The sequence below is a fragment of the Tetrao urogallus genome (genome assembly GCF_951394365.1).
Source record: "Tetrao urogallus genome assembly, chromosome: 3".
Lineage (NCBI taxonomy): Eukaryota > Metazoa > Chordata > Aves > Galliformes > Phasianidae > Tetrao > Tetrao urogallus.
The window spans coordinates 58,849,536-58,960,856 of record NC_136815.1 but is presented as its reverse complement, the minus strand read 5'-3'; the positions used below and the strand labels follow the sequence as shown (position 1 = coordinate 58,960,856).

General features: G+C 40.0%; 1 protein-coding gene across 1 annotated transcript; it reads right to left on the bottom strand.

The window, feature by feature from the left end:
• Positions 1-26,306: 26,306 nt before the first annotated feature.
• AHRR (aryl hydrocarbon receptor repressor) lies at positions 26,307-92,135 on the bottom strand (the record flags this gene model as incomplete). The annotated part of the gene is made up of 10 exons (XM_079533005.1): positions 26,307-27,423; positions 29,817-29,958; positions 30,723-30,841; positions 31,712-31,908; positions 32,581-32,714; positions 33,992-34,118; positions 35,299-35,388; positions 51,777-51,877; positions 84,180-84,361; positions 92,074-92,135. 10 exons carry the CDS (start codon positions 92,133-92,135, stop codon positions 26,307-26,309), a joined length of 2,271 nt encoding a protein of 756 aa, XP_079389131.1.
• Positions 92,136-111,321: the final 19,186 nt, after the last annotated feature.

Genomic DNA, 111,321 nt, shown 5'->3' with positions numbered 1-111,321 from the left:
TCCTTTCCCCACTTGTTTTAGTGTGACTTTAGCTTACATCTTGATTCTACTTAGCACTGCACTTTCTAGTCACACACAAGAATTTAACATGATTTGTCAGCAGTACTTTTAAAGCTTCCTAGGTCAAACATAAATGCACTGGTTAAAAATACATTATTGGATATTTAACATTTACTTCCAGTTACCTTATACATTTTTAATCCTTCAGTCTTCTCTAGCTCTCCTGCTATTCTTTTCAGAAATGAGACTTTGCATTCTTTTACATCTGTTGCCTTTCTCTTCATTTTGTCTGGAAATTCTTTAGACTGTTGGCAAAAACAGTTTTAAATGAGCAACGTCAAAATTCATATATTAAAAAACAGGCACATTTCATTTCTTGGACAAGCTTCTAAGGACTAGTAAACATAGTTTTGAATATGAGGAGGTAGTTTCTCCTCCATAACACAATCATTTAAACGTTAATGTTGAAAATGTACAGGCCATCTTCACAACACAATTTGGATACTACATGAAGTTTGCAATTGAAAGGTAGTGTGCTCTGTACAATATCCAACAATACCATGGGCATGCTGAAAAATGAGAGAGAACCAAGGACTGAGATCCTGATCTCAAATGAGATTAAAACTCTTAAGAACAGAGTTCAAGTAGATGCAGACATGCACCTCTGGATCACATTTTCAGTAGTTCACAGCTTTATAGCTATTCATGTTGATGTGATCCATCAATACTCAGTCAAGCAATTATTAGTGACATCAAATGGGGGAGGTTAAACTTCAAACTTGATGTAGGTATTCAGAGGAAAAAAATTATCTTTTTTTTCCTATCTTGTGATCAAAATTACTTACTATGTATGCTCTTCTGTGTTTATATCCACTAAGATGTTCTATCATGGGTGCCATCTCTGTATTAAACCCACACAGCTTGCATTCATAATGCGGCTCTCTTCTTCCTTCAAATCTGATTTCAACCACATGTTCTAAGCCTGTAAAAGCAAGAATTACAAACATCTATATTTAAAATAGACTATTATAAACAGAAGTATTTTTTTGAAAGATGCTCATTAGAAGCCAAAATTGATAAAGAAGAGTATTCCATTTTCAGAATTTCAACGCTAGTTCAGGATCACAAAGGTCAGGTTTGCTACCCACATAAATTCTTTTCTTTACAATGTTTTATTCAGGAGGAAAAAAAAAAACTTCTTTGGAAGATTTGCAAACTCAGTAAAACAAAAATATAGCTACTCTCCTGCCCAGGATATTTTTAAGCAACAAAAAAAACCACATTTCCTTCAATACAGCCATATGAGATAATTAATGGAGACATATCAGTCAGTCAAACAAAAAACAAAGACAGGAAATACCATATCAAGTTCTGTATTAAAAACAAATCAATTTAAATTACTCAATCAAATAGAATTTGAGTAGCAAATTATAACGTTTGAGTAGCACAAAACATATCCAGAAATAACAATAATCCCTTCATAAAATCAAGTCCTTTGTTAGATAAAAATCTTTTTTTTTTTTTTTTTTTTTTTTTTTTTTTTTTTTTTAAGAATTAACAGGAGAGAAAACGGATTTGCTTAATTTTGTTCCTAGTCACTGAAAGACAGACTACATCTTAGAAACACTCAAAACTCTCTAGATGTGATGCTTATAACTAGCATTAAAAAGTTTACTTATAAACTTGTGCTGCATAAGGAGTGACAGGCAGGTGAAGGCAGCAGGACAGGTGTGTCCACTAAGCACTGATAATGCTGCATGTGGAAAATTCTTGGCTTCCCAGAACAAGTGAGAGGGACAAACTTGAAAGATTTCTGCAAAGGGCCACAAAAATGATGAAGGAACATAAATACCTTTCAGGAGGAAAGGCTAAGAGAGCTGGAAGTGTTCAGCTTGGAACAGAGAAGGAAGGAACCTCGATGCATACAAGTATACATGAAGGGAAGGTGCAAAGAAGATAAATACAGGCTCTTATCAGTGGTGCCCAGTGACAAAACAAGACGCAATGGGTTAAAAATGAAGCACAGGAGATGAATTCACTGTGAGAACAACTGGTTATCAACAGAAGTTGCAGAGTCTCCACCACCTAGCAGATATTCTAAAGCTACCTAGATACAGTCTTAATCATCCTGCTTGGTGCTTGAACAAGGGAGTTGGGCAAGATGACCTCCAGATGGTCCTTCCAATCTCAATCTTTTTGTTTTCTGCAAAAAGCATCCTTACTGAGATGGTTCCTTCAGGAAGCAATTATCTAACTAGTAAGGTGCATAGAAGAGGTGAGTTTTACAATGGTTGTGTAACAAGTTAAACTTTAGAAGGCATAATGTATAAGATATATCTCATTAATTACCCAGCAACAATTACATAATGAAACAGTATCAACATACCACCTCAGATTTCAAAACACATGCAATACAAAGACATAGCATTCAGAAAACAAAAAAACAACATACCAACTAGAGGTTCTTCTCTTTTGGGATCATTAATAAAATCCTTCAGACATGTAATGTCCTTTGTGAGTCCTCTCTTCACTAAGGTAAAAAAAAAAAAATACACAAATAAATATTACAGTAAAATGAACAAGTGCATTAGACAGCTTACATCCAATTTCTATGATTTTACAGGAGTTTCTAATTGAAACTTAAGAGAAACAAAGCTAATTTTCACTCTGAAATGTGAAAAAGAAATGGATAGGATCTCTATCACTCACAAGAAGACTCCAGCACCGCACTTTCAATAGCATTTTTACACATAAGAAATTAATGACTTCAAGAGATCCAAAGAAACAAAAAAAGATCATCTAGCAGAATCCAATTTACTGACAAAACACTCTCAAGTTCACATTCATAGCCCGTCCCAGACCATGTCAGTCAATATTAAAAGAAAGAATTAAAAAAACAAGCAAACCAATTTGCCCGCCTCTCATTTCTGCTAAAACTCTAATGATCATATTGCACCCTCTATATTACTTGTTTGGAATCTGGAGTTCGATACTCATATTGCCTTAAATCTAATAAAGAGACATAACTTCACTAACATGGCACTAATTGAAACTCCCTGCATTCTCTGGGCAGACCAGAAGCTGCACAATCATGTTTGTTATGCTCCTGAGCATTAACTAGAATTCTTTCAGTCAGGGGTGTCTCTCACTCCTCACTGGGTTTTATTTACTTGGTTTTATCCTTAACTGTCCTAGAACACTTTTAAAGTATCCCTGGTCAACTCAGAGCATCAGCTACACCTATCTGTAAAACAAACTCAATGAGACAATAAATGTGTTCAAGTATTGGCTATTATAAAAGAGTATGCTCAAGTGTTAAAATATCTGTTTCTATATCTGATAAAAATGTGCAGAAATAGAAATTATCTTCCTAATTACTTACAAGTAATACATCCACCCCCAGTGACATGGCTGAGTCACCATCCCCAAATGTGCTTAAAATCCATTTGGACATGGTGCTCAGGGACATCATTTAGCAGAGGGTTGCTTAGGGTAGTATCGTTAGATTGCAGTTGGACTTGATCTTGAAGGTCTCTTCCAACCTGAGCAATTCTATGATTCTGTGATTTTAAGTGTATTTCAACCTACTACATCTCCTAAGAAGAGTCATAACAACTGACAGTTTCTTCAAATCCAAGCAAACAGAAGTGGAACTCCAAGCACTAAACAATGTGTTTCTGTTTCTTGTCCTTCTAGGACGCCAGGTTACATTTAGAGAAGAACATTATCAGGACAGTGAGTTCCATGTTTGCTCTTTATGTTCATTCCACCAGGAGTACGTTTTTGCCACCACCAAGCCAAATGTCAGGGCTGCATATATTAAAAAAAATACTTCACAAAATGCCAGCACTTAATAAATACACATTATCTGTTGTAACTTAAATGTGGTAGAAGATACCTGACAGGACAACTCCCGCCACAGGATAGTGAGGCCAAATCTTCCAAAACTTTAGAGGCCTTCTTAGTTTTATTTATTTATTTGGACATGCATCTTGTTTTACATGCTTCTGTTAAACTTTCACTGTACTGTATTTGTATATACAAGCATGCTACAGAATGCTCAGTTGAAAACTTCATGATCTAAAAAGATATTAGATAATCAGGAAGAAAAAAATCTATGATGCCTCAGGTATTGAATCATTTCACTGAAAATACACACCTAAGAACTTTTCTTAAATAAAATAACCAGTGCACAAGAGAAACATTTGGTAACTTGCATTACTTCTTAAGAAATCAATTAACAAACGCTTTGATGGTTTTATTTTAATGATGCCCAAAGTTGTATTTAAAAAGGAGGTTAGCTCATTTACATTCAGATACCTGGTCTCTGCGTTTCATAGCTCATCGTAGTTCGGAAGGGAGCTGGAGGACCTAAGATGACAGTTTGACAGTCAGACCAATTCTTCTCAAATGCTCTTAAGTACATAATAGATCATCCAACCATATTAACAACCTGAACAGTTATCTTCACTATGCCTGTTTAATACAGGCTAAGTTTACAATGGTATTTCATCTTGGTGCACTTTCCTTCTGTAACTTAACTTTCCTAAATATGAAAAAGTCTACTTTTCTGCTCACCTTCCTTACTTATACAGTATACCAAACACATGGATAAATACCAGAAAAACACAGTGTATCCCATTACTTCATTTTTTTTTTTTTAATTGCTTTGCATACCATCTAATTATTTATTTTAGCTATTCGGTTTTCTGCATGAAAGCAGATCCAGCAGCATAGGTGCCTGACAGACAAACTCTCACCTAAATATTTAGAGCCTAGATAGTCCCAAGTCATTAAATTGCATGACAAGAACAGTACTTTTACACAGGCATCTGTACATATTTTTAACCAATTTCAGAGTGAATGTTTGAACAAGGTTTTTTTTAAACATGACCCCTTCATTGGGAACTTCTCTCCCTTGCTCCATTCATCCTCAAATCCATACACACAGACATACCCAAGTGAGCTTCAATGATGCTCTCAGCATTTTGGAAATCGTTACAACCAAGATTAAATGAAAACTGACATGCAGATCATACAATTCAGATCATACAAATCTGTGTTACATTGAAAAATTAGACTACTCATTTGCTCATGCAATTCTTATTTTTGAAGAGATTTTCCACACTCATAGCAAATACTGTATACTGCATATAGCACAGACTTCCTCCTTCTGCACAAGATCAGCAGCGAAGAGACACATATCAGAACTGTAAATCAGATCAAAGCTGCAAATATTCTGCAAACAACTACACTATTAACATAAGGGAGGGGTATAAGTAATTGTGAGAAATCAAGACGGACGTAAGTTACCCAGCTTTTTCAGTAAAAAGCTTTGAAGATCATAGTAGTATAAACCAGAGGCTCTCCAGATTCTTTGCAAGTATGAAAACTACTTAATTACAGAGCTGTTTTGTTAGGCTGTGTACAGCCTGAGTTGGATTTCGGGTCCAGCACGCCATGACAACACGGTCAAAAGCTAAATAACACCAACACACACCTGCAGAAAACTATTCTTCTATTTTAGTTTGCTGCAACAAGGTTAAGTTTACACATACAGTTCAAGCTTAAGAAACACAACAACCCGCTTACAACTCCTACTACCACCAAAGATACCCAGAGTGTTTTTTGTCTTTCCTTGTTCTCAAACATTTGCAGATAGCTACAACAGTCTCTGCTAACAGCTCAACAGAAGTTATTACCCAGTAAGACACTCTCCCACGCACTGATGCTAGTTTTGCATGCTAGAACTTAAGTTTGACATTTATGAGCCCCATGGCCTTGTAATTAGTCTACTAATAATGTTAAATTGTATTTCTTAAGTATCTCAAAACCAGAGCGGTAGTATTTTCACTTAAAGCCTATCAGACTGATAAATGAGCTGGAAAAATCAGCTGCACTTCCGCACTTAATGAGGTATGAGTAGCAACCCAGAGTCTTACTGGTGTTCAGCAAACAGTGTCCATTGCAATTAACCTCTTCATCAGTAATCTGACTGAGGCACAGAACACCATCAGCAAACTCAGAGACAACACAGGAATACAACTGATGTCTAGGCTTTAGTTGAGCAGGACTTTGGGAACACTGATTATTAAAGAAACTTTAAGTAACATAAGAACTGAAGAGTTCTACAGCTGAACTAATGCCACTTATGAGCACAAGCTGAGCAGCTCAGCTGCACAGTTACTAAGAACCTGATGGTATTGACAGATGCCAAGTTGAACACCAGCCAAAAGCAATTCTCTGCAAACAAGGTAAACCCCCTTCTGAGGGTCTGTACAGGCAACTGGAATTGTTTACTCTGGTAAAGTAGAGGTTAAGAGGAGATTTAATTGCATCAGTACTCAAGCAGCAGTTACAAAGACTAGTCAAACCTTTTCAAGAGGTGGCAAAAGTATAACAAAGAGAAAACAGATTGCTACTTAGGAGGCACAGGTTTACTTTGTTAGGATGAAAGTTATTTAAGACAGGGCAACAGCTCCAGATTGATTAAACGGAGGTGGCAGACTGTCCTTGGAGACCTTCACCCCTTCGATAAGGAAGGTATGATTAACTTTGGCAGCAGACCTAATTCAAGCAGGAAATTAGATGAGATAGCCTCAGGAAATCCCTTCTGAATAGCAATTTTATTTAGTATGGAATATTTTCCAGATATTTGCAATCTATACTAACAAAACAACCAAAATCCCTCTCCTTCTAATATTCAGTGACACTGTTCTTAACATATTTGTTCTCCTCCTCCTATACCTATACCTGCATTTGTAATGCACATACATTTGCACTGACTGTCAGATATCACCAATTCAGTTACTCCAGAACAGCAATGTACTGAACTCAGCAGAGTAGATAGATTTTTCAACACAAAAGGTGAAGCGCACAATCTATTCAGTCAAAGCTACAACAGTTTTCCAAATTTATTCTTTCTTTGGCCAAAAGATCATAGGAAAGAAATGCTCAATCTCCTCCCTTCCTGATCCCTGAACACACGGATGAAACTGCCTCAGCTACAGCTGAAAGAACGACCACTGTGCAAAGAAACCACATGACCAAAATTCATATACTTTCTAAGTTAAATCAAAGCTCAAGAAAGTCCTAGAACTTCAGTATCATCTTCTCCCACATCATCTATTTAGATCCTCTCTTCCAAATTGCTTGAGAAACAAAAACAACCAGATACCCAGTTTTGCCTACCATAAAACTAATTTGTTGATGGTTTTGCCATGTGGAAACTTGAACCATAGCCACAAGTCGTTCTTACAGAAAGCAGCACTCCTCCAAACACAGCCATCTGTAAACAGACTTATTTCCTGGCCTGACTTTAAAGGCAACTAGATTGTGCAGTTAAACAGACGGGTTTGTCACACTCACTGCTGCTTGAAAAACTCAGCATCCAAACAATTGTGGGAAATTGGCATTTTGGTTTATGAATGATAGCTGCATTGGCATTGTTCTCCCCACTGAGAAAGGAATTTATTATTAATTTTGCTGCAAAGAAGACATTGCTGATGATAATGTAAAACATTTTCAATGTCAAACTTCATGTTCTCAAGTACTCATTCTTCAGATAGTGCACATTTCAGATACCCCATCAGGTTCTGTCCCAAGCGATTTACAAGAAAACTCATCCTTCACTCTGACAACATCCATACATTTTTGCTCCTGGTTCCTGAAACTCCACTGTGAGCATGCTGTCATGTCTCATTCTCACTGGAGTATTTGACAATACTCACTAGAACAGCGATTCAACAGCGATAAGAGCATCCCAGGAAATTATATCCTAAAATGAAAACGGACTTATACTTTACATAAGAGGTGTTAAGAACATCCATGCCCATCACTAAGTAATCCACAAATGCTCTGTCTACAATTTATTCCTTCTCACTGTGTGTCTGCAAACTGTAGAATTCATCAGCTATTTAAAATAAAAAAAAGTCAACCATATTCAGACTTTATTCTTATATCTCAGAGCACATCCATGGATTTCCAGGAGCTACAGACTCTCAAGGTAAAATGTAGAAGAAGCAGAAGCAAATAGAAAACCACGTGCACCCCTAAGACAAATAACTTCAGCAACTTCAGTAACTTCAGCCGGCTAACTTTCGGCCTTCTCCGGACAAGACAACTGTAACAAGAGCTTACAAAGCTGGCTTCCCACGTGCAGATCTTCAGTGAAGCACAGGTCAAGACAGACAAAGAATAAAGGAGACATCGATACTATGTATATTCATTCCACATTAGAAGTAAAAAGATGCTTATTGCTTCAACATGGATTACTGTGGTTCGGGATTTTCTGGATTAAACAAAGCGCATCTTGTAAAGTTTCTGCCTTGTGGCATCCTGTGATGCTGTGACTGCTCCGAAAGTTAGCTCCAGTTGGTTTCCTCAAGTTGCATATGAAGATTACTCTCCTTAACAATCAGGGACTTACCCATTTCCATAAGATATATCTCAGCTGAAAAACTTTAATGTATGATACGTCAGGAGATGCTGTGGCTGAAACGACCATATGTTCTTACCTTGAACCTTCATGAAGTGCTGAGCCTACAGTAGATTAAGCAGTATCATTTTCCAGAAGCACAGGTCTTTCCGACAGACACCTGCATCCCACCTCTCTTCCTACTGTCTACTACTATCACACTTTCTTCTGTCCTCTTAAACAACTTTCAGTTTTCATACTATGCATCTTTTGCATTACTCCTCCAAAACAAGACTTTACATTCTTGAAGCAGAAACTATTCAGCAATCAAGCTTACAAGATTACATTCATCATCAGTACCATTCTTAATGATCTTCTCCAATATGAAATCCAAAGCATAGTACAGAAACTCATCTTCCTCTAAAAATATTCCACCCATGGCCAAAAAAATCTGTTGTTACTGAGATATCAATAAAATTCTACACCGCTGAAAACCCCTTGGGACACTGCATAGGCACGTGTATCTTCAGAACTCTTGCAGAATTTGTCAAGTAGCATTACCAACATTTCTAAGAGGAGCACTGCATGCTGATCTCATGTCTACTGATGCAGAACATCTCAGAGCTGTTCACACACTTGAATGATGTGCCTTGCACTAACATTCTGTTTGCAGCCTGAAACCACCAGTGCAGGTAACAGAGGCCAGGGTCTTAGAAAATAGACTCTGACCAGTGCTTTTACTGGATCTGTGGTATCTCCTGTGCTGATTCTTCAGAGTGCAGTAAGAGGTGAGCTCAGCCAGCAGCGCTTCTGTCAGAGAAGGGCTGACATCACATTTTTCTGTGCAGATACGTACTCAGAATCCATTTTGACTAATCTGGTTCAAAAGATACTGGAGAACAGACATCAAAGCCAAAACAGGTTTCTGTAAGCCTAGTTTCTTAGGAGAACATGCTAAAAAGATGAACTAGAAATGAAAGGCTTATTTCTTGTGATGGCTGTACGTCCATTCCAATTCATAATCTTCACAATAGTTTTTATTCACTACTTCCATATATGCCAGTGTTCTCTGCTTGTGGTACTTCAAAAATCTTGTGCATCCATGCTTTTATAGCACACCATATTGAAGCAAGTCATATCCCAGATTTTGAGTCCTTTTACCATTTACTCTCATTTTCTTGGCACATGTCAGTCTGGATCCATATTCTCATTTTATGGAACAACATTCCCCAACAACTCAGTTTACACTGAGTGGGTCTTTGCTACTCCAAGTCCACACTACAATGAAGAAAGGCATAACATTCCTGTGATGCAGCTAGGCAAGTTCAGCACAGGCAAAGCAGCATCTGCAGCAGTGCTGTGTTAGCCTACTTGTATAGATTCTTAGCATACTGCCTGAAGCTTAGCAATGAGAGCACGAAGCTGACAACAAGCAGAAGACAGTTTAGCTTGGGAAGGTAAGAAACTAAGATATGGCCTACCTATTCCTCCATTAAACAGATATATAGGTACTTAGAAGCGGAAAGGCAAAATTAAGGAAGGCGTCGTACTGGTAAGTATTTATTAACTCAACAGTTCATTAGACAAATACCTCAAAAAATGTTCAGCATATAAAGAGAATCATAGTTACAGGTGTACAGATATGACAAATGCAGATATACAAACTACTGGAAGAGCAACAAATATTAAACCCCCCAGGTAGTATCTACACTAAGAAGCTGGAAAGATAAAAGCATTATACTTACAATAGACAGTCTTGAATCTCAGTGCTTCTTCTTTCTTTAGTAATGAAGATGCAAGTCATCCCAAAATAAAATAAGAAAAAGAAATTAATGTGCTGCGCCGTTTGAAGGAAAAATCCCGTACTTCTTGAGCAAAGCCTTTGCAGACAAATTACAATACAGGCCAAAGTTTCCATTATCAAATAGGAAAAAATGAGCCTTTATGATTATCTGCAAAAGCTCAAAGTACTGGCAAAAGCATACTTACAGTTAACATAAGGTAAATTTCAAGAAAGCCCTGGTATTAATGGAATTGTAAGATACCAGACAAAACTTTGGTTTCCACATGACTGCTGCCCCTAAGGTTCCAAAAACCGTAGTTCCATCAAGAAAAAACCTCACACAGAAAAGAATAACAAACTAACAAAAAAACAGCTTTCCCAACATATTGGGTGGGTTTGTATAAAATTCCAGGATAGCCAAGTCTCCTGAAAGTTTATTCTGTCACGAAGAACTGGAAAAGTGGCTTTCATCAGCTGAATCCAGAACACATCACTTTTTGGAAGCATCTGAGAAAAAGAGTAACTTAAATTTCCATTTTAAAATGTGGCTAAAACCAATACTGACTTATTTTTAGACCTTTTTAGCAAATATGTACAAACTTGCCACCAAAAAATATGAAAAGAAGCGTCATCATTCACAGCAAGACAGTTGTTTACTCACGAGCACTTCATGGAGTTCAGTGCTCTATTTTCAGTACTCAGTGCCATGGAAGATATGTTGCATGTGAGTGTGACAGCTCAATAACAATCAAGACTGACACAACAGTTTTGTCTCTTTTCAAGAAGCTAAACAGTTAATCTTTCACAGTAGCTAAAAACAAAATAGAGAAAAAAAGGAAGTCACTTCACCCCAGTAGCATCACAGATAGTGAGTGGGTGGTGCTGCATGAACTCAGCGGGCTTTTGTAAGCTTGGAACACAGGGTCCTCCTTCCAGTTATACTGCCACAAATACTTTTGTTATGCATAAACCACTTGTCATTCTACACCAGTTTTACAATAAACAGCTGTTAATACCTGACATTTCAGAGAATCATTGAAAAATATTAGCAACTGCGAGCTACTGTTGAAAGAAAGTTCCTTCCTGACCACTTCTGAACAACCAGTTTCACCTGCGCTTAGATTACTGCTTTAACACTAAAAATGTTGTGACCCATCAGTTTCAACTGTGGAACAAGTAAAATAGAACTTCTCTAGTGCTTTAAAAATAAAGGAAGAGGAAAACAAAAGAAAAAAAGAACAAAACTGTGTTGAGAATGAATATTCTCACATATTGAGAAACTTTTTCTCTGTCCTTGTGTAACAAGCAAATTGCAACAACTGTTTTTGAGCTAAGACTGTAAAAAGTTAGAGTAACTTTTAACAAAGTGTCTAACTATGAGAAGTCAAAACTCAAAAACTGCTGTCTTTCAGGATTCCAACCTCCTAGACACATTTGGAGATTAGTCTCCACACATTCCAAGGTGAAGGGTTATCAAACAAAACACTGTTTCACATGCTGTTAATTATGTAAACATAATTTAATTCTTCCTAAATACATACACCCTTGAAATCACATAAGCTACGTTAGCAGCGAATTAACAGAAATTCCATTTATTCAACAGAACAGCTTAGGTTGGAAGGGCCCTCAAAGCCCACCCTCCCCACCCCGTGCCATGGGCAGGGCTGCCCCCCACCAGCTCAGCTGCCCAGGCCCCATCCAACCAGGCCTTGAGCCTTCAGGAATGGGGCACCACAGCTTCTCTGGGCACCTGTGCCAGTGCCTCACCGCCCTCTGAACAAAGTTCCCTCAAACGTCTAACCTACATCTCCTCTCTTTTGGTCTAAAGCCATTTCCCCCTGTCCTTTCACTACAGCACTGTGTAAAAAGCTGGTCTCTCTCCTGTTTATAAGCTCCTCTCAGGTACTGGAAGGACACAATGAGGTCCCAAAGCTTTCTCTTCTCCAGGCTGAACAAGCCCAGCTCCTTCAGCCTGTCATCACAGGACAGATTCTCCAGCCCTCTGATCATCTTCACCATCCTCCTGTGGACTCCAACAGCACAAATGCCTTTCTTGTGCTGATGGCCCCAGGCCTGGACACAGTACTCCAGATACAGCCTCACGAGGGCAGAGTAGAGGAGACAATCAATTCCCTCACCCTGCTGGTCACTCCTCTTTTGATGCAGCCCAGGAAACATTTGGCCTTCCCAGATGCAAGAGCACACAGTTGGCTCACTGTTAAGCTTTTTGCCCATCAGGTCCCCCATGTCCCTCTCCAAAAGACTGCATTCAATGAGTTCTTCTCCCAGTTTGCACATATATCTGCAACTGCTCTGACCCAAGTGCAACATCACACACTTGGCCTCGTTGAACCTCAGAAAATACCCATGTGCCCACTTCTCAAGCCTGTCCAGTTCCCTCTCATGGCATTCCTCCCTTCTATTGCATCCAATGCACCACTCAGCGTGGTGTCATCTGCAAACTTGCTGAGGGTACGCTCAATCCCACTGCCTACATCACTGATAAATACATTGAAGAAAACTGGCCCCAAGACTGACCCTTGGGGAACACCATTCATCACCAGTCTCCACTTGTATGTAGACCCATTGACCATAACCCACTGGCTGTAACCAGCCAACCAATTCTTTATCCTCCACCTTCATCCAGCCTTCAAATCCTTATCTCCCCAGATGATAGATAAGGAGGTATTACAAGCTCACGTTATAGGCCTTGCAGAAGTCCAGATAAACAACATCAGTTGCTCTTCTTTTGTCCACCAATGCCTTTGCTCCATCACAGAGATTGGTTGGGCACGATCTGCCTTTGCTGAAATTATGTTGGCTGTCTCATATCTCCTCTTCATCTCATACATGCCTTCACATAGCTTCCAAGAGGATCTGCTCCATGATCTTCCCAGGCACGGATGTGAGGCTCATCAGCCTGTAGTTCCCCAGTTCCTCCTTCCTCCCTTTCTTAAAAATAGGAGTGATGTTTTGTTTTACTCAGTCATGGAGATCTTCGTCTGAGAGCCACAACTTTTCAAGCACGATGGAGAATAACCTGGCAATCATATCAGCCAGTTCCTTTGGGATTCCCTGGGATGCATGACATCTGGACCCACTGATGTGTACATACCCAGGCTCATGAGATGGTCTCAGACTTGCTCCACTCTTACAGTGGGACAGATTTTGCATCCCCCAAAACTCGTTCAGAGGACACAATAACACAATAGGCTCAGGAAGACTGACAGCCAGCTAAGACCAAGGCAAAGAAGTCACTGAGTACTTCAGCCTTCTCTATATCCATTGTAGCCACTTCTTCCTTCTCATTTATCAAAGGGGGTACACTCGGCCCGTCTCTTTTGATCAATATACCTATAGAATTCCTTTTTTTCATATCTCTCACCGAGCATAGCTCCATCTGTGCCCAGATTCATCCCTGTATTCTAAACAGGCCACCCATTCCTGCTTCTGCTGCCTGTACTGTTCCTTCTTTTCCCTTCAGTAAGTCCTTACTCAGGCACACCAGTTTCCTTCCTCCTCCACACGATTTCCTGTGGTGGGGGGTTGAAGAGCTCTTGTGCTCTCAGAAAGGCATCCTTAAAGAGTTGTCAGCTCCTCTCCTTTGCCCCCAAGCTTCCCAGGAGATCACATCCAATAATTCCTTAATCAGCCTGAAGTTCCCAAAGTTCAGGGTCTTCACTTTGCTTTTGACCAGGCCCATATTCCTAGAGCTCATTAACTCGACCAAGGCATGATTGCTACAGCATAAACTGTCACCAATCTTAACTTCTTTAACAATCTCCTCCACTATCTCTTCCTGGCAAGCACCAGATTGAGGAACACTTCTCTGGCTGGTCTATCCAATACCTGGACCAGGAAGTTATCTTCAATAGACTCCGGGAGTCTCCTGGATTGCTTGCAGTGTGAGGTTGACACAAACATATTTTTTGTGTAGGAAAAGTTCTACAGTTTAATCATGAAGATAAGCTACAGAGGTTCACAGTGTATTAAGCACTTGATACACTTCACAAACACCATAATGTCAAGGCAAGTTTCCAGTATCTGAAACCTGTGTTACTAACCCAAGTATTAAAATAAATGCTTTTTCCAAGTGCAGTTGATTTTAATACCATGCCAAAGGATATGTAAATTGCCACACGTTGGGTATTTTCAATCAACAGTTCTGATGCATGACAACCAGTGGCAAAAGGTAGAGCAGAATCAAGAATACATAAATGGTGAAGAAAAAAGCCTAACAATTTCTCATTTCTAATGACATCGCGAAGTCCTGAATCCAGATTCTTCTCTTGAATTTGAGCGTTCCTACTCTCCCAACATAGGATGGGAAGACAGAAAGTGGGAATCCTTGATATAATCAGGAGAATCTTCATCCGTGCTCCAAAGGCAGCTAATAGAAGAGGCAACGCTTACTCAAAGGGACCATCCATACAAAGAACTGCTCAAAACACAGGGGAAAAAAAAAAAAAAGAAAAAAAAAAAAAAAAAAAGACACTCCACTCCAGAATTTCCTCTCTAGCACAATATTCCTGTTACTCTTGGTACAATAAGAAGTACGACTGAACTTACATAAAACTGTATTGTCTAACCAGTTTACAATAAATGTTCAACTGTTTTCAAAGTAGATACATAATACAAGCTAATTCCAACTTCCTAAGAGCTAAGAACTTTATGAAAAATACATGAATACCTCTCTAATCCTCCCCCCACCAATATTCGTTTATCAATGAAACCACAAAGCCTGTCAGTATGCAACTATACAAAAGTAGTAAGACACTCAAAATGTAAGATATACACAGCCTTGCATTGCAACCATCCCAATTTCAATCTTTTTACATTGGTAATTTTTACAGGATTTAGGCCTTGTGAATTACCAGCATTAGGTGTGTACTCTGCTTATTCTCCTGCATAAGGACAGGAAGCATCATCTTCATCAATACAGAAGTTAGTGCAAAAAAACCAAACTGGTTAAGGAATATAAACAAAGCACTATTCATTATCAGTATGTCTTAAAAAGAATTTAAGCTTAGCACTTTTATGGTGGCCTCATGCTTGGTGGTATTAAGACTTCTTTTGGTATCTCAATGAATTTTGATCTTCTGCAATCTCATAATTAAAAGTAAGGCATTAAAAGTACTTGAAAACAATGACAGTGTGTCCTCGCAGACTTATTCCTATAAAAATGTAGCCATGTGATGTACCAGGACTCCATACCAGCACTGACATTCAACACCTAATAATCATCCAGTTTCCAACATGTCTGATGCTTGCTCACTATCAATTCATAGCCATCATCAGCTCAATAAATTTAAAAGAACGTAGCCAAGGATAGAGTGATTTACTCAAATGGAAGAGAAAGAAAGCAATACGTGGATTTGCTGGGAGAACTGGCACTGGTTTTTCTGCTTTAAAAAGGAGAAACAGCAGTAATTCGATCACTATGAGGGTTAGCTAAGAAATAAAAAGAAACAACCACAAAACCAAAAGAACTTCTTGAATCAGCAAGAATACTGGATAGGACATGAAAAATACTACCATACTACAGATTTCTGTTGGTTCAACAAAGAACACTATGACCGAATCCTGGGAAAAAGCATTTGGAGAGCCATGGACCCAAATATTGCTTATGCATCACACTACTGAAATGATTAGCTAGCAGGTTATGAAATACTACTGAACAGCTCTGAAAGCCAAACTATAAAAATGCCCTTCCTCTGCAAATGAAAGGGGAGCCTGAATACTTGAGAAAAAAGGCACTGCAGTAAGCCTTGTGTTCTGGCAAGAATAAAAGATCATCAGGAAAACATCACAGCAGACACTTTTAAGTGCCGCCACAACAACACAATATGATGACAGCCATCTTCTGTAACAGGGGAAAGAATGGACAAACGAACACGCCCCAGCTTTACTCATTTTAAAATTTTCTTCTTAAAATTCTTAAAATTATCTTCTCAGATAACTGTCAGTCATGCAGTTAAAAGTTCAGTCAAACAGCATTTGGAAAGGTCTTTTCTCAACACATCCCCACAGAATACTGTCTAGCAATGTAAGCGAAATACAAGGAAAAGTAGTAAACTATGAAGCTGCCATTTGAGATGCTTCAAGCAAATGGAGCAAACTCCCGTAGGAAATCTGAACTGGCGTTACCATGTATAAACAAAATTCATGCTCCAAGCAAGCTGGTTTTCTTCAAAGTACAAGCGAGTTATGCAGTCTTGGAAAACACAGCAGTACATTCATTAACTACACCCAAATTCAAAGTTTGCACTCTTACCATGTGTGACTTCTGTACAATTCAAAACACAATTTCACATTTAATACACATTTGCCTTCAGAGTAACTACTGATGTTGCAAGTTACAAACTAAACAGTTGAGTCTCCCACTTCAAAGTCTTGTTCTTGGGATTTTTTCATGGGAACAGCTGCTACAGATCTACAGATGGGTTAGACAAGCACTTGAATACTTGTGAAATCAAATACTATTACAAGAATCCCAGGTTTAAGATTAAATTAACATAAACATGTAATATGGAAAGAAGTTACCTTTCTATGCTTCATACCACGATAGTGTGACTGAAGACTTATAGAACTCATACATGGAACTTTACAAACCTAAAAAGATAAATTGAAAGTACATCTTCAGTTATGCTGTGGATATTTTGTAGTTGGCAAGGTGTAAGACTTGGAAATATAATTTTACATTAAGATGCTGGAAGTCTTTAAACGGAGCAGTTTAAATCACATCAGGAGTGTGCCACCAAAATGACCAGAAACAGTGTGCAAACCTGTTCAAATAATACTTCAATATATATTTAAGTATACTGGCTGGCATGAATCTTTGAGAAGCCTACGCTTTCCCTCCTACCCTCAATTACTGGATTCTTAGTTCTCCAAAATTCTCCAGCCAATAAGAAATGATCATACATTGATTAGAAAGGATTGGAGACCAAAAAATATATCCTGGAATAACTGGAACTCCATTCATCATTTTATCAAAGGGATCAGAAAAACAGCAAAGGAAGCCATCTGTGCTAGGATCCACAGAACATCGTAACAATTATAGGATATAGCTTGACAATTATTTCCTTCAATCATTAACAATAGAAAGCAATGATACAAAAAAAAAAGAAAAAAAAAAAAAAAAACAATATACGATAGCATTACCTATCACCTTGACATGCTGTCATATACCTTCAATATGCCAGAAAAAGTTACTGGAACAATATGTGATACATAGAAACTTAACATGCTCTGATTCAGAGCAGCATCCTTTAAGACAGAAGAGACTTTAAGAGGTCCTGTAAGAATAACAAACAGAAATCTGAAAGACAGCCTTTAAGGGCCGCTACAGTAGACCTGTAACTGCTCAAGAACAAACCAAATTCACAAAACCAGACAAGCAGTTCTTCCAGGGACCGGCCAAATTATCCTCTAACATTAACAGCCTCTCCCACCAGCCTGCCACACTGCAGCTCGGTCAGTTCTGTCTAACTTCCGTGGTTTTTAATACCTTAAGCCTGTATTCTGGCATGTATTCCAAAAAGCCATTAAGAAAGGCACTCACTTCACAGTAGTATATTTTTTTTTCAGATTCTGGTTTAGCATCTTCTGGCTTAGCATCTTCAGCGATGGCGCTCATCCTGCAGAACTGTTTCAAGACACACAATTAAAGAAAGAAATCCATAATAAAAAATAATATTCCTGTTCACACACAACCCTTTAGCGGACAATTGCGGGGAAGGAGCAAAGCATCCATCGGGTGAATAAAGATTAATTCCTTTCTAGAGCCAACCACGTATTTCACTGCCAGGACATCGCCGCAGCCTCAAGCCTTCCGTTAGGGCACCTTCCCGCTTAGCTTCACACCAAACGCTTCACACAGAAGACAGAAAAAAAAGAAAACACACCGACCCCGGGCTGCCCATTTCTGCCCATTTCTCCCCATTCCTCCCCCTCCCACCCCCACCCTCCCGCCGCACGCACCCCCCGGCCCGCGCCCGTCCCCTCATGGCGCAGAAGAAGCGGCGGTACCTCCGAGCCGCTCCCACCCCCGGCGCTGGGCTCGCACGCCGCCGGCACGTCCCCAGGCGGCTCGGTAACGACAGCAACCGCCGCCAGCCTTCTCGCGGCGCGCCCAGCGGCACCGTCACTTCCGCTTCCTGCCGGCGGAGAGAGCGCCCCAACCCTGCGCGGCCGGCGCGCGCCTTTTCCGTTAGACGGACGCGGTCCGCGAGGCGCGAGGCCGCGCCAATCGGCTCAGCCAATCAGAGCGCGGCTCCTTCAGGCGTGGGAGAGGCGGGAGGAACGGACGGCAGGGCTTGGCTTTAAATGCAAATATTTATTATTTCTTTTAAAATGTCTGAACTTTACATTTCGGACTGGTAATAAATGTAAAATATAATTTAAGAAATACACATGAAAGTTCCCTCTAAAAGCAGACTGAGAAAACAGTACAATAATAATAAAAAAAAAACCAACAAAAAACAAACAAACGAAAAAACCCCACAGAACAGAAAAGTGCACCTGTTACAACAAAATTCCAAAATACAAAATCCACGCGTTTAATTAGCCTGCTGCCGATACACCTGGGGGGTCTATTACAACTGTATAGGAAGCAGCATAGTTGCTGCTGGTTGGATTACGCGTTAGCAGAGGATCCCAGCTCCAGGCTTTGCTGATGCCCGTCCCCGCCATTCCATGAGTGCATCAGCCTTACGCCTGCTCTGTGCACCCACTGGTGCGTGCTCACACAGTGCTCAGCACGGGGCTTGGTCCTTCCAGAGCTGTGCCCATAACATTGGGCTCACGTAATATCCATCTGATGGGGAGAAGCAGTCAGGCCAAGTGTTGCTTGGTCTCTGTGCTCTTTTTATTTAGTCTAGTCCTCTACTGTTTGGACTTAGGAGGAACAAGAATGGCACTTTTAATTTTTAATTTTTATTTTTTTATGGCTAACAGCAGATTTTGATACCGTATTTTATTATTTCTACGTTTCTGTAACAGTTACAGGCCTTAAGATGGGGTCACATTGAAGCCCTCAATAATTCTTTGCAGCTCTGATTCCAAAACCTAAAATGGACTGATAGGAAACACTGCTCTGTACACTCTAAACAATACTTCCATACTCATCTTTTAGAAAATTACATATTAAAAGTGCAACTGCACAGTGAAAGGATGAAGGCGTGTAGGAAAGAAACGAAGGATCCGAAAAGAAGAAAGTGGGCTCCTTCATTTCTGTAAAGAGAGGGCAGGTCCAAACGCAAAAGCGTTTGGCAGTGTATACTTGAAGAATTAAACTCCTGGTGGCAGCTCAAGTGCTTCTTGGCAATACAGCTGCCTAAGTAGGGTATGCTTCCCCAGCAAAAGAACTTTTTTCTGTTTTATGAGCTGTAATTACTCCAAGACGTCTGTCAGTACCTCTGTCTTCTTCAAAGGGGACAGGGAAGGTAATGGGGCATTGCACTTCTGCATAACGTTGTTCTTTTGGCAAAGCTTTTAAAGTGTGCCTGAAGTAGATAATAAAGTTATGGAGACACAAAACAGAAAGAGTGGAGGCTGCAAAGTACCATCCTGTCACAAATCACAAAGGTAGAAAACCTTGAGGGAGAAAAAGGAGAAGTTTTTCAATAGGTACAGACACCTTTAAGGAAGAAAGGGTTCTTTGGTTTCATTAGGAACCTGTGAAGAGGTAAAGGAGTGTGAAGAAGAGCCCTTTCAGAAGAGGGAACGCTGCTAGTCATGTAGAGGAAGAATCTTCCAGAGTATCCAACCCTGCCCACATCAGGGAGGTTGGAACTAGATGATCATTAAGATCCCTTCCAACCCAAGCCTTTCTATGATTCTATGACTATGATGAAAGTAGAGCAAAAAAACCACACACAGTGTTGCTGCTTGCCTCCCATTGCCTCAGATTTTAAGTAAACACAGGAAGAAAATGATGCAAAAGTTAAAAAAAAAATGATGAAGAAGAAGAAGAAAGAAAAAAAGTTCAGAAGTGACAGTAATGGGATAAGGAAGGGAGAGACCAAGGTGTGACCTAAGAAGAAGCAGAACAGTGGTGACACACCTGTGACACTCTCCTGTGCAAAATGGAGAGTTCTAAACCAGAACGTCATCTGATTTATTAACATAGTCTTTTAATTAATTGACTGAAATTACTGAGATTAGCTATGAAACTGATGCTCTTTATATTGCCTTCTGCCACGTGTTTGTGTTTTCCTCATACTTAGACACTGGAAAACCATAATTCTACCAATACAAGTGTGAAAAGGAAGTTTTGAATGTTGTACAGCTGTCACTGCAACTGTGTCACAACCAGGAAATTCTGGGATTCCAATTCAGGCTGCACAACCAGAGCACCAAGTGACAGTTCAGTGGCAATGACCAGCTGCAAGGGTGTTAATGCAGACACTAAATTTGTCATAGTTCCAAAGAGTAACTCCGTGCAAGGAAGAGGAGCACTGCATGCCTCCTAGAATGATGCTTTCAGTCTGATGGAGAAACACAGCCTAGCACTGAATGACCTCAATCCTTGTTTTCAAAGAGCACAGAATTGCTGGCAATGAATTAATGCTGTAGTCACAAAACACCTTGACAGCAACGTGTCACTCAAGGTGATAATTCTTCATCCTCAGATTTGTCTTAGTAATAATGTTTTACTCTTTCTCCCCAAACACTGTCATTGATGATCTTGTTCAGTGCTGTTAATTGAAGTATGCACTTCAAACTACATTTGAATTTCTATCTAAATTCAAACTAAATTTAAAGAAATTGGAATCTATCTCAATTTACATCCCAACACAACTTCTAATGTGATAAAACTTGTAATTCAGTTAAATTTTATCAATGCATACTCCACAGTTCCAGAAACACTGTTCGTCATATTTGACTTGCTTCAGATTTCAGAGTATCTGAGAGCAGTTTATTACAAGCAAAGACAAATCTAAAAACTAAGAATATCAATTTTGAGAAAATGTCACTCAAGCCAGCATATACAACACAGTTCTCTACAGGTAAAAAAGCAATGTGATAGGTGAGAGAAAGAAGAGAAGAAAAGGACATGGTATGTTTGCAGGGGGAGGGAAGTAGTTATGATAGTATCATGGGGAAATGTGTGAATATGTGCCACTTGGATTCAAAGGTGTACTTGTCAGGATGATGGCATCTATGAACATGAGCTACTGGTAGCCTTCACCTATGAGTCATGTTCAGCTAAACGAGAGCCATGTGGCTAAACCCTGAGCATGGCCACCTGCAGAACCTCTAATGCACATATTACAGAAGTCTGCTTCAGTTACAACACGAGATTTCATAGAGGATTTTACAAGACTTAAGAGAGGAAGAAAATCCAGGGGAAGAAACTTATTTTCTAGTGAGTGAACAGAAGGAAAAGACAAAAAATAAAGTAGGAAAGCTCTATACATCTATCACTGAGCTGGGATCTTAGTTACATGACACTGCAATGAAAGAAAATGAGTAAGGGTTTATTTTGTGACTACCTGAGGCAATATATGTATTTATAGATAGAAGAAATTATATCTTTTTCTTGTTTCAATTAAAATATCCTTTTTTTTTTTTTTTTTTTTTTTTTGATAAATTAATGGCTTTTATGAAATAAATACCCTGGGTGGGTTGTTCTACTTAAGTTCCAATATGGCTTCAACAGAAAGAGTTAAGCAGGGCTTCCAAGCAGCAGAAGCTGATTCTATCCCACAGACAATTCCTTGCCTCAGGCTGGATGCTTTCCACGTAAGTATTTTAAGCATTGGGAATTTCCAGGAGAATTGCACATGCCCTGTCAATGTTAATACTATCTCAAGGATCATAAGAAGAAGTCATTCTGAACTGGCTGACACACAAATGTCAGACCTCCCTAAGCCATCCAGAGGACACTGAGACTCAATTCTAAGGATTTCAATACATCAGTGTCATCTAATTAAGGGCAATGAAAACATTAACACATTATAATCAAGTACTAGGAAGTCAGTCTGTCCTACAAAGAATTTAGGTATAGCTGTTTGCTCTTCTATTTCACTAGTTAGATCTCCAGACTGTGGACCAACTGAAACCAGGTCATTCCTTGCACACACACTGCTCTCTCTTTAGATTCCCAAAACGAAGTTCTATTTTGGTATCCTAAGAGTCTGGATTAAATATAAATTATTGATAGTGTTACCTACAGTGAAGGTCTGCCCCAGTTTCAGCCACTGGTCTTAACTGCATCCTGGCAAACCTTAGAATAGCCAAAAAAGTCCACTCTGTGGTACACACTTACCCTTAGCTCATAGGCTAGTTTTTAAGTAAAAACAGGAGGTTTAAGTGGTATGCTTTAATTGGACCAGTATTTGTAAGGTTCTGTGCAGCTGTCTGCTAATAGCTAAATGGGGCCAAATTCACAGTGAAGGCAACAGCTTTAGCACTGATAATAATCTCTGCTGTCTGTGGTCTAAGTAACATCTCAGAGGCAGATGCACTCTCAGACAACTACAAAAAACACACAAAAAAATCACACAAATCCAAGAAAACAAACCACCAAACCTCTGAATACCAGAATTAAGAAGTTTGCCACTGCCTCTGACTGAAGAATTTACAGCTGAGGAAGTTTGAATGATATTGTCAGCCAGATCTTAGAAAGCATCGCATCCACACTGGAAAAAGAAATGCATTTCTTTCAGCCTGAATACTCTGTGTTTGCAGCACACAAGCATTTCACTGGGCATTTCTTCTATGAGAGGAATTTTTTTCTTCGTACAATAAATACACTGGGAGGCTCCTAAAACAGATCTCAGGGCTGTGCTTGGAGGATATAAATACCAACTTACTAAGGATGAAAGCCAAACATCACTGACTGGAAGCATCTTAAACTCTTCTTTTCTAAGCGGTAGTTTTTAAAGGAGTACCAATAGTACCAAAACAGCAACCACTACAAAGAGAAAGTAACAATTTAAAGCAACTGCCCTGTCTTTTTCTTCTGCCATGGAATCATTAATGCCTGGGTACAAAAAGGTTTTATAACAATAAATCATTGGTAATTTAACAGGGTACAATGCAATGTCAGATTTTAATCCAGAGGGGATGAAGGACAGATTCCTGCTCTTGAAAAACAGATGAGAAGAGACTGGTTTTCAGCATTTATTTTCCCAACTAGTGCAATATGCAAAGTTCTTAAACAAAAGTGACCTTTTTTTTTCCTTACTATCAACAGTGGCCAGCAGTTGTCCAAAAGTACAATAAGGTGCCCATCTCTTAATAAGCGCATTTCATAGGAGACTGCTGCATATGTGATAACTTTTCCCAGAACAGACTCCACTGATAACACTTTTTTTTGATGTGAGCCCTGCAGTAACAATGTGGCCACAAGCTAAATGGCTAAAATCAAACCTGATACATGACCTAAGTGTAAATTACCCTGTGTTTTTAATGGATTTAGACTTTATGGAAGAATAAGGAAGGAAATCTGATCGTACTTGAACAGGGAGGAGTTAGGAGGTGACATCTCATTTGAAGTGACACCTTAATTCATCCTCTCAGAAGAAGGCCATTCTTGTATCAGATTAGATTTTCCTACATGCAGGAGTTTAACCAACTCTTACAATATCTGTTGACTAAAATATGACTGGATTTGTTGGGAGCCTGAGAAAAGTCTTCTCTGCTGAAATAGACCAGAAGAGCTTTAGATTAAGATAAGTCAACAAAATAGACTTCATTCTGTATCGGAAGAACTTTAGAGAACTTCTGTTGGGATGGTACAATTCTGCCTCTGTAGTTATGCCATGAAATATTTGTAAGCACAGCCAAGGCACTTGGAGGCACAGTGCTCTACAACATTGCCCCTGTTGTGACCATTTACATCTGTACAAAATGGCATCAGCATTTCTAGATGTGGATAGTAGTGTTTTATGGTCACATGGCACTAATGATAAGAGAAGATGAAAGGTAGTGCTGAACCAGGCAGGCCTGGGTAGTCTCATTTGGGGGAGTATCATGGTGAGTCCAAGAGTGGAGTTAAACAAACAGCTTTCTGGCAGTCATGCCAACATGTCCTCCACTTGCTCCACATTGCCCTATCTCTACAATACCCCATTTCTGCTCTTGTTTTTGTAGATAGTGAATCAGTGGGGCAGACTTTGTGCAGCTCTGCTGATTTCTCATAGTCTCACTTGAATACCAAGATAAATTTGCCTGATTGGGCTTAGCTTTATGTGAGATGAATAATGATGTACTAGACTGTGGAGTAAATTCCACCATTACAGTTTCATCTCTGAATGGGGTCTGACGTTGCATTGTACCCACTGGTGAAAGTGTGAAGACAAAGATATCAAGACTGTATTCAAGTAAGGGACAGTATGTAGTTAGCAGGGAACTGATACATCTCAGATGCCAAAAAAATGAGATAGATCAGCTGGACTATGGCAGAATTAACTTGAGCTGCAGAAAGACATTATTGCCCTTCTTATCCACTCTTGCCTTTCTGTGGGGAACACGTCTTTACGCAGGACAATCATCAGAAGTTTTATTTCTGTGTAAAGTGCAGCATTTCAGATCAAACCATTGTTCATAAGCTGAACTGACATGCAGAGAATGCATGTCAGAAGTGTTTACTTCTGCCAACTCTAATGTGCAGGCAGTAACTTCTACCAGCCTTGGAGAAGAGCAGCCTCCCATGTGCCACTCCCTGTGCAAAACTATTCCCCTACCTGAAAACTGCACTTATGCCACTTACAGCATTAGGGAGAAATTTATGCCACTTCACTGGCATGTGTACAGTCATGCCCACAGTGGCTAGAAGAAATGAAGACATCAGAATTATTCATAACATTTTGAAAAAGAAAACATTCACTATAGGACTTCTTTAAAAAAAGCACATATACATCTAGTTATGGTTTTTTTTAATGATATGGGTTTTCTATAGTTGAAGGTGATATAAAGTTGAAATAGTGCAATTTTAAAACAAAATTAGTGCAGGAGTCAAACTACAACAAACAAAACTGAAGTTGTAGATTGTTTTTTAAAGTGGAAATATGTGACTATCTGGCTTCAAAAGAAAGCATATGGATCTGTTTTCAAAAGCACAGAAGTGCACCAAAGTGCTTTTGAAAGTCATAAATCCAGTCATCTCTCAGTAAGATTAAAATTTTGTTTAGAAAATGAAATGAGGATGCTTTTTAAAAAAAATGTTTCTAATCTTAGCGCGGGATTTGAGTTTTGCTGTCAGATAATAATGACTAACAGGCTGCTATCAGTCAAAGAGATACCATCACGTTTAAAAGTGCATTTCTTATGTTAATGTTACAAGAGCAGGGAAGATAACTGGTGAAATATTTTCTTCTCATGTACATTTAAAAACCTTTTGTAACTCAAAGAAGTGGATAACATCCTATTGTTCAGTCTTTCAAACAGCAACATGAAAGGCAAATGGCTTTAAAATGGAAAATGTGTATTAAAGCATTATTATTGTCTAGAAAACATGGAAAAAAAGCTATGTGAAGTGCAATAACTTGTAATGCATTTTGTGAATGTTATTTCTTTTAAATTAATGCTGTCCATTTAAATCAAGAATACTCTGTGTGTTTGGGGAGCCCTTTCCTGTTGTCATTAACTCAGTGTTGAGCAAAAGGAATAGCTGATACTTATTAGAGTGGCTAAAAATAAAACTGAATAACTCCAAAGGGAAACTCCTGGCCACAATGAACACCATAAACATTTTGTCTTTTCACAGAGGCATCACATCAGCTTGAAAAAAAAGAGCAAAGGCAAAAATCAGAAATAGCTACACCTTGTTACAGAACTGCAGACATGAGAGGAAAAATGATGAAGACACATTAGCAGGTACACCTGTGCAATAATTACTGATTATTTTTTCTGTATCTGAGGTTTTGTCTTTCTTACTTTCCAAAGATCACTAAGAGAATGGCTGTGTTTAAAGGCATGTGCGGGAGTGAGTGTGCATCTGTGTCTGTTTTGTTCCACACACAGAGGTACACGCACACACACACTTAACATCTTTCCACTGTTTTTTAATTTTAGTAACTCATTTAACCCAACTGGAAGTGAAGCTACAATTTCTTCTTGCTTTCAACATTATAAATATTCCCAATGCTATAAAATCTATTGTAAGAATGTACATTCAGTGACTTTATGAGGCACAGGACCTGCTATTGTATTTTCAGGGAAGCTCATGTGTGCTCTGTTCTGTCCAATGTTGGACAATGGTGGGGAATCCAGGGGCTCACGCTTGATCGCTTGAACCAAGCAAGGGTTTTTAAATTCACATGGCATTTTAAACACCTCATTACTCTGCTCCTTCTCCCCTGGAGCAGGGCTGTAGAATTGGCCATAGCCCTCGGCGTGCGGCAGGTCAGGCAGGCTTTCCAAGCAGGCGGAGGAGTTCTGGGGGCAAAACGGGGCCACCTCTCTGTTACGCAAACCCTTGCAAGATCTGTTCAGATTGAGGTTGCTGGGATGATTTGCTACAATGCACTGCCAGTTATGTGGTGTGTAGAGGCAGTGCCTTGGCTTCTGGCAAAGTGAAGCTTGCTGACAGAGGTCCGGTTCTGCTTTAAGGTGCACCCTATTGGGATAGCTGAACAACTGCTTCCTCATGGTGCCGTTCTCATCCAGCCAGGCTCGGTTTTGTGGCATTGGGTAGTTATCAGCAATGTTTTCAGAATCAGAATCATATTCTGTTTTGATAGGCATATCTAAGGGAAACGATGCATCATAGAGAGACTCCGAGGATATTAATGATCTCTGCAGTTTCAGGTGGTCTGTAGTATAGTTCTCCACAGCACGCTGTTGTAAGCCTGAGTAAGACTGACAATTTTCTGCACTACCCCAGTGGGAAGGACAAGTTGATGCTAAATTTAAGAAACTTTGGTCCCTGTTGTAGAACGATCCAGCTCTTCGGTTTGAACACGCATTCATTCGCTGATTTATAGAACAAGAGCTTGAATTTCTGAAAGTCCAGCTACTGTTTGTGGTGCAGTTGTTTTGAACGCCTAAAATTGGTGCATTAGAACTGAGAGATTCCTCCTGCACGAAACACTCACCATTTGTATGAGGCTCAAACTTCACTTTTACATTATCTTGCTCATTTTTTACTGCTGTCCAGTTGAGATGCTTCAGTTGGCCCAGAGTTTCAATGGCACTGTTGTAGGAAAGTCCTTCCAGGTTTCCCTTCAAACTGGCAAAACTGTTCGGTATCTTCAGTTGTTCATCTTCATCCCTTTCAGTAACAGTAGGAAAAAAGAAAACATTCAGTAAAAGGTTTCTAAACTGACCTTTTCTATGATACAAATGGAGTAATTGGATATATATTACAAACACTATTTTTTTCCTTAGTTTAGTACCTCATATTCTTTTCCATATAAACTTTGCATTTGTCCAAGATAGAAAAAAGAGTTTCCATGCATGTGAGCACCACTTTGTGCAAGACTTTCTGTGGCACTCTTACATTTAAGTTACAACATACATTTAGTTGAGGCACAGAGTTCATAAGACTTTAAATATTGTAGTATTCTGTGTACTGTATGGTAACTACCTTACACTGTCATTCTTCTGTAAAAACGTATCTAATGGATGGGGTGCAAACGGCATGTTGAATGAGATGCATTTTGTTAGCGAGGAGTTATTAAGATGCCTAAGAACTTTCTCATCAAAGCAATTTGAGTATGAAACATGGGGGTCTTATATTTTTCAGAATGCATAATTAGAGAGAAGAAACAAAATACCCAAATTAAGTGTTCAGAATAGTCACAGATGTTCATATTGGACGCAGAGTTATTTTACATGTCCAGCTTAATTTGTTTTGTCTTTAATTTTCCAAGATGATCAGTGAATTAATTTTCCATGCCCTAACACTGAAGAACTCAACATTTTTTAAGAGTCCAGACAAAGAAAATTTCCTGAGCATTTTCGTACTCAGTGCTGCAGATTTTTTTTAACTCCGAACTCCAATTTTGCTGGAATTTGCAAATGTGCTGCTTTGCAATCATGCACAGTGTGTGCTATGAACCTGCACCCTCCTTGTCAGCATGAGAAGTGGACACTGCAGTAAGGAGCCAGGCATGAAAAACTGGAGAGGTTTTCAGAAGACTTTTTTCTTGACTCTCTGTCAGAAACATTATCCTTGGGTATGGACTTAATGCGCAAGTATAGGAATTTCCAGTAGGGGGAGTTCGTGCTATTATAAAGAGAGAACTTCCCACCGTTACGAACATACAGCCAAGAACAGAGAGCATTTTCTTTCTACTTCTTTTTCAGTGTTCTGGAATGCAAGTTCGTTGCAGAATTACCTCTTGGGAAACGGTGTAATTGGGAAAATAGAGTGGAAAATATGCAAATAGTAATAAAAGTTTAGATCACCAAATCAAGGATTTCACAGTGAAACAGTGAAATTTCTCGAAAGAAGGCATGTTTCCAGGAAGATAGCATGCATTTCAATAAAACAAAACAAGCCCACAAAACAAAACAAAAAAGTAGTGAGGGTAAAAAGAACAGGTGGAATCTACTGCACACTAGCAGGAGAACAGAACTGAGCATCATCTGTGAGGCCAACTCTAGCGATGCTTCAGCTTGTAGGAACTATTAAACAAAAAGGTAGATTTAAATGACTCAGAGTGTAAAAATGTAACTAAGAAAGCATCAAAGAGCACGTTCAATTGCACAGAAAACAACGTAAAGTGGAGAGTTGAGTACAAGGAACAGCCACTCTTAATCTGTTTTGTTGAAATTCATTACTTTGCATGGCAAGATGATGTTTGTGCCATCCCAGTAAAAGTAAAGAGGTGAGAGGTCCTCTCCTATTCAAAAGATCCCAAAGGTATGCTGCCTGCAAGGCGTACCTACTCTAGAAATTCAAAGATTATTTTTCATTTATTTTTCCAGCTGCAAGGCATCCGAAAAGAGAAGAGCAGAGATACTGGTCACATGTTTTCCTCAGGACCAGGTGGTGGCTACGTAAATCTCCTGGCCCCTGCTCTTCCCTCAGACGGGTGTGAACTGGGACAGTCCCATGGTGGAAGGAGGAAAAGCCTATGCAGGAGGAAAGGGGAAAATCCAGTGGAGAATTCCTCTCCGAACACACATCTGCTGGGTATAGTTTTCACTCCAAGGCTGAGCCTACAGCCAGCTAGGTATAAGATCTACAAACATACAATAAATACGAACATTCCTGTTTGGATTGTGCTGAACAGCCACAACTGAAAACATAAGCTCAACTGTCATCCACAAAGACAAAAAAAATAGCTTAACATTATCAAATATTGGGAAAAGCCAGGGCACTAAATCAACAGTTTCAGCTGTAATGTAAAACCAAACCCCAAGATACATTTTTGTGCAAGAAAGCCAAAACATATTAAGAACGAAAGAGCCTGGAGTACTTTTTTAATATGTATGTACACTCAACTTCAGAAGAAAGAAGACTGAAGAATGCAAACATATTCTTTAGGATTATAACAGCCTTCTCACATGATCTGGGACATAAATGGATTTTTATTTGTTAAATAAACTAAGTCCTCCTTATGCACATATTTTCTTAGGATGCGACACTCATTTAAAGATCTCAGACATTAGGAATTCTAAAATATGGGTTTTTTTAGTATTGGAAAATATACTTACTTTAGCATTTGCTGTTGGGCAACAACATATTCTGAACAACCACTTCGATACAGAAGTTGAGTGTTAGCTTGAACCCAGACCCAGTGATCTTCATTTGTTTGTACTTTGACTAGAGAAATGCCATTTTCTCCATTATTCTTCGCTATGCAATTTAAAAGAAAGTATATTTTAATCCAAGCAGTTTTTAATATTTTTTTCTTAGCTTTTAAAAATTATTTTTATTTTTTACTGGTGAATGCCAACAGGTTTGCTGCCTTGGAATCATCATCATCAGCAAAGTATGTACTAAAATATGTCACAGAACTGGGAAAACTACATGAAGAATAAAATTTGAAAAATCTAAGGTGGTGATTAGAAACACTTAAGCTGTAATGAAAGGTATTTCAGTATTATTATTTCATTAGCAGTTTCTCCCTCTCAATAGTATTCCTGTATCAGTGATAAAATATTAATGAAAAATGAGGCTGTAACAATGGTGTTAAAGAAGTTACAGGCTTTTGCAGGTACAACCAAAGGCTGACTACAATTCTACAGAAGAAGTTGCCCTTTGGAGAAGACTCACCATGAGAATTCTATCCATTGCAAAAATCTGAAATACAGCGTAGATTCTCAGTGTTGCAACACCCAAACACTGGGAAAGCGTGAGTCAAAGTCACAAGCAAATCTGAGTTCACAAGACAATATTTTTTTTTCATTTTCCTTCTACTTTCTGATCTTTGGGGGAAACTAGCATCAATAATATATTTTCTAGTTTTCTTCACATAGGAATAGATATGATTGTTATAAAGAAAAGAATAAAAAAGGGAGAAATGGGACTGAAACCTGGAAAGCCTACCAGGTGAAAAGAAAAGGCAAGATTCTTCCTCCACAGGCTGTATATAAACTAAAAGTACTTAGCATATATACCTTTGAATTGGTTTTCAGTAATCTGTAATACATTAGCAAAAGTTGCACCTTCATGATGACTATTTCTTCCATATAATTCTGCTGCTTCACACAGACCTGAATTACCTTTGGAACTGGAGCTGTAAGGGTCAGAAAATGGGGAAAATTCCTTGTCAGCAAATAACAACAAAGCAAAATTACAAACTCTGAAAGATGTGTGATTTTCAAGCTGCTGACCATTTTCAAAGATTGATGCTTTAAATATATAATAACCAACATTAAATATTCATCTATGTTTCATCATACAGTTGCTCAAACTGGAGTATGACTGGAATTCTGCATTCAATTCAAAGGAATAGTTATATTTAGGAGCATTCTGCTCGTGGCTTACTATATGTGGAATAGTAAGTTCCAGCTTGAATGGAGACAAACACTGTGTTCATTCTGCTCTGCTTGTTGTTCAAGGTACTTACTCACCAGCAGTGCACTTAAAGATTACCATGACTTCAATCTGGAACAATCATGTGATTTAAATGGATTTCTTCCAATCTTTAGTTGGAAATACGTATCAAAGTTTGTACATTCTGTAATAATCCTTTCCAAACTTTTTCCTTTGTTAAGACCATCAGACTAGAAATTGCTATATACATTTTCTGACCATCCTTGGACAGCATGATTTAAACCTGAACCAAATGAAACACTGAAGTGTTGGTTCTTTTAAAATATAAATAAAATAATAATACAAATGAGATAGGAAATATATGAAGCACTTTTTTTTTTTTTTAGTCAAATCCTTAATCACTGCCCAGTTTTCCACTGTTACAGCTGGTAGAATGAAATATTTCTTTGATAACTTCCAAAGACTAGGAAGGAGAATCCACATAAATGATGCATATTTACTTTCTAAGAAAAAGTTAACATAGAGAGTTATTTAGCATCACTTGTACATTTAATAAACTGGAAGCTCACAGTACATTTTACTAAATGCTATATGATTAATTTGAAAATACTTTGCATTCACTGCTGCATCATCAGCTTTGTGTTTTGTTTTCACAAGTAGGCTTTTCATCTTCATCTCTGTCACAGAAGGGAGAAGTAGTGGTACCACTATGCAGAATAAGGACAGCTGAGGTGGTAATACTGCTCCTGATGAGGACTTCTTCCTTTGTCCAAAAAGAAACTTCAGTTTGCCTTGAAACTGCATTGTCTGTTATATAAGAACACAACAGAATTATCTTACGCGTTTCATGTATAAACATTTTAAAAATGCCAGTAAGTATGCCACCTATTGATTAAGTAACAACAAAACCACTTTTGAAACAGGGAGAAAAAAAAACAATTTTCTATCTCTCACTATTCCTCATTTTCTTTGCAAACCTGCCATTGTTAGAAGAAAAACCAAGATTGGTCTTTACTAAGCAAAGAAGTGATTTCTAGAAATAAGCCACTCTTAGCAAGAATATTCTTAGCAAGAGTATTAAGTACGCAAAAGACTTTTTAATTTTTTTTAATTATTATTAAAGTGAAAAAGGAATCAGTTTTATTCCTGTTCCTCTAAGTAACACTTCATGAATAAATGCTAATGACTGAAACTTAGTTTTGCCACGCTTGTGCAAACAGTGGGCAGATATTGTCCAAGAGAGCTTAAAACATAAACATTTATCAGTTCTTTCAACTTGAAATATTACAGCCTTTTCTTCCATCATTTTTCACACATATTAATAAATGTCTTTAGTTGTTTCTTGTTAGAGTACAACAAGTGAAAATCATATTCTATCTATGGCTGCAAGCAATCTATGCATGCTCCCCTATTTTTCATCTGAAGTAATTTAAATCTAGTGCATCATGACTACTGTTGTCTAAGTAAAATTAGACTTACAAGGAAGCCAGAAGTACTGTCCAACAAGCAGCGAACTCGACAGATGAAACAACGAGTTAAGAAGGAAGAATAATCTGTTGTTGTGCTGTCATTCTCTTGTGCTTTAAACAATTTACTGAGAATATATTCTTCTCCTGTCAACAACAATATGTATCAGATCACACTAGAAAAGAATAAAGCTGTTCTGTACCCACTTGAAAAGGAAATTGCTAAACACTGTTTTATAGAGGGGTGAATATTTAACTGCATTATGTACAGGCATATCTGGAGATGCTCTACCAAACGAAAAAAGACAGGCTTTACAATGGGATTCAGGTGATTCTCTTCAAAAACTTTGCTTTACTTCCTGAATTGTCAGTTTTAATGATGCAGAGTAGGGTAACAGATGTTACAGATTTTAATATCAGAGACTAGAGATTGTACATTAGAAAAAGCAACAAAATCAGGAAAAAAATGCTAATGCAAGAAAAGCAAAAACAAAAATAAAACAAATGAACAGTGGCTGATTAGCTAACGTTCAGCTGTTGCCTTCTCGGTTTTTAATGAAGCATTTGCCATTTTTGGACTACAGGTGCATAGCTTTTGAAACATTTATTTCCCAAAAGACACACACAAGTATACATACAGAAGAATGAACTCAGGAATTAAGATTCTCCACTGTGTATACTCAGGACAAAAAATTCAAATGTTTATAACTTTCATAGTTTGAAATACTCATGCACATTGTTCCATTTCTTTTCTGCATACTGCGTATAAAATTTTGCAAAATTCTTGTGATCTTTTCCCTTCAAAATACATTCTATCTATTAACTTTGGAATTCTATGAAAGTACATGACTCTGTTCCTAAAGAGAGACTTCATAAAAGTTGCTGCAGGATTTCTTCCAATTTCCCCCCCCCGCTCATCTGAAAAACTATTTCCTTATCTTCTGGTGGAATGCATACATTTAACTGGGATCCTACTTGTTCTTCTAAACACTCTGATTTATACAGCTTCACGTGGGAAAACAAATGGCAGAAAGACACGTAGCCACTGTGGTACTGCACAGAACAATTTTGCATGTTTTTTATCTTTTCTTGTTATTGAGAGAAATACTCATGTCCTGATTAGTGTGAAGAAAAGACAGGTAGGATGAGCACTGATGTTGCTTATTCTGTCTTGATAAGAATATTCATAAGCACATTAGTCAAAGGAAAAAAAGGAAACATCAACATTCTAGGCTCAACAGTACATGGCAGCATGAAAAATCCAAAATCAGGGAGAAACATCATTTTGGGGATATTAACACTGTAAGTAACACTACGCAGTGTTGCAGTGAAGAGTCTAACTTGACAAGGAACAGGCAATAGGTGGAGGGCTTTCTAATTGTACAGTGATGTGTACGTTTCCAATTAACTCTATACAGTCCTACCTGTTTCTGTCTGTAGCTGCTGTCCAGACATCTGAGGTGGATTCATGGCCCAGTGCAGTTGTCTACAGAAATCCTGGCGATCGTCAACGTGAATGTAATCATATATGTTTTGGTGCATTACATCAGTCTGAAAGAATTAGAACAAGCAACATTTAATCCTCAGGTTAAATGGGGCAGACTCTTGTATTTATTAGAATCATAGAATACTTAGGGTTGGAATGACCCCTGCTATGGGCAGTGACACCTTCTTCTAGACCAGGTTGCCTAAAACCCCATCCAACCTAGACTCAAACACCGCCAGGTATGGGGCATCCACAGCTTCTCTGGGCAGCCTCCTCATTTTCACAGTAAAGAATTTGGGTTGCTATTTTCCAAAAAAATAATGACTGATGTAGGGAATTTTGAAAGCAAAGACTCACTGAGGAAAGTTACTTCAGAGGCCCCTGTTTTTCACATCTGCTTTTTGACTTAATATCCTCAGAAGATTATTTTTAATAGCATATTGCAAATGTGAATCATAAAAGTCCAACTGGCAGCCAGCTAGTAGTGTCCCACAGGGACTGATGCTGGGTCCAGCAATGTTTAATTTCTTGACAAATGGGTGATGGGATAGAGCATAGCCTCAAAAGGCCTGCTAAGGGTACCAATCAGGGAGAGCTGGACAGACCTTGACAGGCTGTAAAAATTAGTTGGCAGGAACCTCAGGAAGTTCAACAAAGGCAAAATCCTCTCTAATTTTGGGTTCTTCAGGAAAAGAAACTGAGGCTTGATAAAAGTAAAAGAAATTGCAATAAGGGTGGCAAAGGGTAAAGTGGAAAAAAAAATTGCAGTAAGGGTAGAACAGAGGGGCTGTAGGATCTCAAAACTTGACTAGATGAGTCCTGGAACAACCTGATTCAACTGGACCAGATCTGAGGAGGAGGTTGGAGCAGACAAACTCCAGAGGGCCTTTCCAACTCATGAGCATATTTACTCTGTGCAAGCAACGAGTCTAGAATAGCAGAACATTATACAAAAGGATGAATTTGATTTTACTAGCAAATCCTATTTCTGCCAACAAAAGCTTTACAAAAGGAAATTGCATCCTATGACATTACAAAGAATTCCTCTTCAACTCTCCGATTAAAAAAAAAGTCTAAAATGGCATAGTAAAATAGTAATGCTGTATATCTAACCAGCAGTAGAAGAATAGGGCAAAACAACAAAGTGTTCTATGTTTTAGAAAGCCAGTTGGCAGGAATGACTGCAGGAAAGTCATTAGAAAGGCTGCAATATTAAGCATTCTATATATTTGCTAATATAGTTACCTGATGAAACCCTAGGTAGTCCACAATCGTTGATGATGCATAAAATATCATTCCATCTGCACTCACCACCAATGCAAAACCGTTCAGTGACTGAAGAAAGGAAAATAATGATCATCAGAAAATAAAGGGAAAAATGGGTCTAATAATTTAAATAACATTCTAGTTTAGTCTCCTTTTGATTTCAAATATGAACAAACATGAACATACAGTCTTTGTGACTGTAAAACTATAGAATATTATTTTCTAAGTGCAGAAGAAAAATAATAACATAAATGTAGCATGCTTTTGCTGTTGTTTTTTTTTTGTGTTTTTTTTCTTTTTGGTTGGTTGGTTGGTTGGTTTGGTTTGGTTTGGTTTGGTTTGGTTTTGGGGTTTGTTTTTGCAATTCAGAGTAAAATTTCTGGGATTTAGATGGTGGAAATGTTTTCAATTTCATAGATTCACATAGATTCACATATGTTTTGCCAGCCAGACTAAGCTGTCAAAAATCTACCCAATCCTAGCATCCGGACTCCAGTAGCAAAAGAGTGCAACTGCTTCCTAGAGCAGTCTTCCTGCCACCCACAATTCAAGTACTTCCCTTGTCTTCAATAACTTTTGAAATAACCTTTGAATATTCCAGTCAAAGCCCAAACTATTTTAATAAATCTTGATGACTTTGTCCAACTGCATTTTGAAACCACATGAACTTTTTTATACCCCTAAGCTGTTGCAACAGAGTAGTTTAACAGCTTAGTTTAAGGTAGAAAAACTTGAAAGAATTCTCTATCTCATTTTGTTTCATTGAGCCTGCTACTTTCTGCTGTTGCTTTACAACCTCTCGCTGTGTCACAAGAAGGGGCAGTGAAAAATTCTTTCCCCTTTACCTTTGCAATATGGAATGGATATGAAAAAATCACTCTGTAAAGAAGTTGGACACCACATTTTTCTGTAGGCAGGTAGGGATTTTGTGCAAATTTAGTAAAGTAAGCTACTTTAATCATAAGTTTAACAGCTACATGCTATATGTTGACATTTTCAAGTAGAAATGTTTTGAATTTTATATATTTTTTGCTTGAAATATGCCTTATCTTTTTAGAAGTCTGATGATACAACAAAGTTCTAATCCAGTGTCTTGTACTAAAATCATTACTGATTGCCTAATAAGATACTTACTGATCTTACTGAGATTCTTAATATAATGAATACAAGGAACTAGAAAAAAATTTGGTTCCTTACAAACATTGCTGTAGTTTCCATACCTTTTCAGAAAGCTCTCTCTGAAATGAAATAATGAATAACAACCTGGAACATGCTTTTTGCAAAAGTTAGGGAGGCTAATTGCAATACAACTACATATTACATGACAATATTATTATCTATTTTGAATTTGAAATTAACATTAATTCACATGATTAAAATTAATAACATCTATCAAATACTTCTTTTTGGTTATGGTTTAAAACATTCCATTCCATGATGCTTTGCATTTATATGCATTGAAATATACAGATAATGTAATAATTTCCAACAAGAAAATTAAACACATGTGTTCTTATAGTTATGGCTTTAAGGTTTGATGTGCATTTTGAAGTATGGTTATTTTCTTAAGCTTTCGTAAAAAGACAAACACGGAAAAACTGCAAAAAATGCAATCATTAAAATCGGGCAACAAATATTGCATTGATAGAGAACAATATTTAGTCTGGAAAAATGCTAAGTTAATGAATTCAGTGACGTAAGGAAAGCAACAAGAAAATAACTGAAATTAAGAGTAAGAATTAAATGAAATACATGACATGAACATTAACAATCATCACGCTGCCTGCAGTCTGACTAATTTTGCCTCTCCTCCCTTGATAAAGATTCACTGACATATTTTCATTCCAACAGGTTCACATTCCAAGGCAGATGAGATGATCCTATCCTGAGATGGTTTTCAGGTCTTTTGAGATTGCAGTTCAAACAGTTGCTGATGAAGTACTGCTCTGTTTTTATTATCCTTACTTCACCTTTCTCTCAATTTACAGTTGCTGTGATGAGTGTCTTAATCCTGAGCTAATCCTGAAGCCTGAAGCACAATGGGAGCAAATTTTCAATTGCTCAGTTAGTAGATACACTACCATATTTTTTCTGAGTTTGGTTCTCTTTTGAGTTCCTAAATAAGGACCAGATTTCCAAGACTGCTTAAAGCCTGTTCCCACTGTGACAATGGTGGGCAGAATTTCAAGAGTTCAGCATACAATAGGCTGACCTCCTCAGAAGATTTGACCCCAACCATAAATGTGGAGCACCTTTGGAAACTTGGCCCAGTGGGGCCACATGTGGCCAGGAGCTCTGGGCCTTGACAAAGCTGTGAAATGGTGACTGGAAAAAGCTAGCAATCAGACAGCAATGGCTTACCTACATCTGGAAAAAGCAGTAACAGCATCCCTTTTGATCAAATGGATGTCAAGTATGAGTCAGCTGTAAGAACAGCCAAGGGCAAATTGTGCTCATCTCCAGGAGTGCTCCATCAATCTAGATCCCTTTCAGAATAAGCGATATCTTTGGCTAGTGGATTCACAAGTTATCCATGTCTACTCTTCAACCACAAGCTCTTGCTGGCTTGGTGCTATTTTCTACTTTAAAAAAAAATGTCCAAATTCATCCCAGGACATCACCACACAGAAATCAGCATGCCAAGATTTCTACGTATTCACATCTTTGCCTTTCAGTGCTCTGAGTGAAGCCTCCAAAGACGGTATCTGTCATACCCATTTCCAATATCAAGTGGAGACAAGAAAGCATTTTTGGCATCTTGTCCCTTTGGACTCATCTTCACAGCAATGAAACCATCAGTGATGCGATGTTAGGAATTTCATTACATTTTGAACATCTGGCAGGCCTTTTAATTTGGGCAGACTAAAAATTTCCATAAAGATAACCATAAGACAATTAACAGACCTCCTTTGTGCAGATGCCTGTAGCTGTTACCATGCACTTTCCAAAAGACCTCCAGTTTAGCCTGCACAGCTAGAAATTAAGATACGTAGAACATATGCACATGGACCCTAAGAGACTTGCTTTAAAATGTAAAACTTATTTCCCTCCAGTGGAATGTGGGCAGGTTATTCTTTTCACAAGTCTTTCTTTCATTAAGCCAGAATTAGGCTGGACCAGGTTTGTAAATATGGGAACGGGAAATGGGATCATGTGTATTTCTAAGGGTTCAGAACAATGAAGTGGGAACTGCATCTGGAGAGGTATTAAGGAAGGGTGGGAAGGAGTAAAAGGAAAGAAGTGGAAGAAAGGTCCAAGGAGCCATGTATCAAGGTTAAGTCAGAAATGAGTATGGATTTGAGGAGGGATGTAAATTAAGAAAGTTATAGATTTTCCCGTTGTTGTTTTTGTTTTGCTTCTCAAAATGCTGATTTCTTTTTCTGAGCTAAGATCTCTCAATTACGCATCTCCTGGTTTCTGATTTTCATGGCCCAAACACAGACATCAGATGCTCTGCCTTGCAGGCAGGAAAAGCATAACCCACTCTGGTGCAAAAACAATTTTTATGAAGCCACATGAAGCTATTGAGGATTAACACAACTTCCATGTGCCTAAACCTCATTTTAGCTGGGAAACCTGCTGCTTCAACCACAGTAAAAAAAATAAGTTAAAAAAAAAGCTGGACATGGAGTAGAACTTCCTATCCAATGAGTTACCCGTGATTCCAAATGTTTTCTTAATATTACCTTTAAGTGCTGCTCAGTGTGAAATCTGGCATCTGTAGCACAGACAGACTGGAATAGAATGAGAATCGGGCTGAGATTTATACTTTTGTGACCTACTGGCTGTGGCTGTGGAAAAGGAGAAGGGCATTTGCTAGCACAGGTCTACCCAGATGTGGGTCGTAATGATTGCAAATTAGTAGGAAAATACCTGTTCTGATCTCTCAAAGAAATCTCTTAGGTATGATATAGAAGTCCATACTCAAGCTCTTTACAGGAACAAACACCACATGGAGATTTTGCATTATTCTGGACAGAACGCTGATGGTTTGTTGAACTGACTGCAAGACATAGACAGCTTCAGCGCGTGATAATGAACAGAACTATTCAAAGCTTTTTGGGTGTAAGTTATCAGGTCTCATAATTAACGGGACAATGAAATGTACAGCTCTGTTCATGGTTTTAGACATTCTCAGTTTCTGAACTGAAGTTCTGGGCCTTGGCAATAGCTTTTCCTCATTCCTGCTGCATGGGGGACTGCACTGAGGTGCTGTGTCAAAAACAGCAGATACCTACCTGTATTATCAGTAACCTGGGAGGAGGAAAAGGGATGGAAAGAGGACTTGGATCAACCTCACACTGCAGCTCACTCTGCCTAACATGCAAAGACCTGGCCAGGCAGCCAGAAATCTGCCTACTGAAGTGCTTCTTAATGCTCTGTAAAGAGCATCTGCTTGCCCAAAACACAGACAGGACAGCACAGAGAAGTCAAGAGCAGCTCTCCCCACCTTGGCTTATTCCTTTGAGCATAAATAATGGAAAACTTAAAGCAGGGCTCATGGATTTTAGGGGAGAAAATAACCTAACTCTCTACTTCAATGTTATTTTCAGTGCGTGCAACTGGTATGTTTTAATTAATAAGGTTCACTTGCATCCTTCAATAATTGGTAGCCATTTGCATATATTTGTGCGCACGAACACAAGCATGCACGCACACGCAAAGGCATTAGTGCAGACAGTGGAACTCCTGCAACAGAAACCAACTAACTTCTAATCTGCAAAAAGGCATAGCTGTAAACTGCCATTTGGTAAACCATATGGATCCAATGACAGATGGAATTTCTAATCCAGAATAATAGCTGAAACATGTGAGACAGACTTAAATATGCATTGTGAACATTTGTTTGTTTGTATTTGGCTTTTTAAAAACACTTACATGAGTTTTCTACATTGTGCTTAGAAATGAAATCACTCTTTTTTTCCAAGTGGGGAAAAAAAAAAAGAAAAAAAAAAAAAGAGCTTGGCACCAGACAGAGGCCTGTGTTCTTTTGAAAACATGTACATCCAATTATGTACTCACGAAAAGCCGCACCTGCTACTGAAACAAAAAACAATGAATCTGTCAGTTCAAAGAAAGTACAGCATTATTCTGCTGCCCTCGGTAGCTGCGAGATGAAAGTTATCAGTTCCTTCCATTAAGAAGTTTTAGGAACATTATTAGTAAAGAGGTTCTCTTTGGGAATGAAGGCAAATATTTTGAGGAAGATAGGACTTCCTTTGGCAACAGCCTTTATATATCCTGATATTTTTTTTCTGGTCCCATTGCAGAAAATCAGCCAGTAAATACTTCAAAGATATTTTGGTCAAGGTCATGGCATAGTAAAAATAAGAAAAGAAAAAAAAAAAAAAAGAAGAAGTTCCAAGCCACATTTCTCTTATTACTCTTCCTTGAAATAAAGGAAAACTCACTAGCATTCGGTCTCCAGAGACCATGTTGCTATGGTTACTAAAGTACAACAGTCAAGGCCTGCAGCCATGTCTTGCTTTGAACAGATTTTCAAGTCACGCAACTTGGGTACTAAATTTCCAGGGTCAGTTGGCTTGCAGTTTATCTGGAACGGTTTCATTTAATAGTGTGTTGCTGGGTTTTGTGTCCTATGCAGGATGGGGCCATTTTCTGATGATCTAAATAAGAAGCTATTTAAAAACTCTGGAAATGATATACTCACCCTTGTCTTTCATGCTGAAGTCTTACGAGTATTAGGAGGAAAACGCAGGCAGTTAATGTGTCTTTAGCCATATTGTTTAACGAATCAGTATTTCTTTCCACTGGTGTCTCTAGGATGCACTATTACTCTTCTAAAAATCACAAAAGAATCCCTAAGCTTCTCCTTACAAACCAAAGAGAAAGGAACACTTACAGATTCCTGCAACAAAACCCAGCATAAAAGACTATTCAGAAATACTGTATCTAATGACATCAGAAGATGGCCTTTGCTCGGTATGTACAGTATCTCCTAGCCCTTAGGATGCTTATGTATTTCTTTGTATCTAAACCAACTTCAAAAGGAGCATTTGGGTGACTAAGCGCTAGTCAATGCAAAGGGGAGTGGCAGAATTGTTTTTAGCATTCAGTTTTGATCAAAGACTTGCATGTACTGGTTAGTTTTCAGGCTAACGAAACAGAACAGAATATAAATTTCCATCATTGGAGCCAAGGGAGGAAACAGATCCTACAGCTGAAGTCTACAGCTCTGAGTTTACATGGGAAATCTTTCAGAGGGGCTGCTGGGTCTGACTGCTTTTCATATGCAGATGTGTGCATGACAGTGGAACCAAGCAAAAATATTCAAGAGTGAATCTGCAGCATAAATGTAGAAGAAATACACACATACGATCAATTATACTCCTTTCATTCTTCTTGTCTTCCCACATAAAACCACATTCACATTCCTTCCTACCTCCTTGAGCCCAGATATCATTTCAGGCTCCTTAAAGACAGAATGGAAATTCAACATCTAGTGCTGCACTGCTCAAAGCAGATCTCAGCCAAAGTTTCAAAGATCGTCCACATAAGCCCTTCAGCCCTGGATCTCATGTTTACTGTTGGGCGGAACAGCTTTGCCATCCAAAATGCACAGGCAAATGATTCACTCAGTGTAACACCATTTTTCACTATCATATCACTTCCACCAAAGAATTAGATCAACTTGGAGATACTTATTTACATATGTGCCTTCAGTCTAAAGAGGGAGCTGGAATGCTGCAGCTTGTCAGGAGGCAGCAGACAAAACTGGCCTGCTGGAAATCAGTTAGGAAAATGTAAGTCATTGGGCGCTGGTAATTGTGAGCTATAAACTTTCAAAAAAACATAGTAGTTCTCTGGAGAGTGAGACTGTAATGTGTGCACACATGTAAACGCACTTTAAACCATGGTGATAATGTTTTTGATACGCTCAATGCGTAATAAGTATTGCACACAACCAAAAACAACTTTGCCTTTAAAGTTGTTCTGATTACATGATGTAGAAATGCAAATGTAGCTTTTCTTCCTTTATACTTTATTTCCAAGCTAAGCTTTTGCAACAAAGCTTGTTAAGCCTGTGTCAAGTCCCTGGGGTAGAGACTCCCATTGTTCCTATAGGCATAAACTACTGGCCTCTGCTGAGCGCAGGGCCTCAAAAACAAGCCAAAGACAGTATTGAGAAACAAGAGCTATATGCAGGCTGAACTGAAGCATCAATTGATTTTGAATTTGCAAACAGTTGGTAAGGTGCTCTCTAGAAAGAGACGCATGCCAACTGAATCCAATTGTTTTCACAAGAACTAATCGCTGGACGTTAGAATGTAAGTTGTGCTACAGGCTTCTAGGGTTGAGCAATCCTAAGCAATAGCTTAAATAAAGATTAGGGAAAGTTTTCTTTGAAAAAGTGAATTGAAGGGTGACACCAAGTAGTTCAGTACAGATTTGTTACACGGCATATGTGTTTGGAAGCACCAACAATGCTTACTATTGATGGCAAAGTTTGATCGATTTTTCATGCCTGATTGTAAACAACACCAATTCTTTTCTTTGCATTAACAATGAGGATTTCAAATGAGAGGCAAGTATATGAAATATGTGAATACCACCTGAGATTGCACAAGTAATGGGGACTACACATAGGGATCTAAAGAAGAAGAATATTCATAAGTATGAATTCTAGAATTGTCAGGAAAAATATTTTATGAATACATACAAATTCTTACTCCGATTAGTAGTATGCTAACAAGTACCTGGGTGAGTAATATGTCATTTACCTAAGCAATTATCATGAAAGGATACTGAAGTTTGACATAATCTTGCTATCTTTCTTTAGCTTCCTCATGAATCATGGATGTTGAATTTAAAGCTGTGCTTTACCAGTAATGGAACCCTACTGTCAATGCTCTTTCATGAACAATGTGCCCTGGACTACACTTGGAAATAGAAACAGTCTTTATAATGATTTATGCAGTTTCTCATTCCATTTTCTCAAAACCAGATGTTCTATTCACAGATGGAAGTAAAGATGGGGCAATATCATATCTTTAGTGCAAGTTCAGCCCATCATTCTTTCTAAGTCCTGCAGCTGCTCTGGGCTTTTCAGGCTTCTCCTCAACAACTTCAATATAGAAAATGCCAGTCTGATTAATTCTATTTGAGAAGACTCAAAATGAAGCATTGATTGCTCACTACTCTGCACTTCTAATAACAAATTTAGTTAGGTAGCCTTTGCAATAACAAATGTAGTAAGATTACCCATTATCTTCCTCAGAAATAACTTTTTGAAAAGAGATTTGAGTAATATTTATCCAACATATCGGACAATTAGACATATGTAAGTACTAAATGTCTGGAATTTTTTTTAGCGTTATTTATATGTAACTGTATCAAGTCTTGAAGAGAAGAAGCCATCATAATATTCCATCCACAGCTGACTTTTATTCACACTTGCAATTTGTTAACTAGCATGAAGAGCAGACAGCTCTTACTGCAAGAAATCAAAGCCTAAAAGAGACAATGCTGACGCCAATGGACTGAACACTGAATGCAATGTCCTAATTTCAGAGTATAATTTTTCTGTGCATTTAACACTATATATTGCATTTTCTAATTCAGACATATTTTTGAAAGGGAAAAAAAAAGAAAAAAAAAAGAAGAAAAACAACCTGTACTCCACATTCTCTCCAGAAATAGATGCTAAAACAGCTTTTTAAAGCACTGTTTCAGGTCAGCAAAGTTTTTAAGGGAGTGTGATGTTTCAAAATTTGTCTTTGGGAAGAGTCTTGTTGCTTTAGTTATCACCTCATGCATGTTTTGTAACCTGTAAAAAAGCCTGTATAAATGTAAGTGGTCCCCCACTGGCAGCAGACATTGATTCTGCTATGATCATCCGGGATACGGTGGAGATGGAAAATTACAAGACACAGCCCCTCTAAGCACTAGTAACATGCACTAATCCTAAGTTGAATTTTAGACTAGGTGAAGACGCCACCCAGGCCTTTCTGTGAGTCTCTAGTTTAATCTGAGTGGACATTGGTTTTCTCATTGTTAAAAAAAAAAACAAAAAACAGTCTCAGTTACTGGAGAATCCTGAGGACTTTGTAGTATTGGGAGGAGGAAGGAGGGTGTGAAATGCATTGGAGAAAATGTGTCTTTGCCGGGCATCATCAGCTTTTGCATCTAGGAATTTCTGGAAGAACTTGAATTATAACAACATATTAAAAGTATCTTTTTTTTCTTTTTCTTTTTTTTTCTACTCATAAAATGCCAAGGACAGCTAAAATCAGAATGATGGCCATTTCACATGAAGTTCCTAAAAAGGCAACAGAACTATCTGAAAGGTCATTCTTTGTCCTCTTTTCTCCTAATCAGCACTATATCCTCGATAATAGAAAACACTATACTTAATGGTCAACAGCATGCTTTGCAATATCAGTTTTCTTTTCCGTTCAAACCTATCAAAAAGTAGTCAACTTTTATTATGAGTTAAGCAAACAAAAAAGAAAGGCATTCTATTTCTGGTAAAGCATCTATTTGTTTCTTTTGAAAACCACACAACCACACATACAAAAAAATACATCAAATTTGCAAAAATTCTTAAGACAGCACACATTCTTGCCTAGATCTGCTTTCTTGATTGTAATTTCACCTTCCTAGGAAGCTATCTAGGCTGAAGCTCATTACATTCTCTGACTTGAGAACGAGGAATAGACTGGGAGCAAGCTGCAAATACAGATTAGGCTTCTGGTTTATAATTTTTCTTGCTCAAGACTGGCTAAACAATATAAAATTGTGAAAATGTAAGTTATCTTTGAATGCAAGAGCTATCTAAGGTGGTTTCTATTTCTTGTTTTCTTTTCTTAAACAATACATGACTATGCCATCTTCAGCAAATGGACACTTCCCCAAAAGCAAACACTCGTAAAGAAACGTGTAAGGACACAACAGTGTGTTATGACTTCCTTAGCTATCTGGACGTGAGCAGTCCAGTTCTAGCAACAGTAAACCCCAGCACATGGATACGACGCAGCGCTTGCACACAGACACTGAACCTACTGATTGGTAAGAACAGTTGCCAATGATTAGTTTGGAGTCAGGGAGAGAAAAAAAACCTAATTGAGTGGAAACAAGAGAATATGTTATGTTGTGGAGGTCACGTGGCCATGGGACTGCCTCCAGAGGCACTGAAATAGCCTGAGCAGAAACAGAGGAAATGGTTGTGAAAAGTAAGCTTGGGTGGAGTTTGCTGTGATGAGCAGCTTGGAGACAGCAGTAAGGGATCTTAAATCCGGATTCACATCTGGTCTATGTCCAAAGCTGACAGACAGCTTCTCTGCTCCCCAGTACAGATACAGTTTCTCAGCCAGGCCTCCTCTTACCACATCTGAAACATTGCAGCATGTTTGTTCTGCCCTGACACATGGAAATTGACTCTTCTGATGACAATGTAAACTGACACGATGCTGCCTTCCCCTCTGCATACCTGTGCTGGCTGCTGACTCCTCCTTTTCTGTCACATTAAATATCAGCTGCTTGACCTGATTTTGAGATCAGCTCCAGCTGACTACCTCTAGGTCTGTAATCTTCCATTCCATGTTGGAGAAGTGAAATGATAGGTGTCACCATTCCAAAATGTTGCTCTCTCTCATGCATGGGCAAGAATTGAAAACCAGCATTTAGTGGTGTCTCTGTTGCTAAAAGGTTTCACACAAGCATCTGAAAAGATGCTTTCTCCTTCAAATTATTCCTCAATATTCTTTCAGAAGTCAGGACTTGTGCAGTCCAGGCAGCTTGTACACAATGATGCCTGGCTATTATGATTACAGTTTTGCTGCATTGTTGTCATGTTGTCCATTGGAAAACATCTGTAATCTCACATTTAGATTGTAAATCTGAAGGAAAGGGTTCACATCTTTTTCTTCAGTTCCAGCAATCTATCAAGCTGAATGATGCTGCAGCCTAAATTTCAGAACCCAAAGCACTATGGTAGTATTGTGATTGCTGCAGTAGTAACAGTAACACTGAGAACTGGAGTAGAGATCTAACAGTATTCAGAAGTCACAGGCTTTTCGGTCCAGACTTGTTTGAGAGGGCAAAAAAAAAAAAGAAATAAGTGAGAACATTAGTTGTTTGTTTAAAGGGCAATAGAAAGGATATTTTTTGCAGAATGTTGTTCCCATGCCAAATTTCAAGTCTGGATTTTAGAAATATGCCCATTTGTAAAGAAAAGGAGAAAAAAAAAAAAAAAAGAGGGACCAAGAACTCTGAAATGTTCCTTTGTGTTCCGCCTGTGCCTGCCAAGCAGAAAGTGAATGTACTCATGTGATAAAGATGGCAAGTTACTCCTGACCCCATTTATGGCTCTTTTTTCATGGATATATTCTCTGCTAATCATCCCAAGAGACTAATGTCAGCTTACATCATGTCATCTGAATCACTGGGATAAGGTTCATGTTTGAAAACAAAGAAAAGCAAAAGGGTTATTTGGGTAACTTGTAAAACTTATTAACTGAGAAAGAAAATGCACCAAGACCAAGAACGCTTTGTGAGAACTTCCTATTTTGGTGGCTGCATTTTAAGCCTGCAAATTAAAAGGTGAAGCTGCGTATCATAACCTAACAGCTTTATTTTAGAAGGACTGCAGTGAGAAAGAAAGCGCCGTCGAAAGCTGAAAAGGAATTCAAGAGCAGAATAAATCAAAAAGTTCCTCTCTACCAGCTTCCGAGTTCTGAAGTCTGTGCCTTGGTCACAGCCCTGTGTAACAGCCGTGCACTTTTGTCTGACTCCCAATCTTCCTTTTCAAGTTTAAATTAAAAATAACAGGAAGAGTCAAATCTTTTGCTCTCAGACTGAAATTCAACCTAGTGTACCTTTTTCAAGAGCATAGTTTTATCAAGTACTGATTACATAAATCAGTTTGGAAGGAGGAAGTGGAATTACACTAACAAGTTTAAAAAAATTACAGGAAACCAAGTGGGAAAAGGTTTCCTATGTTATTTCCTTAAGCAGGGTGAAGAACAGCACCAATAGGATGTTTTCTAATGTATCATTTTCCAACTCCCTTGGAATGAAACTTGAACTCCAGTTCAAACTGTCAGTAGAGGCCACCTGGAAGTACCTTTCTGTGCCAAATGTGTACATACACCTCCCTTTTGAAAGTAACTCCCAGAAATCTTACTATTTGCAGCCACTTCTGATGTAACTACAGATTGTTAAATAATAGGATTCCATTGCATTAAATCCTGAATCCTCTACTTAGACAAAAACTCCAACTGGCTTTCCATTGGTTTTGGTGAACACTGCAGCTCTACACCTGACTCTGCTTTCTGTTTTGCATCAACAGCCCATTGCAAGCACAAACGGTGCTGGTTACAAAGCAAGACACCTCATTTGCCCCACTAGTTGTGTTAATTGCAACTCAAGTCAGCAAAATTCATCTGCCAAGTGCTGAAACAAAGGCATACAAATAGAACATGAAAACTCCATTTGCCATAGAGACTTTGTTAGTTAATGCACAAAATGTCAATAATTTCTTTTTTTCTGCCACTGGTGAAAACTGAGAGGTATTTTTTGTGTTTGTGCAGAACAATAGAAGTCTCTTTCACAGGCATAATGACATCTAAGAGTACCCAGCAGCAACATGGGCCTCCTGAGCTTAGTGTCCCAGCAAGCTAACATGAATAAAGATCAAAGTAGTTACTCACCACCAGCTGCTCCAGAACAGTGAGAGAGGTGCAGGAAGGTGAACATGGTTCAACTGAAAGAGCAGGTGATTTTTGGCATCAGTGGATGCCAGGCAGGCTTTTGTAAGCCTGTTATCACTCTATGTAGAGAAATACAGGCTATGGGGCTCTTTCTCTTCAGCACACAGATATGCTAAACCTGCAGTCACCCATTCAGGTCGAAATTCAGATTATGCCTGAAAGACCTTTGCATTTCTTCTCCCACACTAGGGTTTTGTGGCAAAACAGCAATCAAATTCACTACTTTCTTATTCACCTATGTCATTATTTGTTTTTAGCAGGGAAATAGTAACTGAAGTATACATAGCTAAATCTCTGCTCAACACGGGTAAATGTATGGTGTCACTGAATAAGAAATATTATTATAGTATGATGCCTCTTTGGCACAGCTATAAACCAGAACATGAGACAAAATCACTGAAATTTGGTTTCTGTACTCAGAAGGCTTAAAAGTTGAGGATTAGCAGAAATCAAAATGGGCCTTCCCTAAAAGAGCATGAGTTGCCAGTGAACATGGAAATGGCTGAACAGGACAGCTCTGGCCTTTATCAGTATTCATCAGTGAGATAATGCATGACAGACCCAGGCAGTCTTATTCCATTAACATCTACTAAGGAGCTGGACAGATCATCCAGATTTCATTTTAATACTCGTGATGTTTTGGGCATAAAGTACTATTTTCACACCTGTAAGGAATTATGTCCGTATGTCTGGAGACAGAGACACCATAAATCCTGTGCTGCAGAAGGAAGCACCACAAAGATTGCTCCCTCAGTAGCAAATACTTTTATAAAGAGCATGAATGCTGCAGAAGCAGCGTTGAGGTGGTCCATAAAAGCAAAGTAACAATTTTCATCAGGTGCAGCTCAGTAGATGGGTGATGTTTAAGCAAGAAGTAGCACCAGCAGTGACAAGGGGCCACTGCCTGACTGCATGATAAAGAATGTCCAGAGAGGGCCATCCTCTCAACAGTGGGTGCTTAATTCCTCAGATGGGATAGTGCATAATACGTGGAAATTAGAGATGTTCTTGGGATGAGATATTACCTACACTACAGCCTAAACTCAGCCTGGATTTGAGAGCAGCATAGCTGGGGGGAAGAGTATGAGATGGCTAACAGCCACAGGATGAGTACTGCCGTCAAGGCTAGTGCCTAAATAACTACTGGTGATTCATTTTCATTTTTCCAAGTAACCATTTTACTGCGTTTCTCCACCCCATCACCGCACCCTGTAAATTCTATCTGGATTTACTGACTGCCAATACAACTTATTCTCCCACTTTTCTGGTTACAGGTTTGGCCCAGTGCTCTTTAAGCATTCAGTAACAGGCTGGCTTCAGAAATGGCATGCAGCCTTTTTTTGCAGGAAGGCATGTGGAACAAGGGCTGCAATACCACCTGTCTTGGAAAACATTACAAGAGTGCAAAATCATTACCATAGTCAAACTGTTGGTGTCCGAAGTCTCCAAGAAGAGCAAAGATTGAAAGAATGGAATATACTGAAAAAGACCATTAATAAAATTGGATTTGGTCATTAGGGCTTTCTTTGTCTTCTTTCAAATGAAAACTAAATTATGGCAAAAAAGACTCTTTTACTCAGAAGAACTGATCCTTAAACTTAAAACTCTGGACGAAATTACATATTTAGATACCTGCTGTGCTCCACTAAAAAGTCTTTGATAAACTGGTATCATTGTTTATTTCATTATTGCTGATGAAAGCTATTTGATTTTAGCTGTAAAAATATCTCTATAAAATCTTAAATAAAAACACATGTTGTGGCACAGGCCTTTAGAAATAAAAAGCATTTTAAACATACTTTGAAGACAGCCTAATTTCATTGTTTTCTTTTAAGCTGAAAGGGGAAGTACTGCGTTGTTCCAAGGCTGGAGAGGCACAGATAAATTATGTACCAGTAATTAGCTGTCTTGTTCTTCCATATTTCTACCTATACATAGAGCAAGCGTGATCCTCCACACCAGGAAAAAAATGCAATTATCTCTGTTTCTCCATTATTGCTTCAGCTAGAAGCATTATTATTCACATGTATTTTGGTGATTCAGATTATCCTGATTTATTTAATTAAAGCATCGAGGAGAGGTTGCAAAATGTGAAGTGGTGTCATGAAAGGAAAGCAGCATTTGACAGTGGCAAAGCATCTTCTGAGAGCAAGTAAAGTGGCCAGATACACAAGTCAGTGCATAAAACATTGCCACCGCCAGCAAGGCTGTTTGCTTCTTTTCAGAAGGAATCACAAATGCAACCACTTAGTGAAAAGTGCACAGCCCCCAACAACTAACATAGCAAATTTGATGAAACAACACAAACCCACCCTTCATCACATTCCATGGCATCTGGATGAGTGAAACTCAGGCCCCAGAGAACATTCTCAACAAGTCCTAAGGAAAACTCACCCTTTTATTCTAGGTCAAACATTCCTGGCTAACACATTCATATCAACATGCACTTAATTATCAAGATAGTGATCCATATTAAGTATGATCCAGGACAAAAGTCTCCCATGTATTCAAATAAGAGTGTGATTCATATCAGACCATAAGCATAGTCAGTAATATTTGGCACTATATTAAATTACTGGCTGCGTTCTCTCCATGTGTTTGAAGATCCTTAATGATTATAAATTGTGGGTATGTAATATATACCAAACAAAGCATAGTCTAAAGATAGGAGAACATCATTAAAAATTATATATTCACCATATTTATCATTCACTGTTTGCCTTGTGTTTACTACTCCAGAGAGTGGAAATTGTTGCAAAATACCTGACAGCCAAATATCTCATTTTGGCACTCATGCTAATTAATCAAATGCCTCTGTGCCACTTGCTTTGAAATGCAAAATTAAAATCTTCTGAAGTATGAGGAGGAACAAAAGCAGTATGCCAGTTTTGACTCCATAGACTTGTAGAAGTTATCATACTGGCTCCCATGCTAAAAAAGTTTTCTTTTTTTTTTCTCTCTAATAGTCTATAGCATCCATTTGCTGAAGGTTATTATTTAATTTACATTTAAGTATATCTCAAGGCTGTCACTGTAACATGATTTTTGTTCCACGAATATTATTCTATCCAATCCAACTATACATATGTAGTCTTCATTAAATAGGAATTTCCAAGGATCTTAAGTGTATAAAAGGCACAATTACATCATATGTTTAAAACGCAGGTGTATCTGTGATTCAGTAGTTAACGGCTGTATTAATTCTTCATCCAGATTAATGGATCCAATTCTCAGTAGCAGTATCATACCACCCTGCCAATACAAAGTCATCTTAAAGGGGGTACAAAAACATAGAAAGAATAACTTCCGCACACACTGCTTCCTTCAGAGCACAGAGTTCAGGAAGTAGAATAAATTAAAACATCCCAGAGTAATCTTAGGTCAGATCAGAAACCTGGCAAGCTGTTGTTGGTACCCTCAAAATGTGTGCCAAGTACAACATATCTTGGCTCTCACCCCAAGTGATTAAGAACTGTGAACTGGCCCGTAGGACTTGAGGGACAACCCTTCTTCTGATGGAGGGCTGCAAAAGCCCAACAGATTGAGCAAGACGACCACGACTGCCAGCATCACTCCTGCAAGAAGCTCTCACAAGCATGATTGATTCCTCAGTGATTCACTCCAAGACAGACGGTCTGTTCCAAAATGCCACAAGAGATTAACCCGCAGAGTCTACCGAACAGTAAAAATTACTTAGAGCCCAAAATGACGGCATTTGTCACTCACCTCTAGTAGAAGTCCACCTTCCTGGACAGCAGTCTTGTTAGATACATTGTCTTCTTTTATTGTCTGACCAACTTGTTTCTTAAAGTGCTTTTCTTGAATGGCTGTTGGAAAGAGTTGGTATGAGTTCAGAAATCATACACACTAGGGCCACTAGTCTAAAAATCTTATTTAGGCACTTAACATGCATTGGACTAATTGGGAGTTACTGTCTTCACAGTCTGGATCTCAGTTACTGACAAGTTGCTTTTGTTGTGAGGGAGATAGATACATATTCGGCAGTCCAGATGTTTTTTATATGAAATATCTATCACACTTTTTATTGAACATATTTTTTCCATTACTGTACTCTACATAAAGCAATAGCAAAAACCCACTGAAAAGAAACAAAGGATAGTTAGTAAGTTGTTTTTTTAATAAGAATATGTACTATGAAAATGTAAAGAAATGCTTATGTAGCTCAGAAGACAAGGGACTGAAATACATTTCTTGTTTTCAGTGCTGACCTCCTTGGCACCATATTAATTTCAGTCTCACCATACCCTACTCTATTCTATGAGTCTGAGACTGATTGCTAGATTCACCTTCTTAAATTATTTTATTTCCAAAGAAGGATCAGAGGATTGGCTGACACACCTGAAGGCTGTGCTGCCATTCAGCGAGACCTGGACAGGCTGGAGAGCTGGGCAGTAAGAAACCAGATGAGGTTTAACAAAAGCAAGTGTAGAGTCTTGCATCTGGGGAGGAATAATTGCATGCACCGGTACAAGTGGGGGATGAGCTGTTGGAGAGGAGCTCTGTGGAGAGGGACCTGGGTGTCCTGGTGGATGACAGGTTGGCCATGAGCCAGCAGTGTGCCCTTGTGGCCAAGAGGGCCAATGGCTTACTGGGGTGCATTAAAAAGAGCGTGGCCAGCAGGTCGAGGGAGGTGATCCTCCCCCTCTACTCTGCCCTGGTAAGGCCTCATCTGGAGTACTGCGTCCAGTTCTGGGCTCCCCAGTACAAAAAAGACAGGGACCTCTTGGAAAGAGTCCAGCGGAGGGCCACAAAAATGGTGAAGGGCCTGGAGCATCTCCCCTATGAAGAAAGGCTGAGTGAACTGGGTTTGTTTAGCCTTAAGACTGAGAGGGGACCTGATCCAGGGTCTATAAATATCTATGGTGTGGGGGGCAGAGTGGCGAGGCCAGACAAGGGGAGCATGACATGGGGAAATGGCCAGAAACTGCAGCATAGGAAGTTCCACACAAATGTGCGCAAGAACTTTACGGTGAGGGTAATGGAGCACTGGAACAGGCTGCCCAGGGAGGTTGTGTAGTCTCCTCTGGAGGTATTCAAGGCCTGCCTGGACACCTACTTGTGCGACCTGGTGTAGGGAACCTGCTTTGGCAGGGGGGTTGGACTTGATGATCTCTGGAGGTCCTCTCCAACCCCTACAATTCTGTGATTCTGTGATTTCATGATTCTGTGAAAAGTTTAAAGTTTGATTTTTGTAGGTCTTTTACTACGTGAAATCCATCTGTAAATTGAAATCACATATATTTGTCCTAACAATAATGAAAACCTTCATGGGAATCAAAATGCCTGGTGGCTGATTTTCCTGCATGTGGGTTACCACTACTTGATCTGAAATATCTTTGAATACTCAGACTGTAGTCTTCAATTCAGAAAAATCCCAGAAATACAATCTCATTTTTGGGGATAATGAGAACATTTCTGAGCACTCTGATGCCACTTAACATATTGGGTTTTTGCATCCTCTAGGGAGCATGGTTATCATTTGTTCAGTAAAAAATAAGGAATCAACTTCATGCTTACTGCCCCATTACAGTGACACAACTGTCCCAGGCAGTAAGCAGTGATTCAGTTTTAAGGCTTTTTATCTTTCCATAGAGAGTGAGAGGAGAAAACATAGCAGTGGAGCATACAGTACATACAGTCTATTCCAGCTAGAAGAGAGCTGGTGCAGCCACAGTAAAGGTAGTTAATAATCCCAAAAATGGTTGCGACAAACAGAAACTATTTTTATAAAATCAGAGTAAAAAGGGAAGACAGCAAGGCTCTCATGTTCATGAGCATCTAGATAAAAGTCATGGCAATAGGTTTTAGATTTTTAGTAGGATTTCAAACAGAAAAAAATAAAACATCTACATTTTTTAATGGCTTGAATTATATTTGCTACAAGTGAACGTGGATATGACCTAAATGGAGTCACTTCCTTTCCAAAAGGCTGTACAACAGCCATTCTGTCAGACTGCCCCTGTGCTGCCATCTGTCACATGGCAACAAAATGTAACTGGTAGGATACTGGTGGGAAGGTTCAACTTCTGCTGCCATACCACCAACATCTGCCTCTGATGCCGTGGACCAACATAACAAAATAGGAGGCATCGCTTTCAGAGCAACCCTCATAATTGCAAAAGATCATTTTCTTTGTCCTGCTCAGCCAAGCCTTCTGCTACATCTACCCATAAGAACACAACTACAGCTGTCACAGCAGAATGTTAAGTGCATGTGGCAGTCATTTTCAAAAGTACAGCCCCTAGTCCAATGGTATCTTCCAGAATTTTCTCCCTCAGAAAAGATGTTTTTGTAGCTACTTCCACAGTGTTTTGCCATCTTTGCAAAGGTTAAATGACAGTAAGGGAGGAGTGAGAGGAAACCAAGGTTTATTTTTTTGATCTGTGCTTTTGGCTTTGTGAAAATTCCACCAGTTCTAGCTTCATCGTTAGTGGAAACTATTATTGTACCTAACTGAGCAGGCCAGAGCTCCCTGCCTGTTTGTTAGCCTTCAGGCTCACACAAACATAGCAGCAAAAGCACAAGAGATGTTTGTTCCGCAGCTTGTCTGGCTAGTATAAATTCCATCTCCAAATGGAAAGTATTTTAATGCTATTTTGTCGGCTAGAGTTACCCTTATGTCAGGCCACACACATCCGTTTCATAACATACTCTACTCGCTGGCCTCAACTGCAAAGAGAACTATTGCACCATCAAAAGCAAATGGCGCCCTCCAGGCCAAGAAGCAGGAGCCCCTCTGACACAGGCATGTCTCCCTCATGCACCTGAGGCCTTGCTCAACAGTCGTTCTCCGTGTGCCTCCCTGCACTGGAAATACACTGCTAAACCACCCATTGGGGCAGCAAGGCTTGGCTAGTTCAGCAGCGACTGCTCAGAGTGGTAGAACATCATCTGGGGAGGGCAAAGAGAGAAAGGCAGAGCACCGTGCAGATCTCCAGTATGAAAGAGAAAGAGGAAGGGCAAAGTATGGCATGGTGAGAAACAAAACTGCAAGATGCTATCTCACTAAGCAGGAAATCAGGGGAAAGAAAGCAGAGCAGCCTCATGGTGTCCCTGCCAGCACCGAGTCTCAAATGGGAGAACTGAAGGAATGTAATGGTTACGACTGGTGGCTCAACAAGGCAGATGTGACCAGGATGAAATATTACGTAAAGTTGCAGGCCTCCTGAGCAAAAATTAAGCCCACTGTGATGAAAACCAACCAACCAACCAACAAACAAAAAAAACAGAGAACGAAGGAGTACTGTCTCCATAGGCAGGGAGGAGCAAGTTGTGGAAAATTAAAAATAAAAAAAAACAGAAACAGCTAATAATGACTCAGTGACCTGAGGGGAAATCTTCTGGCTTTTGGAGTCCCATATATCAAGAATGGGGCAAGAAAATACTGATATTGCAGGCAGTCTGATGAACGCTGCTGGCTGTAAAAAAAAAAAATGGAAAGTTTTAGCTTTATAGAGCTTTGGACTGCTTTCTGTGGCAGAGGCAACATTTTGGGCCAGACTGCCAGCAGTTAACATAGAGAGCTCACCTACCAGGTTCAAAACCAGCAAACAGAATGGGTAGGAAGCAGGAGTATGAGAGACCTTGTTCTGAGCACAAATTATCTAGCTTGCATTTCCAGAATACAAAATAAAACAGAAGATGGAGCTGTTCTGCCAAAGAAGATGAATGAGTGTATTGATACCACAAAGATGATAAACACATGATACTCAAGAACTGGGACTGACAGTTTTGCAAGGTCATGCAATTGTGAGCATGGTGCTATCACAGGCAACATTAAAAAGCCAAAAGTTTGGAAATTCTGGGCCCTACAACACTATGGAAATATGCCAGACAGAGGAGCAGGGGGAGGCTAGGAGGAGGAAGGAAAAAAAAGGAAAATGGCCAGAGCAGTTTTCCTGAAGATCAGATCAAAGACCTAAGAATTTTGTTCCAATTTCTGATGCGAATGCGATTAAGGAGCGGAAACTGAAAAAATAAAGTTGAGTTAGAACTGATAGCTAATTAATTGGGGGAGCTAGACAGAGAATCACAAAATCACAGAAAGGGTGACAAGCTTGAGTAAATGGAGTATTGGAATGTCTTACACGGTGCTGCTGAGCCTTTCACAGCCGCACTGTCCCACTGTAAAACCTGAGTTCTTTCTGAGCCTCCAATTCTGACAGGGGCAATGCTATTTGCATTTATCAAGCAGTTGGCTTCAATACTGTAATATTGTAAAAAACAGAAAAGCTGCCTGACACTTTCAAGTGTAAGGAAGTATGAAAGCAGCTGTCCCCTTTCCCCCAGAAATAACAGAACATATACTCATTGTGGAATATGCTTTCATTAGGAGGGATGGAAATTCCAGGATTCTCATAAAACCTCACTTTTTAAACCAACAGGAATACATTCTCTGAAGTGTTTCTGTATCCCTTCGTGTGCAAGCACAGCCTTCTTTCTTCAAAAACTCATCAGAGGAACTACCTGCCAAGTAACAACCTTAGGTGTGCTCAAGCTGCACCACAGTCATCCCATGGCTCCCAGTGCTGAGGCTTCCTGAATCCCACAGCAGCACAGGAAGGGCAGTGGAGGGATGCTGTGTTTGATCTGGGCACCATGCCTGGGTTCATCTGGGGTGGGAGAAGGGGACAGTGCTATTTAGGCTCAGAAGGGTGCAGGTGCATCAGCTTCACTTCTATCTATGAGGAGTACTTGTGAGACCGGTGATGTCCCAGGGACACATTATTTCTTTTAAAGGGCAGATTTAAACACTTGAATTGAGCCTGCAATTTCAGAGACCCTGCTTTACTAACACACATCTTACTTGTGGTTACCGTTTCTCGAAAGGAAGTGAAAACCGGGTCTTTCTTCCTGGATCGCAGAGACGCAGGAAGAATTAGCTATGCATGCTACCCCGAATGCTAAGAAAACAAAACAAAACACCACAACTAGGAAACACTCCGTCTGAGAAACTTTGCTAAGCAAACCTACAGACATGAACCAAAACTGTCTGTTTCCTCTTGCTGTGCTGCAGAGGACAGTGAGTGACAGAAAGGACAGAGCTCTTTCAATACACACCGAAATTAAAAAATGCCTATTATAGAGAAGGATGCTGATGCATTGCTGAGACATATATGAGAGGGACATTGCATTCTGCAGTGCTGCATGTTGCACAGATGCACTGGGAGGGGATCTGGCAGCAAACTGCCCCCTCTGAATGTGGCGCTCAGTCCTGGTACAGAGGCTACCAGAGCACCAGATGCAATTGCGCTAGCAACAATGCAAAGTTTCTCTTCCCAACTCGGTGGTTTTCTCAGTCTGCTTCTTCTTAAGAGATGCTTTGAAATCCAACTGCCCTTTGAAGTTTCTCAAGTACAGCATGACATTTATTTAAGGTACAACCTAAACTGTTTTCTTTCCAGATCCCATCCCCTCTCTCTCTTCTCTCGTTTCTCCTGCAAGCCCCGCACTCCTCCCACGTGTGAGAAGCACCGAAATGGGCCCCCCTCTGGGCCGCTCGGCCACAGCCTTGCGTGACGGGAGCCTGCGGCACGTGGGCGTCCGCCGGGCAGGCCGCCACGGCGGCAGGCTGACACCCCAGCCCGGCCGGAGGATCCCGTTTGAAGGAGAGGCGCGGGGGGGGGGGAGGGGAGGAGAAGGCCCTGGCGCGGAGGCCAGCTGCTGACTAACCCGGCCGCGCTCTCACGCAACCCCACTGCCTGTCAATCTCCCCTCGCCTCTGACAGAGGTCTGGCGCCCGTTCAAACCCTTGCGTGCAAGCAGGCGGGCCGCCTTACCCTGTGAAGTATTTCATAACAACAACAGCTGTTAAATATTGATGACTCCTGGCAGGCTCTGAATGCTTTTCATGAAGGTTAAGCCTTCGTGTAATGGAACCTAATTCCTCATTATGCACTGTATCGGATATCTGGAAGTTGCCTAAAAAAAGCGAGAGGGCTTAAAGTACAGAATCAGAACATAACTCGCCAGCGCCAGGGAGTGGGGCAAAAAACAGCGATGTGAAAGGCAAGGAGAGTTTCTGTGAAGTAAGATCCTTTCACAAACAGCACGCAGCGCTACAGGAGCAACGACTGGAGCAGTGGATTTAGCTGTATTCCCCTGGGTCGTTTTGCGTTTCTATAAATAGCTGCAGATGAAATAAACTTCATAAGGCGGCAATCTGACTGTCACTGCAGTCTATATATGAAAGTACACATGGTAATTATTTCTACAGAAAAAAGAAAAGGAGGAGAAAGCGCAATCCCACAGCCTCTCCTCCAGCATCAGTCCAGAGAAGTCTGATTTGTGGCCATCAGGCTCTGAGATGTTGCCCTGGAAAGCACTCAAAGCTGGGCTGGATGGGGCCCTGGGCAGCCTGAGGTGACAGGAGGCATCTCTGACCACAGCAGTTTAAGAAATGCTGAGAGCTGTTCGGTGGCTGTTGTGAAAAGTATGTGCATATGAAGAGCGTGTCTTATGATAGTTTTTTTTAGTGGTTTATGCTAAGTGTATCTCACAAAACTCATTCACAATAAACTACACTTTTACTTCATGTTTTTCTGTAGTCTGGGACTGTAACATCTTTCTTATCCCACAGCTTCTGAGCAACCAGAGGTCCACAGAAAAACTGTGCCTCTATGTGAAACCTACTTGCATGATGCCAGCAACAAACTCAAAATACCTTGTCTAGAAAGCACATCTCCTCCCTGCGGCTCACTGTTGCAGCCTTTCTCTCTTCTTATGACTCAAGAGATATCTTGCCAAGAGAAAACCCCACACTATGCATTGGTAAAGATATTTTAGATATCTGCTTGTACTGCCCTAACTAAATATTAATCACTTGGTCTGGTAAACTATATTGGATATAAGACTGCCAAAGAGATTCACTCCTCCTAGATTATCCCCAAATATAAGACTTATTCCAAGTAATTTTTTTCCATTTCATCTTTGTAATCCTATTTGATCACCTACTGCTTTAAATCTGATAAATTGACAGTGGGAGGAACCTGCTGATTTATAGATTTGGTCCTGGGGCCTTAAATTTGTCCCTGTATTATTTCATTCTAAGCATGATTAAGCTGTAATACATTAGCTTGTCCTAAAGTGTATTTGCTTGCACCTGCTTTTACATGCATACAAAGTAAATACAATTGGAGTATTCTGTTAAATTACAAGATGGCCACAAGCCTGAGTCCTAGGCAATCTTAGGTAAGAAATCTGCAATCCACTTGGATAACTTTCACATCAACAGACACAGTCTTTATACAAATTATTTGCCATTAAGGCTCAAGCTTGTAAGTTACTTGTTTGTTAATCTGAATCAAGTTGTGAAGTGTAAGTTTAATAAAGAAAAAAAAATTAAGAGAATCCTGATGTATTTAGATGCTTAGCAATAATTAGTTCCAGTGGGAATGGCCTTAGAATGTACAAAAAATGTAATTTTATATTTGTTTAGCATTAGTCTCAATTTTCCTCTATATGAATATATATGAAACACTGCACGGTAAGCCACAGTTCAGCAAATTCAAGTGGGCTACAATGTATTCTGACCTGCCACATCCTGACCATCTGAGAAGGATCCCAGCAAATCTCACTGATCACGGCATACATGCACACTCAGAGGTACAGTACTTCAGGACATATTTACTCTATTATCTACGGAGCAGATAGTCTACCAAAACGACTTGCATAGTTTCGCAATTGTTCTTAGTGTCTTTAATTAGAGTTTTGTTGAATAGTTGTTCATCTTTTTCCTTCTCTATGTATTTAAAAAAAAAAAAAAATGTACAGGGAAAAATAAAAACTTTTCTGTATTCTTTGAATCGTTTTCTGTCTTTACAGTGAAATAAATCTTTTTATATGGATCATATTATTTCATAAGCCTGAGGCCATTTTTTTTTACCAGTTAGATTCTTCCAATTAAAATAATGAAGTGATGGACATTGGGGTACGCAGCAGAGACAGCTCTCTTTGAAGTGAGACTGTAATGCCTACAACTGTTCACTGTGCAAGACTAATTATTGCATTAAACAAACAAACAAACAAAACATAAGTCTTCTTTTACGGGAAACAATTTGTTGAAATAAGCTCAAGTCTGAAGTGTATTTCAGAAATATGAGACTAGAATTCTTTTTTCTCTTTTTTTTTTTTTCCTGGAAAGACAGCTAAAAGAAAAATTATAGGTGGTAAGAAGTAAGAATCTACAATCTACTGGAATCTTCTCCACTTTAAAAAATGGAGACTCTTAAGTGTTGCATCTTATGGAAGAAATGCAATAAAGTCCTCGTAAAATATTTATCTTGAGAATATCAGAACATTTTTAGTCTTCATCAGCTGCAGAAGATGTGCACCAGTTTACCCTCTTCAATTTAGGCCTACAGTTCAGAACATTTAGTAAATCAGTCCCTGAAGAACGAAATCAAATCAAAGGCCAAGCATGAAAATAAACGCAACTAGGAAAGTGTATGAGAAAGTCTCTCTCACCCTTCCTGATTAAATCAATCTGACAATGACTGACTTATCTGAAATTTACATTATCTTTGCTTTCCTTTTTGGATTTGATAACCTCTTTCAGCCCTGTGTTTGAAACAGTCTATCTCCTGAGCTTTCACTTCTCAATTTGTGCTGCTTTTATAACATTCTTGTCCCTTTATAATTTCATTTGCACCACTCTGCATGGAAAGGCACAGTCTAAATTCATACCTGCTATCTCCAAGAGGGAATTTAAGTCAGTATCTCTTAGAAAAGAGTTGAAAGAGCATATGTCAGTAGGCCAGTATATCACCCAAGAGACTGTTTAAAAATAGCCAAAGCACAAGATCTGGAGAGGATAAAGGAAACCTTTAAGATGAAATAAACATTGCATCTAAAATATTCACGCTGAGACCTTAGTGCACAGGATGTGCATATGTTATGCAGAAAACCAAATCTGGCTTCATCAGATTCAGAGCTAGGAGTATCATAAGAACAATTCCAATCTGCCTTATACAGCAGCCATGCTGTATCCAGTATTAAAGGCAAAGGCACAGGCACATTTGCTTTCCAGTGGACTTAAAATAAGCAAACACACTTGAGAATCTCCACCTTTAAATCAGATGGAGATTGCAGCACTCTGCTGCACAAACACTGATAAATATATATCAGAGAATATGGCACTCCCTGTCTAAGGCAGAGCTGCTCTGCTTTGGAGATTTTTTTTTTTTGCTGTCTTTTGAGACAGCCCTGATGATGAGACTGATTGTAATAAAGAGCTGACTTGAGAGGTCAAATGGACCTAACAGGTGGGAAAAATATGCCTGGTTGGGGCTCCTCAACCTTTGGTTTTTCTCCTCAAATACATAATAGAAGGTGCTGAGACAAGATACAGGCAAAAGAAATATCAGGAACGGTATCTGAAAGTTCTAGAAATTATTTTAGAATCAATTTTCAGGATAGCTTTCAAACACTCAACAATATCCCAGGAGTTTTTAGAATATTGAAAAAAAACTAGTAGCATGAGAATCTCTCCTAAAAAGTTACGAATGAAGTAGAAGCCAACAACTGAGGTAAAAAATCGAAGTGTCAGAATACTAAATTGGTAATGCTACAATCTCTAGATAAGTTTAATGTGTTTTTATACACATTAATATTTTAAGACAGGCATTTAAAGTCTAGTCCTGTAAAGCTATCCAAACAGATGGACCTTGCTCCCAACTGGAATCACTTGCAAGTCAGAGGGACTGTAAGGAAGGCATTTCAGTTTGTCCAAAAAGAAATTGCTTTGCAGAACAGGAACCTTCTGCAGAAGTAGAAAATACATGTGCATCATGTGTTCAATTACTACAAGAACCTTCATTTTTCACTTCCTCACCACTGTTTTTCTTTGTCTCTTTTCACAGGCAGGTTCCACGCTCAGAAAGAAGATCCTCAACAGACCCTAAAGATCTGAAGCAGGCAAGGAACAGGCTGACATATTCTCTGTGTTAACACTGGACAAATTAAATAAATAAAAAGCCACAGTCCCTAAATCAGTGGCCAAAATTAGAACCTTCAACATTTCTAAAGCATAATGAAAAATAGTACCTTCAACAAAGACAGAGGGGGCAAGATTTGAAAGCTCTAGAAGTGTAAAGTAGCCCTGCTTTGATTTGATATTTTATTTTTAAAAACATAATTCTTAGAGATAAAATTAAAATCCAGCCACACATTTCTTATCAGACCTGTCCGAGAGAAGACAAGGAACAGCCAAACAATGTTCTGTTTTTCAGAAACAAAGTGCTAGCTAATAAAATATAACCCTTTCTCCAGTTTCAACTCTTCTGCATGTTTGTCACTGACTTGAACAGGCAAGTCAGAGTCCTGTGAAGGTGTCTGCTGCCTCAACTCACAGCAAGAAACAGAAGAAATAATCACAATTCCTTATGGGAAAAAGGAAACTTGTGTTCCTCCCCTGAAATGTAAAAGACTGTGGCCCCAGCTTTCAAGAAAATGATATTTAAATACAACTTTCACCAAGCAATTAATGATAGATGAATAGTACACATAAAGAGAATTATGATACATATGTTACTTCTCATGTTCCTTCTTATTCTCTCAAAGTCTTCTGAATGAAATGGGTAATATCCTACATACTGACTCATCAGATCTGTTTTACACACATTATCTAACACAAATATCACCTTATACTGGTTTTCATCAGTTACAATATGATTTCCACAGATGTACACAGACTCTGCCAGAATCAGTCCAATAACTCTGAGACACAAGTTATCAGCACTATGCTGAGGAAAATATGAAATGCTTTAAGGCGGAAAACAAACGCTGCAAATTGCAAAGAGCAAAATCAAAGATGCCTTTGCACATATTCTTTAATGCTATGAAAATTAACTGAAGAAAATCCATACACCCAAATTTGTTTTCGAGCTGCATAGTTTTATGAGGAATTGTGAAAGCCTAGGTGTCTGAGCACTGCATCTCAAAGAGACTCTCAGCAGTGAGAGAGCCTTTTTCCTCCTGCCTGGGCAGAGCTGCAGGGAGGAGGCTCATTTGTGCATTGCCGGTCTCACAGGCAGCAGAGCTCTATTCCTCTGATCAAGAGATCACTTTCATAACCACTTTTCTGAGGTCACAAATGAGTCTGCTGCAGTCACGCAATCCCTTGCCTACCAGAGTTTACTATAACAATACAGGTTCATGAAGACCTTTTAAAGAGGCAGCGCATCCTTTTTACCAACGCAAGTGTACGGCACACACATGGTATTATATGGGCTGAACCAAAACGTTGTGGGGCTGTTGTATTTCTGTTCAACCAGGGGGAAAAATGTGTGGTTTGGAGTTCTGTCTGGCTGGAACAACGTCCCCTAGGTAAAATTTAAAAATAATAATAAATTAAGATAAATAGTTCTGGAATTCTTTTCAAGTACATGGGCGCCTTTTTCAAATATTTATTCAGCCTGCTCCTTTTTTATTATCTTAAAGGTCCGTGTCTGCCAACCATGTGCTACTGAGAATTATGCTAATTAAGATATTTAAAAGCCATGGTAAACAGTGAAACAAACATTACATTAAATAAACAACAGATACGATTGGTCTGAATTAAACATTTGCTGCTGCAGAGTTAGAAGCAGCAATGACACAGAAGCGTATCATCAGGAAATGGGCTTACTATCAAAAATTTGTTCAGAAGAAATACTATGAGAATACAATGAATACTAGTTAGAGCTTGTTTCTAGGACAAAAAGCCCATTTTATATTTTAACTGGGAGTGTCCCACAAATGGCCAACATACTAATCTGTTTTATGGAAAAGCCACGTTGCTGTTAGTCGGACTGGTCTTTGGCAGTGGTGGTGGGGGGGACATAAATCTAAAAAATTAAAATTCTTTTTCCTGCTATGGTAAGTCATTTCTACCCAGTGAATGGTGGTTGGCCTATTTTCACAACCAGTTTGCACTACAGAAAAAACAGTTGTTCCATCATGAAATATTTCCATTAATGTATTCCATTTAACTGAAATAAAGTTTTCAAAAGCTTCAAAGCCTGTGATATGAGAAATGAAGTTGGACGTATCTCTTATTGACTTTTGTGAGGATTAGCATAGGCACACATTTCATCTACAGATAGCATGGGCTTGCCCAAACCAGCTTTGTAATCCAGCTTAAATAAGTAACAATAGCAATGAGGCCACAGCGCTGAGCCCACAGAAGACTCGTGTATGGGCTGGGATGAGCTGTGTGCACGCTGCATCGCAAGCTCTTCGCTATAATTAGCCATGTCAGACAGATTAAAGTCTGCTCAGATATACGTACACGTTCTACAGCCAGCTTCAGGGACTGTAGAGATGTGCCCAAGGCTGGTGTAGGGCCCTTTGCTTCTTCCATAGAGATTCAGGTTTGATCCTGATAGCTATCTTCATTCAGCACTGGGAGAAGTCCCCTCCCATCACCACTACAGTTTACAGAAATGATGACCTTCTGGTGTAGCTTTGATATGCCTCCTCAAAAACATCCTCACCTCTGCTCCAAGCCTTGCCTATGCTTACAGATGGGAATTAGGCTGAAAACTGGGCAGGAACAATGGGGCTGCTGCTTATGGACCCTGCAGTCAAGAGGCTGGTGCACTCCGCAAGAGGAAAGTCAGGGCATGCGGCAGGCTCAGACGTGTCATCACAGCTTCTAGGCTTGGACAAAGTGCTGCTGGAGGTGGTGAGATCTATAAACAGAATGTGATCTATAAACAGAGGGCGTTGACAGCCCCAAGAGTGACCTGAAGGGTAACAGGATTGGTGCAGACAACGCTAAAGGCATTTCCGAAAACAGACCACGGCTTCAAAACTTTCTGAAACTTTTGCAGAAGTTGCCCTAAGTCTTGCACTACTGACTTGTTCTAATTCAGTGTTACAACTTCCCGTGGAAAGGAAAATCATACATAAGGTCAACTTGTGCCTAAACAAAGAGATGTGACTTTGCCCCTCTTTATAAAATTTGGCTAAACCACAAATTAATGCAAGATGAAATAGCCCTGGATAATAATGCTAAGTATTTAATTAACAGCGATTTTTCCTTCGTAGTCATGGAAAGAGATACATGAGAATACTGTTGTTTTACTTTACCTTTACAAACAAATTATACTGTTCTTCTGGAGGCAGATGGCAAAGAAATCCTTTGTAACAGCAGCAGCGAGCATCCGTATGAGTATTTCAGGGAAAACAGCTGCTAGAATTCTTGCTGCTTAGCACCACTTTGGCAATCTGCTGCAGAACTGGTACCAAACAGTTTGGTGCTATTGACAGTCCTTTTTTGATTCCTCAGTATATGAAAACAAAATATTTTCAATCTTTTTTCAAGAACACGACCTCTTATTTTCAGCTTCAGTGTGGAAATTGCTCTAATTTCCAAGGAGATGTAAGAAGGACTCTAACTCACGTCCCCACATTCAATTGGATCTACGATTCTAGAGAAAGAATTGGTCAATAATTTAAGTGTAGTAAAATCAGGAAAAACAATAACCCCTGCTATGTCAGTTTCCAAATAATTACTGCAACCTTCCCTTGTTCCCTTTGTAGCTCTGAGAAGTTGCGTCCAACAACCAAAGATCTGTTCATCACCTCTATACGTAAGAGAAAATGAAGACTGTTTTGAAATGGCTGCAAATCTGTCTTTAAATTCCCCTTTTTTAGTCCTTTTGTGAAATTTATTTCGTTTGAAAATTATCCAAAGAAATGTAATCCAAATCCCTTAAACTTCAGCTAATAAACTAAAATCGAACGATTTCAGATTAGTGTAATACAAATCATTATTTAATACATAAATTGACTTTAAATGGATACTAAGAGATATTCTTTCATTAGAAATAAGTTTAAGCACTGTGAGAAATTACAGTAATTACAATGAAGCTTCAGGGATTTCTGAGTAACTCAGTTACCAAAATTACATCAAGCATGCTCAGGAGAGAGCTGTTACCCTTGTCCCCTTCCTGCAGCCTTGATATCCTACACATATATGGCGCACAGCTACCTTTCTCCCATAGCCCAGTGCTTTTCAGACATCTTTTTTTTTAACAGTGGAAATAAAGGTGTTCTTCTGAAACAGCGTAAAAGAAGATCTACCTTAGGACTGCTGAAAAATATCCTCAGTATCCAAGTAGTAGGCATATTCAAGAAGGCAACAAATAGTGCTGAAAGAAGTTTAAGGCGAGTTAAGACTTTGCTGCGATTGAGCCTTTTGCACATGGCTGGGCATACACCGTGTCTTAGCGCTGCCTTTGCTTGGTGCATAAAACAGGAGAAGAATCTGGAGTGCTTGACTGTAGCACTTCGCAACAGTCAAGGCAATGCAGCTGGGAGTAGTGAAATCAAGGCTGGATCAGGGGGCAGGCTGGGAGCATTCTTATGTCTAAGGCATTTTCCACTGCCCAGATGTTCCACAATTGCCACTAGTTGTGAGACACTGGACAGACCAGTCCCTGTGGGTGTTCTGATCCCTGGGAAGCATTAAGGAGGCCCAGGCCTGTCCAGCATCGAGGAGACACAAAGGTATTTTGAGGGGCTGATCATATCTTCCCCCATGTGGTTGCTCTGCCAAGTGTAGCTGTGGTGCAGGAATTCAGCTGTGGTGCAAGATTCATTTTGTGCTTTAACCCAATGAGCCAAAATACCATCTGAGACCAACATGTAGTTAATTGCTGTGAGAACAAAACTTCGAATTTCCTGACCTATTCAAAGTTTGAATTTCCCATTATTCCCACATTCCCGTCCTAACAGATGGTATACAGGACATAGTTTCAAAACTCCCTGTATTGGAGCATATGCAAAGAGAATGAGATGAACTAAACTGCATAGGCCTGGAAACCTGCTCTTTATTCACAGAATGGTAAGCTTCTAAAGGAACCGACTGACGTGCCCGTGCAACCCCCCTTTCATAAAGCTAATCCTTCTGATGGAAACTCTTGCACCAAATCTATCACTGCATGAGGAGCTGGAAAAGCACTGGTTAGCAGAGCTGACTCATCAGCTGACTAGCCCACAGCATGAGCCACAAAGGACCAAGAATGCTGGTGGTGGCATGAAGCGTGTGGGTGGGAGCAAGGAATAAGCAATCATCTGGCAGCCTAATGTAGTAGGGAGGGTTGACAACACTCATTATTTATTCCCCCCTCCCGCCCTAAGGCTTCATCCCTCTGCTGCAGTGATTCTCACCATCCTGATGCTGTGGTAGGGCTCTATGCAGGGGAGGGAATGAAAGGTACATCCCCCATAGCCCACGCGACGAAAGCATCAGCTGGCTATCTGAGCTCACCACACCCGGACCACATACAGTAAAAGGCTCTCATGGAGGAGAATGGGAAAGAGGTTTGCTGCTCCTTCTCTCACCCAACAGGAGATGAGAACGATGCATTAGTAGCAAAAAAAGAGAGCACTGCTTTTCCACCAAAGTCAAGTCTGTCGGTTGAGAGAATAGATGGAGATCCAGTGTTGGAATGGCAGAGGGCAGATGTAAGAAAAAGAGCTTAGAGAAGCGAGGAACACAGAGAAAGAAAATGCTGTAGCAGTTATAGGAAAAGGGGGAAAGAAAACTATGGAGAAAACAAGAAAATCTACAGGTGAGGAAGATACAAAAAAGAAACATTTAAAAAGAGGCGTGATGATTTATGTCTGGGGAAGGCTGCTACTGTTAAATAGGTGGAAAATATTTCTTGAGATTTCAGAAGAAAACAGATTAACAAAATGCAGACAATGAAACAGGGAAGGAAATTCACCAAAGTAAACAGTAAGAGCTAACACAGGAAAAATAAAATTGGCGGATTTAATTAAAAGCTTGATATGAAAATACACTGATAAAATCCCCCAAATTGACCACATGTATTCCATTACTTCTGCGATAATCTGAGATCACTTTTCAGAGCTCTTCCCCTCCAACATCTTGCTAATCTGGCAGCAGTACAGCTAGCTGATGCCCAATTTGACCAGCAAAAAACCTCTGCAGCCGAATTACTGAAGTTGTGAAGGTGCAAGCTTACTCACTTGTTTAATGCTTCACTGTTCTCAGTGATGTCTTTCTTTGATTTGCAAAAATATATTTAAATTCCAGCAATGCATTTTCAAAACACTAAGCCAGATTCTGAAGGCCTGAATTGTGTCATTCACTAATGGCAATCTGGTAAAATAACAAGGAATTAAAGACTTGATCAACGTCTTTATGTTTCCTTCCCAGTCAAACCTGTTGTTTTCTGTGAATTGGTTTTTTGCCCAAATTTAGTTTACAGCTGGACTTTCCCAGCAGATTGCCTCAGTGATAAAGAGGTTATAGGTTTCTCACCGTCTTCTTCATCCTTGGAAAATTTCCGTTCTATTTCCCAATCTCCACTGCAGGCATTTCAGGACAGATGAGTATATAGCTTAAAAGTCTTCCCCAAATATGTTTCTCACTTGCTGCTGTACCTACACCATTTAGCAAGGGAGCAATGGAGACTTCCCATTCCACTTTACTTTCTGAAGTGAAATTAAGCTTGTTGAATATTTTGTTCAGAGATTCAGAAGCTGAAATATTTGCTGAAGCTAGAATATTTCAAGAAAGCACATCAACCCCAGTCTGGACAGTGTGACTTGACCTGACTAGAGAGAAAATAGAGAAACAATAAAGCAACCTCTTTACCCAGTGTATTCCTGAAAATCTGCGGCACTGCAGTTCTAATCTCCCCTCTGGCCTTGTTCTGCCAGAGATGACTATCTGAGTCACTCTGCTGCTGTTAAGGACATTCTCAATTACCGGTGAGATCTCAATTAAAAGGTGAGATTGCAAAGCAAAACTTTGAATTGACATTACCTCTGTTTTCCAAGCCGTAAGTTTTCAGGAGCAAACGTAGGATCACTGTCTCCAAACAACATGGTAGTTATTACCAAATTTATTAAATATTTCTTAAGTGCTTGTTAGCATCTATAAGAATGAAGATTGAATATCACATTGTGTAATACCTTCAAACTCTCTGCCATGTCACTAGGTGTGTATTTGGCTCAGAAGAAAGATCTCTTCCCTTAAAATGATATGTAGAGCCATATTGCTAGCATTAATTATCATAATATTATTCTGATGGTTCCAAGGAAGTGTTAAAAACAGACAATTCCTGCTGAACAGAACAGTTATTTTAAAGCACTCGGCACTTTGCATGACTGAGCCTTCAATAACTATTGAAGTAATTCCTGTAATTTTAAACACCTTTGATTTCCTCATACAATTATAATTGTTTTTCCAGATATACAACCTTTTTCTACATCGAGCGATGTTTATTAAGACATAAAAAGAAGAAATATAGGTTCATTTTTTTCCACTATTGTCTTAGCCATCATCATAACATACTGGCATATTTTCCTCATAAATCCTTACATTCATCAGTTCAAGATCTATGTAAGTTACATTGCTTGTCCCCTGAAGAAATGTTTTCATAAAATATTATTTATTGGGCTGCTTCCCCTCACAAGGTTTATAGGGGCCATCTGATGGCAAAGTATCATTTTAAAAAATTATTTGGAACAAAATACTGAGTCTTTGTGACAAGCTTTCAGTAACACTGATATGCAACATAATGCTAATATGTGGAAGATAACATTTCTGGTACAGATACTGAAACCTTATGTAAGATTCATATAAGGGCCATATATGTTCTGCAGGTATACAATTAGTAAAGTGATTATGAAGGCATGAATGGATCAGAAGAAGAAAACATAAATTATATTGGGGTTTGATTTAGATCTGATCTTTCCTTGCTTTCAGTCCTCTTCTCTCTGCTTATTTCAGCTGTTTCCAATATGTAAGTAGCCAATTCACTGCAGGTTCAGAGGTAAATGGGAATAGCTGAAACTTTATTTATTAAAATAAAAGCTACAGCCAGAAATTTACTTCCAATACATACTTTCAATTGTATATATTCCATACAGATTTAAAAAGGGAATGCATTGAGGATATTTCAATGGAATCTTAGAAACACAGTAAATCCATGTGATCTGTTTTCAGCAAGACTGTTCTATAGCATCAAACCTTCATGAAAGAAATTATGAGCTTCTTTGAAGGAAGTTTTAAAGTCTATTTGCATGTTCTCTTAGGAAACATTTAATTCAGTTTACTGATATGCATTATGCCTCCACTTCTACAGATGTAAAGATTTTTTTAAAAAATCATCACTTGTCTTCCCTACAGGACTGTACCAAAATTCTAACCAAATTAATACTGGATTTATAAAGGAAAATCTGCTATGCCTTATCTAAAAAGTATTTAATTTAATGGTGGTGAATGTTCAGAGCACAAATATGTTACTGGTATATTAGATAGAGAGGAAAAGCATCTGTGTCAGTCAGCTGGGAATTTCTTTCAAAAATATGAAAAAAAGACTAGACCAAATATAATTAAAGAAAAACAAATACTTTCTAGTAATCCAGTGAGTCAAACCACAGATCCAGTTACACAGCAAAATGAGGTAAGATTTGCAGAAATTAAGGTTGCTTTTGTCCAAACCAGGCCCCATCTGATGTTTTAAGATTTCCAAGCATCTAGATAAGACATAGTCACAGCCTGGAAAGACAGCTGTCTTACACAGAAACAGTCCTATAAACCATGTTATAAATTATTAACTTTGGAGTTTGACTAAACCATTTATTTATTTATTTATTTACTTTCATACTTCTATAAATCTACCAGCCATCTGCAGCTTTGCTCATTACAAGACTGCTGTACTATAGGAACTAGTGAGTAATCCAGGCATTATTTCAGGAAGGGTATTTCATCCTTAAAGGGCAACACGAAGAAGGTGAAGGATGGCTGTAGGAGACAGAATCAAAGACACAGAAAGAGGAGAGAAGGTTGTTTAGTAGGCATGGTTACTTACAATTACAAGTAATAGCCAAGGATTATTACAACTACATGGCCTTCATGGGAAAAAGCTAGACACAGAGAAGCCCACAGAGGCATAAGAGCATGTTGTTCATCAGAGAAATAGGCAAGAAAGAGAAGTTACTAGCTATGAATTCTGTGGAGCACCAGCAATATCAGGAAGACCTGTGATACAGAGGCTACAAACCAAATAGAACTCAAGATTTAGACAAGTCTCCATGTTGTATTCAGAAATGAAGCTACAGTCAGAGATGGTGGAGGGGGGCAAGATGTTTATAAGGTATGAAGTCCTCACCACCTCACAGCTGTGCTTGGACCCGGTCATGGGTACCACTGAGCCCTGGGTTCTGACCTGTGCACAATGTCCTAGCCTCAGCCCATCCTCAAGTAGGTGGCTGGTGCCTGTGGCTTGGCTGGCTGCCCTGCTCCTGCCTGGTCTAGTAGGACACTGCTTGGCTGACAGTCCCTGTGCTGATTGATCTCATGGACACTCTCATCCCTTTGGGACCAGCCAGCCTTCCCAACACCTTTGCAGGGGTTTCTGACAACAGGTGTTTGAGCAGTAGTGGTGCCAGCCACTACATGGACAGGGATTTAGAACAAAAGAAAGGAAGAACCAATCTTGCCCATGGGAATCCCTCAAAGGTTCAGTAGAATACTTTGGAAATTATACGAAGAAGAGGACTGAAAGGCATGAACTGCTGAGACTTGAGTCATCTCCAAGGCTGTGGAGACTAGTAAGAGCAAAATCAATTATTAAAGCAATCCTGAGAAAAAGAGTCTTCCTTCCACGACAACACTGAGCAAATGTGTCAAATTGCTATTCAGAGACACTGTCATTACATGACATTAGAGTTCTCAGTCATTGACAAAAATGTTCTAAAGTAGTAACTAAGTAAACCAGCGCTATCTACCTGAATTCTGGTGAGGTGTTTTGCTTATTGCTCATGTTAAATTTAATTTCATTTGCTCATTCTAAACTCCAAGCACAGAATACAAATAAAAACATATACCCTTATTAAATTCAAAAAAGTCAATAAAATACTATAAGTTAAGAAAACTTCAATTGAATTTATCAGAGACTAAATAAAATCTTGAAAAGACAGAATTTATTTAAAAACAAAACAAAAAAACAACTAAGAGCACTTAGCCTTGCTCTCTTCCATGTCTTGGTACCCTCTTGTCTTTGGCTTGAGTCATCCAGTAGATTTGCAGGGCTATTACAGATGGAAATACATTTAGCACCGCAGAATAAAAAGCCAGTCACCCACTGCCAAAGCATGCACATACCTAGTGTAAGTTAGAAAACAGCAGATGCAGACAACACAGAGAATTGGGGGGAAGTGCAGGGGGGGGGAAAAAACAATGTCTCAAAGCTTCAACAGCCTAAGAATTATCAGAATTTACGGCAGCAGAAAAAGAAAGAAGTTTCTTTAAATAAAGCTCTTGGAAGTAGATCATAAGACATATCTGTGTATGGTTAAGGGGGAGATGCAACGTAGCATTTCTTTGAAAACCTAATAAGTAGAAGATGGAAGCCAGTTAAGGAATTAGCTATTAATCTTTGTCCTATTCCCTCTTGCTGAAGCTCTGCCTTATCTCCCTAACCTCCCAGGTTTAAGACCATCAATAAACCTCTCTTTACATATAACTTGGTCTTTATTAGGTATGAAGTCCAGCTGAAAGGATAGGGGAAAGTGTTGATAAGTACAGCTTAAAGCTATCCTTTTGTCTACTCTTGACATATTATGCTTCCTTCACGTTTTCCCAGCTACTGTGCCTACCTCTCATATTGAGATTGCATCTCATGAACTCAGGGTCTCAGCAGTCAGCCAGCATGAAATGCTAGTGGACACAGAATCATAGAATCACTCTGGTTGGAAAAGACCTTAAAGAACATCAAGTCCAACCGCAACCTGACGATACTACCCTAACTCTAACAACACTTCACTAAATCATGTCCCTGAGCACCACATCCAAATGCTTTTTAAACACCTCCCTGGGAAGCCTATTACAGTGCTATTCCTATTCCAGAATTCACTCAGTGCTGCAAAAAAAAAAGGCTTGTAAGACAACATTTAGAACTGACTGTATAAGGTCACTACAAAGTCAAGAAGTTGAATGACAGTTTTGAAATGCAAGATTTTTTTAAAAGTCTTAGAAAGGAAGTGCTGTTTCAGATTTACATCTGTGTGGCAGGCTCTTAATTCAAGATACTAGTGGATTTGTCTTCTCAGAAGTCTCATTAGAAATAATTTCTGAACATACTTTATGCTACTTTAGAAGAGCAGTCTCCAAAGCAGTTATGACAATAACCGAGGTACAGTTATCACCCACCTTTATCCACAAATATCTAGGTCTTAGGATAGCTTGCTGTATTTTGCTCAATAATGTGATAAATGACAAGGAACACTAAAGCAGAGAGGGACCTATATGCAATGGAACATGAATTCTTGCTTGGTCTGAACATATGCTTCCAGCTTTTCATCTGTATGGATCACAAGTGTCATCTTGAACTCTGCCTTGGCATAGCCAATATATCTATGCAGACACAAAAGAGTAAAGTTGTCTGATCAGGCAAGAACCAGAGAGAGGACATTGGCACCAGACATGCATAGAGTGTAGCACAAAGATCTCTGAGCTAGATTTAAGGGTGTGGGCACACAGCATTTTATGCTGCTACAAAAAGCTTAAAAAAAGTAGCTATGGGATGGTAAGGCACGTACTGAGAGTAAGCTGTGCCTCTCAGGAAAGTTCATCCACGTGCACGTACTTCCAAAGCCACTCTGCTTCTTGCTGAAGGACCAGCTCTGACATCTGCATTATTTCAGAGTTCTCTGCAGAGAGCTTCACCTTGTACTGTAAGCCAAAAGTGATGCAGTAGCAGAGTGAGGAGAAAAACCAAGAAGGCAGTCTCCCACACTGTTCTCTAGCCTAAAACTATTTGTCCTATTCATCTTCAAAGCTCTTTGCAATTATATTACGCCAAGATAAATTCCTTATTCAGTTGGACAAGAGGTATTGTCTTTCCTTTAAAACATATCTGCATTTAAAATTAGAAACAAAGTAAATCATTTTCTTGACAGTAAAGAAACACATTTCCTCTCAGAAACAGTAATCACTCATGAAACTGAGAACAAGGGTAAATCAAGCCAAAGTTCATGCCCGAGGGAACGCTTTCCTACCTCCCATCCACTGCAGCAGCAATGAGGGCAAAATTATTGTTACTACCTTCTACCACTGCAATTGCTAGCACCTTCTGTTCTGAAGGTACAGTCTTTACTATAGTAAAGCCCAATCTTGTTTCCAAATCCAAAGAAAACCTGGGCCGCATTAGAACTGAACTTACACTAGGTTCTTAGGCTTCAACATCAAAACACAATTTATCTCAAGAAAATGAGGTCACAAGAAGTCCATTCATTATAGTGTAGGATAAAAGAATTCGATCCACAGGACCAGTGTATTTCAGTGGTTGGTTGAGGCTGGGCCAAGGAAGATCTCAGCTGCAGAGGACAGATTGAGCACGAACAGTGCTCAAGCAAAATCAACTTTCTGAACACAAAAAAGCACACAAATAGGTCTGCTGGTTTAGATGGGTCCATTCTTATCCTTGTCATATGCATCTATTTATTTATACCACTGCTATATGAGATTCATAAGTGTGAGCTAACCAAATGGAACCAAGCATAAAAGCCTATCAAATCAGATTGGTTAAAAATGACTAATCAAGCTGGAGAAAGATAAAGATCCGTGCTTAACAGCCCAAACTACTTGGAGGATTTCCCCTCACACTGGACCAATACAGCAGCTGTGGTTTGTGGGAACACCTATAAAACCAGCTATTCTGTGTTTCAGTGACCACATCATCTGGTTCTGAGTGTACTTCTTCTACTGCTAGAAACAGTAGAGCTGTTCCAGTGCCAAATACCCTTATGTGAAATCTCACAGACAAAGATGCTTCTCCTGTCCCTTGTCATTTCCAGTTTCCTGGTTTTATCATTAGTCTTACCAGTATCAGCAGAAAAACTGAAGCTCACAGGAATATTCACTTGAATGGCATTCAGCAGTAGAAAGGTGGTGTAAGATATACATCCAGAACTGCAAAAGGAAGTTCTACACAAACAATCGCAACCTTGTTGTATTTCCTAAAGTTAGCACGTCTATAAAGTCCAGCCCTGTTTGCGAGATGACTAACACAGCCTAACTGCTCTGAGCTTCAGATGCCTGACAATATAAAAACCCACAACTCATGACACACAGGCATCAAAGGAGTACCAAAAAGATTTTACAGTTATTTATTATTAACGTTTTTCACTTGCCATTATACTAAAAAATAGGTACATAATTCAGACTTAGCCTGAGAACTTGACATTTAACATACTAACTGGTCCCTTGATCTTCAAAGGTGATAGGAATTCAAGCAGCTTGAAGAGTTCTCTTGTTCTTCCTGAATATAGACTTATTCCAAATTAAATCCTGCTTGAACAATCCACTCTGCTTCTCCTCCAGAACGTATCTTGTTCGCAGGAAATTAAAGACAAAACCAACTAGCAAGAAGAGTTATTAAAGCCTTCAGACTCTTAAAAAATGGTAAAAAGATGAGATAAGGTCCTCTTCCAAAAGTAAGCAAAAGGTCTTCCAAGGGTCAGAGAGGTCTTCTTCAGGTATCTAAGAAAACATGCAGTCCAAAGCAGCCTCATTTGTTACATACAATGAAGGGTTTTCCTAAGAAATATGGGAAAAAGCAGAAGCGAAGCACTGATGTAAGCAACATGTTAATGTGATGCAATAGAATGGTTTCTCTGGCAATAAAAAATGTCAAAAGGTCTACTCAAAATAATCCAGTGTTTGAAAAAAAAGGTTATGTGGGAGAGAGAAGTTGTGCAGCTGATTCTTCAGAAATGAGTCCTGCTAGGTCTCAGGAATGTATATGCAGCCAGCCTTCTTATTGTCTTGGCACTTCTACTAAGATTTCACCAATGTAGCGCTTTAGCTTTTGATTAGACAATGACTTGCAGAAGTAGGTCTTCCTTCAAAGATGTACTTATGCACCACTTGCGCAGCAGAACACTCTCCGTATTTCAATTCCTATATCATTATGAAGATGGTAAAATTCTAGAGCAGAAGAGAGTAAAAAATGTCTTTCCTTCATAAGATGTCCCTTTTTGCTGAAATATTCTGAATGTATTGGTCATTTGAATATGATGATTGAGTACTACAGTCACTGGAATGACCTTATCAGCTACTAACCCTCCTTGGCCAGAGAGGTTCTTTTTCAGTGAAAGAAATTAAATACGCTGCCAGAAATAACTTATACAACTTAAATATTATAGACAATCTAATAATCTGTGTCTGTGGACTACAGCAACAGATATCCTAAGGATATTTTGAATGTGACCAAAAAGTTAAGCCTTTATTTCCCTCACGATAAAGAAATCATTCAGGAATTCAGTTTCAGATGACAACACTATAAGTGCTTTAAATCAGTAGAGTGTATCTTTAAAAAAAAAAAAAAACAAACTTGTAATTGTTAAACTATACAAATATTGGAGACCTCTTGATCCAAGCTATCACATTCAGCCCTAGCTAAGCAGAGAACCATAAATGAAATCCTAGACTTGCAACTCAAAGTACAGGTTTTGTCAAAAGCTACACTCTTAGGGATAATCTGAAAGCCTCTCATCATTTCTGTAATTTAAGTTAAACATGGATCATAATAGGAAAAGACTGGTGAGAGTGAAGAGGTGGAGTCAAGAAGGCATGAACCATAAATGCTGATGTAGGGCATTTTATCCTGTTCTCAACATGGCATCTCCTAATACATTTATTTAAATTTCAGGTCTTTTATTCTTTTATTGCATCTGTTCTAAGTATATCCAGTACAAAAGACCAGAAAAGTCCAGTGAATGGCCACAGTCCAGAGGCTGGAGCATCTCTTCTATGATAAAAGGCTGGGAGAGATGGAATTCTTTGGCCTAGAGAGGAGGAGGCTCATGAGGGATCTTATCAACATGTATATATATATATATATATGTGTGTGTGTGTGTATATACATGAAGCGAGGGTGAAAAGACAGTGGACTGCACTCTTCAGCAGTGCCCAGTGTCAGGAACAGAGGCAATGGACACAAAATGGAACATAGGAGGTTCCATCTGAACACCAGGAAACATTTGTGTGCCATGTGGATGACCAAACACTGTCACAGACTGCCCAGAAACTGCGGAGTTTCCTCTTTAGAGATTTCCAGAAGCCACCTACACACGAGCTTGGACACCCTGCTCTGACTGGCCCTTCTGGAGCAGAGGACCAGATAGTTCGAGAGGGCCCTGCCATCCACAGCCGTGCTGCGATTCTGAGATTCACTGAGACTATGATTCTACGTTTAAGAGAATGCTTTGGGCTACTCCAGCTAGCTAATAAAGAATTTTTTTTTCCACGAGAAATATATTCAGTATGGGCGATAATTTTAGCAATACTTGCAAAATACTTTAACTTTTAATACTTTAGCAAAAACCAATTTATGAGCTTAACTTCAAAACCATTTAAATCTTGTTACAGAACAATCTTCTTTGGTGATACAAAGTAAAATCTATAAAGCATACCAAAAGAACAAAGCTTGGCAATCCAGACACAAAAAAGAAAAATCTTTAGCTGAGAGATTTTGGAAAACAAAACAAAACAAAACACTTCTAGGAGAAACAGAAACACTAACGAAGGACAATGGGAAGAAATTGGAAGTGTGATAATCCCTCTCCTTGCTTAGCAGTGGATCTTCAAAAGAGGAGCTTTCATTCAGCCGAGCAGCACTCATAAAGTAGTATAGCATTATATAGTAGAATAGTATTACTATGTGCATAATGCACTGAAAGCCAGATCATTCTTTGCTTCCCTACCCATCTCAAGTTTTATTTTTATAACTTTCTGAGTGTTAGTGGATTCACACACATCTCATCAGAAGTATATCTGCCAGCAATGGATTGAGGACTGTTGCACTAAGTGTTCACATGCTACAATAACGTAGAGCCTTATAGTCTGCTCTTAGGACAGCCTGATGTAAAGAATCTAATTAGTAAACCTAAGGAATCCAAATAAACATAGTAAGAAGTAGACAGCTACAGGAGGAAGAGATGAAAGCTGGAACAGATTGCAAGTAATTGAGGATACTGAAAATCAGGCCAGCTGGGAGGAATCCTTTGTTGCTTTCTTCTTAAAAGGAATAAATCCAATTTCCATTAGAGATAAACATCATTGGGAATTGGATCACACCAAACACATAAATGAGTAAAAGGAAATGACCTGGTAGTATAATGTTAAGTCAGAAGAAAGACAGAAACCACACAGAACTGGGAAAAAAAAAAATCTTAAAAAAAGGATTGAATTGAAAGAGAGAAACAGGTAAGAAGGCGAGAGGGCATCTTGGTGAAAGGGACTAGGAAATCCTAGACTCTTACAGCAGCAAAAATCCAAAAAAATGCAAAACGAAGCTACCGGCTCTGGAGAAGAAACACTTAGGTATACCTGGAGAAATGGAAGGTAGAATCTCATAGGTCAGATACCTAAGAAAAGTAAGTTAGAAGGTCTTTCAACAAATTGGAATGTATGAAGTATCTCAGTGTTAGTGAAGAGTAGGAAATACAGTAAAAGACCATATTAAAATCCTGAGTTCTTCAAGGACTGGAAGCTCATAAAATACATTTAAAAATGAATAAAATAGAGCACGATCATATAAGAAGACAAACAGAAAAGCCAGTGCCTGAAAGCCAAGAAAGGTGAGGTTATAAAAAGCATGCTGGAAGTTCTTAAATGATACAAAAAGACTGGGAAGATGGTTCTGCTACTCAGAACTAGAAACTCAAACAACTGCTCAGTAGTAGATAATGCACAAAAAGTTTTATATGTTTACTGCCTGTTCTGCTTCCATCATTAAAGGTCAAGCAGATACTGCTAGTATTAGCAACAAGGTTGGCACCTTGATGGAGGAATTGAGTGCTTGCAAGTTGATCGTGTCTAGCAAAATTGCAGCACATTCTGTAAATGAGCAGAGCATTCTCAGAAATATTAGCTGTAAATTTATGAGAAATCATGATAAAAAAGGAAAATACAGAAAGACTAGAAGAGGATAAACAGGGAGCTTATCTTTAGGAAGCATGGGAAGAGGGAGGGAGGGAGGGAGGAAGGCAGGAAGGCAGGAAGGCAGGAAGGCAGGAAGGCAGGAAGGAAGGAAGGAAGGAAGGAAGGAAGGAAGGAAGGAAGGAAGGAAGGAAGGAAGGAAGGAAGGAAGGAAGGAAGGAAGGAAGGAAGGAAGGAAGGAAGGAAGGAAGGAAGGAAGGAAGGAAGGAAGGAAGGAAGGAGATATCCAGACTGTTGGAGATCACTGAGATTGCAGACTCATGAAACATTACACAAATATCTCTCAGACACAGTTGGTCACTGAGGATAGTCTCTTCCAGGCTTATTTCCTAAAATCTGAAATTTTACACAGAAGCAAATGAGCTAACATTACTGACAAATTTCTCACAGCCTATTACAATTCACTTTAAAATGATATATCACTTCAAAATAAGGGAGATCAAACAAAATGTCCCTATGCTTGATTGTCAGTATTTCGGATAGATTTGGTTTACAATTTGAATGTAAAATTTACTGAAACTTTAAATACTGTTTCTCTCAAAATTAATTCAGGACTCTTTGTTTCTTATTTAGTCATCAATAAATTTGTCAATTTTTATATTTCACAATGAAATGAAGTCTGGAAGTAAGTAAACACAAAGAAGGCGGTGAATTCTGGAAGTAAACACAGAAAGTAAAAATAATGCCACGAGGGAGATGCTTGCTGAGATGCCACTGTTTTTGTCTGTGTGTGCATGTTTATCTGTTAGCATAAGTGTATGTGCGTATCAGCAGGTAAAACACATGCATAAAATGTTCAGATGGACAAAATAAGGTAAACTACTGGATTAAATTACTCTTTATCTAAATTATGCAGCAAACTATTTAAAATGTCCCCACCTCTTGAATACCCAAAGAATCACCCCTATTTAGGTTCATATTTTTGCCATCTCAGGCTGTACTCGGCAACATTAGCTATCATTTGTTAGAAATGCTTATGGTTAGAAGTATTAACATTAAGAAAAGATTTTTACAATATGAGCAGGGAGGTACTGGCACAGGTTATCCAGAGAGGTGGTGGATACCTCAACCCTGAAGATAATCAAGGTCAGGCAGAACAGGGCTCTGAGCAACGTGAACAAGCTGTAGGTGTCCCTGTTCACTGCAGGGGAGTGGAACTAGGTGGCCATTAAAGGTCCCTTCCAACTCAAACAATTTCATGATTCCATTGAATGACACGCTGAAGGAAAGTTTGAGTGGAATACCAATATAAGATTGGTTACACTAAGAACTGAAAAACAAACAGAAATTTTAAATTCCAGTTCTAATACATAGAACCATAGAATGATTCTAATTGTATTCTTATTTTGCCTATTGGTCTTACACTGTATTTTCCTGACCCGTAAGCCTAAGGCAACTGCTCTGAGAACGGACTTGAGATGCTAGAAGAATAAGGTGCTATTCTTTCTATATTGATTTGCAAAATTAAAAGTTGTGTTAGAAGGAAACAATTTAAACAAAAAGAGCCAATCTTAAAGTGGAACAAGACCACCATTTTTCCACCACAGGAAAATTTGAGAAATAAGAGCTACTGAAGGGTTTATCATCAAGAGAGATGAAGGAAGGCAAAATACATTTAACCAGAATGGAATATGTCCAAGTCAGAGGTCCAGTGAGCTCAAGTGATCACAGACATTAAGTGCCACTCCATTCCCACAGCAGCCCCAGCCAAGACAAATTTTTGTCAGGCCAATGACCAGCACAGCTTCCTGTAGCTGCTGATGCCTCTCAGTCTAAGCACCGGTTCAGATCCGTGCTGCCTTATACGAGAGATCTGGTGAGATTTTAAGGTTATGGCTTCAAGCCATTTTGAAGTGCTCATCAGGAAAATGCAAAATGACTAAATGTGTATAGCTTGGGGGAGTGGGACTATTAATAGTGCCAATGCCAACTGATTACAGAGATCTGAGTACTGTAAGCCAAGAAACAGAGGAATTGTTCTCAAGCCAAATGAAAATGTTTCTAAGAATGAGAGAGGGAATCCACCACAGTGACTGCTAAATTGACTACCAGGAAAATCTGTGTTAAGAACCAGATTCAAATTTCAGAAAGGAGCCAGAATTTTCCCTTGCATAACTTAACTAAAATGAACTGGCTTCAAATTATTAACCTGTAATGGTCACCAAGAAGAGAACAGATGACTCGTGAGTATTAGCTATCTCCTGATTCCTAATTTTCTGAAAAGAAAAATCAATATGGTGAGGTCACTCCATGACCTGTGATTGGCTATTATTGATCTCTATAAATTGCAACATTTATGCTGCACAGGGAGGATTCCAGCTTAGCTACTGAAAGGACACCTAGTGGCAAGTCAATGAGTACATCTGGAAACTGCTGGGACTGTTGAAGGTCTGCAATAATAATTGTCACAGGACTTGCTAAACAGTTCTATGTTGAACATGCAATGTTCTATGTGAAGAATATAGCTCAAGTGTTAGGTTTTGTTGTTGTTGCTTTTTTTTAACTGCAAAGGCATTCTTACAAATACTTTGTAAAAACATGGAATTTAAGATTCACTTCCTTCAAATTCAAAGAGCAGCATTCTAAATGAAGGATGAACATGCCTACATATCGAACTGTGACTACAATCTTGAATCTCCTGAATCTCCACTACACCAATTTTAGGAATACTGGATAGCTGAACAGAACTTGTCACAGATATGTTTTACTGGATACTCGAGCCAAATTTCAACATGCTCATCATCAATTCTCAGGTCATTCATTGAGCCACTCTAAAATGCCCTAACCAATTCCTTCTCTTCTTACAGATCACCCTTCTCCTCCTCGAAGATAAACAGCCACAGGATATAAATGCTAGGTATTCAAGCTAACTTTACTCTTTTTTTCTGTCCATCCAGCTTTTCAGTTACTTCTTGCCTGTGTTTATTCCAAACCCCTTTATGTGTACTAATGCCCTTGTGACCAGGAGATGCCCACAATAAAAAGCTGTATTCCAGATGGAGTCATGCTGGTCTCATGCAGAGAGGGATTACAACCTTCCTGTTTAGCGACATGCTGCCTCTGGGCAAACAGACCAAAATCCACACTTGGCTTTCTTGTTTATGTCAACATATCATATTACAAGCATGGAACAATTTGCTGACCACTATCCTTCCTCGATTATTGTTTTTATGTTCTATTTTCCAGGTTACTCTCTTCTGCCAAACACCAGTTCCTTTGGATTAATTGTCCCTGAGTGAATTAGTACAGATTTTCTAGGTCCGTTTTTCCCGAGATACACGTATATGCATTTATCCAATGTTACAACATCTCTGCATACCATTGGTCTGTTCTCTATCCTCACAGCACTTATAACAACTCTCAACTTAGTACCATCCTTAGATTTTAGAAGCTGTAAATAAACCATTCCTGTTCCTCTGTGCTTTTTCATCACAACAAAGAGCCAAGCACTGGGGATAATCTTTGTTTCTTTTTCAAATGACCTCTTACCAAAGGTTTGGTTAAAAAATCCTGCTCTGCTCTCCACAACACAACCATGAAAAAGTAGATCACAGCGTGACACTGAGCCAAGGCTACAGCTCCTGCTCTTAGCAGACATTAGCATCCATTTCTTTTCCAGCTCTGTTTCAGGAGCTCACCTCTCCTTCACTCCTGAACCTCCAGCCTGGCCTGCTCTCTATCTTAAAATGGCATGTAGTTTCCTTCCTTTACTATAAACAATGCTTTCTGTAACCCTAGTTTCACAATGCAAACATTTAAAAATAAGAATGAAGGGTACACAAACTATGTGTCCAATTAGGCAATTTGAGGATTAAATTAAATGAAATCTCTTGAAACATGGAACATTTCAAAGCAATGAAGTCTGGCTTTACTTGTCTTACTTTTATCCCATCACTTTAAAAAAGGAGGACAATCTGTCTTAGAAACTCAGGCAGAAGAGAAGTAAAGGCAGCTGAAGACAGCTTCTTCCTTGTGAATCCATGAGAAATGAAAACACGGCTGAGAGGAAGAAGCAGTGACACCCAGGTATGAGCTCAAAGGGAAACAGAGGCACTCTGTGAACTCCCAGATGACAGAGGCTGGGCAGCCAGCTGCCACCGTTGACATGGGAGGCTCCTGCTATCACTAACATCACTGTCTGTAACATGATGTCAGCTTGCAAGATATCGTGCAATCTGGCATTATTTTTATATTAAAATGTAAAAAGAGCAAGAGGCCAACAAATAACATTCTTCAGTAAAAAATTTAAAAATGAATAAAAAGAATAGGGATCCCTTGTATACATTCTATATAATAAGGAATAGATGAGGAAAGAGTAGCAAATGAAAACAACATTAAAAAAAAAGTAGTGTTGTTTGTCTCTGCAGTCCACCTTTAAATTTTGGTTGATTATACTCCACAAAAAAGGCTCTTGCTTTCCTTTTATTTAACAATTTCTGAGAGGATTTTCATTGCTGTATCCCTAATCCAGGTTTTGCTCTTGTGAATGCTACAGTAACAGAAGAAATGAAAACTGTCTGCAGATTTGGAAGATTTCTTATTATGTACATCTGAACATGCACATTTGGCTTTCATTGTATGGTGTGCCAGACAGCTACAAAAACAAAGCGTAGCCTTTTACAGCTTTAGTCAACACTTAGAACTTTAGATCACACGTATCCCAAACGAAAGTGATTCCTCTACCTTTCAAGCAAGCCTATTTCCTGTTGGGCTTACAGTAAATACAGGTGGTACGTTAGTTGTGTTTAAACAGACATTGCAAACATGAGCAATAATAGCTTCAAAAAAGAAGCACAACATAGCTACAGATATTACAACTTTACATTTACCCCAAGTCTCTTTGCAGGTTTAAGTATTTTACAGCCACGTTTTCCCATTTCCTACAGTGCACTGAGGAAGAGTGAAGATTATCCCATTATTTGGTAAAAACCACACAAAAAGCATAGGAGGAAATGCACAACATTTCCAAAGCAGTATCTCATATGCAAAAGAAGTACGTTCAATAACAGAGGTTAGATCTTTCTCTTCTTACTTTACCAATATAACACCTCATTTTAATTTTACTCACGATTAGTAGAAAGCAGTCATGAATAAGAAGGAGAGTTTTAAAGGGAACCTGCTATCTTGAAGAGACCTACCTTGAAAGAAACTTTTGACTCGCAGGTAGCTGACACTAAGGCGCAGCACAGACAGCTTGTCCAGCTTGGATATTATGTCGGGTGGGAAAGGCAGGAGGCTGGCCAGATGGTCTAGTTCTGCATTTAGGCGGTCCCTGTGCCTCTTTGAAGGATTTGATTTTTCATTTCCAGCTGCAGGCCTTCTGTGGGGGAGAAGAGAGTCACATTTTCGATTACCTGTTTTATACCTCCAAGTAGTGCAACCACAGACTGAGATGCTTTTTGCCATCAGTTGATAACGGGTGAGTTAATCAAGCTCCTATGCAAATTTGTTAAGTTTTTATCCTCTGCTTAAAAGATATGCTGAAATTTACCATTTTGCATTGCACAAAGACATGGACATTGGCCTCTTTTCTCATAACTGCCCGGAGGAAAATGAATGAAGAGATGATATCTCTTAGTTAGGGCCCTCTGACCTTAGAGGAATGGATGCTACCTTTGTATCTTAGAGAACACCAGGAAAAATGATTCTTCATCTGTGCAGTACAAATTAATGTCAGAACAGTAAAGGAAAATTACCATGACTAATGCATGAACCCATTCAATACCCAGTGTATTCATTCAAAGCATCTCAGTACCCTCCATTTAATGACTCAGAATTAACTCGTAGGTCAGAAGATAATTAAGAAATGAGCCTTTCTTCAGACATGATTAAAAGAATATGGGAAGCAACATGAAGAGACATTATTTTGCCAAACTCAAACATCTTGTGGACATCCTCAAATTTACCTTTCTGTATCACTAATAACAAAGGTAAAATTTTGGTTTCTCTCTTGAGAACATTGATACTCCTCTCAAAACACATAGAATAGTATTATTCAGATTTAAAAACCGAACACTCCAACTCCATTAGGCACCCCAGTGTGGAACAGATTCCACAGAAAACCTATTGCAGATGTTCAAGGTGAAAACTATCAACAGTGAAAGGAGGCAGATTAAAGTTATACAGGCAAAATAGTGAATCTTATCATAGAATCACAGAATCATGGAACCATGGAATCACAGCATTACAGAATGTTTGGGATTGGAAGGGACCTTAAAGTTGACCCAGCTCCACTCCCTGCCATGGGCAGGTCTGACCCCCACCAGTTCAGTCTGCCCACAACCCCATCCAGCCCGACCTTGAGCATCTCCAGGGATGGGGCACCCATAGCTTCTTCTCTGAGCAGCCTCTTTTGCACCTATCTCACAACCTTTTGGGGTGACTAGCACAACAATAAGGAGCGTTCCACACCAAAGGACCAAGGCATTTGTGGCAAGGTTGAGAAAGATGTTATCCACTGCAGACAGCCATTGCTGGGCCCAGCACTGCTCAAGTTCTTTGTCCAAAAATAAGCCACTGGAGATGTAAATTGAACAAATCCATGATCTGAAGGTGTACAGCAGCCTAGGACTGCAGCTGAACTGGATTTGACCAGGGCACTCAGTACTGTGTTTGCTGTTCTCCATCTCTCTCTCATAACACCAGTCCAAGCTGATGTTGCAGTACATTGCTACATTCATCCCAAAGCCCCTTCTCTAGAAGAAGAGACATACAGAGAAAGATCAACAGAGAAATGAGGGGAAAAATTATATCAAGTTTGGAAAATGATAGACAAGGAAAATACGTGTGTTTTAGCAGTTTCAACTTCCACCAAACTAAATGCAAGGATCATAATCTTATCTAGCTTCAACAGTGCTCCAGTGGAGAATCAGAGTACATCAGGTCACTTGTAACTCTTTTCTGCTGCATTTTCACACTCCATACATTGACTACATTTTTCAACTATAATTTTAATTTTGAACATTAGTATTCCACAAGGTGCTCAAAGAGCTAAATTACAACATAATTTGAGTGTTCCTTTTTTATAAATGTAATTTAGCATTGTTCGGAAATAAATACTATGTTTAGAAATTAGTTAAAAAAAGATTGATGTCTCTTATATGTGATTGCTGACTTTGCTGCTAAGTGAAAACCTCTTAAATCAAATCAGATTTGAAAAAAAAATTGCTACCTTTGTAAGCCTTCACTTCAATTTAACACAACAACATCAACAGATAGAATGAGTGAAAAACTGTTCAAGACAGGTGTCAGTGAAAATGTAATTCTCACCTTTTCATTCAGAATTATCCAAATTTGTATGTGGCTTTTCAGCAACTCAAGTACTTTCAGAGACGTGGGGGAGATTTCAGTAATTGGGGACCTATAAATGACTTTTCTCTACGAAAAAGAGCAAACATCCAACAAATAATACAATCCAAAAAAAGGCATGCTCTTTGTAAATAGTGGGTACTAATTTTTTTGAGTAAACCCTGACACTCAGCCATTCTCACAACATCAAAATGACGTCTGACCTCTGGAAAGCAACGACTCAAGTTAAGTAGAAGTTTAGGAACATAGGATATTATTATTTGCCCTTTACAACTGACAAACCAGTCAAAGTAAGGAAACAATTTAGTACAGAATAAAAAATTCCAGTATGGAAAATTAGACTGAGGAGCTCAAAATGTAAAAATGTTCAAGACTGATATGGTATAGAAATCATTAAAGCCTATTTGTCACATAAACTCACAACTGCTCTATATCAGAGATGTATGGCAAATGCACAGGCTGCATCTGTACCAAGCAAAGTACCCATTTTCTAGAAGCTACAGGGAATGAGGTAAAAAGACTGCAAGAGAAAGAAGTCTTCCTGAAAACTCAAGGAAATGATTCAGTAAGTGAGTAAATCCAAACAAATGCGAGTTTGATGCAAATGGTAATTAGGTGCCAAGTGGATAGGATTTAAAACAATGCAAGCTCCATGGAAAAGCTTGCTTAGCTATCCTTCAAGGAAAACAGCAGGCAGGAAGATTCTTCAAGGAGCTGTTTTGAGGCAAATGGAAATTCTTGCCCTTACTTTGAGCTGAAAGCAGCCATGCTTGTCGTGCTTATGTAAAAGCTGATTTTCAAACTACATAAATCAGGTCTTAATAGAGACACAGCATTCACTCCGTGCCTTTTTCACTTCGCTTTTCATACAATCCTATTACAATAAAGCGGCACTTGTACCTAAAATAGTAAAGCCAGCATTTCTTTCTTTGCTTCTTGAACACAACCATCCAAATTCTGCTTTGCTCAGTAACAAGAATGCATTCCTGCACGGGACCATATAAGTAGTCCCTGGAAGTGAGTGCTGGAGCTGGGACACAGACATTTTCTCTGTTGTTGGTACGTAAGACATTGAGCTGTTTGTGCTTCAGTACCTCAGTTTGCCCAAGACCCACAGGTTGCAACTGTTGTAAACCAGATGGGTAAGCTTGCAGGGGAATTTCCTGCACCACAGATTTGTACGCTGAGTGCTGTGTCTTCTCCTCCTCTCCAAGCCATACCTGCTGCCCATTGAGGCAGTCCACATCTTTTAACAAAAAGTGCACTCTGAAGAAGTTGTCCAAGTATGCTGGAGTATGAAACACACTGATGATCTCAGCTGAGAAAATCTAACCATCTGACAGGACAGGAAGCTTTCAGTAAGAAGAGAAAGGGAAGAAAGACAATGACATAGAGCAAAAAGCAAATAGTTATCAGCAACACATTGACCAGTACCCACAGTGACTGAGCCCTGCACAAGTGTGTCCTGGCAGAGCTGAGCCCCAGTGCCAACCACACGTGCAGATTCTGACCATCTCTATGAATGAAAAGAACTGAGAGGAAGCTGTTTGGAGGAAAAGGTACCTTTTCAATGATACGCCTCTGCTAAGCCTTCACAGCAAGGAGAGGAAAAAGCAGAACTCTTGGTCATGAAAACATCACACCAACAGAGAAGATGAGAGGTTGGATAGTGTGATACCAAGTAAGAAGAAAGGCTATGCCATAGAGGGCCTTAAAATGAGAACTAAGGAGAGAGCTGCTCCTAAGATCTCTGTTTACCCTGGCACTGATACAGTTCTGACTGAACTGGGCAGTTTGGAGCAGTTAAAGATACACTCAGAGCGAAGGCAGCTGAGTTTGCCTTTAAAGAGCTGTAAAACATTACAAGAAATGTTTTGTGGAGGGAGAGAGTTTTTACAAGTTGCCAGGGTTTGAGATGAAGTGGATGAAGCTTTCAAACAGTAACTGTCCTGAAGCACTGCCCAAGCATTGCTAGTACGAGTATTAATTTCAGTGTAATGCTTTTAGTCTGAGGTTAAAAACAAGATCTCCTTATTTTTCAGATGCTTGAATTACTAGCAAAATATTAGATTTCCACAGGAAGCAAACACTTAGTAGAAAATATTTTCTTTACTCAAAACACCAGTTTTCTGGATGAAAAACATATCTGATGGAAAATTTTCATTCATCCTGACCTCCAGGTGCTTGATCTGGTTCCATAAATGCCAAAATCCTTTAGCGCAGACCACATATAATAGGGCTTGTTTGCAAACTTTCCATGGTCAAAGGAGAATGGCTAGGATTTGTTATATATTTATATGGGTGAAGGTAGAACTTAAACCTGATACATTGTCTGAAGGCAATCTATTGAAGATGGTCTCTCCTACTTGTGGGTGGAGAAGACGACAAAATATAGTAGCTCTTCTCAGTAATACAAATTTTCTACTCATTTTTTCATAGTCAAATGGCTCTCTTCATTCTCCCACGGAGTTTCTTCATATATTTTCTTCATTGTTCTGTAAAGTTACTTCAGAATGCAATTTCCAATGTCCTATGCCTGCAAAAACAGGCACTGTCATTCTGCAATATCTCCAATTAAAAGCCAGCTGCAGGATCATCAGCTGGTTTGACAGCCTGATCACAAAATGTTAACAGAGCAGAGAGTGGGCTTCCTGGGATGCACATACATTGGGAAGATGTTAAAGTACCAGCTGTTCTGCAGAGGGGAACACTGAACCTCTGTTTTTTGAATTCTGGCATTTAAAAGGCCACAAATCCCTAGAGAAATCCACGTATCCTACTCAGATGAGAACTCATCTCACTTCACAGAATCACAGAATTGTCAGGGTTGGAAGGGACCTCTGGGGGTCATGAAGTCTGAGCCCTTGCTAAAGCAGTTTCCGTACAGCAGGTTGCCAAGGTAGGCATCCAGGCCTTTGGGGAAGGAGACTACTAACCTATTTGGGCAGCCTATACCAGTGCTCTGTCACCCTCACAGTAAAGAGGTTCTTCCTTGGATCAGCATGGAACTTCCTGAGCTACAGTTTCTGCTTGGTGCCCCTTGTTCTATTGCTACACCTCACTGAAAAGAACCTGGCCCCATCCATTTGACTCCCACATTTTAGATATTTGTAAAAAGTGATGAGATCCTCTCTCAGCCTTACCTTCTCCAGACTAAAGTGCCCTGGGTCTCCTAGCCTTTCCTCGTACAGATTAAGAGCTCCAGGCTCTTAATCATCTTTGCGGTCCCACTGGACTCTGTCCAGGATATCCCTTTCTTTTTTTAACTGGGGAGTCCAGAACTGTCAAGAGAAAGTCTTAAATTTCTAGAGGACATTAGGATGATAGAGACAAATAATAGTTTGGACTGGACAAAGAATTCCCATCAACTTAATTTCTCTGAAAAATTAGGTTTTCAGGCTGAACAACAGGTGGCTGTATCTACTGTGATTCATTATCAGAACAAAAGGAAGAAAAATAGAACAAGGCCATAGAGCTATGCTATCAAACAAGACAAAAAATGTTATAACAAAAAACAGCACAACATGGATTAAAATCGTTAAGTATACTGTTCAATAATGTATACCCCTCCAAATTCAAGATAAACAATTTAAGGCTACATAACAGAAAGGATATCTCATAGCTCTGAAACATCAGTAAGATCCGTTAGGGCTGAAGGACACAGACCCTGAAAGGAGCCCTGGAGTCTGTAAAGTCAATCATAGGCATTCAGAGCCTCTTTAGAGCAATGTTAGGAAGTCTGTGAATGAGGAAAGGCTTACCAGAGACCAAGCCCACAAACAGATATGGTTTGAGGAAGAGACCAGTGTTGCTAGGAAGTGAGAAATCATCCTCAGCAAGTAAGAAATTATTATCCATAGGAAATAGAGGGTAGTCTCCAGTGTGGGAGCTAAGTATTCTGGAAACTCAAAGCATTTGATTCCCTTTATTTTAACAAAAACCAAGTTTCTCCATCAAGATTATCTATGTCTGAGTGGATAGATATGTTCAGGTACCTGCATCACAATCTCATAGCGGAGCTATTTTCAAGGTACTTGCTACATCGATGTTTTGAACGCAAAATTCCCAAGTGGGCTCCTGAGGACATTTCCATCCTTACATAGCAAGTGGCTTTCTTAGATATTGCTTTATCTAGAAGACATCTCAGAGAGAAGCTCTTCTAGCCACCATACACACTCCAAACACGAAGCTTAACATTTTTCAAAGCAACTGTGACTCTTACTCCTTTCTCACAAAAGTTAGGATACATAAACAGCTCTGCACAGAGGTAATTTCATATACTGGAGCACTTCCATAGCTCATATAGGAATAAAGAAGCTGTATGCATTCTTGAACACTAGTGCAACAATGTCACGTACATTCGGATCTAATACTCAGGCACTGCGGGAAGAACACTCTTCTTCATTCATTATCTTTGTCTGTTGAAATTGTCACCTGTGATACATTTTACATTAAATATAGATATGTATCTTTTCAAGTGGCAACAAGTGGTTCATGTGCAAATACTCTCCAAAATCCAAACAAAATGAACAGATTTCACCCAAACTTTCAGAGAAACTCCCTTTTGACTTTAGACCAAAATATACAATTTTAAGACAAGCGAGTTATTTTTGGAGCTCTGAGAAAATGCAAATAGAGAAATCTGTTTTAATTAACTTTTCATCCTTAAATTGCAAAGACCATCAGCAGCAGTTCATAATTTTAACACACTGTGAAAGTTTCATAACTATGTAATCAAACATAACACAGAAGATGTCAGATAATTATATCAAAAGACTTTGTTTTCAAGTAGTTTATGACAAAATCATTCTGCATTTGAATGATAACCTTTTTTCCCTGCATTTCAAGTATCTTTTTCTTCCTGTTGTGGTTTTTGTTTCTGCTCTGCCTTCACACATACAATTGTTCTCATTTTTTCTTCGAATAAAAGTGATTCTGTGGTAAATAGTGGCTCAAAAATGATGCTCTTTTTATGCAAAACGTGAGTCACCAGTCTGCTTTTTCAGTTGGCTGAACTGACCCACTTTCCAGACTTACATCTACTAGATGTAGTGATGCCCCAAGCCAGGCAAAGCCAAGAAAGGGGGAAGGGGGGACCTACCAGCACACTGGTGCCACTCAGCACACAGCTTCCACAGAGGGAAGCTCTCCTTGAGCAAGAGACAGGGAACACAGACACACACAGGTAGCAGCCACTCCCTCCAGCCAACTGCCCAACCGACAATTAATCCACCAACATCTTCTGCCTACAAACAACCGCTGCTCCTATCACTCCTCACAGCACTATGCTATGTAGTATGCTGTGGTGTGCACCATAGCCACTGGACTCCTTCTGGGTCATCAACTAGCAGTGGGTAAGGGCAGTCTGACCCATGCACAGCATCCTCTCTGGAGTAGGAGAGTCGTGGAATACACTGAGTTGGAAGGGACCCATAAGGATCACTGAATCCAACTTCTGGCTCCACACAAGACCACCCAAAAATCAGACCATATGACTGAAAGCGTGATGGCATAATAACAATTCTGCAAAGTCTTTGGAATAAGAGCAATGGTACAAGATGCTGACCGGAGCCAGCCTCCAGCCTGGGTTTCTCACCATGACAAAAGATCTTAAGTCTCTCCTGGGTCAGCAGAGTATGGGAGGATTGGATTCCTCCTACCATATTTCTAGCACGCACATTTGGAGGGAGGTGCAACTGCCTCCTGATCAATGTGATACTTAACTGTTTCTGAATGGGTTTCCTCCTTTTCCTCCCAGCATAGAGGCATTCCCCCGGAGGAATCATTGTTTTGATGCTGAAAAAGAAAAGGAATAGGTGTCTTAGTTCAGAGGTTTCTGCGTTTCGTACCACTGTACAAAAGGACAGCACCAAGAAGTTCAGCTGAAAAAATGTTCGTTGCCTGAGTGTGGCATTCAACAACACTAAAAAGAACACTGGCATTAGTTAAGATAGAAGCTTAGGGCTTATTCCAATTTCCTACCTTAATGTTATTAGAATATTGATGTTTATATTCAATTTTCATTTTTTCAAATTAAGCTTACTATACATGGTATAAAAATACATCCTGTTTACTCGATATGCAAAAATATGTTTTTTTCCCTCTAGGCTCATTTTTAGATTCAGCTTAGCAAATAAGAATGAATAATACTACTCATCATCTTTTGCAGGGAGGATTTCACAGCTTTTTAAATGCACAGGAATATTGTCTTCTATTACTGAAACTGTGGTAAGTAGGAAGCAATTATTCAAATTAGCATTTGTCCAGGTCCTCACACCCTCATTTTTAGAGACTGAGAGCATATGTGTTGGCAGCTCAAGAAGCAGCACACAGAGCTGTGGTTAGCACTAGGACCAGGAGGTGACAACTTTTAGACAAAACTGTTGCACTGCTTGGGTATGTCAGACATTGCAAGGCCTAAAACAAGTCTTTGTGTTCAGTCTGTTCAGATCTTTTGGAGCTTAGCCGAACAGCAAAGTCTCTTGGTTTTCTGTCTGAAGGAGTATTTCAGTCTCACTGTATGCTGTTCAACAATGGCTGTGCATTGCCTGAGAGATTAATATATCTCAAGAGTATTTGCTGCTTTGTGCAAGATGAGAAATCAAGGGGATCTTCTACTCACTGAATCAAATCCCATGCTATTGAAAAAAGCTATGTCATATAAAGCAAATCGTGAGCATACTGAACCTCATTTAAAAAACTACTTGGAGGAGTTTTCTTTTTCATTGAAAGACAGTTTTCTGATAACTAAAAACTTTTTGCTTTCCAGATTAAATTTGTTCATGGTCATTTTATGCCCATTTGTTCTTCTGCCAACATTGTCTTTTAGTTTAAATAGCTCTTCCTCCTCTATTGTGTTTACTCATTGGCGTATTTTTAAGTATCAGTCATGTCTTCAGCTAGCCTTCATTTTTTCTATTCTAGGACAACTCAGTCTATTTCATTCCCCTCTCGTGTTACAAACTCCTTATTCTTGCCATCATCTTAGAATCTTTTTTCTTTACCATTTCAATTAATCTGTCCAAAACATGAATAAACAGAATCACATACAGCATATTAATTAAGCCTAACCTGTATTTCGTACATATCCATAATGCATATATACATATACATATTAATAAACCACTAGTTCTTTATGGGAGCTATCTCACTTGATATTAGTTTGACAGCATTCTCCTTTTTCATAGCCATTATTAAACTCACAGCTCGCTGTCACATTTGGTCACCTCATGCCCAGTTCTCTGTCTTCATGCATAACTTCCACCAAACTCATGTACAGTTTGTGAAGGAGATCTAAGTTTCAGTCTGCAAGTGCCTGGCCATCTCGTTCATACAATTAATCTGCAATTGGTTTTTATTACATGAGAATGGTGTACACTTCTGTACTGATGGTGCGAGCAACTGAGGTTTCTATTACACTCCTGTAGTAAAATCCTGTATGAAATCCTGTAGTAAAAATGAGATTGCCTACAAACTGATAGTTGAGGAACAATGCTGGTAGCTTCCCTCCTGCTCAGTCATCTTCCTTCCAGTGTGTATTGTTGATTCAGTTCCTTCTACCAACCCTTTCAATTCTTGTACTAGTCCTCAGCAGCACAGCATCCTTCACTAAAGTCAGATAAATTAGGCCTGCCTACTGTACTTCCTTCATCTGAAAAATCAGTTGTTTTATTAGCAGAAGACTATCAAGATACTTTGTCAACATTATCTAAATCTACATTTCATTTTTACTTCACTACACGACCAACTCTGGCCATTAATTGTACTTGCCTCTAGAATTTGGTCTAAAATACTGCCAAGTAGAGATAGCAAACAAATAGGTCAGTAGCTTCCCTTTCCTAATTACAGCTGACGCTGGTAACACCAGTCATTCTCCACTTGATGCAGTAACAAGTATAGGATTCTTCTAAAACACAGAAAACTGCTACAGTAAGTTCATCTAAAATCAGATATGTGAACTGCCTCATCAAGTCTGTTAAGGACTGGATGAAGTGCAATAACTATTGCTGCAAGTTAGGAAAGTAAGTTTATCCAGCAGGTTTTGCTTACATAAAACATTCTAACCACCTCCGAAGATGTAGTTAGCTTAGGCTTTTCAAACTCCTATCTTCTGCAACAATCTGCCACTTATAATAAGCTTGTCTACACTGGTGGGTTTTCTGCTCCAGTGGGAAGCTGAAATGGTGCGAAGATGCTGAGAGAACTGCTGTAGTTTCTTTGAGACCTTACATTAAAAGATATTTTCTTTATATTGCGATATTACAGTGTTTCGAGTCCTTCCTGTTCATAACTGTTCATGAATCTGTGAGTCATAGTCCATGTTTCAAAACAGTGTCACATGCTAGACTTCCCTTCCCTTGCTTTTATGAGTAAAATTAAAAGGAGGAGGAAGACTTGGACACCATAATTCAACTGAAAACTGAAAGTTAATATTTTATTCAATTTTCCCAAAGGACAATTTTGTTTTAAAACCCACTCTGGTCAGTTGGTAATATCTAACAGCAACTAGAAATAAATTAAAATGACCTCAAGTATGTAAACAACTGAAAAACAGGAAATAAATAACAAACAATGTAAACTAGGATTCATGAAGAGTAACGCATTGGTTGAGAAAGATAAAAGTCCAAAAGAAAATCCATATGTTGCAAGGCTAAAAAGAAAAGATAACACAAGTTTTTTGATGAATGTTATGAACAGAATTGTGCACAGTACTTACTAGATGGAGAAAAGTTAAATATATTTGACAGGTATATCTCTAGTCTCTACTTTCTGAAAACATGGAGAATCAAATAAGAACAAACTATGAGTTCTTCGAGCTTCCTATAGGATCCTTCCCCAGAATTAGGACAAGGGGTTACCACGGCAACATAGCATGAAGCACTGCCTCAGCAACTGAGCACCATTGTCCCAGATATGTACATACCAGTAATGACAATAGTAGTATGCAGATGAGTTTGAGAATGAATGCCCTGGAATAAAGACCAGCTCAGAAGATTCATGGCTAAGAGTCCTAAAAATCCTAGGATCATATGATTGTATGGCTGAACATGGCAGAAAACAGCACTTGGAAGCTGCTGAGCTGCAGTCATAGACTAGTTTCTTCCAAAAACAGAGAAAGAACATGTATTCATAGTCCTGCTTAGACTGTGTCCTCTTCTGATGGCTTGGGAACTCTTCCCTTCACCACTGGAGCAGCACAGCACATCTCCACCACATCTTTCCTAGAGCACAGCAGCCTCATAGTGAGAAACAGGACAAGTCTAGGGGAGGCAACACTCAGCTGCTCAGCACAGTCATGCACTTTCCCTTCTCTTCCTTTTCTCTTTCTGTCTTTACAACGCTTAAGAGCCCTCACGTGCTCCACCCATGTCTGAGAGAGGAAGAAGGAGAAGCCACAGCCCCAACCTTCTGCTCCCCAGCAACAGGAGAGGAACTTGCGCAACTGAGGAGCTCCAGGAGCAGGAGAGCTAGGAGTGACAGAAACCAAATAGCTAGGCTGGGAAAGAGTACATGTGAGCCATGATCACTCACTTGCTTACATCAGATGCTTTTAATTGTGATGGCATTAAGTTGTAATCAATCTCTGAACACTGAGGAATCCAAAGGACTGAAAGACAGCTGCTATATAATGGTATTAGAGAAGTGAAACATCCAGCTTAACAATAGGTGATAAGACTGACATCTATCCCAAGAAAAAAAAAGATCTGAAAAGTTGATAAGAAAGCCAAATAACATCATTTAGTAGAGTTCTATAGAATAACAGGCTCTTCGGAGGGAAACTTACTGAGAAGTAGCCGAATCTGTCTGATGCAGGAATTTACAATTTAGTTGTGGAGCATAATATAAGTAGATGAAGAATACACTGAATGATACAGAAAAGAGTAATCACTGACAACCCACTGATAAACAAAAAGGTTTTTATAAAGACTTTACAGGCATGAAGCACTGTAGCACAATGGAAAGCCGTCAGTGCTAAAATTTGCAGTTATAAAAATTCAGAAGAGTGGACTTCAGCATTAAATAACACTTAAGACAGCACCTAAGTAGTCTGTGTATCTCCAACGTTTTTCAATACAGCCAAACACATCTCAGAACTGGGAATGCAAGCCATTGCTGCTGAGTGGGAACTGCATCCTGAAATGCCAGTGACTCTTGAAAGGAATTACAGATCAAGGTACGAAAAAAATGAATACAGTCTATATATTCTGAACTCTCAGGAAAAAGCTGCCGCAAAGGCAGCTAGCGCAGTGGCTGACCCAAGTGAAGTGATTTTACCTCTGCCTACAGATATGATGAGACTGCTCCTGGAACAGTGCGTACAGTCCCCATGGAAGTGTTTTTCAAATACTGTCAAAAATGGGAAAGTGCAAGGAAAGAAGCTACAAAATACACTTGCAGGCCGAAGAAACTCCCTTGCATAGAACAAGTTCAGCCTGCTTACATACCAAAAAGAATTTGGTGACTTGAATAAAGTGCTTTCTTTCCTGGGGAAGACATCAAAGCTGAATTATTTTAATTTAGAATATAGCAAGCACTTATAAATAGAAGTTGAAGCCGGATATATCCAAACAAGAAATAAGGCAATAGTCTGTAACCTCATATTTAAATACTGGAGCAAGGTACAAATCATTTAACGGATTCTCCATCCCCTGCTGCCTTGAAATCACCACTAGATGCCTTCCTACAACAAACAGTTCACCCTAACAGAAGTTATCTTTTTAAGTGAAATACAAGTATGCGAGCTGTAGGCAGGCATATCCAGGAGAAAAAAAATGGTAGCTATAAGAGGTTACATTATCTAATGGCCTCTCCTTTCAGTAGATGTTATGAATCATTTCCTGGTCTGAATGTGATGCCATACTTTGTACTCAATGTACAAAGTACATGAAAGGGCTACACAGACCATAAGGCAGAAGCGCAGGTTTGAAAGAGACAGCCTGGGAACAGAGAAGTTGTGCTTATCCCTGTTTCACCACACAACCGCAGAGTGGCTTCAAGAGCCAAGAGGGAGCAGCAGCTGCTGCAGGGCCTCGTGCTCATCCACAGCACCTCGTGCTCATCCACAGGGCTTCCTGCTACCTGGGAGCAGCAGCTCTGCCTAGAGACTTTCACTCGCAACAGCTCGTCAAGAGTACAGGAGCTGCTGTGGCAACTACAGACCTGCTGATACATGATCAAGAGGATACTGAATATGGGACCTATATTTTAAATTAGCAAGGAAACTAGCTTTCTTTATTTCATTACTATCTTCCTAAGAACCCAAAGTAGTTGGTGCTGGGTTGCATTCAAGCAGCAGGAATGACCACCCAGGAAAGGCCTGGAAAGCTTTGTCCTATCACTGTCCACTCTTGTAAAAAGTTGATTTCCCTCCTGATCATAAGTGTCCTTTAAGCACTGAAAGGCTGCAGTGAGGTCTCCCTGGAGCCTTCTCTTCTCCAGACTGAACCCGGTTCTCTCAACCAGTCTTCATAGGAGAGGTGCTTCAGCCTTCTGAGCATCTTCGTGGCTTCCTCCAGACCCACTCCAAAAAGCTCCACAAGAGCAGACTCACAGCACGGCTGAGGCAGGCGGAGCCCTCTGGGCCCATCAGGTCCCAGCCCCACTCCAGCAGGGCCATCCAGAGCAGAGTGCCCAGGCCCCACAACTTCTGGAGATCTCCATGGAGAGTCCACAGCCTCTGGGCAGCCTCTGCCAGTGTTCCACCACTTGCACAGCAAAGAAATGATGTCTGGTAGTCAGAAGGAATCTCTGCACGTGCAGAAATCCTGAAGTAACCTGGAACAGTCTTTCAGGCGTGCTGGTATGGATCCCAGTAGATCAGCAGGCAAAAAATTAGGCAGGCTGGTGATGGAAATTGCCTAAGGGGCAGGTTTTGAAACCCATATGACAGGCAGAGTAGAACTGTGGCTAAATTAATTGTGATTAGCAAATTTCTGCCAAATGCACTGCTTCTGACTAACTGTCACATGTTACAAGACAATGGTATAATGCCTTTGGATATATTATCTGTACAAATACCATGCAATACTGTGTCCAGTTGAAGCAGCCATACTTTAAGAGAAATGGAGAGTCACAAAAATGACTGAACGCTGAGAAAATAACCCTGCAGTCAGAGTCTGGGAGCAAACACTGCTTGATTTGTCACGAAGAACAGCAATAGAGGACTTCCTCACAATAAGCAAATAGATTACGTAAGAAACAAACATTTCGTGACAGAGATCAAGCTAATTCTAGCAAGATCCAATTTTCAGAATTTTAGCCTAATTAAATTCAAATTATAAATAAATGTGGATAACTATTAAAATAATTTACCCAGGGCTGTAGAGAACTCTCCATCCCCAAGCAATTTTTCTAATCAAGTTGTTTTGTTTTTTTTTTCCTTAAGAAAACTATTAGCCCTGTGTGGTGAAGTGTTTGTTTAAGGATGTCTGATGGTCTGTGTTAGACAGGAGACCGAAACAGCTGATCACGGTGGCTCTTTCTGGCCCTAAAATCTATTCTTCTGCCTCAGTCTCCACTCTAGTGAAAGAGGAGCTGTTACAAATGCAAGTTAACTAACAAACAGCTATGTTAACACCTGAGTGTGCTGTACAAGTACTACGGATCATGTGTTGGGCTTACAGTACAGCAAATGTCGTCTGTCATAGGATACATAAAATCTCTTTTCAATTTCCTTCAAAGAAAATATGTACATGCTTGACTACAGGCTTTTGAAGACAAATAGTTTGTGTGCACTTGGGAGACATCTTGCAGTCTGACAGTTATCTATAGCTTCTATCTGGGCCCAGCACACGTCACTCCCATCATTCCTCCTACAGTCATTCCCATCCTCATGCTCTTTATGTGTGTCCCCTTGGCACAGGCACAGGCAGAGCCAGGCTTTCCCTCTCACTGTTCCTCCCCTCCAGGTGTGTTCATGCAGCCCAGAGAAAAGCACTGAAAATATATGAAGCGCACATGAACGAGGAGGGCATCGCCAGCACACAGAGCAGACCCCTGCCCCACACAGCACGAATGGGCAGGGTGTGCTGTCTGCCCCATGCTGGGCACGTGACTAAACCCAATTATTGCAGAAGCGTCAATCCTCATTTTCTGGAAGCCTGGTCTCATTTCTAAAAGCAATGAGCACTCAGCACTGCAGCTGAAGGCATTGAGGACTGTGCTCTGAGCAAAAGAAAATAAAGGACTGTGTTTTCTGAAAAATCAGGTCCTCAAGGCCTAGAATTGAGTAAATGGATATACATCTTTCAGATTTATCTGCTAATAAGACCATACGTCATTATTACAGATTGTAATTCAGTGGCTTTGATATACTTAGCTATTTTAGTTACAACTATCACAAGAAAGGCTGTGACAGAATTAACAGCACTGTGTTTGGAACAGGATTTGATATGTAGTATAGAGCTGGGACCATGAAGTGAATGAGGATAATGAGAGCAAAATATTGCACTTTACCTCACCAAGCAACATTCATCATAGAGGCAGGTGTTCTGCAAAAGAAATGACTTGAGATCATAAAACAGTCTGAGGTTAAGTGTAGTATGTGCCCACATAGGTGAAAATTCACACCTCTTTTAACTCTCATGTTTCCTAACTTGCCTTTTTTGAGATTTGAGGATGTAAAATATTACCTTTTTTTAAAAAAAAAAGCTTAGATGCATTTTTTTAAGTGGTTTTTAAAATTATGTTGTTTTTAGACCTTCAAACATGCCTTCTGCTACTTCAGGAAGAATACAGAGTGTAATGCACTTAAAAGCACACAAAAAGTCATATTGAGTATATATCTGGTACAGTAATCCTACACAGCTAGTGGAGTGTCACCTCTTTCTATCAGGTTCTCCATTTGTCCTTGCCACAGGGCATCAGAGGAGTATACTGGTTGCCACAGGAGCTGAAATACCCTTGGCATAATAAGGTACAAGCAGCAATGAACAATTTTGTTACAGCTGGGGCATTTAGGATATTGTCTGATCCATACGGATTATTTCATGATTAACAACACACTCAATCTCACATTGCAGTCTTGCCCCTGGTAGGAATATTAATGTACCGTTTTTTTAACCTCTAAACTCTCAGGAATACAGTATCTTTGAAATCTCCATCCCTATGTTATGTTTGGTGGAGACAGAAAAGCAGATACAGTGAAAGCATATCTATCATTTCCAGAGAAAATTTGACCAAGACCAGAAGGTATGTCAGTGAAATATTTCTGCCATGAATGTGTAGTGCAGTAGAACCTCAGCTTAGCCATCTTTAAACTAGGGCTAGCTCAAGTTCTCAGGGTAGCCTTAGACTGATGACACAGAGCTCCATACAAGTTAACAACAGCATCACTTTGAATAGGACCCATCACAACAGGCATACGTGGCCCTAAGTTGGCTGTTTTTTGCATTGTTTTTCCTCATGCCCAGCTCTCCTATTTGCCCATAAGGTGGTACATGTTCCAGCATCCACATGCCACTGTGCCAGAGTCAATGAGACACATCACATTGAGCAACCTGGTCTACTGGGATGTGGCACTGGCTATAGCAGGAGGGTTGAAACTAGATGATCTTAAAGGTCCCTTCCAACCCAAATCATTCTATGATTCCATGCTGAACTAGACACAAGTTGCAAGCCATGAACTCTGAAGCTATGCCAGTCCTCCAAACTCTTCTGTAAGTTTTGCTGGTGTTCCTTTCCCAGACACCTATTTGAACCCCTTGCTTGTTATTTTGTCAGACTCTGTAAGCCTGGGTTTTAGGGTTCTCTTTGAAATATATGAAAGATTAACTTTTATAAGGTTATTTATGTTGTGCAGCCTGGCCATACTAGAAGCATGGTGCAATTTGGGAGCAAATACTAACAGTACAACAGGAAATACTGAGCTGTAGAAAGGAAGGCTACGTACAGACTGACTACAGGACTGACCAGGTGAAACAAGGAGCAATGCTGGGAACTGTTTTTAGGAGTTTCCTACTGTAAAGCCAAAATCACACTGTTTTAAACGGCATTTTAATCAGGAAAGGACTGTTTATCAATATCAGAGTCTAAAAGTAGCCAAAAAGCTGGTCATTCTTCCTGCCAGTGGGCCAAGATCTATTCTCAAGTCCTTAAAAGAAAACTTCCATGCACCATAACGATACTCTAATTTCTCTGACTCCTCCCTTCTTTTCCACAAAGGACTCCTTAGAGGCACTAGTTGCACTCCAGCACAGCGCAGAAGTCAGAATACAGGACAGCTCAAAACCTGGAAACCAGCAGATTTGACTGTAGACAGAGATACAGCATGTAAACAGAAAGGAGCATCCCAGAGTCAGAAAAGAACACTGCCCAAACTCAAGGGAGCTCCCGAGACACAGGAAGAAAAAGCATAGTGGAAGGTTCCCAGGAGAAGAAGCAGAAGTGGACTGGACCTAATGCTGACAAAATGTGACATCTTTATCATTATAAAGTTATTATGAAACGTGCGTGTGTACGAGCGTGAGAGCAGGGAGAAAGATGACTTATAAACCTAGAGGTAACATCATCATTTTGGGGAGATGCAATCCCATTCTTTTCCTGGATTTGCTCTTCTTTGTTCCTCCTTCTCAGTCATTCAGTCTAACAAAAGGAGAAGCAGAGGATGAAGTGCAGAGCAGCATGCAATAGAGGCTCAAAAGAGCTTAGAAACATGAAGATTTGTAGGAAAGAAAAAAAGCCTTGAACTTTCAGGAAGGAAAAAGAAAGTGTTTTTATCAAACCTGAATACAGAAAAAGGGAGTGCAGAGAAAAGTTGAAATGAAACACAAAGTATTTTCTCCTAGAACTGAGTGAATTGTATTAGCTTGATGCTTAAACTGGCAAACTGGCATCACTATTATTGTTAGGCTGCAATTCAGTCTTTTAAAACATTTTTGCTAAGTGTTAAAAACAGTGAAGCATTTGAAAGAAGCAGGTCGGGGTTTAGACATACAGGCCGATAGCCAGGCTGGCATTTGAGTCATCAAGATTTTGCTCAGTTCTGCCTTCTGTTTAATGAAGTACATGAAAATCAGAATGAAAACTCAGAAGTTCCAGTTCTTTCAGATATAAATTCTGAAGACAAAAGTCAAAATAAAAACGGATGTAGCTTTTTTTTTTTTTTTTTTTTTTTTTTTTTTAGATTATAAAAGTAGCTGAACAAGTTATACTGGTTGAAAGGCTTGCTAGTTTGGTCTGCTACAGCAAGAGAGTAGTAGGCACCACGGTCCGGATACATACTCAAATTCACTGCAGATCCTTAACTATAGATATATAAGTGCAAGATTTCCTCTCCAGGAACATGTGTTTCTCTTTTGTTAGCAGTATAGCATATCTACTCGTATTCTCTTTCACACATCTCTGAATATACCTGCCTTTCTTTGTTAGATTGCTGGCACTTTGTGGCATTTTCTGTTGCAAATACTTTTCCCTTTTTAGAGATACCCATTCACAGGGAAAAAAAAGTATGCTTAAATACATTTTGAAATTCTCTGCAGTACAATTTCATCCTCTAATACTATTTATATTTGGCACTACTTTCAAGTAATCAATATAGACAGATTTGCTCTCATTAATATCTCCTGCAGTAGTATTTTCTACCTGCTCATTAATTTATTGTAATATATTTGTAGATATTTTTAAAGATGTAAATTTAATTTTGTCAACCAATTAATGATTGCAACTGTTTCACTTTATATAATTTGCCCTCTTGCTTTCCAAATGCCCAGAACTTTTTTCAAAATAAAAAGGAAAGCATTTTGTGGATATGTACTACTGTAACATAATTTGTCATAAGCACTTGGTACAATCGAGAACCACCTAACAACTGATAAGATGGCTACTTTAACAGCTCTCATCCACTCTCGAAAAGTAGTAAGTGAGAATTTGTCATTAACTCAAAGTTCTAGGGAATCCCCCAGACTGTACAGCAGAGGAGAGCTCTTGTATCTACTATTATAACACAGCTCCCCTCCCCAGCCCCTGAACATCGATCTACCCCAAGATAGAAATATTTTGTTAATCATTACATCTTTGCAAATGGGCCTGAAAGGACCTCAAGAGATCCTGCAGAGCAGACTTCCTTGTTTTACTCAGAATCAGCTGTTCCAAAGCCACTCCAAAGTTTCAGATCTGAGAAAGACCTTGTGAGCATGAAAGCTTTGTCTGTTTTTACTCCAGTTAAATCAATTAAGTAAAAAAGTGTTACATACTCCGTCTTTTCTATTCTTGCAACACAATTGCTAAACCCCTCTCAAGAGCAGCCTATGCTTAAGAAACATTACTAAGAAACCTAGAGATTAGCTATTGCTAAAATCACATTTTATTTTATTTTTTTTCCCTAAGAATATGCACCTAAACTTCCTTCACTGTATGGTGAGACTATCATTTCTGGTCCTAGTTGGCACAAATCTAACAGTTTAAGTTCAAACAACTTTGCAACCAACTCTATATTTCTAAAGATTGCAACTTCTCACCTATTTTCTTCTCATCTCTGGACTATGCAATTCCTTTAGTGTCTTATCTGATCATCCCTGTTGCTCTCCTCTGGACTCTTAATTTGGTCTGCATCTGTATTCAAGTACCACGAACCCAAGTGAATATAATACTCCAGCTAAGGTCCCACCTGGGCTGAATAGGAGTAAGGATTTTTCATAGGCCTATATATCTTGCCAATAACACTTTTGTTTTCAAACTCCACTGTTCCGTCTAGTATTTTCACAACAGTGCAATGCCACTGATTCATGTCTATTTTGTGATCCATCAAACTTCCACATTCTTTTCTCCTTAGCACATGTTGCCTAGTCAGCCGTTCTCCATACTGCACTTGAGTAAATGATTGTTCCTGACTTTCTGGAGGTTGTTACTTGGTCAAAATCACTCCAAATGTGAGTACTGTGAAAAGCAAGGTACTCCAACCCCATTTCAGCCTGATGACACGTGCAGGCTGAGCGACCGCATGGCCTGGCCCTTCACTTGAGCCACTGAGGGGAGAAGGAACAGCTCTGAACTTCAGAGAGATCTCTGTGGAATCTCAACACTATGGCTTGCTGCTCAGACACTTTGGTCTAACCCTAAATGACCATCTCTCTTCAACCACAGAACAAGCTTATCTGGAAAAGGTCTGAAACAAGAAGAAAACATTTTGTTTGTGAAAGATTCCTTGTTTGCAGCTGCAGGGATGAAGAGTCAAACTAACTAGAAATACTCAGATACTAGAAAAATACATGTTGGAGGAGCAAATCCTTGTGAAAGACAATGAAGCCAAGAACAGCCCACTTTACAAACAAGGCTGCCACAGCTATGAGGTGAGAGCATAATATTTGGAGTTTCAGCAAATGGAACAGTTTGAGAGACTAACCACGGCTCCTAGGGATCAGCATACTACAAAATGCAGCAAACTACTCCCAGGAAGGCAAGACAATGACCCCAAAACTGCCACATATTCAGCTTCGTGCTACCTCAGCTCCAGTGTCGCAAAAGAAGAAATATGCTAACGACGGATTTTTACAGTCCTAATGAGTGACAAAATTTGATTTTATGTTAAGCACACATTTTCAGCAAGTTAAACCTATCGAAATAACCACTGTTTGGCATCAATACAACTGAAGTTTAAGAGTAAGGAATAAACATTTTATGTCTTTAATGCATGCAGATATTTCTGTGGAATACAGAGCAATACCTCCGATGCACCAGGCACCACTGCAGTCACAGGATGACTCAAACACAACTGCAAATAATGTTTGCAGCCTCAGCTGTAATAGGCTGCATCATACAAATTATTTATTTGTTGTCTGCAAATGCAGCCTTGATTCAAAACTGTAGACAGTCTGGTCCAGTCCAAAGCAGCCTCATAATCCAACAAGAACCTCTTTGCCTGCTAAACGGCTTGCTCCTACATACACATGTTAAAGGTTCTCTACTGACACACATGGCTAAGGACTGCTGTCTGGCAGAATTTTGCACTGCCATCTCGCGCTTATCCTGCTGCTGCATCTACCAGAGAGAAAGACCCAGAATATGGTTTGAAAAAGAATAGTAAAAGAGGTACACTGGGTTTCTTGCTATTGTAGCTGCACACCTGTGCACCTAACGGTTATAAATGAGTCAAGAGACACTACAATGCCTACACTGAATTGAGTTTATCACACATTGGCACCAAGCTCCTCATGGGTTCATAAGCATTTGTGGTGCATTTAGTTGACATTACGTTTGCAGCACATTCATTTTGTCCATCCCACCTGCACAATCCTGTAAGTCCATCCACTGAAGTTCTGCAGTTACCCACGCTATGTTCCCCATCTTCATGTGATTCACCAGCTACTATAAACACCTCAAGGATCACAGCTCTGAAGGCGAGCTGAACAAAATCCAAAGTGACTGCCAACAGCTTGGTGGGACTTCTGGTGCAACAGAGCAACACAAATATGCTCATGCTGGAGCATGAGTTTGTGGAGTGAAGAAAATCCTTACTTTTCTCATCTGCATGCAGTGCTGCCCCATCCTGAGTGCCTGCGAGTTCTTCCTTTGCTGCATGCTGTGGCTGTGTGGTGGGGATGGTGAAGACCACAAACACAGCAGTTGTGTGGGAGCATCCAGTCACTCATCTCACACGCAGCACACCGAGCCCACGGTGTCATCGCTCTGCCAGCACAAGGCAGAAGCCCAGAGCTCATGCCACGCAGGTAGCCCCATGTATCAAGAGCCAGACCACGCTGTGCTGCTCGGGCAGATCACATTAGCAGCTGATGAATTGTGGTTATCTCAGCTATATAGCTTATTCCTCATGGGTAAGGCAACTCAAATTGAAAACATCACCACTCTTCAGCAGCGAGTTTGTTTGTGTGGACATGAGTCAAACTAGAAGCAATGTTTGAGTTGGGACTCTAGTTATTCCATAGTGAAGACAACCCCATGTTATCCAAATTCATCCCCTCCCAGGGACTCAACTTTATTGGTTATTCAAACATACTGTAAAAAAAAAAAATCTTGGCTGACACTTCCTACCCAAACTTGGCATTTCCTTAAATTTTCCTCCAAAATCTGCTTTGTCCTAGCTGTCTCTGGGTACAAAGGGACACTCCCACATCCTTTACATTCCAATTGGGTCTAATTGAACTCACATGTCAGCGTGAGTCAGCAGTAATTACCAGGAATATTAAGGAAAGATTTGGCACCGAACTTCAGTTATTTAACAGCAGAGCCCCCATATTTTCTGGGGTCTCAGGTTAAACAGAACCCCATAAATACACTACAGAAAAAGCCGTACCAAGTGCTTGGTCTGGTTCAACTCCATATGCGCAGTGCCTGATACCGGAACAGCTCTTACTGCATTTGAGATACACCTACAGAAAGGCAAACCTAATGGAAAAATCATTTCTGACTACTAAATCCTCCCCGGTAGAGTTCAAATCTGTTTATACGCTGAACCCGATGAATCAATATCAGAACGGCTGGCTGCTTTCTGCAAGCATCCCCACTGCACACAGGGCCTAGCAATGCATTTCCTCATCACGGCTCCTGGGCAGAAATCTGAATCGATGGAAAGCCGAGGTAATGACGAACCTCCCCCTTCCATGGCTCGTTTGGACTAAAAATACCAAACCCAGGTTTTCTACATATGGGCATTTGTTTCTTCCCTCGATACCCCTTTGGCATGCGTCTCCAAAGCGTGCTCAGGCTGAGGGTGAGGGGTTTACATGCTGTCCCAAGACAGCCTCCAGGAGCCAGTCCTCTCCTCCAGCCCAGAGATCACCCAAACACACTCCTACAGCCGGCTATGAAACGCACTGCACAGTCACCAGCCCAAAATCACGGAGACACAGACAGAGAGCAGCGAGGGCTGTCAGCCTCACCAACACCGAGAAAGCCACGAACATCAACCAGCAATTCCTTCTCATTCTCAATATCCACGTTATTTAGGTACTTTATTTTGTTTTCAAGGAAATACATTCTTGCTCCTGGTTGCAAATTAACAGAGTGTCCTGCAAGTGGGTCTGATCTCGTCTGTCGCTACATGCCTTGCCTAAGCGCAACTCTGTAAGTCCTAGCCCCGAATAGCAACGCTCCACAGTTCCTAAAGGAGAACTGTTTTATTTTAGCTAGTGCAAACATATGTGCATCAACACTCCTCTCGACAGACGACTCCTGAGCCCAAACAGATCAGTTTTATTTAAATCCCATCCTGCTTGTCTTTTGGAAGCCGCCAACTACCAAACAGCGTCAAGCATTTCCATGGGTTTTTCTGTTGGGTTGCTTTTTCGGTCTTTAGTCCATCTCCTAAAAACTCACCGAATGACGAACAAACACTTTTTGCGCCCGTCTTCAGAAAGAACAAGTGTTTGATATGATATTACTTGGTTTTATGACACCTCTGCTTTTTCTCCAACAAATACACAAAGCTACAAATTCACCCGAAGACGCAGAAAATTCTCGCTCACCAAACAAACTAACGCAAAGTCAGAAAAAGCACACGCTTCACCCTTCTCACACCGCTTTCGTACATCAAACCGAAACACCGAGACAACCTTAAGCTCTTCAGCTGCACGCCGCCGAAACGGACGCACTGCCCGACCCTCGAGCTCTGCACCAGGTGAGCGAGCGGGGGCTCGGGGCGGCTCCGGGAAACTTTCTTTCTCTTGCCCTCCCCCGAACCGCTCTCGAAGCACCGGCTTAAGGAACGAAAGAGCCGGGACCGACCCCGAGTTTCAGCGTTCGGGACTCCGAAGCGGCGCCCGGGGCATCCCCGCCGCGGGGCCGCGAGCAGCGGGCACCTCCCGGGGCGTCGGCGTGGGAGGTGCGCGGCCGCACGGCGCTCGCTGGGGAGGAAGAGCCGCGAGCGTCCCGCGGGGAGCACCGGCACCCCGGGACGGGGCCGAGGAACGCGCGTCGCCCCGGCGCCCCGCGAAGTCTCGCCCGCCCCACGCGAGACGCCCGGCCGCCGTCACTTACCCCGCGTCCCCAGCGCCGGTCGGGGTGCAAAGTTTCGCTGGAGCGGTGCGGAGCGGAGCGGAGCGGTCGAGGAGAGGCGGCGGTGCCGGGGCGGAGGTGCGGCGCCGCGGCGGGGCCGGAGGGCGCCGGGGGTGGGGAGGATGCTCGGCCGCCGCACGCCTCGTGATCCAGGTGGCGGGCTGGCGGCGGAGTGACACGGCGAGCCGACGGCTCCGCGCTCGCACGCGATCCCCAGCCCGCCGCCTCGCGGCCCTACGGCAGAGGGCGCTGCGGCGGCACCGGAGGAGGGCGGCGGGTCCGGGCCGCGCGTCGGGACGGGGCCGCGACGGGCCGGCTGCCGCCGCGCTCGGCCGGCCCTCGCCTCCCCAGCTGCGTCCCCGGCAGGCCTCTGGGGCCGGCAGCGGCTCCCATCCCTGCAGCGCTGGGGAGGAAGGCGCTGCGAGGCACCACCATCTTCATCAGCGCTGCCCTGCACTGGTCACCACACGGAGCGTGATGGTCGCACAGGCCCCCACTTGGCTGAGATCTACATCCTCGGGCAGTCCTGCTGGAGAAGTCCCGTTGCAAAAATAAAGGTGGCATGAATAGGAAAGCAGCAAACTCCACTTTTGCAAATCAGTGTTTCACTCATGAGAAGCTTTGCTTCTTTTTTCTTCTTGGCCTCCCATGCAAATGCAGTGCCCAGACACAAGGAAGGAAAGAAGGGAGAGAACCAAGAACCTGAGCCCGTGGCAGCAATGCGTGGCTGCGGCTGCATGGCTCCCAGCTTCCCCAGCAGTGCAGGCCATAATGCCCCGTGTCTCACCATCGCTGCTGAGATTTGGCTTGGCCACTGTTTTGTGGTTAGCAGGAAAACCTCACTTTACTAACTGTCTGCCCATACAGCGTTTCCAGTCCTCTTTACCCATGTCCTTCAAGATGAGGGGAGGCCCAGACCCCAACACTCCTGTCCTGTGTGTGGAGATTGAGCAGCCCAGCTTGCAGGGAAACTATTGTTCCAGCAAAATAGAACCAGTCAGCGCTGTTGATTGCTCCGTTACTTCTTCCCAGACAGAGCCTTGGCTATAAAAATAGATGCAATAATCCACATGGACAGTCGCAATTGTAAACGGCATTCAGAAAGCAAAAACGGAATTCATAGTTTGACACAGACATATCCCCAATCTGTCAGGATGTGACACATTGGCAACACGTCTGTGCCAAACTATGAATTCCATTATTTACTTTTCATCTGGACGCTATTTATGATTGTAACCTTCACAGTAAATTAGTGTATCTATTTTATATCAGGCATTTTCTGAGAGGTGTTTGTGTTGTCTGCACTTATATACTCACAGAATTGATGGAAGTTGTACCAATTCAGGCCACCATAAATCTTCGGGGACTGCAGCCCGTACTTGTGTGAGGAGGGTTTGCCAGCATAACTCTACCAGCAAAATCCTATCTGGCAGAGACAAGGCCTATGTTTGGAAAGAGAAATCAAAGGCCATCATCACTGAATAGCACTCCACTAGATGGAACAATGGTGCTTCTGCTGCCAGGCCATGGACGCTGAATGATTTACCCAGTGGAGAACTGGGGTGGAGGTGGAGCCCAGAAGGCACTGGGCAATGATGACGCTGTCATGTGACAACTATTGTTCACAGCTTCTCCTCGTCAGCACGGGGACATGGAGGAGAGCCTTGGAGATAGGAAGCAGCATCCTGGTGGACATGCGAAGGCACACGAAGACACATCCTGAGCTCTTTAACCAGACGTAAACCGGCTCTGCCTCAGGAGTGATGTCACCAAGCACAGTTTTGAGTGCCACAGTGTAAGACATAAAACTATTAGAAAGCATCTAAAGGAGGGCTACAAAAATGAGGAAGGGTCTGGAGGGTAAGAGTGCGAGGAGAGGCTGAGGTCCCTGTGTTGGCTCAGCGCAGAGCAGAGGAGCTGAGGGGAGGCCTGATGGCGGCTGCAGCTCCTCACAGGGAGCGGAGGGGCAGCGCTGAGCTCTGCTCTGTGTGACAGCGACCCGGCCGAGGGAATGGCAAGGAGCTGCGTCAGGGGAGGGCAGCTGGGGGTCAGGGAAAGGCTCTGCACCACAGGGTGGTGGGCATGGAACGGGCTGCACAGGGCTGTGGGCAAGGGCCGGAGTTCATGGCGCATCTGGATAACACTTTCAGACACAAGGTTTGAATTTGGGTGGTGCTGTTGTGAGGCCAGGAGTTGGACTCAGTGATCCTTGTGGGTCACTTCCAGCTGAGGATATTCTACAATTTAATGATTCTGTGGTGTTCAGGCCACTCTGCCAAATCTCTTAAAAAGTTTGTTGGACTGGGAATGGCACTGAGCTCACATGCATCCAGCTGGAAATCAGATTCTTTTGCACCTGTCTGCATCGATATGTCTGAAGTTGACATTTTGGATATTTTATGGGAGCTTTTCCACACACAGATGGATGACCCAGCCCACGAAAGAATACTCCTACTGTGTTCCCTTTGCTCCCTGATTTTTAAATTATGTTAAAAGTAATTATATTTGCCAGGCAAGAATTGTTTTTCATAATTTGACTGTTTATACTTATACCAGTTATGTGCAGATCTTTTTTATACAAGTTAAGTGTACTGAACAACTGCCAGATAGTTCTGCTTTTCTTCTTGAATTTTAATTGCTTACTTGACCAGTATCTATTTTTAAAATGGAGCTGTAAATGGAGCAGCAAGTTCCATCACTCACTGTGGAGGCAGGGGGTCAGCATCCTTCTTGCTCCCCGCCTCTCCCCACCCCCTACTCCCTCCTGCAGGGAACAATATGGTTCTGAGCCTGGGCTGCCACAGCATCACTATTTAAATTTCAGCATGTGTCAAGACGCTTTGCAGGACTGGAAGTGGATCTCAGCATTTTGTTGGACTGACACCAAGGTTATCAGAATATACTGATATTCCATTAAGTTGAGAGAGGGAAGATTTAGATTGGATGTCAGGGGGAAGTTCTTTTCTATGAGAGAGGTGAGGTGCTGGAACAGGCTGCCCAGAGAGGTTGTGGATGCCCCATCCC